Source organism: Hemiscyllium ocellatum, chromosome 26 (assembly GCF_020745735.1).
Source record: "Hemiscyllium ocellatum isolate sHemOce1 chromosome 26, sHemOce1.pat.X.cur, whole genome shotgun sequence".
NCBI classification, from domain to species: domain Eukaryota; kingdom Metazoa; phylum Chordata; class Chondrichthyes; order Orectolobiformes; family Hemiscylliidae; genus Hemiscyllium; species Hemiscyllium ocellatum.
Genome location: NC_083426.1, coordinates 51,729,892 through 51,867,294, shown reverse-complemented (window position 1 = coordinate 51,867,294; position 137,403 = coordinate 51,729,892). Strand labels below are relative to the sequence as shown.

The 137,403-nt window shown below is 41.2% G+C and overlaps 1 protein-coding gene across 1 annotated transcript; it reads right to left on the bottom strand.

The window, feature by feature from the left end:
• Positions 1-44,326: 44,326 nt before the first annotated feature.
• On the bottom strand, positions 44,327-125,380 carry LOC132828269 (cryptochrome-1-like). The gene is made up of 12 exons (XM_060845244.1): positions 125,223-125,380; positions 110,960-111,068; positions 109,502-109,644; positions 104,546-104,730; positions 94,184-94,272; positions 93,808-93,948; positions 83,637-83,948; positions 70,419-70,570; positions 50,921-51,123; positions 48,789-48,872; positions 45,607-45,723; positions 44,327-44,403 (listed from the first exon to the last, which is right to left on the bottom strand). The coding sequence occupies exons 1-12, from the start codon at positions 125,378-125,380 to the stop codon at positions 44,327-44,329; spliced, it is 1,770 nt and encodes a 589-aa protein (XP_060701227.1).
• Positions 125,381-137,403: the final 12,023 nt, after the last annotated feature.

The following is a 137,403-nucleotide window of genomic DNA, read 5'->3' as shown; positions in this document are numbered from 1 at the left end:
GGTTGTCTCTGAAACTACATCCCTGATGAACCGCAGCTAGGACTGGATTCTGCACTTCAATAACTCAAAGCCACTTTGACAGCAACTGTGTAAGTGAAGGGGTAGGGTGGCTGGTGGATGAGGGGGGTTAAGGGCATTAAGTTGTGTTCTAGATTTTCATGTTACAGGCTAATTTAATGCTGAGCTGAAAATGTGTTGCTGGAAAAGTGCAGCAGGTCAGGCAGCATCCAAGGAACAGGAGATTCAACGTTTCGGGCATAAGCCCTTCTTCAGGACATCGAGAGCCAAAGGGCCTGTTCTGCGCTATATTGTTCTATGTTCTAAATCTCAGTGAGCTCACCCACCAGATAAGGCAGCAGGAAGTATATTGATACGAATTTTCTAGAAATAGATACTCTAGTGCCCAGCTTACATCTTGAGGAATTTTGAGAATAACCACTCACAAAAGTCTGATGCCCAGCAAAACCATAGGAACCTGGCCAAAGCTCTCACCATTTATTGTGGACACTGGTGCAGTTTGCTTGCAGTAGTCATTCGGAACAAAGATTTTAAGTTGTTTTTGCAGACCTGACAAGATAATCTGTTCCTCCAAGTGTGAACTGAGTTAACATTTTGAGTCTGATATGACTCTAATTTGGATTATATTATAAGAATATAAGTTGGAGAAGGAGTAGGCCTTTTGGCACCTCAAGCCATGCTTTGATATTTGATAAGATAATGGCTGATCTTGTGCCTCAGCTATACCTTTTTAGGTTGCCCACAAGTATCCAAGAATCTAACAGTCTACTGATCTCGGACTTGAACAGATCCAGGGTCTGAGCATCAACAACTTACTGTGGTAGAGAATTCCAAAGATACATCATGCTTTGAGTTACATAATTTCTCTTTATAACAGCCTTACATGGCTGAATGCCTAGTCTAAGACTCTTACCATTATTATTTATTTATTATTTATTTACTACTCTTATTTATCGATTCACCAGCCAAGGGAAGCATTCTCACAGGACCTACCCATCAAGGTTCTTAAATATTTGGTATATTTCAGTGAGATCATCTCTCTTTTTTCTAAACTGTGGGGAATATGAGTCTTGTCCATTCAGTCTCTCCTTGTAGGACAATCCCACCATTTGAGGAAATCCTTCACTGCACTCTCTGTAGAGTAGAGACTAGGTCTGTATGCTGTACTGCTGTATAAAGGATTCTCACCTGAGTCACCTTGGTCAAAGATAACTCAGGTAGACCTGCTGTCACCATTCTACTTTTAGTGGAGATCTAAAGGCCTGATGGTCCAGTATTAGAGAGGTAAACAACTAGATAGTTTCAATGAGTGGACCTTGTCTAGATCTGATATGAGTTGCATGATTAAGGTAGACATAGTTATTAAGATTAAGACTAACGTATAAGGCCGTATAACATCATCATTCTGGACAATGGCTGATGTACTTAGCCCCATTAGTCCTTTCAGAGGGTAACATCTTATGCAATAAGTATTCCAAGCTCCCATACAATTGTAGCAAGACTTGCACACAAATCACTTTTTAATAAAAATAGGAATTTGGTGCAGGCCATTCAGCCCTTCAGCTGCCATGCATTCTATGTCATCAGGCTGATCTGTCCCAGGCCTCAACTTATTTTTCATGTAAGCTCCTCAGAGGCACTAACTCCCTCAATGCTTCAATAAGCCATGTAACTCTTCCTAAAATCCTTTCAATGATCTGGACTCAACAACTGTCTGGATAGAGAATTTGTCTGGGAAAAGAAATCTCTTGCTGAAAAATGTGTTGCTGGAAAAGCACAGCAGGTCAGGCAGCATCCAAGGAGCAGGAGAATCAACGTTTTGGGCATAAGCCCTTCTTCAGGAATGAGGAAGGTGGTGTGCCAAGCAGGCTAAGATAAAAGGTAGGGAGGAGGGACTTGGGGGAGGAGCGTTGGGAATGCAATAGGTGGAAGGAGGTTAAGGTGAGGGTGATAGGCCGGAGAGGGGGTGGGGGCGGAGAGGTCGGGAAGAAGATTGCAGATCAAGAAGGCAGTGCTGAGTCCGAGGGTTGGGACTGAGATAAGATGGGGGGAGGGGAAATGAGGAAGCTGGAGAAATCTGTATTCATCCCTTGTGGTTGGAGGGCTCCTAGGCAGAAGATGAGGCACTCTTCCTCCAGGCGTCGTGTTGCCATGGTCTGGCGATGGAGGAGGCCGAGGACCTACATGTCCTTGGCAGAGTGGGAGGAGGAGTTAAAGCGTTCAGCCACGGGGCAGTTGGGTTGGTTGGTGCGGGTGTCCCAGAGGTGTTTTCTGAAACATTCCGCAAGTAGGCGGCCTGTCTCCCCAATGTAGAAAACACCTCTGGGATGAATGCAGATTTCTCCAACTTCTTAATTTCCCCTCCCACCACCTTATCTCAGTCTAAAACCTCGGACTCAGCACTGCCTTCTTGACCTGCAATCTTCTTCCCGACCTCTCCGCCCCCACTCCCTCTCCGGCCTATCACCCTCACCTTAACCTCCTTCCACCTATCGCATTCCCAACGCCCCTCCCCCAAGTCCCTCCTCCCTACCTTTTATCTTAGCCTGCTTGGCACATATTCCTCATTCCTGAAGAAGGGCTTATGCCCGAAATGTCGATTCTCCTGCTCCTTGGATGCTGCCTGACCTGCTGTGCTTTTCCAGCAACACATTTTTCTGCTCTGGTCTGCAGCATCTGCAATCCTCACTTTCTCCTAAAAGAAATCTCTTCTCAGTTTTAAATGAGTATTCCCTTATTCTGTTATCATGTGCTCTAGTTTGAGACTCTCCCACTAACAGAAACATCTTCTCAACATTGACCCAGTCAGCTCCATCAGAATCATAAATCTTTCAATAAGATCACCCTTCTTCCAAATTATAATGAATAAATCTCCAACCTGTTTAGCTATTCTAGATAAGTCAAACTTTTAGCCCAGGAATTGTCATCGTGAAATTTTTTTGAACAGCCTCCAGTGCCTGTATGGTCTTTCTTAAATACCAAAAATGGTACACTGTACTCCAGGTGTGGCTTCACTAACAACGTGTACAGTTGTAACAAGATTTCCCTATTTTTAAGCTCTAACCTTATGGCAATGAAGGCCAAAATTCCATTAACCTTTCAATGATTTGCTGCAGCTGCATGTTAATTTTTTGTTATTCATAAGCAAGGACACGCAGATCCTCTGCTCTCTGTTTAAGTTATAGCCTGTCTTTGGATTCTTCCTGCCAAAGTGCATGACCTCATATTTGACCACATTAAAGTTCATCTCCCAAGTTTTTTGCCCACTCACTCAGCCCTTCTATATCCCCTTAGCAATTCCTTAAGTCCTCTAACTTATTTTTGCTTCATCGGCAAATTTGGATACATTACACTCTGCCCCCTCCTCCAAGTCATTAATGTAGATAATAAAGAATTACAGTCATAAGATGAACCTTGTGGCGATCCAATAGTTCACCTTTCCAACATGAAAATGACCCATTAATCCCATCTCTGACTTCTGCATGTTGACCAATCGTCAATACATGCTAATACATTATCCCCAGTGCTGTGAATTCCTACCTTCTGCAATAACCTTTCATGTTAGCATGGCTTCATGAAGGGGAAATCATACTTGACACGTTCATTTTGAGGAGGTACAATAAGCAGGATAGATAAGGGGAGGCAGTGGATGCAATATTGTTGGATTTTGAGAAGGCGTTTGATAAGGTTCCAACATTGGGTTACTGAATAAGATATGAACTCGTGAATTGGAGATAGTAGATTGAATAGAGGATTGATTAATTATCAGGAGGCAGAAGTGCTATAATGGAATTATTTTTCAGGATGGCAAACTGTAGCTACTGGAATTCCATAGGGATCTGTGCTGGGGCCACAATTATTTACACCACATCTTGTCTTGGATGAGGAAAGTAAGTGTACTATTGCCAAGTTTGTGGATGCAACAAAAATAGGTGGAAAGGCAATTGGTGAGGATAACACAAAGAGTCTGCAGAGGAATACAGATAGGTTAAGTGAGTGAGCAAAAACTTGGCAGATGGAATATAATGTGAGAAATTCTGAGATTTTACATTTTGTCAGGAGGAATTGAGGAACTGAATATAACTTAAATGGAGAAAGGCTGCAGAAAGCTAAAGAACAAGGATATGGGAGTCCGACCAGAAATTTCATAGCAAGCATCCAAGTTCAGCAGGTAACAGGGAAGGCAATGGAATGTTTGCCTTTATTTCAAAGGGAATGGTGTATAAAAATAGGGAGAGTTTGTTAAAACTAACAAGGCACAAATCAGTTGGACTACCTTAAACAGTTTTGCTCTCTTTGTTGAAGGAATGATATACTGGCACTGGAGGTTCACCGGGCTAATAGCAAATATGGATGGACTGCCTTATGAGGAGAGGTTACATAAGGTGGGCCTGTACCCATTGAAGAACAGAAGAACAAAAGATGATCAGCAGGGCTGAAAGGATAAATTGTATGCAGGAGAATACAGCCTGTAATTTCAGAAAGGTTCAAGGATGGGTAGGGGTATGTACAGCTTGGCATTTGTCAAACTAATGCAGGAATACATCATGAAACTGCAAAGTATCCAAGGTTGGCGATCTGATGGTTGCAGAGAGGCTGGAGTTCGTGCTTAGGGGTTAACAGTCTGTTTGACCATGCTGCAGCAATGTTTATTCACTCATGGGATGTGGGCATTGCTGGCTGGCCAGCATTTTTATTGCCCCCAGATAACCCTTGAGAAGGTGGTGGTGAACTGCTTTCTTGAACACCATAGTCCACCTGCTGTAGGTTGACACACAATGTCTTTAGGGAGGAAATTCTAGGATTTTGACCCAGCGACAATGAAGGAACAGTGATATATTTCCAAGTCAGGATGCTGAGTGACTTGGAGGGGAATTTGCAGGTGGTGGTGTTCCCATGTACCTGCTGCCCTTGTCCTTCCAGAGACAAGTGGCAGTGATTTGATAGGTGCTGTCAGAGAATCTTTAGTGAATTTCTGCATGCTTTTTGCAGACCGTACATACTTCTATCACTGAGTGTTGGTGATGGAGGAAGTGGATGTTTGTGGATGTGACATCAATCAAGTGGGTTGCTCTGTCCTGGATGGTGTCATTTTTCTTGAGTGTTGTTGGCGTTACACCCATTGAGGCAAGTGGGGAGTTTTCCATCACACTCTTTACTGGTGCCTTGTACACAGTGGACAGGCTCTTAAAAGTTAGGAGACATGTTATACACTGCAGAATTCTCAGCCTCTGACCTGCTCTTGTCGCAAGTTTATGCAAGTACGGTTGAGTTTCTGGTCAATGGTAACCTCCAAGATGTTGATAGTGAGGAAGTCAGTGATGGTAACACCACTGGATGTCAAGGACAGTGGTTAGATTCTCTCTAATTGGAGGTGGTCATTGCCTAGCATTTGTGCATCGCAAATGTAACTTGCCACTTGTTAGCCCAGATATTGTCCAGATCTTGTTGTATTTGAGCATTGATGGCCTCAGTATCTGTAGAGTCGAAAATGGTGCTGAATATTGTACAATCATCAGCAAATCTCCCCATTTCTGTCCTGATGATGGAGAGAAGGTCATTGATGAAACAGATGGTTGGGCCTAGGACACTACCCTGAGGAACTCCTGCAGAGATGTCCTAGAATTGAGATGACTGACCTCCAGCAAGCACAACCATCTTTCTATGTGCCAGGTATGACTCCAACCAGCAGACAGCTGGCCCCCTGATATCCATTAGTGTCAAACTGACCCAACAGGTCAGTCATTGAGTCAGGCTGTGATTGACCTGGACTACGGCAGTCAAAGGATTAGCTGTTGGTTGATGATGAGTCCCAGAGAAATTTGAAGATCTGGATGTTTGTAAAGTGGCAGACACTGCATAACAATGAAGACTGAGTGAAGGCTTGGCAGAAATACCAGAGGGAATGGGTACCCCTGCAAGGACAGTGTAGGGGTCCATCCCAGACCATGAGCAATGCTTCCCAATACTTCTCCAGATCCTAACTGCTCACTGCATAAAAATACTTCTCATGTTCTAACCCTTTAACTGATGGGAATAATTTCTCTTTACTTATTAGACCCTTCAATTTGTTACAATGTCCCTAAATATAATTATAATTTCACCTATAATTAGTGAAGCCATGGGGTCACTGCAGCATAGTGAGATTGCTTGGGTTCAAACACCTGCTCTGTAGAACAATTCAGTCAGTCCCATTGTCCCGCTCTATCCGCACATTACTGCAAGTTTATTTCCCTCCAGTGTCAATCCAATTTCCTTTTGAAATCATTCAGCATCTCCATTTCCATCACCCTCAATGACAGCAGGGTCTGGATCATTGCCACTTGCTGTGCAAAAAAAATTCCTCACAACAACCCCCTGAATTTCTTGTACTGAACCTTAAAACTGGGCGTCTGGTCCTCATACCATCAAATAATAGGAACAGCTGTTCTTTGTCTACTGTCTCCATGCCTGACACAATCTTGTGCACTTCTTCAGAGGAGGGTCTATGTTTTCCTGGTTAATCCTTCTTCAAAATACTTATAGCTGTTTCTTGCTACTTAATTTTCTTTTATTATCATAGTATTCCTTTACCATATTTTTAAATCCTCCCAAACTTTGGGTTTTTGACTATTTTCTGACAGTCCTATTATCCTCTTCCATTAATCTACCGTTATACCTAACTTTTCTTGTTATCAAGCTGGATCACTTTTCCCTGGTGTTTTTTTTTCATAAGGAAATGTATAATAGTTGCAAATTATGAATGACTATTTTAAATGCTTATTATTGCCTATCTGCTGTCATATCTTTTAATTAGTTTTAAAATCTACCTTAGCCAAAGTGCCCCTTAAACCTGCACAGTTTTCCATATTCAGATATAAAACCCAAGATTCATTAATTAACTCAATCTCAAACTCAATATAACAGCCTATCATGTTATGATAATCAATCCCCAATGGTTCAGTTACAAGGTTATTAATTAACCTCCTTTAATTGGACAATCACAGATCCAAAATAGTCTGTCCTCTAGTTGATTCCTTAATTTCCTGGTCTAGAAAACTAGCTGTAGACATTGTATGCACTCACCCTTCTTACTATTACTAGAAATTTGGTTTGCCACTCTATATAAAGATGAATGTTTCCCATATTACTGTTTTATTCACGATACACATACCTCAGGTTTGCTGATTTATACTCTGCCTACACTACAATTACTGCTAATGGACTAACTAACAATTCACACTGGTGTTTCCTGCTCCTTGCTCTTTCCTAGCTCTATTCAATTGTCTTTTTGTCACAATTATTAAAATGTAAGCAGAATTTTCAGAGCAGGTTAGTGGGTATGCAGTTCTGAAGAAGAGTCACCTAACTTGAAACATTAACTTTGATTTCTCCCGACTGATGCTGCCAGAGCTGTTGGGTTTCACAAGCAATTTCCATCACCACACCTAAGAAAATCCACAGCATTAAAATAATCAAACAACAATCTCAATAAAATAATCCACAATATTCGAAAAGGAAAGTCAATTCACGTAATATCTAAAAGGATCTGGATTTGGATTTGCAACTTCACCAAAAACTAATCAGTTCTTTCTTGGGCCATACCCTATCTGTGGATTGTATTCCATTGAAATCCATTCATTAGTTTTTGAGATACCATGTTTGCACACAAACAAATGAAAGAGGCTAAAATGTTATCTCTACCATATTCAGTGGCAGAAGTAATTAAAGCAATTTCTGTTGTTGGTGGATGTACAGACTGGCCTCAAGCATCTTCAGTGGAGCTCTTACAAAATGATTACTTTTTCTTTTGTTTGTGTGATTCTTTTGTCTCATTTGTAGTTGCAGAACATTGACTAAGCTAGGAAAAGCATCAAGGAAGAGCTGCACATTACAATAATGTTGAGCTAGCAAAGCATAGCAGAGCATTCACTCTTCACTTTGTCATCTTCATCTTTTCTTTGTCTCCCTCTGATGTCACCTTAGTTACTAACACTGTAAAACTCTCTCCATCCTGACCCATGCTGCATATTTTTATGTAGGATGACTACTCTGTTTTACAGCCACACAATTTTTATAGAGTATTCTTGACAATCACTTTTCCTGAATCCTCTTACAACTCCCAATCGGATTTAAAGCCTTTTTGACAGCACTTATTATATGAAATGGCTGGGTACTATTTCAACCTGATTTGAATAGATTCAGTGTAGTTTTCTTTTCACCAGTACTGGTACCAGTGACTCATAACTCAAAACCCTTGCCTCCTGTCGATACATTCTAAGCAGGCTGGTCAAACAGAAACTAAGACTTGACTTTCTTTGCACTATATCTGTCCCACAGTTCTTTCTCCTGGTGCCCACTGTTCACCTTGTAGATATTGACAATCGTCATCTACTTCTCTTCTAACATTAATTATTTGTTAAATTAACAGAATTCCTGCTTCTCTCCAAATAATGTTTTCAACTTGCAACAATTCTTCTAAAAACTAATGAAAAAGTAAAGAAATAAAAGATTTTTGTGATGTTCTATACCTTGCATTATAACACATCTTCACCTTTCTTTAAAGAGAAAAATATAACAAATTAAATCACAAAAAATTCCAAACAAACAATTCATTTTCTATACTTGTTTAAGACAAGGTGTCTCTCATCAATGACATCAAACAGGTTTTTAGGGCAAGTATTTTTCTTGCTAAAAACTCTGAATAACTCATTTTGTTTTAGAAATCTCTTTTATTTCCAACATTTCTCTCACATCACATCCCAAAAAAAATCCACATTTTTTTTATTTATTCATTGGGTAGGAGTGTTGCTGATGAAGCCAGTGTTTATTTTCCAACCCCAATTGCTCTTGAGAGGATTGTGGTGAGCTGCCTTCTTAAACTGCTGTGGACAGCGAAAAAGATTACCTGAGATTACAATGGGATCTTGATCTTGATCACATGGGCCAATGGGCTGAGAAATGAGTTTGATTTAGATAAATGTGAAGTGTTATATTTTGGGAAAGTAGATCTTAGCAGGACTTATACACTTAATGGTAATGTCCTAGGCAGTGTTGTTGAACAAAGAGACCTTGGAGTGCAGGTTCATAGCTCCTTGAAAGTAAAGTCGCAGGTAGGTAGGATAGTGAAGGTGGCGTTTGATATGCTTTCCTTTATCGGTCAGAGTATTGAGTACAGGAATTGGGAGGTCATGTTGTGGTTGTACAGGACATTGGTTAGGCCACTGTTGGAATATTGCGTGCAATTCTGGTCTCCTTCCTATCGGAAGGATGTGAAATTTGAAAGGGTTCAGAAAAGATTTACAAGGATGTTGTCAGAGTTGGAGGATTTGAGCTATAAGAAGAGGTTAAAAAGACTGGGCTGTTTCCCCTGGAGTGTCGGAGGCTGAGGGGTGGCCTTATAGAGGTGTATAAAATCATGAGTGGCATGGATGAGATAAATAGACAAAGTATTTTTCCTTGGGATGGGGGATCCCAGAACTAGAGGCCATAGGTTTAGGGTGAGAAGGGAAAGATATAAAAGAGACCTAAGGGGCAATGTTTTCATGCAGAGGGTGGTACGTGTATGGAATGAGCTGCCAGAGGAAATGGTGGAGTCTGGTACAATTGCAACATTTAAAAGGCATCTGCTTGGGTATATGAATAGGAAGGGTTTGGAGGTATATGGACCAGGTGCTGGCAGGTGGGAATGGATTAGATTGGGATATCTGGTCAGCATGGACGAGTTGGACTGAAGGGTCTGTTTCCGTGCTGTACATCTCTACGCCTCTATGCTGCAGTCCTTGGGCTTTATCATTCCCACAGTGCTGTCAGAGAGTGAATTCTAAGATTTTTACCCAGTGACAGTGAATAAACAGCAAAATATTTCCAGGTCAGAATGGTGGATGGTTTGGAGTGGAACTTGCAGGTGGCAGTTTCCATTGCATTGACTGTCCTTCTTGACCGGTAGTGGCTGTAGATTTGGAAGGTGCTGTCTAAGGAGTCTTGATGACTTAATGCAGTGCATCTTGTAAATAATACATTGTGCTGCTAATTTGCATCATTGGTGAAGGGAGTGAATGGTTAAAATGTGGATGAGGTGCCAATGAATGGAACATACATCTTGTTGTGATTCATGAGGTAGAAAACTGTGTTGGTGATTAAGAGCACATGCTCATCATACATTTTCAACATAAGAAGGCCATTAATGTTATAACTAGGAGAAACTGAGGCCTGCAGATGTTGGAGGTCAGAGTCGAGAGTGTGTTGCTATGGAAGCACAGCAGGTCAGGCAGTATTCGAGGAGCCAGAGAATCGACATTTCAGGCTGGAGCCCTTCATCAGGATATTGCCAGGGTTGGAGATTTGAGCTATAGTGAGAGGTTGAACGGCTGGGGCTGTTTTCCCTGGAGTGTCAGAGGCTGAGGGGTGACCTTATAAAATCATGAGGGGCATGGATTGGATAAATAGACAAAATCTTTTCCCTGTGGTGGGGGAGTCCAGAACTAGAATCCAGAACTAAAGAACTGGGGTTCTTTCTGGGGAAGGTGGGACCGCTATAAACAGGATGGTCTACACCTGAACCTGAGAGGCACCAGTATCCTTGGGGGGAGGTTTGCTAGTGCTCTTTGGGGGGGTTTAAACTAACTCTGCAGGGGCATGGGAACCTGGACTGTAGCTTTAGGGTGCAGGACCCTGAGTGTAGGGAGGTTAAGAACATGGCATCAATCTCGAAGGAGGGTGCCTTTAAACAGGAAGGTTGCTTGAAGTGTGTATACTTCAATGCGAGAAGTATACAAAATAAGGTAGGTGAACTTGCAGCATGGGTTGGTACCTGGGATTTCAATGTTGTGGCTATTACGGAGACATGGGTAGAACAGGGACAGGAATGGCTGTTGCAGGTTCCAGGGTTTAAATGTTTAAGTAGGGTCAGAGGTGGGGGTAAAAGAGGGGGAGGTGCGGCATTGCTTGTCAAGGATAGTATTACAGTGGTGGAAAGGACGATGGATGAAGACTCGCCATCTGAGGTAGTTTGGGCTGAGGTTAGAAATAGGAAAGGTGAGGTCATCCTGTTAAAAGTTTTCTACTGACCTCCTAATAGTCCTAGAGATGTAGGAGAAAGGATTGCGAGGATGATTCAGGAGAAGAGTGAAAGTAATAGGATGGTTGTTATGGGGGACTTTAACTTCCCAGATATTGACTGGGAAAGCTGTAGCTCGAGTACGTTAGATGGGTCGGTGTTTGTCCAATGTGTGCAGGAGGGTTTCCTGACACAATATGTAGACAGGCCAACAAGAGGTGAGGCCATACTGGATTTGGTTCTGGGTAACAAACCAGGCCAGGTGTAGAATTGGAGGTAGGTGAACACTTTGGGGACAGTGACCACAATTCGGTGACTTTTCCTCTTGTGATGGAGAGGGATAAGTGTGCACTGCAGGGCAAGAGTTATAGCTGGGGGCAGTGAAATTATGATGCGGTGAGGCATGACTTAGGATGCGTGGCTTGGAAAAGTAGGCTTCAAGGGAAGGGCACAATCGATATGTGGAGCTTGTTCAAGGAGCAGCTATTGAGTGTCCTTGATAAGTATGTACCTGTCAGGTAGGGAGGAAAGGGTCATGTGAGGGAGCCGTGGTTTAATAAGAAATTGAAATCCCTTGTTAATGGGAAGAGAGCGGCCTATGTAAAGATGAGGCGTGAAGGTTCAATTGGGGCGATTGAGAGTTATAAGGTAGCCAGGAAGGATCTAAAGAGAGAGCTAAGAGCAGCAAGGAGGGGACATGAAAAGTCCTTGGTTGGTAGGATTAGGGAAAAGCCAAAGGATTTCTATAGGTATGTCAGGAATAAAAGAATGACTTGTCCCCTAGGAATAGGTCCAGTCAAGGATAGTAGTGGGAAGTTATGCGTGGAGGCTGAAGAGATTGGAGAGACACTGAATGAATACTTTTCATCAGTATTCACTCAGGAACAGGACAATGTTGCCGATGTGAATATTGAATCATAATTAATTAGAATGGATTGCTTTGAGGTATGTAGGGAAGAGGTGTTGGAAATTCTGGAAAGGGTGAAAATAGATAAGTCTCCTGGGCCTGATGGCATTTATCCTAGGATTCTCTGGGAAGCAAGGGGGGAGATTGCAGAGCCATTGGCCATGATTTTCATGACCTCGTTGTCTACAGGAATAGTGCCAGAAGACTGGATGATAGCAAATGTGGTTCCCTTGTTCAAGAAGGGGAGTAGGGATAACCCTAGTAACTATAGGCTGGAGAGTCTCACTTCTGTTGTGGGCAAAGTCTTCGAGAGAATTGTAAGGGATAGGATTTATGAACATCTGGATAGGAATAATGTGATCAAGGATAGTCAGCATGGTTTTGTGAAGGGCAGGTCGTGCCTCACAAATCTTATTGAATTCTTTGAGAAGGTGATTAAGGAGGTGGACGAGGGTAAAGCGGTAGATATGGTGTATATGGATTTTAGTAAGGCGTTTGATAAGGTTCCCCATGGTAGGCTACTGTAAAAAATACGAAGGTATGGCATTGAGGGTGCGTTAGAGGTTTGGATTAGGAATTGGCTGGCTGGAAGAAGACAGAGGGTAGTAGTTGATGCTAAAGGTTCATCTTGGAGTGCAGTTACTAGCGGTGTTCCGCAAGGATCTGTTTTGGGACTATTGCTGTTTGTCATTTTTATAAATGACCTGGAGGAGGGGCTAGAAGGTTGGGTGAGCAAGTTTGCGGATGATATGAAAGTCGGTGGAGTTGTTGACAGTGAGGAAGGATGTGGCAGGTTACAGCGGGATATAGATAAGCTGCAGAGCTGGGCAGAAAGGTGGCAAATGGAGTTCAATGTAGGTAAGTGTGAAGTGATTCACTTTGGTAAGAGTAACAAGAAGGTGGAGTACTGGGCTAATGGTCGGATACTTGGTAGTGTGGATGAGCAAAGGGAAATTGGTGTCCATGTACACAGATCTCTGAAAGTTGCCACCCAGGTAAATAGTGCTGTGAAGAAGGCATATGGCGTACTGGCTTTTACTGGTAGAGGAATTGAGTTCCAGAGTCCTGAGATCATGTTGCAGTTGTATATGACTCTGGTGCGGCTGCATCTGGAGTATTGTGTGCAGTTTTGGTCGCCATACAATAGGGAGGATGTGGAGGCACTGGAACGGATGCAGAGGAGGTTTACCAGGATGTTGCCTGGTATGGTAGGAAGATCGTATGAGGAAAGGCTGAGGCACTTGGGGCTGTTTTCATTGGAGAAAAGAAGGTTTAGGGGGTGACTTGATAGAGATGTACAAGATGATTAGGGGTTTAGATAGGGTTGACAATGAGAACCTTTTTCCACGTATGGAGTCAGCTATTACGAGGGGCATAGCTTTAAATTAAGGGGAGGTAGGTATAGGACAGATATTAGGGGTAGATTCTTTACGCAGCGAGTCGTGAGTTCATGGAATGCCCTGCCAGTAGCAGTGGTGGACTCTCCCTCTTTATGGGCATTTAAACAGGCATTGGATAGACATATGGAGGATAGTGGGCTAGTGTAGGTTAGGTGGGCTTGGGTTGGCGCAACATCGAGAGCCAAAGGGCCTGTACTGCACTGTATTTTTCTATGTTCTATATTCTATGTTCTAGAGGGCATAGGTTTAGGATGAGAGGGGAAAGATATAAAAGAGACCTAAGGGGCAACGTTTTCACTCCGAGGGTGGTACTTGTATGGAATGAGCTGCCAGAGGAAGTGGTGGATGCTGTGATGCTGCCTGATCTGCTGTGCTTTTCCAGCAACACACTCTCGACATTATTGTTATAACTGTCAAACCTGTGTTTTTTTTTGGCTCACCCCTTCCCTACATATGGATCTGCTCCAACTCTTGTGGTGAAGTTATCAAGAATGATTAGGCTGAGTTTAGAACAGGAACAATCATTGAGTGGAAGTCAACATAGATATTATCCTTGATTTCATCAGCATTGACCATGGCAGGGGAATACATACTAGTGAGAGTTCATTACCACTCCCTGCTTGGTAGCAGGCAAAGTGCCAGGTGACGGTCATTAACAGACTTAGGAGTGCAATTCAACTTAACTGACAAGACCATTGTAGCAGCAAAGCCTACCCCAGGTTTACAATATTCTTCTTTTCCAAATTCACTCCAAATAAATGTGCAACCTGTGACAATTTTGTTGGGCTGATACTGTTCAAGTAGACCAGTCTCACTGAGAATAGTGATCTGGATACTGTACTGGGACAGCTCTCTACTGACAAGAGAAGTTCTTTTGCTTGTGACCATAAGACTATAAGATATAGGAGCAGAAGTAGGTCACTCAGCCCATTGAATCTGCTCTGCCATTCAATGAGATCATGGCTAATGAGATAATCCTCAATTCAACTTTCCTGCCTGTTCTCCATAAACATCGATTCTTTAGATTAGACTTACAATGTGGAAACAGGCCCTTCGGCCCAACAAGTCCACACCGACCCGCCGAAGCGCAACCCACCCATTCCCCTACATTTACCCCTTGCCTAACACTACGGGCAATTTAGCATGGCCAATTCACCTGACCCGCACATCTTTGTGACTGTGGGAGGAAACCGGAGCACCCGGAGGAAACCCACGCAGACACGGGGAGAACGTGCAAACTCCACACAGTCAGTCGCCTGAGTCGGGAATTGAACCCGGGTCTACAGGCGCTGTGAGGCAGCAGTGCTAACCACTGTGCCACCCACAAAAATTCAATTGGATCCACTGACCTGGCATTAGATTAGATTACTTACAGTGCGGAAACAGGCCCTTCGGCCCAACCAGTCCACACCGACCCACACATCTACCCCCCCCCCCCCTCGATAACACTACGGGCAATTTAGCGTGGCCAATTCACCTGACCTGCACATCTTTGGACTGTGGGAGGAAACCAGAGCACACCCACGCAGACACGGGGAGAATGTGCAAACTCCACACAGTGAGTTGCCTGAGGCAGGAATTGAACCCAGGTCTCTGGCACTGTGAGGCAGCAGTGCTAACCACTATACCACCGTACTGCCCACTAATTTGTATTGATTTATGAATACAATTCATAACCCAACTTCGACAACCCTCTGTGATAAAGAATTCTACAGATTCACTTTGCTTGGAGACAAAATTCCCTCTTGTCTCTGTCTTAAATGTTTGACCCCCCCTTATGCTGAGATTACACCCTTTGATCCAGGCCTCTTTCTCATGGGGGAAACAACCTTTTTGCATCTACCCTGTCATGCAGCCTAAGAATCTTTATGTTTCAATAAATTCACCTCTCATTCTTCTATATTCCAATGAGCAAAAGTGCAAACTACTCAACTTCTCGTTATAAGACAGTCCCTCCACACTTTCCAATGCCAGTATATCTTACCTTGGATAAGGGTCCAAGACTGTTTACAGTGTTCCAGGTGTGGTCTGACAAGTGCCTTGTATGGTTTTAGCAAAACCTCCCTACTTTTATGAAATAAGAATAAAATGTGCTAGAGAAACTTAACAAGGTTGGCTGCATTCATAGAGAGAAAAACAAAGTTAACGTTGAGTCCAGTGACCATCAGAACTGAAAACAGATAGAAAATGGTCACCTTTATGCTGATAATTGGGGTGGGAGGGCAGGAGGAAGATTGAGTAGAATAGATGGAAACAGTGCTGAGAGAGAAAGAAAGGGAAGACAAACATAAGGATTACTGATGATAAGCTGGAGGGGAGGTTGTGGTGAAGATAAATGCTGAACATGTGCTAATGAGAAATGTGAATAATTAAAAGTGGGCTAGCTGCATTCAGATCAACCCATAATGACCAGGATCTTGGGGTGTGGGGGCGGGCAATGAACATGGAGGAAGGTGTTCAGGTTCTGAAATTGTTAAACTCAATGTTGAGTCCCAAAGGCCAAAGTATTTGAGCGGAAGAACTTTACTGCAGCACTGCAGCAGGCCAATGATAGAAATATTGCCATGTGTTGAAGTGGTTGGCAACTGTGAAGCTTCGGATCATTTTTACAGAGTATAGAATTCTGCAAAGTGGTCACTCATTCTGCACTTTTCTCCCCAGTGTAAAAGAGCCTTGTGAGCAGTGAATACTGTAGAGTAGATTGAGTGAAGTATAGGTTAGCACTGCTGCCTCACAGCACCAGGGACCTGGGTTAGATTTCAGCCTTTGACGACTGTCTGTGTAGAATTTGCATATTCTCCCCTTGTCTGCATGGGTTTCCTTTAGGTGGTCTGGTTTTCTCCCACAGTCCGAAGATGGGCAGGTTGGGTGGATTGTCCAAGCTAAATTCCTCACAGTGTCCAGGAATGTGTAGGCTAGGTGGGTTAGGGATAGTTAGTGCAGGTTACAGGGATAGGCTAGCGGTAGGTCTGGAAAGGATGCTGTTTGGATGGTCAATGTGGATGTAATGGGCCAAATGGCCTGCTTCCACACTGGAGTGAGTCTATGATTTGAGATAAATTATTGCTTCATCTGAAAGTTGTGCTTGAATGGTGAGGAGGGAAGAGGGCAAGTGACTCTTTTGCGATTGCATGGGAAGATGCCATGGAGATGTGGGAAAGTGTTAAGAGTGCAGTAGAAGTTGACCAGTTGCCCTGGAGGGAAAGGTCCCAATGGAAGGCTGACAAAGGAGGAGAGGATAATCTGTGACGGCTTGTGGCATCCTGCTGGAGATGGTGGAATGGGGCTAATGAGCCTTTTGATGCAGTGACTGGTGACATGTAAAGTGAGGATAAGGGGAACCCTATTGTTATTGTGGGAAGGGAAGAGTTGAGAACAGAAGTGTAGGAAATCAGTTGGACATGGCTTTGGGCCCTGTCAACTATGATGGTACAAAATCCTTGGTTGAGGTAAAAGGTAAACATGTCTGAGGCTCCCTTGTGGAAGGTAGCATCAGAACCTGAGTCCCTTCTATTTTTATATATTCCATTTGCTTTCCTTATTAGCTGCTGAACTTGAATGCTAGCTTTTAATGATTCATGGATAAAGATTCACAATTCTCTCAGTTCTGTAGGTTTCTTCAATCTTTCTTCATTTAAATAATATTCAGCTCCTCTATACTTCCTGTCAAAATGCATAAACTCATATTTCCCCACATTATATTCCATCTGCCATATTTTTGCCCACTCACTTAACCTATCTATATCCTTCCACAGACTCTATAACTCCTTTCAATGTGTCTTCCCATCTATTTTTGTGTCATCCACAAACTGTGCTGTTTCTCCTTTAGTTCTATTGGTATCACAGAGTCACATATATATTCTGTCAACTTTAAAAATTATGAATGTGGCTTACAATGTGATAATGATCAGATATGAGCTTTGGGAAATTTTATTGAGGGGTATTGACCAGGAAACACAGGGATAAATATGTTTCTTTATTCATGGCTTGTACACATTCACACCGATATCATCTTTTTTTTTTGACTTGCAACCACATTGATTGGAATCTCTACCAGTTGTGGCTTGCCAATGAAGTGAAGCTAACAATATTTAGAGCATCTTTTCTAGCCCCTTCCTCTATCAATGGAGATGAACACCATGGTCCGTGGCTCAATCACTCACAACTCCTGAGTTCTAATTTTTTCTTTGCATCGAAAAGTGGTCCTTCAAAGCTGTGTGAATTTACACCTATTGCTATGTGTCAAACTCATCGTCTCAGGACTTGTGACAGATGGATAACAGGTGATGGAAAGATGATGAGCATAAATTACATGATAGTGAGAGAGAGTTGTGCTTTGTCAGCCTCACTCTTGGCCTCACTTGTCCTTGTCTAGAGACAAGATGATTTCATAAATCTTAAATATAGATTTGGGAGTAGTGAGGGACCAGGGTATCTTCTGTAACTTGTTAGGCTCTCCGTATTTCATAAGCAGCACTGACTCATTTTTAAAGCCAATGGATCTAAAAGGTGCCACTCCTTCCTTACAACTCATCTAGCACTGCCATTGTGCTAAATAGGATAGTTCGAAAACAGAGTATCTATGAAATACTGTGGGCCCTCAGTAACAGGAAAAGAGCTGTATTTCACCACAGGAAGTAACCTCAATCCCTCATAACAAACTATAGGACCAACCCTGATTCAGTGACAAATTCAGAAGAATACAGCAGGATTGGGACACAGGATACACAAAAGTAAGATGTTAATCTTATGAAGCAACAACACTAGACCACTTGTATACAAAACGGCAGAGGGAGCATGTGATAAATATGCCTCATTGATCCTAAGTTCCTCCATCCCGCTATGTCCAGTTGTGAATTGTGCTAGACAGTTAAACAATTAACAGAGGAGGAGGCTGAATGAACATGCCCCCCCCAGTAGGGCCAGTACATCAATATAAAACAATAACTTGTGTTTAAAAAGCACTTTTATCAATAAATTAACAATAAAACATTGCACAGCTCTTCAGAATTGTTACGAAGCAAATTCTGACATGAGACATAGGCCAAAGAAACAGTTTTTAAAGAAGAGTCTTAAAGTGGGTAAATGGGATAGCATGCCTAGGGAAGGAATTCCAGACCTTGGAGTTTTGGCAACTAAAAGCATGAGTGCCAACATTGCAGTAACAAAACTGGAGATGTTCAAAAGGCCAGGATTGGAGAAATGCAATTCCCGGTGGGTTGTGGGAGGTGGAGGAGATTACAGAGATAGGAAAGGGAGGGGCTCAAAATGCAACTAAAAACATGAAAGCTGAGACCCAGAGAAATTACAACTGGTCTCAGTAGTTCTGAGGATCAAAGTGATGTCACTTCTGTTCCTGAAAACTAATCAGTGACTTGATGGAAAGTCTACATTTCTCTTGTGGATTAGATAGCTATGAAAACCTCAATTCCTGGGTTCAACCTTTGGAGTTGTATACTTGGACAGATATTGTCACCTTCATGACAGAACTGCCTTCTAAAGTTCCAATACTGAACTGTTAATAACCATTCAAAAATTGGGCCTACCTTCACCTTCTTAGGGCAATCATTGGGATGGACAATAAATGCTACTCTTTCCACAGAGAATAAGAATACATTTATTTGAGTTGTGAACATACCCTAAAGGAGAAAATAATGTAGTAAAATAGAAGACAAAGAAGCTGCTCTCTTGCAATTAGCATGCTTTGTAAACAAAGATATTGAAGGGAGCTCATAACACCTGAGTCCTCTAGCGATTGGTAAGGAAAGGGTGAGATAAGTGTTTGTGCATCAAAAATTACTCTTTCTTAAAATAAATACTTGGAAATCATCCTTTTTGTATCTTACTTCATGCAAGTTATATGAATATTGAATTGAGAAGTTCCACCAATAGCTGGTCTTAAAATCTTTAAGTAGATGAATTATTAAAAAAAGGTCAATCATCTGAACATGTTTGAACAGTTAATTTTTAATAGACAGGTGTTTGAATACTAAGTATCAGCTCCTTGATTTGATTTTACTATTTGTACCACTTGCTATGCAGTAGAGACTGCACCAAAGTCTTAGGAAAATCATTTAGTAATTTACTTTTGATATTTTTATTGTATAAATAGCACCTCAGTAGTGTCTCATATTACAGTTAGTGGTGCAGAAAGATCAGAGAGCCATTTGTATTCAAATAGCATTTTTATATTTCTAATCATCTGTTCTTTCTTTAATTTGCGAGTTAGTATTTTTCCCACTATGAAACAGAAAATCAAAATATTTTACAATGGACTATTGATGCTTCGACATTAAACTAAAATAAACGTAGTCAAACATAGCAACAGGAGATAATGTCCTGTGACTGACTAAATGTCATACAATGATTTCATATCCCTGATTTTAATCATTCTCTCATGAGCAACCATGTTTTCTTGGCAGCCCCAGAATATCCCCCTTAAGCCTTTTTGCCTGATTATTTTGCTCTCCTCCAAGATGATCATTAAAACCTACATCTTTAACCAAGTGATTGATCACCTGTACAAATCGGCAACAGTGAGGACTGCAGATGCTGGAAACCAGAGTTTAGCTCAGAGTGGCACTGGAAAAGCACAGCAGGTCAGGCAGCATCCAAGGAGCAGAAAAATCGACATTTCGGGCAAAGGCTTTTCATCAGGAATAGAGTCAGGAAGCTCCACGGTGGAGAGATAAATTGGGGGTTGGGGGGGTGGGGGCGGAACTGGGGAGAAGGTACCAAAGAGTACAATAGGTGAATGGGGATGGGGATGGAGGTGATAGGTCAGAGAGAAGGGTGGGGGAAGGTAGCAAAGAATACAATGGGGTGGGGATAGAGGTGATAGGTCAGAGGGGAGGCTGGATAGGTGGGAAGGGAGATTGGCAGGTAGGACAGATCATGAGGATAGTGCTGAGCTGGAATGTTGAAACTGAGGTAAGGTGGGGGGAGGGAAAATGAGGAAACTGGTGAAGTCCACATTGATGCCCTAGGGTTGAAGTGTTCCGAGGCGGAAGATGAGGAGTTCTTCCTCTAGGCGTCGGGTGCTGAGGGAGCGGCGGTGGAGGAGGTCCAAGACCTGCAGCGCTCTGTGAGGAGGCATCCAGTCTCCCCAATGTAGAGGAGACTGCATCGGGAGCAACGGATACAATAATTCCTGCCTCTATTCCTAATGAAGAGCCTTTGCCCAAAACGACGATTTTCCTGCTCCTCGGATGTTGCCTGACCTGCTGTGCTTTTCCAGCACCACTCTGATCTAAACCCCACCTGTCCAAATCTCCATATGTGGATTAGTGTTAGAGGGTTTTTGATGATACTCATGTGAAATGCCTTGAGACATTTTATGACATTATTTGAAAGGTACAGGAAAATGCAGGTTGTTTTCATGTTAAGGAGTAATCTTAAGGAGTACATCAGCATTAGCAACTTATAGCTTGGGGACTGATTCTAAGCTTAAAATTACTTCTCTCGAATAAAGCAAATCTTAATGATGATGAACTAGAGTACAACTTTGAGTGGGGAAGGAGTATCATTTTGAATTTTGCCACAATTAAGAATGGAAGAGAGGAATATTTGAAAGACTGGCCTTGAAGCTGTTTTAAAAAAAAAATCAGTTTCAGCAGTATTGAGAAAGACAGTGAAGTAATTGTGGGGAACACTGGTGAATAGTAGCAATTATGGAAGCCAAATAGATATAGCCTTTAAAGTTGACCGATGAACCCAATGTTCCTAGCTACCTTTCTCAGTCAGATGTAGAATCATTTTGGTCCAGATTCAAAAAATAAGGTGGCTGCAGCTTCTCTATCATTGTAAAAAAAAACTTGTTGCTACAGGACATATTTCAGAGACAGGCAGACAGATGGTATTGGAGCAGGTGTGGAGTCAACAGGGCATATATGTAAACTGACATCATGCTTTTGGGTAATAAACAGATCCCACCTTTAATCCATTGTGCTTCTCTATTCGAATGAGCTTGATATACTAATTCATTTCATGATAATCCAGAAATTAATAATATTTATAAATAAAGAACACATTTCTGAAGATTTATCATTAAAAGTCTAGTTTTGATTTCTCTCATGTTTTATAATTGAACAAAGGAGTATAATAAATTACACAAAAGGGGATGCAAATCTTTAAAAGATGGTTGAGTCATCTGCTGGATTGAATTAATCACTTCTAAAGGCTAAAGGTCAGAGTGCTGCAATTATCAGGTGGAGGGAAAGGTTGACAATGATTTTTAGTTTCTACTGGGATCTTTAAGCATTTTTGATGCAGAATAGCACAAACAGTACAAGTCTTAAAAACAAACTCGATATTGAACTTGCCAGATAAGGACTGAAACGTACACATATTTTCCTTTTAGGAACATAAAAAGTAACAGACTAATTCTAACCATATGTAACAAATATTATGGTCTACTTACTTATTCTTCCAACTTGGAGGCATTGATTCATATCCTTCATCTTCCATATTCTTCATCTAACTGCCCCTTGTGGGTATTGGAGGCAGGATAGGAAGTATCATAAGTTCTTGCAAAGGGAGGGCTGCATTTCACAGAGGCGATGGTTAGAAACTCTTTGCGAAATCTTGTGGAGATGACATGTGCCTTGGTCACTGGTAGCAGAGCAGCTAAAACTACCATATTCCAATTTTTGGGAAGGCCAATCACATCACTCAGCCATTGGACGGTACACCTAGCAGGCTTTTATCCATGATCCAGGACCCCATTGGCAGATATTCCATCTGCCAAGAGCTGCTGGCCAATTAGAAGCTAACAATTCTATTGAACAGCAGAACAAGGAGGTGGAAGAGGCTGCTGCCAGTATGATTGGCCAACCATTGTCTCAGATTGTTGCAGGTCCCAGGCCAGAGATGAATATGGCAGGAAGAGGTTCTCAATAAGTAACCCTCTTCCTAATATCATGTCTCTCGATTAGATGTTGTGTGTCTGAACAAGGGACCCTTTCCCAATAATTGTCCGCATTTTATACCCTTCCCCAAAATCAGATTGTCTCATTGGTTCGATGTTGGCAAAACAATAAGTTCAAAATCAATTGGGTTTTGCACAATTTAAACTGATTGGTTAAATTTCAATTGTTGTCCAAACAGCAACCAAAACTAAGGTATCAATTTCACAGCTAAATGCTACATATTTTCAATTTTCCAGTACACTTTGGGACTGCCAGCTAGTCATATACACAGGTGCTTGTAATCTCTATTTTCAGAACAGCATTCACTCTCTCTTAAAGGTACAGTACACACCTTCAACTTCATAACATTACTCCTCCCCCAGGACCTACAAGCTCACTATCATGTTAATGCTAGTGACAGCTTGGATGAAGCCCTCAAGTTGACATCAATTAGGGCCATCCACACAATTAATGGGGGTGAAAGTGGGATGACGCAAAGATTCCTATCCATAAACCTACTCCACCCCACTCACATTTCCCTCTAACCACAAATCATACCATTTGGTAAGGATATAAGATTGCATCCTAGGAGTGGGAACTAGGCCTGTTTTACCAAAGTAATGAAACCACTATTTGCTCAATTACAATTGGAGCAGCATGGTGGCTCAGTGGTCAGCACTATTGTCTCACAGTGCCAGGGACCTGGGTTCAATTCTACCCGCAGCAACTGTCTGTGCGGAGATTACACACTCTCCCAGTGTCTGCGTGGGTTTTCTCTGGGTGGTCTGGTTTCCTCTCAGAGTCCAAAGATGTGCAGATTGGATGGATTGGCCATACTAAATTTCCCATAGCATTCAGGCATGTGTTGGTCATGGGAGTTGCAGGAATAGGGTGGGATGCTCTTTGGAGGGTCAATATGGACTTGTTGGCCGAATGGCCTGTTTCCACACTCTAGGAATTCTACAAATCACCCTAGTTTGAATCAGTATAGCTAATACAACCTAACATACCTGCTAAAAACTTAGTAGGTTCAGGCTGGTCACCTGATTATTATCTCAAACAATTTGATCCTCCATTGACTTCAGAGATAAAAGCCTTTACAAAAAAAACATGCACAATCTTTTGATAAAGGTGTGCAGAAAATAGCACATATTTGTGTATCAAGATAATAGCATTTTAAAAAAATTGATTCAACCTGAAGTCAATAGTCCTATTTAACACACAGCTGAGCTTCAAAGTAGTAAAAACATCCCTGTGTAAGTATTCATCTCAAGTATGATCCATGGAATCTATGCTTGCATACTCATTAATTTAACTTGGGTTGAGTGCCCACATATCCCATTGGCCATACTGTGAGGTGAAGAGTCATAAATAGGGCCCTGTTGAGTGTGTGGATATCTGGCAGAGATCAATTTGGAGAAGCACTAGTTTTCAGATTTTTACACTTCTTGTCCACAACTTAAATTCTGGTCATTATTCAAAACTGTATAATTCCAGCAACTTTGCTCTATACTTCAAAAAGAAAAAGTATTTTCAGCATAATCCATGAGAATTATACACAACTATACCTTCAATTATTCAAAAGGCTTTCAGCTTGAAACATCAACAAATACCATCTAACTTGCTGAACATTTGTAAACTAAAAATATTTTTTGAAATAATGAATAATACATTTGAGACTACATTGATCCAATCGTTTTTAATAACCTCAAAGTCAGTAAAAAGACAATTGTCATCCATTTCATTACATCCTTTTGCTTGATTCAAGCCTTGAAAGATTTGTCCAGCTTGCTAACAAGATACAAAAACACATTTGATCAGCAGGGCAAGAGGTCTGTGTTGGCAGATGTTTGTGTTAAAACAGAGATGTCAAAACACACCAAGAAATGCAAAGAAATATTATTTAGCTTATTATATATGCCATTTAGTTAGTTTATGTATGGTTCTTTTAGTTTCATTTATCACAGACATGAATTGCAAAGGGATCATTTGTGCTTACCTTGATCATGAGACAGGGAATCTATCTAGTAATCAGCAGATGTCAAAGATCTTAGAACATAGAATAGTACAGCACAGTACAGGCTCTTCGGCCCTAGATATTATGTTGACATTTTATCCTTCTCTAAGATCAAACCTAACCAATGTACTCTACATTTTACTATCACCCATGTGCCTAGCCAAGAGTTACTTAAATGTCCTTAATATATCTGACTCTACTACCACTGGTGGCAGTGCATTCCATGTACCTACCACTCTCTGTGTAAAGAAGCAACCTCTGACATCTGCCCTAAACCTTTCTTCAATACCTTAAAATTACGTCCTCTCATTATAGACATTTCTGCCTGGGAGAAGGTCTCTGCCTATCCACTCTATCTATGCCTCTCCTCATCTTATACACCTCTATCAAGACACTTCTCATCCTTCTTTGCTCCAATGTGAAAAGCCCTAGCTCCCTCAGCCTTTCTTCATAAGACATGCCCTGCAGTCCATACAGCATCCTGGTAAATCTCCTCTACACCCTCTCTAAAGATTCCACGTCATTCCTATGAAGAGGCAACCAGAACTGAACACAATATTTCAAGTGTAGTCTAACCAGGGCCCTACAGAGCTGCAGCATAACCTCACAGCTCTTAAACTCACTCCTCTGCTAATGAAAGCCAATACACCATATGCCTTCTTAACAACCATATCAACTTGGGTGGCAACTTTGAGGGATCTATGGTTGGGGGCCCCAAGATCCCTCTGTTCTTCCATACTGCCAAGAATCTTACCTTTATCCCTATAATCTGCATTCAAATTCAACCTTTCAAAATGAATCACTTCACACTTTTCCAAATTGAACTCCATCTGCCACTTCTCAGCCCAATTCTGCATCCTGTCAATGTCCCGTTGCAACCTACAACAGTCCTCCACATCCTCACCCAAACTTAATAACCCACCCTTCCACATCCTCACCCAAGTCATTTATAAAAATCACAAACAGCAGAGGTCCCAGAATAGATCCCCGTGGAACACCACTGATCACCAAGCTCCAGGCTGAATACTTTCCATCTACGACCACCCTCTGTCTTCTATGGGCCAGCCAATTCTATATCCAGACAGACAAATTTCACTGTGTCCCATGCCTCCTTTCTCTCTGAATGAGCCTACCATGGGGAACCTTATCAAACGCCTTGCTAAAATCCATGTACACCACATCCACTGCTATACCTTCATCAATATGTTTTGTCACATCCTCAAAGAACTCAATAAGGCTTGTGAGACATGACCTGCCCCTCACAAATCCATGCTGACTATCTCATAGAATCATAAAATCCCCATAGTGTGGAAACAGGCCATTTTGTCCAACAAGTCCACACTGACCCTCCAAAGAGTATCCCACCCAGAGACCCATTCCCTGACCCTATTACTCACATTTCCCCTGTCTAAAGCACCTAACCTACACATCCCTGAACACTATGAGCAATTTAGCTTGGCTAATTCACCTAACCTCAGATTAGATAAGATTAGATTACTTACAGTGTGGAAACAAGCCCTTCGGCCCAACAAGTCCACACCGACCCGCCGAAGCGCAACCCATCCAGACCCATTCCCCTACATTTACCCCATCACCTAAAACTACGGTCAATTTAGCATGGCTAATTCACCTATCTTGCACATTTTTGGACTATGGGAGGAAACCGGAGCACCCGGAGGAAACCCACGCAGACACGGGGAGAATGTGCAAACTCCACACAGACAGTCGCCTGAGGTGGGAAATTAACCCGGGTCTCTGGCGCTGTGAGGCAGCAGTGCTAACCACTGTGCCACCGTGCTGCCCACTACAACCTGTACATCTTTGGACTGTGGGGGGAAATTGGAGCACCAGGAGAAAACCCACACACACAGACATGCGGAGAACGTGCAAACTCGCCCAAGGCTGCAATCAAACCTGGTGCTGTGAGGCAGCAGTGTTAACCACGGAGCCACTGTGCCGCCCCCACTGAGCCACCGTGCTCTCATCAAGCTATGCTTTTCCAAATAATCATAAATCTCAGAGACCCCTCCAATAATTTACCCACCATCGACATAAGACAGGCTGGTCTGTAATGCCCAGAATTATCCTTATTCCTTTTCTTGAACAAGGGAATAACATTTGCCACCCTCCAATCATCTGGTACTACTCCAGTCGACAGTGAAGACACAGGCCAGTATACTTTTGAAATTCCATTAGGTGCTAGTGATAACTTGCTGCAAGTGCCACAGCATTACAGTGTATTTTAACCAGTGTTACAATTTATAAAATGGGCACATAACATCACAAAAATCAAAAAAAAATGCAGCTTTATGGTGCTTTACATCTGGGCTGGGTCTTGCCTCTATTGTTTATAACTGGAATGTTTCTAAACCACTTATTTTCCAATATTGGTGACAGCATACCTGCTGCAAGCTTTCAATTCAAAGAAAAACCTAGAAGAATAAATATTCCTCAGGACTATTCGGTAAAGACATGATCAAGTATTGCGTTATTATGTTGTTAATCTGCCTGACTTCGTGCCCTGCTGAAATGGGAAGAATCACCCAGATGTTCATTTTTACAAAGGAACATGCAAAATACTGATGTGGTAATTCACAGAAGAACTACATAGTTCATTACAGGTGAAGCTAAAAAATATTCATTTTGTGTTCAAATCCCCCTTTACCATTATTTCTGCAACCTTATCAGACCTACAACCTCAATACTCTGCATTCATTTAATTTTGTCCTTGAGTGCACCTCCAATTTTCATCCCACCACTACTAGCAGCTGTGCCTTAAGTGTGCATAAGGGTATTTGGAATTCCCTCCATAAATGTTATCTTTCTAGCTTATCCTTACTTAAGACTATCCTCCAAATCTTCATTGTTCACAATATTTTGTTCCTATCCATTTAATTCCTAATGAAGCTACATGTCAGATTTTGACAATAATCAAATTTCAGCGCAGCAACTTGAAATATCTAAGGACTGCCTAAATACATGTTGTTTTCATTGTAAACTAGGTCCAAAAGTACCAACAGAGTCTGTTTCACATTTCATAAGTTCTCCATCAGCCAAGGAAAGGGTTACAATGACAAAGTGGCTTCAATCCGAAAGGGTCATATTCCTAGTCTTGCTTTGCTACAGAACGATGTATGTAGACAATTCCTGAACAGTGCTTTTTTTGTGATGTACCCCATTATAGAGCAGTGCATCATGCTGCCATTTATTACCTTGAAAAACTAAAGGTGTGTTTTCATACCCTTCCTTCTCTGAAGAATTGTCGTCCAATCCCTCCATGATGCCATGTTCTCTCTGGCACCTATAGCACATGCTCTCCTTGTGATCTCTGTAGCAAATCAAGACACAGATGGAACCCACAGGTTCTCACCAGAACAGCTGGTTGTATTTAAATTCAATAAATAAATTTGGGACTGAAATCTAGTCTCAGTAATGGTGACGACAAAACATCAATTTTTCTTAGGGAAGGAAATTTGTTTTCCTTACCCAGTCTTGCTTACACAATACTCCTGATCTACGACAATGCAGGTCATTCTTAAATGCCCTCTGAATTTGCCCAATCAACCCCTCTGTTCAAGGGCAATTTGGAACGAACAACAAATGCTACTGATGCACACAATGCATAAAAGAATACATTAAAAACTATATAATTTAAAAGATCAGGCACAGGAGACTTGGATTTTGATAACTCCATGCTGAATCAAAGAATGTAAACCTCAATAGGTTAAAAACAAAGCACTGCGGATGCTGGACCCTGGGAAACCTTTATCACCTCTTCCAATTACTCTTCCTTTTTTCTGCTGTATAAGACCCATCACTTTTCTAGCCCCCTTCAATTCCAAAGAGGAGTCACATTAGATGTGAAACATTAACTGCTTCTCTCTTCACAGATGCTACCAAACCTGTTGAGTTTCTCCAATACTTTCTGTTTATGCCCATAAATCACAATGCGACCTGGCAGCCACAATTTGAGGTTCCTGGTAGTTGCAAGTTTTCTGTGTTTAATTCTCAGGGCAGCAATGTGACAGTTCACTCAGTTATATTACAAATATCTCTTCACATCACTTCTTTTATGAACCGAGAACAGCAGTTCCCTTAATGTTTACTTTCACTTGAATACAGACTATCTTTGAAATGGTAAAGTAACTGCAAAGTAGTAAACCCTTATTACATCAACCAAACGGAAGCATCTTCAGATTTATACCAGTTACTGTATTCGGAAAGTTAGTCCGCAAGTACGACACTGTTATATTTCGTGAGCAACTTCTCCATTGCTAACAGTTGTGCAAGGCTACTCAAGATTTATGCATAAAGGTTAGTTATGTTAATTTAAAGTGGGTATGTTGAAGTGGGTATGAAAAACTACTAGGAGACCTCTGAAGCAGAAACAGGACATAATTCAACATGAGAGATACTGTAAGAGTTACAAAAATTCTTAAAAAGGTACCTTAAAAGATTCAGTTCTTGAGTTATGCATTGAATTTTTACATTATTGCAAATTACAATAACAGCAGATATTCAAAAATCAGTACAAATAATTGGATTATTTGAAAACTCCCACTTGGTCCTTTTTGGGGACAGATCGATAATTAATAATCAAATTGTTTCAGTAAGACACAAGGTTCAGGTTCTGTTCATCTTCATTGTTCTGCAAGAGATACAAGAGTATTATTTATACATTATGTGGTGCCATACTGAATTACTAACTGGAAGTGAACACAAAGAAGAATCAATCTTAAGTGAATGACAATATCTACTGAGTCACAACAACAGATCAAACCCCAAATTATTTATCAGTCTATGAAACTTTCAAATTATATATTTTTGTAAAATGATGGACATACAAGCCAAAAGTTGACTGAGAATGTAAATTCAGCAGCCACGTGGAACATTTGTGTGGATTACACCAAGTCCTGATAGGAATCATGGAATATCTCATCTGAAGCATATCAAAAGTACATAAGACAGTAACACTTGAAGAGGGGGGGGGGGAGATGCCATTTAAAAAAGACTGAACTGTAATCGTCCATAGCTACTGAGAAAATGATGTTCTCATCTGTCCCTAAACAAAACATTAAATAACTGTGGATGTTGGAAATCAGAAACAAGTAAGAAATTGCTGGAAAAACTCAGCATGTCAGGCAGCATCTGTGGAAAGAAAGCAGAGTTAACATTTTCTGGGTCCAGTGGCCCTTCTTCAGAGAGATACAGTGACAAAATTTGCTATTCAGGCCTCAGTGACAAGTCCTTCACAAAACTCAACACAATTCAGGCTTAGCCAAAAAATGATGCAGGATTCAGTCCCAGTCTCTCTCAGATTGCAGCAAAGCCACTGTTGAATGAAACTGAATAAACTCCTTTAAGCTAACTGCAGAATCAAGAATCTCCAAATAACATCTTAAACTGCCAAATTCAGTGCAATCAATTGGGACTAAATTAATTTAGAATATCTGGTCAGCATGGATGAGTTGGACCAAAGGGTCTGTTTCCGTGCTGTAAATTTCTATAACTCTATGGTGCACGTTAATGATCTCAAGAATTCATGAGCTATTTGTTATGGACAAGTTGAAGACAGATACTTTTTTCTGCTTTTTGGACTTGCCTCTCATTTCTACTCTGATGTGTATGTATGAATGGAGATTTTGCTAGGTAATAGTCAGAGTGCAGCAGGAATACCGTAAACAGTTTTGGGCCAATATACACTAAGGGCAGTCTATGAAAGGATTACTAGCCTCATCCCAAGGATGGAGAGACTGCCTTATGATGACAGTTTGAGGGAGTTGAGCCTAAATTCGTTGGAATTTAAAAGAATGAGAGGTGACCTTACTGAGGCAAGACTCTTTGAGTACTTTTGCCGAGAGGTGCGAGGGAGGAGTGAAGGACTTCTGGGAAGTCATATATTTGTGTGGTTGCGTTACCCAAAACACTACTCGGGTAGTGTCTCCCACCCATCCTCCTCCTCTAACCAAAAAAAAGGTTCTGTGAGCCAGATTGGTAAGGTAATGAGTTTATTTTTTACTCCTTATTTTTCAACAGTCTCTTTGGGAATTTAGAATAGTGGGAATGGAGATTAGGGCAGTTGAATGTTCTTCCTGCAGAATGTGGGAGGTAAAAGTCACCACTAGTGTCCCTGCTGACTACATCTGTGGGAAGTGCACCCAACTCCAGTTCCTCGAAAACCGCGTTTGAGAACTGGAGCTAGAGCTGGATGAACTTTGGATCATTCGGGAGGCAGAGGGGATTATTGAGAGGAGTTACAGGGAGGTAGTCACTCCTCAGGTACAAGAAAAAAGCAGATGGGTTACAGTCAGGGGACTGAAAGGGAACCGGCAGGCAGTGCAGGGATCCCCTGTGGCCATTCCCCTCAACAATAAGCATACCGTTTTGGATACTGTTTGGGGGATGACTTACTAGGGGAAAGCAGTGGAGCACAAGGCTCTGACACAGAGTCTGTCCCTGCTGCTCAGAAGGGAAGGGGGAAGAAGAACAGAGCAGTAGTCATTAGAGACTTCATAGTTAGGGGGACAAATAGGAGGTTCTGTGGGGACAAGACAGACTCAAGGTTGATGTGTTGCCTCCCAGGTGCCAGGACTCGTGATGTCTCTGATTGTGATTTTGGGATCCTTACAGGGGAGGGAGAGCAGCCCCAAGTCGTGGTCCACCTAGGCACCAATGACATAGGTAGGAAGAGAGATAGAGATTTAAGGCAGAAATTCAATGAGCTAGGATGGAAGCTTAGAGCTAGGACGAACAGAGTTGTGTCTCTGGTTTGTTGCCAGTGCCACGTGCTAGTGAGGCGAGGAATATGGAGGGAGAGAAGTTGAACACGTGGCTACAGGGATGGCGCAGGAGGGACGGTTTTGAATTCTTGGATAATTGGGGCTCTTTCTGGGGTAGGTGGGACCTCTATAAGCAGGATGGTCTTCATCTGAACCATAGGGGTACCAATATCCTGGGGGGGGGGGGATATTCGCTAAAGCTATTGGGGTGGATTTAAACTAATCCAGCAGGGGGATGGCAACCAAAATTGTTGTTCGAGTATAGAAAAGGTTGAGAGTAGGGAGGTCCAAAATCAAATTTCAGGGACGCAAGATGGCAACGGCAAGCAAGAAGTTGGTTTGAAGTGTGTCTACTTCAACACCAGGAGCAACCGGAATAAGGTAGGTGAACTTGCAGCATGGGTTGGTACCTGGGATTTCGATGTCATGGCCATTTTGGAGACATGGATAGAGCAGGGACAGGAATGGTTGTTGCAGGTTCCAGGATTTAGATGTTTCAGTAAGAACAAAGAAGATGGTAAAAGAGGGGGAGGTGTGGCATTGTTGGTCAAGGACAGTATTACAGTTGCAGAAAGGATGTTTGGGGACTCATCAACTGACGTAGTATGGGCTGAGGTTAGAAACAGGAAAGGAGAGGCCACCCTGTTGAGAGTTTTCTAAAGGCCTTCGAATAGTTTCAGAGATGTAGAGGATAGGATAGCAAAGATGATTTTTGATAGGAGTGAGAGAGACAGGATAGTTGTCATGGGAGACTTCAACTTTCCAAATATTGACTGGGAACACTGTAGTACAAGTACTATAGATGGGTCAGTTTTTGTCCAGTGTGTGCAGGAGGGTTTCCTGACACAGTATGCAGACAGGCAACAGGGGGCGAAGCCACATTAGATTTGGTACTGGGTAATGAGCCCGGCCAGGTGTTAGACTTGGAAGTAGGTGAGCACTTTGGTGATAGTGTTCACAATTCTGTTATGTTTACTTTAGTGATAGAAAGGGATAGGTGTATACCACTGAGCAAGAGTTACAGCTGGGGGAAAGGCAATTACGATGCGATTAGGCAAGATTTAGGAAGCATAGGTTGGGGAAGGAAACTGCAGAGGATGGGCACATTAGAAACGTGGATCTTATTCAAGGAAAAGCTCCTGTGTGTCCTAGATAAGTATGCACTTGTCAGGCAGGGAGGAAGCTGTGAAGTGTGGGAGCCGTGGGAAGTGGAATCTCTAGTCAAGAGGAAGAAGAAGGCTTATGTTAGGATGAGATGTGAAAGCTCAGTCAGGACGCTTGAGGGTTACAAGGAAGTCAGGAAAGACCTAAAGAGAGAGCTCAGAAGAGCCAGGAGGAGACATGAGAAATTGTTGGCGGATAGGATCAGGGTAAACCCTAAGGCTTTCTATAGGTATTTAAGAAATAAAAAAATGATGAGAGTAAGATTAGACCAATCAAGGATAGTAGTGGGAAGTTGTGTGTGGAGTCAGAGGAAGCACTAAATGAATATTTTTCGACAGTATTCACTCTAGAAAACGACAAAGTTGTCGAGGAGAATACTGAGATACACACTACTGGACTAGGTGGGATCGAGGTTAACAAGGAAGAGGTATTAGAAATCATTAGGAGTGTGAAAATAGATAAGTCCCCTTGACTGGATGGGATTTATCCTAGGATGCTGGTCGGGAAGATAAGTGATTGATATTTGAGTGCTTACCTCGACGTCAACGGTCTTTTCACAGCGGAGAGCAGCGGGAGCTGGGTGGAAGTGGGGCCAGGGTGTGGAACTGCTCGGGAAGATAAGTGATTGATATTTGAGTGGAGAAGGAACCCGAGACACTACACGTGTAGTGTCTCCCACCCTCCTTCCTCCTCTAACCTAAAAAAAAACGTAAGCTACTTAGTGTTCTTTTTTGGAGAATAAGTGTAGAATTATGGCACCGCAGGCAATGGAATGTCCCTCCTGCAGGATGTTTGAGGTAGGAGTGACCACCGATGCTCCTGCCGACTTCATCTGCCGGAAGTGCAGCCAGCTCCAGCTCCTCATAGTCCGCGTTAGGGAACTGGAGCTGGAGTTGGATGAACTGAGAATTATTCGAGAGGCTGAGAGGGTGATAGATAGAAGCTGCAGGGAGGTAGTTACGCCAGAGAACAGAGGTAGCTGGGTAACAGTTAGAGGTGGGAAGGGGAGGAAGCAGGCAGTGCAGAGATCCCCTGTGGTCGTTCCCCTCAACAATAAGTATACCGCTTTGGATACTGTTGGGGAGGACGGTCTAGCAGGGGTAAGCTGCAGTGACCAGGTCTCTGGCATGATGTCTGGATCTGAGGCTCAGAAGGGAAAGGGGGAGAGGAGGAGAGCGCTAGTTATAGGAGACTCTATAGTTAGAGGGACAGACAGGTGATTCTGTGGACATGGGTGAGACTCTCGGATGGTTTGTTACCTCCTGGGTGCCAGGGTCCGAGATGTCTCAGACCGTGTTGTCAGAATCCTTAAGGGGGAGGGTGTGCAGCCAGAAGTCGTGGTGCACATTGGCACCAACGACATAGGTAGGAAGAGGGGTGGGGAGGTCATTCAGGAGCTCAGGGAGTTAGGCTGGAAGCTAGAAGCTAGGACGGACAGAGTCGTCATCTCTGGGTTGTTGCTGGTGCCACGTAACAGTGAGGCAAGGAATAGGGAGAGAGTGCAGTTGAACACATGGCTGCAAGGATGGTGTAGGAGGGAAGGCTTCAGGTATTTGGACAATTGGACTGCATTCTGGGGAAGGTGGGACCTGTACAAGCAGGACGGGTTGCACCTGAACCAGAAAGGGCACCAATATCCTGGGAGGTAGGTTTGCTAGCACTCTTTGGGGTGGGTGGGGGGGGTTTAAACTAATTTGGCAGGGGAATGGGATCCGGACTTGTTGTCCAGCAAGTAGGTTAGCTGTTTTTCAGGATGTCCAAGAATGTAGGGAGGCTGTGGAGAAGATAGCACTGACAGGGAATACTTGTGGACACAGGGATGGGTTCAAGTGTGTATACTTCAACGCAAGAAGTATCAGAAATCAGAACTTAGACGTGGATTGGTACTTGGGACTACGATGTTGTGGCCATCACGGAAATGTGGATAGAAGAGGGACAGGAATGGTTGTTGGAGGTTCCTGGTTACAGATGTTTCAGTAAGATTAGGGAGGGTGGTAAAAAAGGAAGGGGTGTGACGTAGCTAATTAGAAATGGTATAATGGCTGTTTGAGGGGGATCTGCCTTTGGAGGCAGTATGGGCTGAAGTCAGAAATAGGAAAGGAGCAGGCACCTTGTTGGGTGTTTACTATAGGCCCCCCAATAGCAGCAGAGATGTGGAGAAACAGATTGGGAAATAGAAGCCACAGGGTAGTAGTCATGAGCGATTTCAACTTCTCAAATATTGATTGGAAGCTCTTTAGATCAAGTAGATTGGACGGGGCAGTGTTTGTGCAGCGTGTCCAGCAAGCTTTTCTAACTCAGTATGTAAATTGTCCGACCAGAGGGGAGGCCATATTGGATTTGGTGCTCGGTAACGAACCGGGACAAGTGATGGGCTTGCTAGTGGGTGAGCATTTTGGTGATGGTGACCACAATTCTGTGACTTTCACCTTGGTTATGGAGAGAGATAGGTGCGTGCAACAGGGTAAGTTTTACAATTGGGGGAAGGGTAAATACGATGCTGCAAGACAGGATCTGAAGAGCATAAGTTGTGAGCATAGGCTGTCAGGGAAGGATGTCATTGAAATGTAGAACTTTTTCAAGGAACAGATACGACATGTCCTTGATATGTATGTACCTGTCAGGAAGGAAAGAGATGGTCGTGTGAGGGAACCTTGGTTGACGAGGGAGGTTGATTGTCTAGTAAAGAGGAAGAAGGAGGTTTACATAAGGTTGAGGAAATAAGGTTCAGACAGAGCGTTGGAGGGATACAGGATAGCCAGGAGGGAGCTGAAGAAAGGGATTAGGAGAGTTAAGAGAGGGCATGAAAAATCTTTGGTGGGTAGGATCAAGGATAACCCGATGGCCTTTTTTACGTATGTGAGAAACATGAGACTGACGGGAACGAGGGTAGGTCCGATCAAGGACAGTACTGGGAGACTGTGTATAGAGTGAAGAGATAGGAGAGGTCTTGAATGAGTACTTTTCTTCAGTATTTACAAATGAGAGGGACCGTATTGTTGAAGAGGAGAGTATGAAATGGACTGGTAAGCTAGAGGAGATACTTGTCAGGAAGGAAGATGTGTTGGGCATTTTGAAAAACTTGAGGATAGACAAGTCCCCTGGGCCTGACGGGATATATCCTAGGATTATGTGGGAAGCAAGAGAGGAAATTGCAGAGCCGTTGGCAATGATCTTTTCGTCTTCACTGTCAACGGGGGTGGTACCAGGGGACTGGAGAGTGGCAAATGTTGTGGTCCTATTCAAAAAAGGGAATAGGGATAACCCTGGGAATTACAGGCCAGTTAGTCTTACTTCGGTGGTAGGCAAAGTAATGGAAAGGGTACTGAGGGATAGGATTTATGAGTATCTGGAAAGACACTGATTAGGGACAGCCAGCACGGATTTGTGAGGGGTAGGTCTTGCTTTACAAGTCTTATTGAATTCTTTGAGGAGGTGACTAAGCATGTGGATGAGGGTAGAGCAGTGGATGTAGTGTACATGGATTTTAATAAGGCATTTGGTAAGGTTCCCCATGGTAGGCTTATGCGGAAAGTCAGGAGGCATGGGATAGTGGGAAATTTGGCCAGTTGGATAGAGAACTGGCTCACCGGTCGAAGTCAGAGAGTGGTGGTAGATGGTAAATATTCAGCCTGGAGCCCAGTTACGAGTGGAGTTCCGCAGGGATCAGTTCTGGGTCTTCTGCTGTTTGTAATTTTTATTAATGACTTGGAAGAGGTAATCGAAGGGTGGGCCAGCAAATTTGCAGACGATACGAAGATAGGTGGAGTTGTGGATAGTGAGGAGGGCTGTTGTCAGCTGCAAAGGGACTTAGATATGATGCAGAGGTGTGCTGAGGAGTGGCAGATGGAATTCAACCCTGTCAAGTGTGAGGTTGTACATTTTGGAAGGACAAATAAGAATGTGGAATACAGGGTTAACGGTAGGGTTCTTAGTAAGGTGGAGGAGCAGAGGGATCTTGGGGTCAACGTTCATAGCTCTTTGAAAGTTGCCACTCAGTTGGATAGAGCTTATAAGAAGGCCTATGGTGTATTAGCGTTCATTAGCAGAGGGATTGAATTCAAGAGTCGTGAGGTGATGTTGCAGCTCTACAGGACCTTGGTAAAGCCACATTTGGAGTACTGTTTGCAGTTCTGGTCGCCTCACTTTAGGAAAGATGTGGAAACTTTGGAGAGGGTGCAGAGGAGATTTACCAGGCTGTTGCCTGGAATGGAGAATAGGTCATATGAGGATAGGTTGAGAGTGCTAGGCCTTTTCTCATTGGAACGGTGAAGGATGATGAGTGACTTGATAGAGGTTTATAAGATGATCAGGGGAATAGATAGAGTAGACAGTCAGAGACTTTTTCCCCAGGTACAACAGAGCGTTACAAGGGGACATAAATTCAAGGTGAAGGGTGGAAGGTATCGGGGGGGATGTCAGGGGTAGGTTCTTTACCCAGAGAGTGGTGGGACATGGAATGCGTTGCTTGTGGGAGTGGCAGAGTCAGAATCATTGGTGACCTTTAAGTGGCAATTGGATAGGTACATGGATAGGTTCTTAAGCTAGGACAAATGTTCGGCACAACATCGTGGGCCGAAGGGCCTGTTCTGTGCTGTATTGTTCTATGCTCTGGGATCCAGGGAGGAGATTGCCGAGCCTTTGGCATTGCCTACAGGAATAGTGCCAGAAGAATGGAGAATAGAAATGTGGTTCCCCTGGAGTAGAGACAACCCTGGTAATTATAGACCAGTGAGCCTTACTTCAGTTGTTGGTAAAGTGTTGGAAAAGGTTATAAGAGATAGGATTCATAATCATCTAGAAAAGAATAATTTGATTAGGGATAGTCAGCATGGTTTTGTGAAGGGTAGGTCGTGCCTCACAAACCTTATTGACTTCTTTGAGAAGGTGACCAAACAGGTAGATGAGAGTAAACCAGTTGATGTGGTGTATATGGATTTCAGCAAGGCGTTCAATAAGGTTCCCCACAGTAAGCTATTGTACAAAATGCAGAGAAATGGGATTGTGGGAGATATAGCAGTTTGGATCAGTAATTGGCTTGCTGAAAGGAGACAGAGGGTGGTGGTTGATGGGAAATGTTCATCCTGGAGTCCAGTTACTAGTGGTGTACCGCAAGGGTCGGTGTTGGGTCCACTGCTGTTCGTCACTTTTATAAATGACCTGGATGAGGGCGTAGAAGGGTGGGTTAGTAACTTTGCAGATGACATTAAGGTTGGTGAAGTTGTGGATAGTGAGAAAGGATGTTGTAGGTTACAGAGAGACATAGATAAGCTGCAGAGCTGGGCTGAGAGGTAGCAAATGGAGTTTAATGGGATAAGTGTGAGGTGATTCACTTTGGTCGGAGTAAGCGGAATGCAAAGTGCTGGGCTAATGGTAAGATTCTTGGAAGTGTAGATGAACAGAGAGATCTCGGTGTCCATGTACACAGATCCTTGAAAGTTGCCACCCAGGTTGACAGGGTTGTTAAGAAGGCATACAGTGTTTTAGCTTTTATTAATAGAGGGATCGAATTTCAGAACCATGAGGTTATGCTGCAGCTGTACAAAACTCTGGCGCGGCCGCACTTGGAGTATTGTGTACAGTTCTGGTCACCGCATTATAAGAAAGTTGTGGAAGCTTTGGAAAGGATGCAGAGGAGATTTACTAGGATGTTGCCTGGTATGGAGGGAAGGTCTTACGAGGAAAGGCTGCGGGACTTGAGGCTGTTTTCGTTAGAGAGAAGAAGGTTGAGAGGTGACTTAATAGAGACATATAAGATAATCAGAGGGTTAGATAGGGTGGACAGTGACAGCCTTTTTCCAAGTATGATGACGGCGAGCACGAGGGGGCATAGCTTTAAATTGAGGGGTGATAGATATAGGACAGATGTCAGAGGTAGTTTCTTTACTCAGAGAGTAGTAAGGGTATGGAATGCTTTGCCTGCAATGGTAGTAGATTCGCCAACTTTAAGTACATTTAAGTTGTCTTTGGACAAGCATATGGATGGACATGAAATAGTGTAGGTTAGATGGGCTTCAGATTGGTATGACAGGTCGGTGCAACATAGAGGGCCGAAGGGCCTGTACTGCGCTGTAATGTTCTGTTCTATCTACTTGCTAGGATAGACAGAGAGAGGTGGTTTCTTCTTGTGGAAAAATCTCAGAATAAGGGATCACACATTTAATACAGGATTTCTTCTCTCGGAGGGTGGTGAATCTGAAGAATTCTTTTCTGTAGGAGGCTGTTGAAGCTGTGTCATTATGTATATTCAAGCTTGAGATACACATTCTTAATCGATAAAGAAATTAAGGATTGTGGTGACAATGGAGTTGACGATTATCAGATTAACCATTATCTCTTGAATGGCAAAAGAGACCTGATGGGTTGAATGGTCTATGTCCGCAAACTATGTCTTACGTATGTCATAGTGACTGTATTTTCGCTCATTTGTAGCTAATAAACTCACTCCTTCTTTAATTCAATAAGCATGGTTAAATTAATTGCTTTTAAAACAATACATCTGGGCTGGGAATGGGATATGGGATACTTTTAATATTAACCTTGCTGTGCCCAGTGAGGGAGGGGTTGAGTAAAAAAGATGAGCCACTCATACTTCCTCACCTAAGAGCATTACCATTTGGGGCATCCCATATGGAAACATAACAAATTGGAGACCCTCACTTAGAACTGGTCGTAATCTTGCCTCTGAGTTAATAGGTTGCATGTTCAAGTTCTACTCAGGTCTTGAGTAAAACAATCCAATTTGACATTCCAGTGCAGTATTAAGGGAGTGCTGCAGTGTCCAGAGGTGCCAATGTTCATGTGAAATGTTAAACTGAGACCACATGTTTCCTCTCAAGTTGAGATAAATTAAAATATCCCATACTTCGAGGGATAAATATTTGTCAGAACCAGAGAATAACTTTTTTTTTCTTCAATTAGCATTACAACAGAGTGACAAATTGGCTGTTGCATTTCTTATATCATAATGATTCAAACGATACTCAGGTGGCTTTAAAGAGATTTGGAATATCCTATGGTTATGAAAAGTGCAACAGTCATAGTCATAAGGTTTTGCAACATGGAAAGAGGCCCTTGGCCCATTGTGTCTGCACTGGTCCTCAAACAATTATAAACCCTCATCCATTTTCCAGAATTTAGCCCACAGTCCTGTTTGCTTTGGCATTTCAAGTGTTCACAAAAATAATGTTGTGATTGTTCCTACCTCTACCACTCTTTCAGACAGTGTGTTCCAGATCCTACTCGCTGGGTGAAAAAAGTTGTTTTTTAAGTCCCCTCGTAACCTTATGGCCCTCACCTTAACCCCTGGTTATTCACTGCTCGACAAAGGGGAGAAGTTTCTTCCTATCTATGCCCCTCATGATTTGTATTCCACCATCAGGTTCACCTTCAGCCTTCTCTGCTCTAAGAAAAACAATCTTCCTTCTTAGCTGAAACACCCCAACCCAGAAAACATCCTGGTGAATCTCTCTGCATCTTCCTTAGACTAATCACATCTTTCTTATAGTGTGCACACTTCTTGTTCATAATTCACAGAATCCCTACAGTGTGGAAACAGGCCCTTTGGCCCAACAAATCCACAATGACCCTCCAAAGAGTAAGCCACTCAGACCCATTTCCCTGCCCTATTACTATACACTTACCCTTGACTAATGTACCTAGCCTATAGAATACATGGGCAATTTAGCATGGCCAATCTACCTAATCTGCACATTTTTGGACTGTGGGAGGAAACCAAAGCACCTGGAGGAAACCCATGCAGACAAGGGGAGAATGTGCAAACTCCACACAACAGTTGCCTGAGGCTCGAATCAAACCCGGGTCCCTGGCACTGTGAGGCAGCAGTGTTAACCACTGAGCCACTGTATCACCCCATAATAATTCTTAGCTCCAATAATGATTTTGAGTCGCATTCATATACATACTTATGATAAATATTCACATATAGATTTACAGTGGACTTCAATCTGAACGGGTAAACTTCCCCCAAAAAGTCTATTAAACTACACAAAATACTTGAAAGAAAATGCCCAATTCACAGTAACTGAGATTTCTTATGATTGAACTAAGGATGAGGAATAATCAATTTCAAAATTTTATTGCTTTTATGTATCAACTAATTCAGTACCATCATTAAAAACTTACATTTGTAGGCATTGGCCTCTCCCAAAAACGTGATGGGTCTGATTTTCCTATTACCTGCCTCACAAAAAGCACGCTCACAAGTGTCCATCTCCAAAAAGTGATAATGAACCATAACCCTTGACATTTATTGGCATCAGCATTACTGAATAACTGACTAACATTCTAGGGTTACCACCAACCAAGAACTAGCTATTCTAACATATACAGTATATATTCAAGTAGTAGTCAAATTTTTTGACTACTTTTTAAGGTTAAATTTATGGGGTTGCTATTAAATGGATACTACTTTTGAGGGGCTGAAATTCATGCCAATCAAAATTCATACCATATCATTCGAAGCCCAACTGGTCTCTGAACGAATAAAGAAAACTAAACAATGAATTATGGTAATTCTGAAAGCCCAGAATGGTGCACAACAGCCAGTGGACTGGAAGATCAGGAGCGGAGCGGAACAAATGGCAGACTGGAAGGCTGGAGCGGAATGTGACACCCGGGATACTGACTCATAAATGTTGATCTGTTATCTGTGAAGAATTAGGGTTGAGTTTTACAATAGATATGTGGAAAATTTTAGATTATTTGGCCAAAAATAGGGGATCAACTTTTACATGAGATTGACTATTACTCGAGTATATATGGTACATGCTACAGTACAACATAGGTTTGAGGCTACAATGTTTTGAGATAACTCACCTCCTGTCTCCTGAATACCTGTCCACTAATAACATGGCACAAATCAGGAACGTAATGGAACATTCCCAACTTGCCTGGTTGAGAGCATGTCAGCAACACAAGAAAGTTGACATCACCCAGCACAAAACAACCTGCTTGTTTAGCACCCCACTCAACACCTTCATTGTTTACTCCCCTCATCAACCCTCAGTCTCAAACACCTAGAAGGCTAAGGACAACATATTCATGGGAATATCACTACTGCAACTGTGATTCATGGGAATACCACTACATAAAATACTAGCGAATTTTGAGAAGATTTGTAGCTCAGGTTGAGGTTCTGGATGTGGGTTTGCTCAATGAGCTGGAAGGTTCATTTTCAGACATTTCATCACCATACTAGGTAACATCTTCAGTGAACCTCCAAATGAAGCACTGGTAGTGTAGCCTGCTTTCTATTTATATGTTTGGGTTTCCTTGGGTTGGTGTTGTCATCTCCTGTGGTGATATCATTTCCTATGGTGACATCATTTCCTGTTCTTTTTCTCTGGGGGTGGCAAATGCGACCAACTCTATTAGTTGATAGAGTTTTGGTTGGAATTCTCACAAAAGTCTCTGTTTGGCTTGTCCTAGGTTGGATGTGTTGTCCCAGTTGAAGTGGTGTCCTTCCTTATCTGTATGTAAGGATACTAGTGAGAGTGGGTCATGTCTTTTTGTGGCTAGTTGATGTTCATGTATTCTGATGGCTAGTTTTCTGCCTGTTTGCCCAATGTAGTGTTTGTTATAGTTCTTGCAAAGAATTTTGTAAATGACATTAGTTTTGTTGTTGTCTGTTTAGGGTCTTTTAAGTTCAGTAGCTGTTGTTTTAGTGTGTTGGTGGGTTTGTGGGCTATCATGATGCCAAGGGGTCTGAGTAGTCTGGCAGTCATTTCCAAGATGTCTTTGATGTAGGGGAGAGTGGCTAGGGTTTCTGGACGTGTTTTGTCTACTTGTTTGGATTTGTTGCTCAGAAATCAGCAGACTGTGATCATTGGGTACTCGTTCTTTTTGAATACACTGCATAGGTGATTTTCCTCTGCTCTGCATAGTTCCTCTGTGCTGCAGTGTGTGTTGGCTTGTTGAAATAATGTTCTAATGCAGCTTCATTGGTGGATGTTGAGATGATTGCTTCTGTCATTCAATATTTGGTCCATATGCGTTGTTTTCCTGGAGACACTGGTTTGAAGTTCCCCATTGACTGTTCATTCTCCTGTGACATCTAGGAATGTCAGTTTATTGTTGTTTTCCTCCTCTTTAATGAATTTTATGCATGTAAGGGTATTATTGATAGTCCTGAATGTTTCCTCTAATTTGTTTTGTTTAGTGATAATAAAGGTGTCATCCATGCAGCAGACCCAAAGTTTGGGTTGGATGGTTGGCAGAGCTGTTTGTTCAAGTCTCTGCATTACTGCCTCTGCTAAGAACCCTGATGTCAGAGATCCTATGGGTGCTCTGTTGGTTTGTCTGTAGGTTTTGTTGTTGAAGGTGAAGTGGGTGGTAAGGCATAGGTCCACTAGCTTAATGATACTGTCCTGCTGATAAATTTGGTGGTGTTTGGTGTATGTGTCTTTGGTTCTTCTAATAATGTAGTCAGTGTTTTCTTGCCCAGGTTGAGTTGATGGATGTGAACAGGGCTGTTACGTCAAAGGAGACCATTATTCCATCCTCTTCTATCTTGGTGTCTTTGATGGTCTTCAGGAATTCGTGTATGGCGTGGATGGAGTAGCGTGGGTTTTCTACTAAGTCTTTTATTCTTTGATGTAGCTCCTTGGCCAATCTGTACGTTGGTGTTCCAGGTAGCGAGACAAACAGGCAGAAAACTAGCCATCAGCTAGCCCCAAAAAGACATGACCCACTCTCACTAGTATCCTTACATAATGATGAGGAAGGACACCACTTCAACTGGGACAACACATCCAACCTAGGACAAGCCAAACAGAGACATATGTGAGAATTCCTAGAGGCATGGAATTCCAACCAAAGCTCTATCAACAAATAGAGTTGGATCCCATTTATCATTCCCAGAGAAAAAGAACAGGAAATGACATGACAATTGGAAATGATGTCACCACAGGAGATGACATCACCAACCCAAGGAAACCCAAACACATAAATAGAAAGCGGGCTACACCACCAATGCCTCATTCGGAGGCTCACTGATGTTACCTAATATGATGCTGAAATGTCTGAAAACGAACCCTCCAGCTCAGCTAGCAAACCTACATCCACAACATAAAATACTGCAGATACTGGAAATCTGAAATAAAAACAAAGTGAAGGAGAAACTCAGCAGGTCTGACAGCCTCTATGAACAGCAACAGCTAACATTTCAAATCTCATGACTTCTTCAGAACTGAACAGAACTAGAAAATAATGGAAACAAAATCATAAATTGCTGGAAAAATTCAGCAGGTTTGGCAGCATCTGTGGAGAGAGAGCAGGATTAATGCTTCAGACCCAATGTCCCTTCTTCAGAACTAGAAAATAATGGTTTTAGTGTTATTAGAAAGGGAGCAGAAAGAGAGAGTGAAACAGATGGTGAGGGTGCTAGAGCACAAAGGGAGTGATAATAAATAGGTGCTACTGATAGATGTGAATATTGAAAATAGGTTGGCTGTCAGAGAGGAAACACACGCAAACAATACACCTGGGTAGGGGGAAGAAAGTGTAATTAAAATGAAGGACAGTGTTGGAGAACAGAGTTAGAATGCTCTAGGCGTTTTTTGAAAAAAATATGAATTGCTCTTCATGCTTGTAGTCCCTATTCAACCTGCCTGCCACCCTAATCTAAAGGTGTAATGCCTAATGCCAAATTTTGCAGGAACCCCTTAAAACAGACCCCAAATAATGAAAAAGAAGTCTAAGGTGGGAAAAAAAATGGAAATATGTAGACAGTGATGCAAAACCATAAGACATAGGAGCAGGAGCAGGCCATTTGGACTCTCAAATCTGTTTTGCGATTTAGTAAGGTTCTGGCTATCAGATTGTGGCCTTCACCCCACTTTTCTGTTTGTCGCATCACTCTGGAAATGTGTTTCTCAAAAATACAAATTAGCTTTTAATATATTCAGAGACCCAGCCCCCACTGCTCTCTGGAGATGAAAATTCTAATAACCCTCCACAAGAAGAAATCCCTCCTAATCTCTCATTCATGGGAGACATCTTAATTTTAAAAATGACTGTTTATTTCTAAGTTCCGTCACAAGGGGAAACACCTTTTCACCAACATCATTATGCATTCTTAGTCTGTTGAAAAACCTAATCCTAATGGACAACACTTGATTGACAGCTCTGACTGTCTGGTCTCTGCTGTCAATTGTACAATATATATGAACACAAGGTTAAGAAGTTTTGAGAGCTTGTAGTTTCTGATATTGATATTCAAAGAGTTTGGAAGATAGACATTGTTATTCTGCTGTAGTTCTTTTTGTTTTATAATACGGAAAAAGTTATAGATGAAGTATTGACTTCTAGAAGAAACATGTACCATTGTTACTACATGGTTCATTCGTTCTGTACAACATTTAATGAGTCAATGGACATAATGTGTCATAATTTGGCTTGGGACTTTTGAACTTATTTTTCAAATTGTTCCATCATGCAGAACATGACTCAAGGCACCTCTGAGATGCCGTGAACCACGACTGGCCTGACTCCATGAAAATGACCAAGGAATTGGACATGCTTGTTTCTAAAATGCAGAAGGCCAGATCAAAGTGGTGGTACTTGTTTGTGATTCAAAGCAGCCCACACACTTACAAGGCACAACTGAAAACTGGAGAACTCATGATGGGGTCTGGTATTCTGAAATTGGGACCTCCCTGTCACATTTTAAAGGAATTGAGTATCACAATTCAGCAAAGATCCAGACTCAGTATAAGGCTATTAAATTTATTAATGTGGTACAGTGGCATTCTCATGTGATATTATTCAGACTTAATTCATTTTAAAAGGGGACAGATGCCAGAGGCTCAAAAACTAGGGAAGGTGTAGCAATCTGATTATATTGAGCTGCAAACTGGAACCAGAATTGAGAGGCTTGCTGAAACAGCAGAAGTTTGATGTTAAAAACAGAAAGACTCCCATTCTAAAATGAGGATCAACTAGATTTTACTAGCCTGCGTGATGAATTTAGCTTGCTAACAAGGCTAAAGTAACATGATATATGCTTTGTTACCAGGACTACTGTGAAATAGCTTAAATTTCACTGAAAACTACCAGATTTATTTTACATGAATTTGCAGGTTTGTTTATAATTGTCCCTGTCTCAGTAGGGTGATCATCTGTCCACAGTCTGGAAAGGATCTCTGCATTCAATACACACTTAAGTCAAACTGTGATACGACAAACCATGGGCAAGTAAGAGGAGGTAGAAATCACTTGCAATAAAAGAAAATCATTGGCCCGAAGAAATCACTTAGTGCAATTTTGAAATTTACAGGAGTTACATTATTAAGCTTTTTTAACAAAGTAAACTAGGATTGCAAACTGAAGGTGTTTTGCTAAATGTAATACTTGCATCATCACACTGTCGCCGGACTTTTTGCGCTAAAGATTCCATGTCATCACTGACAGCTGTATCACGTTCCAATTCGCGTTTGCCAACCATTCCTCCACTGGTGTGGGTTTGAACAATGCCTGATTAAAATAAATGCAAGAAAAAATAGAACTACATTAACGATAAAAATGTGACCCTGAAATTTTAGTTGGAGGAAAGAAGTTAATGAGTGGTTCACCTCACGGACACAAGACAATTCCCAAGTACTTGTAACTGTCAGGCAATATTTAAACAAAGCAATCCCCATTCTCTCTCACTTCCACCCCATTGCAATCATCTGTTTCTGTGCTGTATAACTTTATGACTGATGTTCAGGAATTCTTGGGTGGATTCTTAAACAGCAAACCCAAACAAGAAGATAGAACATGCCCAGAGACTCTAGCCACAGTACCATACATCAAAGACATCTCTGAGATGATGATCAGACTACTCTGACCCCTTGGCATCATGGTAGCCCACGAATCTACCAACATTCTGAAACAGCTACTGAAGAACCTAAAGGACCCTGTATCAACAGCCAGCAAATCGAATGACATATACAAAATACCCTGGAAGGACTACAATAAACACTACATCGGACAGACAAGCAGGAAACTAGCCACCAGGATACATGAGCATCAACTAGCCACCAAAAGACATGACCAACTATCACTAGTATCCTTACACACAGACAAAGAAGGACACCACTTCAATTGGGATAACACATCCACCCTAGGACAGACTAAACAGAGAGATGCATGGGAATTCCTAGAGGCCTGTCATTCAAACCAAAACTCCATCATTTGGACCCCATTTACCAACCTCTGAGAAAAAGAACTGGAAATAATATCATCCACCTTAACAGATCAAGACACATAAACAGAAAGTGGGAGAGAACACCAGCACTCCAATGGAGACTCACTGATGATATTACCCAGCATGGTGATGAAATGTCTGAGAACAAATCTACCAGCACAGCGAGCAAAGTTACAACCTTTCTGTCTTATTTTTAAAGTGAATATCATAGTTTGTATCGACATCATTAGGCTACACTAGGCTGCAATAATATTAGGTGGTACGATCAGCCTCTGGAGGCAAAAGTACTTCTGTCAGGTGAGGTTGGTTTTATGAGTACCAATGGTCTAGGCTGGTTTCAGTGAGGGAAGGGTAGCAGACAGGAAACGTAATGACTTTAATTTACTAACTAAAGTATATTACACTCAATCAAGTGTAGTCACAGAATCCTTACAATGGAGATAATGGCCGTTCAGTCCATCAAGTCTGCACCGATTCGCTAAACAACATCCCACCTAGACCTCACATTTACCCTGGACTGTGGGAGGAAACTGGAGAAGCCAGAGGATTTAAACACAGACAAAGGGGAAACTGTGCAAACTCTACACAGATAATTGCCCAAGGGTGGAATCAAATCCAGAAACTGAGCACTATGAGGCTGTGCCATCATGCTGTCAAATAATACAGCAGACAATCTGCACACAGCAAAACCAGGTATGTTGACAATAACTTGATACTTTCTGCCTTCATGATTTTAAATGAGAGATAAATATTGGCCAGGACGCTATAGATAACTTTGCATTTCTCCAAAATAGTGCCAATATTCTTTTAGTACTGAAGTGTCAGCCTACCATTTTAAACATCCATTTTGTTCGTAAAAGGTGCAAAGCAATTTGATCTCTAGGCCTCCTAATTTTCCGTAAGAAAGTGATATACTCAATTTACTTGTCTGGTGATCCGGAGAGTCAAACCCCAAGCCTGAACTGAGTATGATGGGTAAGTCTCTGATTAATATACTTTATTAAGTGACCTTTAAGCAGCAATTGGATAGGTACATGGATGGGTGCTTAGGCTAGGACAAATGTTCGACACAGTATCGTGGGCCGAAGGGCCTGTTCTGTGCTGTATTGTTCTATGTTTATATTACATCTCTGATTTATATTTCAGTTTGAGATTAAAGCTAACATTCTTCTTTTTTTTGCTCCTGTATGCTAACTTCTAATGATTTGTGTACTGGGATATGAAATCATCTTACTCCTTTACAGTTCCAGGTCTCACCCTTCAGAAAATAATCAAATTTGCTTTTCCTTGATCAAAAGTGATTGATTTTATATTTACCCAAATTGAACTCCATCTGTCACAGTTTATCCACTCAGTGTATGTTTTTGTTTGTGGATTTAACACATGTCAAACTGTCCTTGTAAAGCACAATATATAACGTTTCTGTTTGCCATGTCAAACACACCACTATTGGACAGCCTGTACTATATCCACTGGTTAGAGGCAACATTTATTCCATAATTCTACTCAGTCTCATGGCAGATTAATTACCTTTCTCCATGTCTATTCAGAGAATCCAATCTCTCCAAGATTTTACCCTCTGAATCATTTCATGTGTACACTAGCAGGTTGGGGTTGGTTTAGCTCAAGTGGCTATCTCGTTGGTGTGTAAAGTAGTAAGATTCCAATAATGTGGGTTCAATTCTTGCACCTGCAGAGGTAACCACAAATGACTCTCCTTCTCAAACTCTTCTGAGTTATGGTGGCTTTCAAGCTAAATCACTGCCAGTCATTTCTCTCTAATGAGAGAGTAAGACTATGGTGACTTGACAATAGGATGTGTTGTGCTGACATCTACTGGCCACAATACAGAAATAAACACTGCTCACTATTCAACTGCACAACTAATGAGAGAATAAAAAAGTTATCATACAGGAGCAAAAGCATAAGTTAAATCCACTTATTACTTTCACAAGTTTGTTCTATAACATTATGGTACAATATAATTACTTGTCCAGTTGTTGTTTTGCATTTGCAGTATTTTGCTTTAATTGGATTATTTATCTTTGAATCCATACCGTTCTTCTTCTGGACCGACATCTGGTCAGATTAAAATTAAAATCAACAGCTCATGAAGGATGGCATTGTATATTAAAGTCATGTTCCAAGAAAACAGTTTGAAGGAGTAGCAATTGGTTCTTGTTTTATATCCAAGGAAAACAAATGACTCTGCATATACTACTAATCGTCCCATGAACTTGTAAAAAAAGGGCACTATTGTTTTGATTATCATAACAGAAGATGATCTTTCAAGTATGCTTTATAATATGGCTTGATGAGTGGTTTGACATAAAAGAAACTCCAGACTCACCATTATTCTCAGTTATTTGATCTCCCAGACAGTACACAGTTCCTCCGCTTCCATTTTGGTTTGAAGGCACTGAGGCGAGAAGACCTAAGACAATAACAAAAACTTATATATTTTATATATATATATATATAGTACCCTTGATGTACAAAAATAATTCGATAGGAAAAGACAGAACAAAATCACTACTACTTCAATATTTTATGCTATTTATTTCAAAAGTATCTATGAATGTGCAACCACTTTATTTCAACAGTAAAAAGTAAACTTTTTAAAATGTTTTCTTTTCATAAGATATGAATAACACTGGTAATTTATTATCCATCTCTAGCTGCTCTTGAACTGACGGAGGCTTTGAGGGATTTAAGAGTCAACCACATTGCTTTGGGTTTGAACTCTCATATAGGCCAGACTGCATAGGAATGGCAGATTTCCCTCCCTAAAATGAAAGGACATTAGTCAACCATATGGCCTTTTCCAACAATTAATAATGGTTTTGAAGTTGCTATTCCTTTACCTTCTTAAAACAAAAAAAATCCATATTATATGCTAATTGAATTTAATTTCCACTAGCCTGGGCATCTGGATTACTAGTCCAGTAACAAGAGTGGGCGGTACGGTGGCACAGTGGTTAGCACTGCTCCTCACAGCGCCTGAGACCCAGGTTTAATTCCCGACTCAGGCGACAGACTGTGTGGAGTTTGCACATTCTCCCCGTGTCTGCGTGGGTTTCCTCCGGGTGCTCCGGTTTCCTCCCACAGTCCAAAGATGTGCGGGTCAGGTGAATTGGCCATGCTAAATTGCCCGTAGTGTTAGGTAAGGGGTAAATGTAGGGGTATGGGTGGGTTGCGCTTCGGCGGGTCGGTGTGGACTTGTTGGGCTGAAGGGCCTGTTTCCACACTGTAAGTAATCTAATCTAATCTAACACTACCACTACCTTTCCACACAAAAAAAACTGTTCCCATCTACAGCCGTAGGAAGGATTATACATAGCAGAACATCTGTAATTACACATATCTCCTTAAAGCACCCGGAGGAAACCCACGCAGACACGGGGAGAACGTGCAAACTCCACACAGTCAGTCGCCTGAGTCGGGAATTGAACCCGGGTCTCAGGCAGCAGTGCTAACCACTGTGCCACCGCGCCACCCACGATTAGTACTGTTATTCAGTGGTTTGAGAGATAAACCAGTATTTTTTGAGCAACAATGCTCTAAAATGAGTGAGCTCTCCCTGGGTATTAGAATTGAATGCTGTACCAGTGGTTTTATGGAAAGTTACACTTTCTTGAAGATAGGCTATCTAAATACAGTGCATGATTTGGAAGACCTGCTTTGCCATTTGCTCAGGAAGCTGATACATTTCAGGGTACATCTACTAAAATTTGCTTGTCAAAGTAAAGGTATATGATCATATGTCCATCAGGGTTTTAGACTAATACAGCTGAACCTCAAAGTATGTATTTTGTATAGAAAACAACGCTATATTGTTTATTGTTGCCTTCTGTTGGAAATAAAATGCCTGAGACAGGGTACTTTTAATACAGTAATAGGGGATTTATCCACATTTTCTTTATGCCTGACATGAAAATTGAAGTTCACAATATATCAAAAGACCAGCTTACTAAACAAAAACAAAACTGCTGTGAAACAAAAACCATAAGTCTCAGTTCTGAAGAAGAGTTACTCTTTCTCTCCACAGATGCTGCCAGACCTGCTAAGTTTCTTCAGCAATTTCTATTTTTGAATCATAGGGCTACTCTCTCATTACAGAGAGACAACTGGTGATAAGTTTAGTGCAAGAGTCACCATGCCTCAGGTCAGCAGTATTGTTGAGAAGGCAGTACTTTCATAATAACCTCAGCTGGTGCAGGAATTGAATCCTCAGTTGGTGTCACTCTGCATTGCAAACTGGTAATCAGCCAACTGACCTAACAATCCCCAGTATGCCTGACATACTGTGTTTGCTACATTCTGACATCGAATTCAATTTAAAGGTGGAGGGTCTTTGATGAGAAAGAAATTCACGAATGGGATTAATAACAGATTTCCAAAATGGGACAGATGTGCAATCATTTAAATTGGACAAACGTTTGATTTAGGTTTCCCTGGGAAACAAGACAGTAAGCTTCTCACCAAGTCCCCTGTAGCGTGATAGTTGCTGATAGATCTGCTTCATTCTCTCGATGTTAAGGCGACTGGCTTCTGCATGTATCACCATGGGCTTTGGATAGTGGATGCCAATGATGCATTTTGCTGCAACCTGAACCGAGTTAGGAGCATTCCATGGATCATAGATATACTTTGCAGGAAATCCTTTAAGAACTGGCAAGTAACGTCTGCAAACAGAGTATTATTGTAAATACTAAGACTGATTGAAAGTATTCATCAATGTAATTCCAGTAACAACTAATCTGTCCTCCATTTATGCTATCGATTTAACCAGGTCTCTCATATTTTCTTCCCCACCCTCAATCTATATATCAAACAACACATTTTACCAATAATACCAATATTTTCAGTCCCAGGGTCCCCTTCGAGATCTGAAAGCTTAAAGATGTGGTATAATACAGATACAGAGTGTCAGAATGCAGCAATTTACAGCCATAGCTTCCCCACATGGTAAACTTTGAATATTCATCACAGTATGGGGTAGAATCAGGACAAAATAAATTCTGGTCCTTCAATACAGAGCTGTAGGAAGAAACATATAACTTGAGTATATATACGGTAGCATCTTTCATGATGTCTGGATGTTCCAAAGTGCATTGTAATAAGTACAGTTTTTCTGACATGCAATAATATGTGTGTAATGATTGTAATGAGGTCAGCCAGGTGGACCTCATTGAACAGGAGTTCCCTGATTAGACCAGATTAGCAGTCCCAATCAGGAAGCTCTAGCTGACAGACAAAACCAGGAGTGTCAGAGGTTCTGTTCAATTTGACAGCTGGCTCTGAGGGAGCTGGATCACTTTCAAGGACTCATCACATGTAAATAAAGGGTAACTTGGTGACAGGATACTGGCCTCTGTGGAGTCATTTCAGTGGGAAATATGGCAACCAAGTTCTCCACAGCAAAATTTCAAACAACCATTTGTTTGCAATGTTGGTTTAAAGAAAGGTTTTGGCCAGCACCGTGTGGGTGAAGACTCTATTTCAAAGAGTGCCAGAGGATCTTCCATGTTGAATTGAAGGATAGGCAGTGTGTCAATTTAATATTTCATTTAAAAGACAGCATGCTTCAGAAGTGCAGTGCTACCTCAGTAGTGCACAGATATGTCAGCCTGGATTGTGTGCTGTAGTCTCCAGCGTGAGACTTGATTTCACAATGCTCTGACTCAGATGAGAGCATCAATAATTTTTTTTTGAGTTCTAAAAAAGATTTATTTTGCATCATTTTAAACCAGTGCATAGAGTTAACAGCATAGATGCCCCAAAATTCAATGAGAAAAGGGGCAAGTCTCAAGCTTCTCCAATGATTAAAAAAAACTTCTGATGTTAGACTACTCTATATTGTCCAAATGGATCTCCAGTACAATTTCTAGTCTGTCCTAAGTTAATGGATTTCAGCTAGTGCAATAGTTGGGTACCGTATGATCATTGATATTAATATTCTAGAACTTGGTGAAGATTTCTTCTCCTACTTAGTTACCTGATTGAGGTTGGTTAGCTCACCGGGCTAGACAGCTGGATTGCAACATAGAATAACACCAACAGCTGGGTTCAATTCCCACACTTGCTGAGGTTACTATGAAGAACCTTCCTTCTTGACTGCTCCTCTCATCTGAGGCATGGTGACTTTCAGGTAAAATCACAAACACAACTGATGAGAGAGCAGCATTGTGGTCCTCTGGGACTATAGTGCCTAAACAGATTTTAAAATATTATGAAAAAATGGGACTGAGACAGGGATCAGCATTTTGATGCCTTGGGTCTGTTTCCTGAATTGGTTTTAGGAACCTGAAAAGTTTCTATGACCTGATCCCACACTACATCTCTATCATGCATGGGATGTTCAAATGTAAGTGACCCTATTCCACTGGAAGTAAGCTAAGTAATCAACTTAATGGTACCAGGCATTACTAGAGGCAGATTACTGTCAAAGGCAGAAGGCAGCTATCTTAGGGTCTATCAAAGTCCTACAGAACACAGAAAGCAGAACATCTGAAGGACAGCAGCTCACTGCATGGAGAACTGACTAAATAGCTAAGAAACCCTCCACATCTGGGAGAAAAAAATCTATTTAAGAATACCTCCATACTTCCTGCATTGAACCAGACAGTTGTGCATTCATGCATTCCAGGTTGGTCAGAGTTACCAATGGATAATTTGAATTAGTCTTCTGGCTCTCTCTGGACAGGTGAGCCAGCTCCTCAGGGAGATTCACAGGCTGTTGAGCAGAGGTTTTCCCTCCCAAATGTTCTTAATTCATTCTAAACAGATTTATCTTTGGAAGCTTCAATTTGCCTATGGAACAGGACCTACTAATTTTTGCCCATTTATATAACTATTCATAACACTTATTCTAAACACATGACTGCCCTGATGCTAACATATAGAACTGTGAAATGTTATAACCGAAGTTACATTCTTCCACTTGTGTGGAAGATTATACAAAAAAACAGCTTGAAGAGAGCTAAATACTGGGAGAGGGTTCTTTTTTCCTAATTTTTGTTGCAGAGAAGATGCTGATCATAGCCTTAGCAGGTTCTTCAAGATTGCAGAAACTTGTTTACAGTACATAAAATAACACCTTCAAAAAGAAATATGTTGATGTCAGTCTTTAATATTTCCATAGTTCCTAGGTTTTGGTGTATTTGGAATTGAAAATTCTGAATGCATTTATTAAGTACATATATCTAATTGGCTTAAATGCACTTCAGCATTTTAAAAGGGTGGATTTAGCACAAAACTGAAATGTGCCTCCCTAGTGGTTGATGAAAAAAATGTACTTTTTTAAGAAAAAGGAGTTGCAAGTCTTATTTAGATTAAAATGTTAGAAAGTTGAGTTTCATGTACTTAAAGACACATTTCTTTTAAAATAAAAATGAAGTACAAATGCAATTTGAGTTAGTAAGGCCTAGATCACCTAAATCTGTCAGATTCTTCCAAACCAAGGGAATAAAATAAATGTAGTCACAAACTTACTATATTGGATAATGAAGAAAAAAATGGTAATATTGTTCTGAAGCATGAAGACACAGATACCAGAGAGCAATAGATTAGTTAGCTTACATGGTAATAGAAATATAAAGAACTTTTACTCAAAGAAGTTATAGAACAACATACAGTACTGAAATATAATGAAGAGCAGCCAGGTTATCAGAGAATTCAACAAATTTGGGCTAACATGACCTTCCCCTCTGAAAAGATGCCACACAGTAGATGAATATCAAGCTCAGAGCATGTGGAGTCAGGGTTATGGTAAAAGAAAATATAGTAAGCTGGTCACAAAGCAGAAGAGAGGATTAGGTGTTACGGATAGCTATATAAATGGGCAAAAATTGGTTGGTCCTGCTGCATAAAGATCAGTGCAGGCACCACTGTCACTTTGAATTCACATAAATAATTTGGGCCTGGATTTTCACCAAGTTTGGATGAATTGGAAACCTTTTAAAGTGGTAGTTGGTACCTGATTCTGAAATTTCTGCCCAATTTCCTGCAATTATCATCTACATGGGATAAAGGTGCAGTCACCACTCTCCCATTCCTTTAGGTTCTTTTGCAGGTGTGAGCTGTTTGAGTGGGCAGATTAAGTCCCTCTGAAATATTGGGGTAGAATCAGGACCCTTCAGTTTGCAGACATAATTCACCACCTCTCAGAAGAGAAGTGAATGATAGAGCAAACACATCTCAACTGGGAAACCAAAAACAAAAAAGCCACCTTCTCCTGGAATTCTTTCACAGACATTTTGAAATACAATCAAGATAATTTCTTCTTTCAGTTTCAATAGATGCTATATTGTAAATTAAATGTGTTTAAAACACATTAAAAAACAAAAAAAAACTAAGTCCAATCAAAACAGAAGAACACACAACTTGGGACCTCTAGTATAAAATAAAAAAAAAAATTCTTGCAGTTGGATAATCTGCTCCTGGACTGTTTGAATGGGCAAAACATTTGTTGTAGCTTATAAAAATATTTCTGGTTTTTCAAAGCTCTGGTGTTTATATTTTCTAGAGTTTCTTATTTAAACAAGCATTCATAATAGGTACAGCCAAATTACAAAAAAAATCTAGAATGTAGTTGAATTTATAGATATTAAAGACATTTTGACTTAGTCAATTTTAAGAGATTAATTGCATATGCTTGATGTGATTAATGGAATAAATGACTTATAACAGACTAACCACTTGCAGGGATTTTTGAATGAATTACTGTATTTTTTCAGTAGGATGTGTGTGGTTTGAATGAAAACTTGAATAGATTATTTTTTTTCTTGTCCATTTCAAAGACATGGCTCCTGAAATCTATCCCTATTGACAGCGAATGCTGGATGAGTTGCTATACAGGAAATAATGGAAGGCTATTGGTCATGTGGTGGAGCTGGGGGTGGGGGTGTGGTGGTGCGGGGAGTGGAATAGTAGGGAAACATGAAAAAGAGCTTGGGAGAGATGGTAAAGTCACTGGGAATAGGAGAAGGCTCAACAGTCATTTTTAAAAGTGTGGTGATATGCCTCACCATCTGCCCACCTCTTCTGCTGTCTTCAGCCTAGGGCAGACTCTATCCCATCCACTTACTCAATATGAAATTACAACACCAGTGACCTTCCAACAAGGTACATAATAAACTTGCAGAATGGGAAGATAATTGAAAGATAAATTACTATCTAGATAGAGGGAACTGCATTTTAGGAAGAATAAAGAGAACACAAACAATTTGGAGAATAACATTTCTAAATGGGTAATAGGAGCAAATAGATCTAGAGATACAAATTCAAAGCAAAAAAAAAGATAGTGACACAGGTTAATAAGGCTACATAAAATGTAAACAAAACACCAAGATTCACTGCTATAAAGTGATGCAGCGCATTATCTTCTCTGGGGCAAATAGGAGTAAGGAATAAATACTTGTGTGTGCTGTGATATCCACATCCAATGAACAAATAATAAACAAAGACTGAAAAGCAGAGAAATTATGTTGAACTAGCATTGAAGCTGGTTAGGCAACATGGAGCAACATGTGGCCTCCATATCATATAAGGATATAGAACACTGGCAAAGTGACAAAACAGCCTCAATGCATTTCTTGTAATGTCTGACAATTTTATTTTTAGATAAAATATTTTTAGATAAAATTTAGATAAAATATCAGGAAAGAGTTCTTTCTGTTGAAAAGGCTAAATTGTGGTGTTGTAGAGGTTAAGATAAAGGATTTATGTACTACTGTCACAGCAAAATTTCTGTGATTGCATGAGTATGTATTGTGGTGGGCATGGGAATGCGCTGTTAGCATTCATTTTGAGAGGGCTAGAATACAAGAGCAACAATGTACTCCAGAGACTGTGTAAGGCAATTGTCAGACTGCATCTGGAACATTGTGACCAGTTTTGGGCCTTCTATCTAAGGAATGATTTGCTGGCCTTGGACAGGGTCCAGAAGAAGTTCACAAGAATGATCCCAGGGATGAAGGGCTTGTCACATGAGGAGTGATTGAGAAGTCTGAGTCTGCACTTGATAGAGTTTAGAAGGATAGGATGATCTAATTGAAATTTATGAAATACTGAGATGCCTAGATAGAGTGGACATGGAGAGACTAGGACTCGACAGCGCAGCATCAAAGGAAGTATCCTTTAGAACTGAGATGAGAAGGAACTTCTTCAGTCAGAGGGTGGTGAATCTGAGAAATTCATTGCTGTAGAAGGTTGTGCAGGTCAACTCATTGAGTGTTTTTAAGACAGAGATAGATAGGTTCTTGATTAGTAAGGGGTTCAAGGGTGACGGGGAGAAGGTAGGAGAATGTGGTTGAGAAACACAGGCTCTGTGTGGAGTTTGCACATTCTCCCTGTGTCTGCGTGGGTTTCTTCCAGGTGCTCTGGTTTCCTCCCACAATCCAAAAATGTGCAAGTTAGGTGAATTGGCCATGCTAAAATTGCCCATAGTGTTAGTTGAAGGGGTAAATGTAGGGGAATGGGTCTGGGTGGGTTGCGCTTCGCAGGTCGGTGTGGACTTGTTGGGCCAAAGGGCCTGTTTCCACACTGTAAGTAATCTAGGTAATCTAAATCTAAAACAAACATATCAGCTATGATCGAATGGTGGAGCAGACCCAATGTGCTAAATGGTCTAATTCTGCTCCTAAACTTCAGGGTCATACAGGTGTGTGGAAACAGTAGTCCAAAAATTGATGTTTCGCATTAAAGTCATAGGCACTTAGGAACGAATGAACTTTTGTATCCAGAGAATGATAAGAGTGCGAAATTGTAACTACAAGGTGTAGTTGAGGCAAATAACATTGATGCATTTAAGAGGAACCTGCACAGGCACAATAGAGTATAAGGAATAGAAGACGATTTTGATCAAATTAGGTTGACGATTGAGATGATGCTCTCGTGTAGTACAAACATTGGCATAAATCATTAGGGCTGAATGATCTGTTTCTGTACTGTACATTTGAGGTATATATTATGGATTGGATATGTGAACACAGACATGATAGATTGTATTTCCTAAACACAGACACTGATTTACTTTCTAGAAAACACAGATTTGATATTCTGGCACAGTCAAATGTATTGTGGGAGAAAACATTAATAGCATTATTTATTGTCTTCTTTTAATAATCTCTAAGAATTTTTAAGACAAGCTATGAAAAGACATGACATACTGTACATAATGATTTATCAGCAAAATAAAAATGATATTTTCATTGGGGCATAGGTAATCAAGAATTGATACTGGGCCTATTTTCACATGACATCTACAATGGATATTTTTGGAACTTGCATGGCATCAGTTGACCTTCCACCACTGCAAGTGATTTAAATTGCAGTGCTAGTTTAACTGATGACATAGAAGCACTAAAAAAACAGTAGACATGGTGACGTGATAATGAATTTCTTCGCTCTCTGAAGTACGCCCTATCTTCATGCTGAAAGAAAAATTATAACACAAATAATTAGAGAGCAATTTAGAAATCAGAAAACAAAGAGTGTGGTTTAAAAAAAAGACACGGTCTTAGGGGCATTGCTACTTTGTTATTTCACTGTTAAGCTCATCCATACTGCTAATCATGCAAGTAGTTTTGGGATTATTTCAGCAGTGAAATAAAATCAGCAAATATAACTCCATCCATAACCACATCTTCTCCATGTTTTTTGGACAACCATTCTGTTTGTTTAATGAATTCAGACATTGCAGAGGATTAAATCTAGAATAGAAAGAGAGTATCAGTTGGAACTGGATGGTTACCAATAATGAGACTTAAATTTACAGTAGATTCAACTGTGGTCAAATCACACAAATAAAAGATCAGTGGTTATGGCATGAAACTCACTGGATTCCACAAATTTAACATGTTGTACAATTGCTTTCCACCTTCCATTTTACAAATGCTTTGTGAAGTGAAAGCTAAAGATTAAATTGGAAGTGATACTATTCACATTAAAACCAGAGCAAAGCTTCTAGGTTAAGAATGACTGCAGATTGTTTGACTTATAGGAGCAGATGTGAAGTTTTAATAAACATTTGGGCCACTATATATATAAATTTGCAGTGAATACTGTTTATGGGGAAGTTGCAAGCCAAGAAGTGAAATACTAATAAGATAATGTGATTCCTTCAGTAGAACTTTTGAAAATAAGTTAAAAATATTTACATACAATTGCCATGATTTTTTGGTTGGAAGATCAGCTATGTGTAGCTATGCAGCACAAGATGAGACACATTAGTTTATGGCGGATTCTTCCTTTTGAACCATTAAACAGTAACTTTGGAAAATTTGCAAGGTCATTTGGAGCAATTTTCTCTCTTCAAGATGGTAATTCTGACATTGGCTAGTGTCCTGAAAATCACCATTACCGTTGTTCATTCACAGGATATGGACTTCACTGATTAGGCCAGCACTTATTACCCACCCCTAATTTCCCAGAGAGCAGTTATGTGCCAACCACATTGCTGAGAGTCTGGAATTATGAGTAGGCCAGACTAGGTAAGGATGGCAGTTTCCTTTCCTTCAGTACATTAGTGAACCAGATGGGTTTTTCTTGACAATCAACAATGGTTTCGTGATCATCATTAGACTCCTAATCCCAGACTTTTATTGAATTCATTTTCCATCATCAGCCATGACAGGATTTGAAACTGGGTCCCCAAAATGCTACCAGATTTTTGGGATCTGGCTAAGTATCAAGCAATAGTACCACTAGGCTATCACTTCCCTGAACACTTTGCTTAGTTGCCTGGTGGTATTGAACTTAAGTATTGCCGAAAAAAAGGAGATTTACCAACCAAACAGCACTCTCTGCTCATATGGTATAAATGTTGTTTTTCCCCTTACATTGGTAATTTATGAACTGTCATAATAAGTGGAAGTCAAAAAGCTTCTATAAAATCTTTTTGCAATCAATGCTCACATTCTTAATTTATAATTCTGAATAATGTTGAAAAACTAATGAGTTCAGAGAAGATTTGTAGCTCAGGTTGAGGTTCTGGATGTAGGTTTGCTCGCTGAACTGGAAGGTTCATTTTCAGATGTTTCGTCACCATCCTAGGTAACATCTTCAGTGAGCCTTTGGATGAAGCACGGCTGGTGTTTCCTGCTTTCTATTTAAATGTTTGAGTTTCCTTGGGTTGGTGATATCATTTCCTGTGGTGACATCATTTGCTATGTGGAAAGCAGGAAACACCAGCAGTGCTTCATCCAAAGGCTCACTGAAGATGTTATCTAGGATGGTGATGAAACGTCTGAAAATGAACCTTCTAGCTCAGCAAGCAAACCTACATCCACAAGGTTAAAAAACGATTAAGACCATCAGTTGGAAAATCAGCCTGTTTCTCTCTGATGGCCACACATAATTTAATTGGAGAGCAATTAAGAGCAAATATTTTTGTCACTTCTTCCCCCACCCTACCCCAAGTTTGCTCTAAATCATCCTCTTCTTACAGAAAAAAGGGCATTGATCATGGACAGCTAGCCCCAATGTAGATAGTCTGCATTACATGGTCATTACTGTTTATTTATTCACCAAGCCAGCATGGGAACTTTTAAACAAAGTAACTTTATAATGTAGAGTGGGAACATTGGATCAGGATCAGGACATCCCATGCTTCAAATCTGTTTCACCATTCAGTGAGATCATACTGAACTGCATACAAAATCTAACCACCTGTCATAGTGCCATATTTGCCAAAATGCTTGGTTAGTTTAGATCTAAAGCCATCTGAGCATCTGTATGATTATATGGAAATATGTTCTGTCACTTGGTGATCACCCTTTGCAGGAAGTAACATTAACTAGCTTCTTTTCTGAATGTAAGAGCAGATGGTGGAATCTATACTGAAAACAATAAATGCTGGAGATCACAGCAGGTCAGACAGCATTCATGGAGAGAGAGCAAGCAAATGTTAAGTCTTAAATGACTCTTCTGTGATCATTCTCACATTCCGATCACTTGGTCTGAACTATCAACATCTTTTCTCCACCAGCACCCTCCACCCACCACCTCCATCCACTCCCTCAACTACAGCATAAATACTGTCCCCTCCACACTTCCCTGCAGCTCTGATGGAGTCATCTAGACTCAAAATGTTAGCTTGCTCTTTCTCCATGGATGCTGTCTGACCTACTGTGATCTCCAGTATTTTTTTGATTTTAGTTATTTTCTGAATGGCTTAGCTTGGTTTTAAATTTATATTTCTTTGACCAGTCAACAGTAGAGAAAAAAAATCATTATTTCTCCTATCATTTTTTTCAAAATCCAAAAAATCTCAGTCAAATTCCCATTTAATTGACTATATTATAGCTACAAGCTTAGGAAGAACTGGAAAAACTAAGTGAAACCTTTTAATGCCAGTAACATTCTGGCGATTCTTGGGATAGGCTGGCCACTGATAACAATACAACCGCAGAAACTCCCATGGTTACCTCAACTATATCCTAAATGAATTCTCACACCCTGCCTCCTGTTAGGACTCCATGCTATTCTCCCAGTTTTTCATTTCTATTGCATCTTTTTCCTTAAACGAGGATTCCTCACTACCAGGGTTGACAGCATCCTTAGCCATGTCCAGCCCATATCCCACACTTCTACCGTCACCCTTTCTATTCCCTCCCACAACAGTGATAGTGTCCTCTTGGACCTCATTTACTACCCCACCAGCCTCCGCAACCAAAGAATTGTAAGCCACTATTTCCGTCACCTCCAACATGCCACGACCAGACAAATTTCCCTTCCCCTTGTCAACATTCCTCAGGGACCATTCTCTCTGTGGTACTCCTCCTCTATTCCCAACATCTCTTCATACCTCCATGGCACCCTTCCAAGTAAGCACATAATGTGTAATGCCTCCCCATTTACTTCCTTTCTCCTCACCATCCAAATCCCCAAACATACATTCTGGGTGAAATAGTGATTTAACTGTACTTCAGCAAATGCAGTAGACTATACTGAGTATTCACAGTGTAATCTCCTCTAACTTGGGAGTTGAAATGCAGACTGGGTGACTGCTTTGCAGAGCACCTATGTTCTGTCCATAAAAAATGATCCAGAGAATTCAAATGCTAACCATTTCAACACACCATCATGTTCCCCTCCAATATTTCTGTCACAGGCCTGCTGCAATTTTCCGGTGAGCCTCAGTGCAAGCTTGAAAAATAACACCTCATTTCCATCTGGACATCTTGGAGTGGTTGGGATTCAATATCAAATTCAGTAACTTTGGAGCTGGATTCCATCCTTCCAAGATTTTTACCCACCCTCACACTGTGTAATGATATGGGATATTTTTAGCACAGCCCACCCATTTTCACCCAACATCAAGCCTATTATCACATAACATAGTTTGCTTTCAGCATATTCTCTGCTCCCCTCAGGTCTCATTTTTTACTTGTTTAGTTTCTCTTCTGACCTGACCTGGATAGGATTACCTTCGGAGGGTCAGTGCAGGCTTGATGGGATGAATGGCCACTTTCTGCACAGTAGGGATTCTATTATTCTATGGGAGCAATGTTTGCAGATGACATGAAGATTGACCAGGTAATACTGAGGAAGAAGACTTGAGTTACAGGAAGATAAGGATAGGATGGGCAGATCAATGCCAGATAGCATTTAATCTTGGTCAGTGTGAGGTGATACATTTTGTAAGAAATAACAGGACAAGGAGTACTCAATGAATGGCAGTAGACTAGGAAACTCTGAGGAACTGACAGACCTTTGGGTGCTTGTCCACATAATGCCACCTAAAGGACAGGTTAATAAGGTAGTTAAAAAGGCATATGGGACACTTGCCTATATCAGTTGAGGCATCATTTCTCAGAACAAGGTTATTGTAGAAATGCACAAAACCTTGGTTCTCCACAGCTGGCATAGTGTGCGCAATTCTGGTCACTGTAGGAAGGATGCGATAACACTGGAGTGGGTGCAGAGGGGATTCACCAGGATGTTGTCTGGGATGGAGAATTTCAGCTATGAAGAAAGGCTGGATAGGCTTAGGTTGTTTTCTTTGGAGCAGAGAAGGTTGAGGGGTCACCTGACTGAGTTGTACAAGATTTTGAGCAAGATGTACAGGGTTGATATGAAGCAGCTTTCCTTCTTAGTTGAAGGGCCAAAAATAAGAACAAAGATCAAAGAACAAAGACCAAAGAAAATTTACAGCCCAGGAACAGACCCTTCGGCCCTCCAAGCCTGAGCTGATCCAAACCTGTCTAAACCTGTCGGTCAATTCCTAAACATCTGTATCCTTCTACTCCCCACTTAATCATGCATTTATCCAGACGGATCTTAACTGAATCTACCGTGCCTGCCTCTACCACCTCTGCTGGCAACGCGTTCCAAATGTCCACCACCCTCTATCTGAAGTACTTGCAGCATATATCCCCCTTAAACTTTCCACTCTCACCTTAAAAGCATGACCTCTCGTTATTGAATCCTTCACACTGGGAAAAAGCTTGTCTATCCACCCTGTCTATAGCCTTCATAATTTTATAAACCTCAATCAGGTCCACCCTCGGTGGCACAGTGGTTAGCACTGCTGCCTCACAGCGCCAGGGGCCTGGGTTCAATTCCCGCCTCAGGCGACTGAGTGTGTGAAGTTTGCACATTCTCCCCGTGTCTGCGTGGGTTTCCTCCGGGTGCTCCGGTTTCCTCCCACAGTCCAAAGATGTGCGGGTTAGGTGAATTGGCCACGCTAAATTGCCCGTAGTGTTAGGTAAGGGGTATGGGTGGGTTGTGCTTTGGTGGATTGGTGTGGACTTGTTGGGCCGAAGGGCCTGTTTCCACACTGTAAGTAATCTAATCTAATCCTTTTTTCTAGTGAAAATAAATTTAACTGACTCAACCTTTCTTCATAGCTAGCATCTTCCATACTAGGCAACATCCTCGTAAACCTTCTCTGCACCCTCTCCAAAGCGTCCACATCCTTTTGGTAATGTGGCGACCAGAACTGTACACAGTATTCTAAATGCGGCTGAACCAATGTCTTGTACATGTTAACATGACTTGCCAGGTCTTATACTCAATACCCCATCCAATGAAGGCAAACATACTGTATGCCTTCTTGACCACTCTATCCATCTGTGCAGCAATCTTCAGGGTACAATGGACCTGCACTCCCGGATCTCTCTGCCCAGCAACTTTTCCCAAGGCTCTTCCCTTCATTGTATAATTCACTCTAGAATTAGTCTTGCCCAAATGCATCACCTCACATTTGTCTGGACTGAAATCCATCTGCCACTTTTCTTCTCAACTCTTCAGTCTATCTATATCCTCCTGTATTCTCTGACAGTCCCTTATGCTTTCTGCTACTCCATCAATCTGTGTGTCATCTGCAAACTTGCTGATCATACCAACAGTGCCCTCTTCCAAATCATTTATGTATATTACAAACAACAGTTTGCCCCAACACTGATCCCTGTGGGCACCTTTCTCCATTTCGAGAAACTCCCTTCAACTACCACTACTCCGTCTCTTGCTGCTCGACCAGTTCTTTATCCACCTAGCTAGAACACCCTGCACACCATATGACTTCACTTTCTCCATTAGTCTACCATGGGGAACCTTATCAAATGCTTTACTAAAGTCCATGTATATGACATCAACAACCCTTTCTTCATCTATCAACTTGGTCACTTTCTTGAAGAACTCTATTAAGTTGGTAAGGCACAATCTCCCCTGCACAAAACCATTTTGCTTATCACTGATAAGCCCATTCTTTTCTAAATATAAATAGTCCTATCTCTCAGTACCTTCTCCAGCAACTTTCCCACCACCAGCAACAGGTTCACTGGTCTGTAGTTACCTGGAACATCCCTATTACCCTTCTTGTATAGGGGGACAACATGAGCAACCCTCCAGTCCTCCGGCATAAGGAGGCATAAATTTAAGGTCAAGGACAGGAAGCTTTGCTTGGACTTGTGGTAAAATGTAATAATAATAACAAAAATTGAAAAAAGGCAGGGCAAGTGACTGAAATGAAAGTGGGGAACACTTTGGGTCTAACAATCATAATTCTATTAGTTTTAAAACATTTATGGAAAAACATATACCTTCTGTAAAGTTTTAAAAAAATTAATTTGAGTAAGGCAATTTTTAATTGTATGAGACAAGAATGGGACAGCTCAGTGGTTAGCTCTGTTCTCTCACAGTGCCAGACCTGGGTTCAATTCCAGCCTCAGATGACTGTCTATGTGGAGTTCACACATTCTCCCCGTGTCTGTATAGGTTTCCTCTGGGTGCTCTGATTTCTTCACACATTCCAAAGATGTGCAAGTTAGGTGAATTGGCCATGCTAAATTGTCCATAGTGTTCAGGGATGCATAGGTTAGGTGCATTAGCGTGGGGTAAATGTAGAGTAGTAGGGAATAGGTCTGGCTGGATTTCTCTTCAGAGGGTCGGTGTGGACTTGGGCTGAAGGGCCTGTTTCCACACTGCAGGGATTCTATGATTCTATAATTCTACTCAAAAGTTGACTGGAGTAGACTGTTCACCGGTAAAAAGACACCTGATAAGTGGGTAGTATTCAAAAATGTGATGCCAAGAGTTCAGAGGCATTATGTTTCTGTTGGAGTGAAGGGCAAGGTTGGTAAGACTAACGAACAATGCATGAATAAAGATACTGCGGTTCTAGTCAAGAAGGAAAGAGAATCTTATATTATATATCGACAACTGAATTCAACTGAATTTCTTAATCAATAAGATGGGTACTGGAGCATTCTTAAGAAAGAAATCAGGACAGCAAAGAGAAGATATGAGATAGGAGAAAGTGAGGATGCATATGCTGGAGATCAGAGTCGAGAGTGTGGTGCTGGAAAAGCACAGCAGGTCAGGCAGCATCTGAGGAGCAAGAGAATCGATGTTTTGGGCATAAACCCTTCATCAAGACTTCAGACTACATTCAGACATGCTTTCTCCTCAGCGACATGAGATTGGATTGGCAGATAAGGTTAAGGATACCCCAAAAAGACTGAGAGAGGGTAAGGCTCCTTGGAGTACAAAAAGGTTGACTTTGTGTTGAATCCCCAGAGATGGGAGAGATAGTAAATGAATATTTCACATCAGTTGTTACAGTGGAGGAAGAAATGGAGGTTACAGAATTCAGGGGAAGTAAATATTGATGTTTTAAAAACAGTTCACATTACAGAAGATGAAGTACTGGAGATCTTAGAGAATATAACGATGGATAAATCTCCTGGACCTGATCTAGTGTATCCCAGAATGCTGTGGGAAGTAAGGCAGGAAATTGTGAGACCTCTTGCAGAAATATTTGCATCAGCTATAACTATGGTGGAGATACCTGATAACTGGAGAGTGGCTAATGTTGTCCCTTTGTTTAACAAAGATTGTGAGAAGGAACTGGGAACTATAGACCTATGAGTCTGACTTCGGTTGCAGGTAAGATGTTGGAGGTGTTTCTGAAAGATAGGATTCATAAACATTTAGAGGCAAAAATTGATTAGGAATAATCAATATGGTTTTCTGTAAGGAAACCCGTGTTTCACAAACCTGTTTGTAAGACTACTGTTCATAGACTTCAGTTCTGCATTCAACACTATCATTCCTCAGCACCTGATTGGAAAGCTGGGTCTGCTGGGCCTAAATACCTCCCTTAGTAACTGGATCCTGGACTTCTTGATTGGGAGACCTCAGTCAGCCTGGATTGGGAACAGCATCTTCAACACCATCACACTGAGCACGGGGGTCTCCCCATGGTTGTGTGCTCAATCCACTGCTGTTCACTCCGCTGACACACGACTGTGCAGCAATGCACAGCTTGAATCATATCATTAAGTTTGTTGATGACACAGCTGTAGTAGGTCTCATTAGCAGGAATGATGAGTCACCATACAGACAGGAGATGCAGCGGCTAATGCACGGGGCAGAGCCAACAACCTGTCTCTGAAAAGCAGACAGAATGAAAGAGATGGTTGTTGACTTCAGAATGGAATGAATCGATCACTCTCCACTGGACATCGATGGCTCCCCCGTGGAGATCATAAAGAGCACCAAATTTCTTGGCGTCCTCCTGGCACAGAATCTCACCTGGTCCCCCAACACCAGCTTCACAGCCAAGAAAGCCCAGCAGCGTCTCTACTTTCTGCGTAGGTTGAGGAAAGCCCACCTCTCAAACCCCAACCTCACCACTTTCTACAGAGGGTTCATTGAGAGTCCTCTGAGCTGCTGCACCACTGCATGGTTTGGGAACTGCACCGTCTCGGATTGTAAGACCCTACAACAAATAGTGAGCACAGCTGAGAGGATCATTAGGGTCTCTCTTCCTTCCATTACAATCGTTTACTCCACACACTGCATTCAAAAGTTTAAGAGCATTGTGGAAGGTCCCATATACCCATCACTCAAACTCTTTTCCCTCCTGCCATCTGGCAGAAGATACCGTTCTCTCACGGCCAAACTGTGCAACAGTTCCTTCCCTGAGCCATTAGGCTCCTTAACATTGTACGGTCAGACTCTATTCCATCTGAAACTCTTTGCATGACTTTGAATTGCTGCTACAGCAATGTTTTATTAATTATCAGTCTTTTATTATACTGTAAGTTGTACACCACTCTGTCTATTGTCTTGGTGTGTCAGGAATTACTGTGCACTTCCTATGCACTTCGTGCTGCCCTATGAATGATCTTGCAGTTTGTGTTATCCATGTAGCATGCTTGCATGGTGGCTCAGTGGTTAGTGCTGCTGCCTGACAGCACCAGGGACCTGGATTCAATCCCTGCCTTGGGTAACTGTCTGTGTGGAGCTTGCACATTCCCCCTGTGTCTGCATGGGTTTCCTCCGGTTTCCTCCCACAATCCAAAAGATTTGCAGGTCAGGTGTATTGGCCATGCTTAATTGCCCATAGTGTTAGGTGCATTAGTCAGAAGGAAACAGGTCTGGGTGCGTTACTCTTCAGAGGGTCGATGTGGGCTTGTTGGGCTGAAGGGAATCTAATCATGTTGGTCCTGGAGGCATGCTGTCTTACTCTTACTGAATAACTTGTAAATGGTAGAAATGGCAAATAAAGCTACTCCTGACTCTTTTTGAATTTTTTGAAGAGGTATCTAAAAGATTGATGAGAGCAGAGCATTTGATGTTATTTACTTGGACTTTAGTAAAGCCTTTGACAAGGTTCTGCATGGTAGATTGTTTAGGAAAGTTAGGTTACATGGGATTCAGGGTTAGCTTGTTAACTGGATACATAATTTGCTTAACGGCAGGAAACAAGTGTGGTGCTAGAAGATTGCTTTTCGGACTGGAGTCTGTCATCAGCGGTGTTCCACAGGGATTGGTTCTGGGTGCTCCTTCATTGTCATTTATATAAATTATCTGAATGCAAACATAGAAGGCATGGTTAGTAATTCTGAGGATGACATCAAAATTGGGGGCATAGTAGAGAGTGAAGAAGACTTTCAAAGATTACAAAGGGATCTTGATCAAATGGGTCAATGGGCTGAAAAATGGAAGATGGAATTCAATTTGAATAAATGAGTGGTAACGAAGGCATATGGCATCGGTCAAGAAATTGAGTACAAGAGACAGGACATCATGTTGCAGCTTTATAAGATTTTGATTAGGCCACATTTGCGTTCAATTCTGGTCGCCACATTACAGGAAGGTTGCGGAGGCTTTAGAGAGGGAGTAGAAGATGTTTGCCAGGATTGTGCCTGGATTAGAGGGTACGAACTATAAGGAGGGGCTAGAAGAGCTTGGATGGTTTTCACTGGAGTGGCAGAACCTTAGGAGAGACTTGATAGAAGTCTATAAAATTATGAGATGCATTGATAGGGTTGACGGTCAGAAACTTTTTCCCACAGTTGAAATGTCTAAAACTAGGGGGCATGCATTTGAGGTGTGAGGGGGTAAGTTCAAAGGAGATGAGAGGAGCAAGTTTTTTTTTGTTTACACAGAGTAATAGGAGTTTGGAATGTATTGCCAGGGTGGTGGTAGAGGCAGATACGATAGGGCCATTTAAGAGACTTTTAGATAATCACATGAATATTCAAAGTTAAAAATCACACAACACCAGGTTATAGTCCATCAAGTTTAATTGGAAGCACACTAGCTTGAGGAGTGACGCTCCTTCATCAGGTGATTGTCAAACACCAGCATCTCCAAATCATGAATATTCAAGGAATGGAGGGATAAAGCCCAAGGGTAGGCAGAAGGGATTAATTGAATTTGGCGTCATGCCCATTTCTGTGCTGTATTCTTTTATGTTCTATGTTCTAAATATGTGGCATTGCATTTTGGTACAAAAAACAGGGGCAGAATTCATATAATTAATGGTAAGGCCTGGCTAGTGTTGTAGAAAAGAGGGACCTAGGAATGCAGGTATATAATTCTTTGAGGTTTGCTCATATTGTTAAAAAAATGTTTAGCATGCTTGCCTTCATTGCTCATTCCTTTGAATATAGGAGGTGGGAAGTCACATTGAGTTTGTGCAGGACATTGGTTGGGCCTCTTCTGAAGTACAAAATCCAGTTCTAGTAGCCCTGGTACAAGAAGGATATTATTAAGCTGGAGAGGGTTCAGAAGAGATTTCCCAGAATGTTGGACTTTTTTAACTGGAGCATAAGAGGTTGAGACGTGACCTTATAGGCGTTTATAAAATCTTGAGAGGTATAGATAGGGTTAATGGTAGGTACCTTTTCCCTAGGTTGGGAGATTTTGAGACTAGGGGAATATTTTTAAGATAAGTGAAGAGACGTGAGTCATTTGTTTTTATACTGAAGGTGGTTTGTGTGTCGTGGAAGTAGTGGATGTGGGCACAGTTAAGTACATGAAAAGGTAGGGTTTGGAGGGATATAGGCTAGGAGCAGGCAGGTGGCACTGGTTTAATTTTGGATTATGATTGGTATGTACTGGTTGGGCCAAAAGGATCTGTTTCCATGCAATACAACCCTATGGCTCTATCCAGTGGGTGGTGTGCATCTGGATGCATTGTCTGGGAAGGACAGTAGAGGTGGAAACCTCAATCTTTAAAAAGTATGAGGATGAGCACTTGAAACGTCATAACATTCAAGGCTATGAGCCAAGTGCTATACAGTGAAATATAGGGTAGATGTATAGGGTAGACCTGATGGGCCAAAGGGCCTCTTCTACACTCCATTACTATAATTACAGAACTCTCCCAAGTCTACATGGATAGACATTGTATGAGACTATGTGAAGAGATATACAAAAGAGATCAAAACTAAATAAGTTGTGCATCTATTTGCCACTGCTCCCTTGTAAACACCCACCATGCACTCAGTAATGGCATCTTAGTCCTATCAACATTCCAAGGATCATGAGAGAAAGCATGAAGTACACTTCCACTGCCATAATCAGCACTGGAATTCAAAACCTCAACATGAGCAGTTCAGTTAAGCTAAAGATGTTTCTTAACCAGTCTCACCACTCAGATTTACTCTGCACTCTTCAACTAATAAAGGATACAACTCAGCGCAGCATCACCCCACTACACAGTTTTGTGGGAGTGATGAGAAGGAAATAGGTTTGAAATGAGTAGTTGTACAACAGTAGTTGTGTAACAGATGAGTGAATTATTTCAGAATAATTTTATTTACTCTTCTCAGAGAATTTTGACATCTGTGAATTGTGCCCACTTTCTGAAACTGTTCCTTCTAAACCATTTATGATCAGCGATTTCATTAACCATTTCAAATGTCTCTGGTGCCTTGGAATTGATTGATGTAATAAACTTTCAAACTGAATAGCAAGAATTTAAAGATAACTTGCAGTTTGTTATCTCACCTGTCAAACATCTAACACTGAATGGTTAAAAAAATCTTTCAAAACATGGATAAAATGCATGTTTCCAAGAAAAGTCTACAACCATAAATTTCTAAATATCTTTAGCATTACTCACTCATCTCAAATAGTTCAATAAAATGTAAATACAAGCCCTAAAATGCTTTACTTATGTTACTGTACTTAATTAAAAGTATCAAGCAGAGCAAAAATAAGTCAGATAGGCATTTACCTGACATAGTCACCATTGAGATCTGTTCTGCGACCAAAGCCGACAGGACAATAACAGTGAAAGAACTGCTGAAAGAAGGAGCTGCATGATAGCCACATCCAACTGCCAGCATTTACACTCCAGTCAGCATCCAAAAGCAGCTCTTCAAATACCTGCAATGACAAAAATAATGTCAAGATAAACAATGGATTGGGATGTAGTTCTGAATATTCAAAATCCAGTTTTTTTAATGTTAAATAAACCTGAAGATAAAAAGGGTAATACATGTAGCTAAGGTTCTTTGATAATATATAATCTGAGCACCAACAGCCTCAACTTTGGCTCAACTGTAGCACTCTGACCAGTGTGTTATGACTGGGAAAAACAGATCCTGGAATAAAGAACTGGCTTGATAGATCATGAAAAACACATGCATACAATTCACTGAAACAGAGACATACCATGATGCAGATTTCCTTTTACAATAAAAATGTAAGATTATTACACAAAAGGAAAATAAAATATAGATTTATGATATAGATGTATAATTTATCTGGATTCAAATAGCTGTAAACTGATAGGATGAGGGAATAGATGAGACTTTCCTGTGTGTAACTCTACTCTCCAGATTTAAATTGTTCTTCTATATTAAATCTCTAAGTTTGACTCAACCAATTCATCCTAGTTCTATTCTGAGAACAGTGAAATCTTCTTATATGAATACGCACAAAACTGAAAGCTTAGAGACTTCCTCAAGTCTTTTACTACTTTTAAGACTTCTAATTCAAACACTCCTGGTTATGGAAGTGTCACAACCTAAACCTTTAAATCAAGATAACAGAGCTTCCCCAAACTGTCATATACATTTTAGGGGATAAACTATATTTGCTTCTGACTTCCAAGGAGACCTCCTCCAAATACTAGCCTAAAAACTTTCAATCTCTGGGTTTTTTTCTTAAGTTAAAAATCAATCTGAGGTTATTCTAAACTAAAAGCAAATTCGTGCCTTTAAATATTTACACCCTTGTCATAAACCCCACAGTACCTACAATCTTCCAGGTACACTCCAGAAGATTCTCACCTTATGTTACAGCCTTCATTAAAGGAATCATCATCCATGTTCCATTAGTTTGAATCCAAAAGCTAAAATTGATATAAATCACACATTGTTCATCACAAGAACAATGTTGGTTCAAGTCCAACTCCAGACTTTTAAATAATCAAGACATACTTCAGTGTAGTAGTGAGTAAATGCTATCAAATGGTGCCATCTTTTGGGCAGAATATTAAATAAAGGCTCTGTACATGAAAGATACATACTATTTGAAAAATAAGCATCTTGGCTAATTCTACAGGCATCTTGGCTAATACTTAGCTCTCAGCCAATACTAATATAGCAATATAATTTGCAATAGTAAAATAAAATAATCCTAACTGTGCAGTTTTTAACCATTGTCATAACATTTCTGCAGCTACCAACTTCCAGCTTTGATGATTTGGAGATGCTGGTGTTGGACTGGGGTGTACAAAGTTAAAAAATCACACAACACCAGGTTATAGTCCAACAGGTTTAATTGGAAGCACACTAGCTTTCGGAGCGAAGCTCCTTCATCAGGTGACAATTAGCTGATGAAGGAGCGTCGCTCCGAAAGCTAGTGTGCTTCCAATTAAACCTGTTGGACTATAACCTGGTGTTGTGTGATTTTTAACTTTCCAGCTTTGATGTCCTTGCTCCTATTAAAACCATTTCTGTCTTCATTCTGACCACCTTCCAGGTCATGCTCTCATTACTAAAGCTTTAAGTCTGAGGACTGCAGACAAATCTCATGTGTTCTAAGCAACATGGGCTATGGTGAGATTTATGGTAGAATCAGACAAGAATTCCAGCAAGACTTAAGTTGAAAGTATCACATGCCAAGATTTATGCTTTTGCAAAGTTGCGTGGAGAGCTGCCAATTAAGGGGACTTATAGCTTGTTAAAAACCCTGCTAATGACCTAAACTACCTCATTAAAATTTAGCTTCCTATTTTATCAAAAACACCAAAAAAGGTCAGTATAGAAGTATCAGTATAGAAATCAGAGCAGGGACCTGGCGACTTCAGATTGCCATTTGCTCAGAAGGATCTCCATGTTGCTTAGGGCCAAACAGCAGGTGAGGGCATGATCTACTGACACGAGTTACATGCATCCCTCGTTCATGGACTTCGGATTTGCCATTGTCTCACGAACATCATGGCACCCCTCCGACAGACACCTAGGCTGATCAGGAGCCAAACACTTGTAGTGCAGGACACACTGGCAATTAGCAATGAAATGCTACGGTTAGGGAGGTGAGGTGTTAATGTAATTGGGAAAATGTAGAGCCAATTTTCAAGGACTGGGCATTTCATATTCACATTGTCTGATTCGGGGGTGAATTTGAAGGGTTCATCCACGAGACTACAAGGAAACCGAGAGGGATGGAGTGGCTGAGGAGCAAGGGAGGGATGAAAGAGACAAGAGGACTGCCACCATGGGAAGGAGATTTTACTAACCATTCTTCCAGATTGGAGCTGTAGGTTGGGGTTGTATAACAATTGTAAAGACAGCATACTAAAAGCATGGATGGGATGGGTCAAGTGGTGGGGGTTGGGGAGAATGAAACAATCTGTCCATGATCAGGAGCACCCTGACTCAACAGGAGTGGGGGTGTGGTTGGGTAGGGAAAGGCAGTAAAATGGGCAGTTGCATGACCATGTAAAAATGGTTTGGTGGGGACATGGAAGTTTCAAAACCTGTGAAGTTTACTGCAAGGGCTACCAGGAAGGGGTTTGGGGACTCACTGACATGTACAGGTGGAGGTTGGAAACCACTGACCAAGGAGCACTCATTGTCACCTTCCATCATACTAGAAATTAAAAGTGAACAATGGGGTAGAAAATGGCTGCAACCACACTTGGAGAGGGTAGGGTAAGTGTCTTGACATCAGAGGTGGGAGCATTGTACAGTCATAGAGTCGTCGAGCCATACAACACAGAAACAGATCCTTTAGTCCAACCAGTCCATGCCGAATATAATCCTAAACTAAACTAATCCCACCTACCTAGGCCTGGACCATATCCCTCCAAATCTTTCCTATCCATGTACTTATCTAAATGTCTTTTATATGTTGTAATTGTAACCACAACCACCATTTCCACAGGAAGGTCATTTCACATGTGAACCACCCTCTGTAAAAAAATTGCTCCTTGTGATTTCTCTCTCTAGCCTCGGTGCACTCTGCCAACTATTCAACTTATCAGATTCACCAACACGTTTAGTCTTGTCTTGACAGCATACAGATTTTGGAGGCAAGCTCACAGCACTTATATCAATGGGGGATACGATAGTGGTCATCACTGGAGTGGCCATGAGTGGCCAACAATGAAGCTGAGCTATGGAAAATGATGGTAGCCTCACACCTAATCCTTCTTCTCATACATTGTTTCCTTCTAGTTCATAAGGGTAGCACTAATCTGTAGGGAGGCTACAAAACCCACTGATACAAGGATATGTTTAAAAGGGAAACAGCACTATGTTCAGTCCTATGCATTGCACAGGACACAGTACTGTGAGGTCTCCAATCGCCGATCATCTGTAGCGATTGTAACAAGGCCAACAGATGGATTTCATAGAATAAGAGTTCTCTGATTGGACCAGAATAACAGCTCCATTTAGGGAGCCCTGGCTGTTAGATATAAACAGTGTCAGAGGTTCTGTTCATTCTGAGGGAGCTGGATCAGTGTCAAAGATTTACTACATGTAAATAAAGGGTGAGTTGGTGATGTGAAACCAGGCTCTGTGGAGTTATTTTAGTTTGGGTAAGCATTTCTGGAATCATGCCGTTATTTGGGAAGCTTGACTTGTTCAATCCTGCCAAGGACTGGGCCTAGTATGTGAAATGAATCCAAGCAAATTACATTGGGGGATGAAAAAGCAACAAGTAACTTTCCTGACAGCTTGCAGACTTGCAGCTTTTTTGGTTATTAGGAGCCTAACTTTCCCTGGGGCACCATATACTAAAATCTTTCAAGAATTGATGGATTTAATTCAGTAATATTGTGACTCCAAGCCTCCTCTAACTCTGAGACACTATTGGCTTTACTCAGCAATTCGAGAACTAGGAGAATACATATTGGGATTTTTGACTAGGTAAAGACGACTGGCAGAGTGTGTCACTTTGGTTTAATCCTTAATGAGATGCTGAGGAACTGTTTGGTATATGGGATCAATGATGTAACCACGCAAAAGTGCCTACTAGCTGAAGTCCAACCAGATTTCAAACAAGCACCACGACTAGCTTTATCATTGGAAAATGTGGCATGTGGAGTACATGAGTTGCAGGCTATTCCAACGGAAGTGGACAACTCTCACAAGTCTAATTGAGCTTGGGGAAGACCACTTCAGAGACAGTAATTGCATAGCCTCACTCATGACATATCCTGAACTGAGGGACTCTAGGTCAACAAAACCCACAGCAAAACTTAAAAAAAAAGCCAACCCTCTGTCAAATGGTTAAAAATTTCTTCAGGAACCAGGCAGATAAGCCATTGTAGTTCCTGCTGATATGTGGACTCGAGACAGCAAGAGTCCTACTAGACCTAAATTGAGTAAGAGAATTCATAGGCTGGTATCCAGGTGAGTGCACACCCTGCAAAGCCTGCCAACATCTAGTTAGAAAGAGTTAAATTGCTTAGCAAGATCCAAATCAGAACCAATGAAAATAAACATCTTGTTAAATGATCATCTGGTTCTAATGGAGTTCACTACCAGCGTGTCTGTTTTAGGCATTGCAGAACTAGTCTTTAACAAAATCTGCTCTGGACTCAAACGTTTACGTTGGCTAGACTGAGAACATTTACAGGTGAACCTTTACAGATTAAAGGTACAATTTCAGTCCTGATATCTTGTAAGAAACAGCTGATTAGTTACTACTGAATGTAGTAAAAGGCTCAAGCCCAAACTTGGTGGGAAAAAATTGGTTGAGAAAGATTTACCTTGATTCACCTCAACATTTTTCGATTAGAAAATAGCTGTCTGAGTGAAGTCCCAATTAATACCCAGAGGTTTCTCAAGAAGGTTCAGGAACCATCAAAGGAGCCAAGGTCACCTTGCATGTTGATAGAAGTCGACAACTTTGCAAGGCCTGCCCAATGTCACTTTCCTTATGGGCAAAAGCAGGAGGCAGCAATCAGAAGGCTGCAAAGTGAAGCAATCATCAAACCAGTGCAGTTTGCAGAATAGGCAGTACCAATTATGAAGCCCAATACAGTAGTTTGCCTTTGTGGAAATAATAAATAAATGGTAAACTGCTTTTTGCAGCTGGATAAATAACCAGTTCCTTGCGTAGAAGATTTATATGCGAAGTTGGCAGGGGTCATGTGTACTTGCAATCGTAGTTCAATGAAGATTTCCAAGAAGGATGCTACAGTTAATAGTCACAAAAATTTGTACCAATATATGAGACTGCCATCTGGGGGTGTCGTCCACCTATCTAAGGAACGCTAATGCCAGACACAAAGTTCCAATAAGTGGGAAAGACAGTTTACTTCAGGGGTTTTAGTGTGGTGTAGGAACCACAGGAATGGCCCTGCGTGGAAAGAGGCATGATCCATGCAAGGTCAGATCAGGTAGGTACGATAGTCCTGAACAAGTACATGGACCATATCAAAGCTGTGATCATGCAAATAGTGCAGAAGTAAAGCGTGTCCGACTGTACGGCTGCCCTTCCACCTGTTCCAGACGCCATTGGTCCTTGCTCTCCGCCAAGTGTCCAAGATACCTCAGAATCTGTGATATCTTGCGCGTTTGCTGCTTAAAGAGAATGAAATTCTTCTGAGATGATCCAGGCACAGGAGGTGAGCTACAATGCGATACATGCCACCCAAATCAAAGACAGAGGTGGAAGAATCTGACCCGGTGTTAAATCACCCCAGAAGGAGCAACAAAAAAAACTGGCCTATGATTTTGTGGCAGGGTTTAGTCCTTGTACTCTGGTTTTCTTTTTTTTTGCATGTGTTTTCACCTTTTTGGTGTTTGAACTGAGTCCTTGTAAAAAAAATACACCTTTCCAAATGAGCTGTTCCTGTAGGGATAGGTGTGTGTGTGTGCAGGGAGGTGAACAATTGCTGCATCCTGGAATGGTCTCTGCCTTCGGAGTGGACCAAACCCCTGTGAGTTAAAAGCACCTTTACAATGTACTGTGTTCCTGTGAGTGGGCCTAGCCCTTGGATGCACCAGGCCTCTGTGGAGATTGAATAACTGCGTATGTGGCATGGACTCTGCCTTCGGGCGTGGACACTGCCTGAATACTGGAAACTGTATTGTGAGGATTTTGTGAATTCTGTTACTGTATGTGTTTTGTTATTAATTGTGTTTGAGTGCAGGCCAGAATGGGCTAGTCGGTACGTGGGGCAGCTGGGAGTTGGAGGATTGATGACTAGCCAGGGGGAAAGCAGGCTGGGGTTGGTCTGTTAGTACACAGATTGGCTATGGGCTAGGCAGCCGAAAACATGCCCGTAGGAAAGCTGGTCTGGGACGGGCAGCTAGTATGCGAGTTGGCTGGGGGCCTGAGGGTCGATGACCAGCCTGGAGGAAAGTGGGCCAGGAGGACCCTGTCTGTATGTGCGGCGGGCAGGGCCAGGCAACTGATAGTGTCCTCGCAGGAAACTCAGTATTGGGCAGGCCGGTCAGTAAGCAGGGATTCTGAGCCAGGCGGCTAATGGCAGCCCGTAGGAAGGCCGAGTGCAGGAGGATCAGTCAGTAAGCCGGGAGGTTGGGAGCCAGACAGCCGATGGCCAGTCCGTAGGAACATTGGCCAGGGGAAAGAGTCAGTCAGTATGCGGGGTGGCTGGGTGCTGGTAGGCCAACAGCCCATCTGTAGGAAAGCAGGTTGGGGGTGATTTAGTTAGTATGCAGAGTGACTGGGAGCAGTGGCTGATGACTGTTGGAGGAAAGTGGGCTGGAGAGGGTCAGTCAGTATGCAGGGTGGCTGGAGACTAGAAGGCTGGCAGCCAGCTCATACGAAAGCGGCCCAGAGTAGTCTGGTCAGTATGTGGTGTGGGTGGGTGTCAGGTTTGTTTCATAGCTAGTTTGAGTCTGTGTTCTATGCACTGTTTATTTGATTGGACTGTCTTGTTTGTGTTTGTTACTGTTGGCTATGACTGGAAGTGGGAGTTGAGATGTGTCCTCAGTTCCCTGAAAATTGGTTGAACAGTGGGGTTTGGCTTTTCTGCCCCTTCCCTGCTATATAGTGGTATTTTGTAAACTGCTGTTTTCTGTTTATTGTCAACTGTATTTTGTACTGTTTAATTAATAAAAAAAAGGATTCTCAGACACCCTATTCAGGTCTGAGAGCTGGCTTTGAGGGAGCTGGATCAGTGTCAAGGACTTTCCATTTGTGTCAGGGGACTGACTCTGAGCTGGTTGATCATACAGCCAGCACTGCTGCTGTTGGTGGTTTCTGTTTTTGGGGGCAGCTGTTCCTGAACTGGCTGATTTACACAGCCAGTTTATTAACTGGTATTCCTTTTTATTGAGGACTGATTTATAAATTACCTGAGCTACACAGTTAATGTGTTTTAAGTGTATTTCAGTTCTCATTAAGGAACTGTTGTTTCACTGGCTAATTACAGCATGTGTTACTCTTATTTTGAGAAAAGAATGATGCTGATTTTGTGGCAGCCCTTGCACTTTGGTTTTCTTTTCTTTTTTGCACTTGTTGGTGTTTGGACTGAGGGCCTGTGAGATTATGTACATTTTCAGATGAACTGTTTCTCTGGGTAGGCTAGGCCTTTGTAAAGATTGAACACCTGTGTGTGTGCTGGGAGGTGAGCATTTGCTGCATCTGCCTCTGCCTGTTGAGTGGACTATCCCCTGTGAGTTAACTGCACCTTTTACAATGAACTGTATTCTTAAGCCTGGTTCTCTCTGGGTACACCAGACCTCTATGGAAACTGGACACGTGTGTGCGTGCTGTGGAGTATATATTTGCTGCCTTCAAGAGTGGACTCTGCCTTTGGTTGTAGACTCTATCTCTGACAATGCACTCTGTACACTGGACTGGACTCTGTTTCTGGGAATGGATTCTGCATTCTGAAGAGACTGTTTATGCTAATTGACTCTGTGTACCAGAAGGGACTCTGTCTTGTTGCTTGTTGGGTTTATCACCTGCACTGTCTTTGTGCGTCCCTAGGTCTGGCAGACCTTACTGTGAGCTGGGAGACTCATAGGTCATCCTGAAAGCTATCACACCCCGAGAGCTGGAGGGTGGGTAGGCTGCCTGAGGTGGATAGACCACCACGATGCTGGTTGCCCAGAGAGCTGGAAGGTGGGTAGGCTGTTCAGAGTGCTGTCGTCCCGAGAAGAGGAAATCGGGGTGGGCTGTCCTAGAGGTGGCTAGAAGGTGTGTTGGAGTGGCTGAGAACCAGAAGGTGCATAGGGGCAGGCCAAAATCCGGAAGGTTTGCAGGCTGCTCTGTGTGCCGTCATCCCAGGGAAGGTGACAGTCTGTCCTAGAGGTGGCCAGAAGGTGTGTCAGGGCAATTCATGGGCTGGATGGTGCATTGGGGGGAGTGAGAGTCAGATGGTTCATGGACAGAGAGCCAAAAGGCAGGTAGAACTCCTTAATACTGTCACCCTGAGAAGATACCGGAGCAGGCTGTTCTCGAGGTGGCTGGAAGGTGTGGAAGGGTGGTTAGGAAAGCCAGAAGGTGGATAGGCTGTCCTTATCACTGTTGTGCTGGGAGGGAGGTAGGAAAACAGAACGGGCTGTCCTAGAAATGGCTAGAAGGTGTGTCAGGGTGGACTGAGAGCCAGAAGGGGCATGAGGCGGACAGAGAGAGCTGGAAGGGATAGAGGGGCAGGCTGCCTTTGAGTGGTCTGAAGCTGGGACAGATGGTTTGCTGGTTGCCAGGAGTATCTGTGATACAAAAAATGTTTATTGTTTGGTTTATTGGACTGTCTGTATGTGATTGTGACTACTGTTTCCTTTTTGATATGATGAGGACAAATCTTAAATCACACCTTTTTTCCTTGTGATCTAGTTGTACAGTGGGATTTGGGGGTCTGGCTTTGCCGCCCCTTTCTCCTGTAAATTGCTGTTTCTTGTAAACTGTCATTCATTGTTAACTGTTTGTAATTTATACTCGTTAATAAAATTTTAAAAAAGAACACGACTCTCAGGCACCCTATTCGCTCTGAGAGCTGGCTTTGACAGAGTTGCATTAGTGGCAAGGACTCTCCATGTGTAAATAAAAGGTGGACTTCACTCAATCTAGTCTACTGTATTCACTACTCACAATTAGTCTCCACCAGATTGCGTAGATAAAATGCAAACTGAATGACTGCATAGCAGAACACCCACATTCTGTCTGCAAAATGACCCTAAGCTTCCTGTTGCCTGCCATTTCAACCCACCACTGTTCTCTGGCCAACATCTGTCTCAGGCTTGCTGCTGTCCTCCAAAGCTCAGTATAGGTGGAAGAAAAGCACCTCATTTTCTGCTTGGGAACTCTGCAGCCTTCCAATTCAATATTGAGTTCAACAATTTTCGAGCTTAAGCACCATTTCCCATGTACTTACACCAGCCGCTACACTTGGGCATGGGCTACTACCACAAACAATTCACTGTCTGTCACAAATTGTCCCATTAGCAGCTATTCACTCTCCCAGGCTGACCGTAACCCATTGTTTTTATCTTCCCAAGTGTTTTTCTTTCTTTCTGGGCTCCATCTCCACCTATTATTTACTCCTTTCCCTCCCACACCTGGTCTTGAGCTTATTTACCAACCTTTACCTGGCAACAATCAATTCTGAAGAAGGATCACCGGACCCGAAATGTTAAGTTTGGTGCCAGACATGTTGAGATTTTCTGGCAATTTCTGCTTTTATTTCTGATTTCAGGCATCTGTAGTTATTTCAGTTATTTATCCAAAAGAATATGTTTCTTTTGGATCTCTGTATTGCATTGGTCACAAATGTAAGAGTGCTTTATAAGGTTGGAATTGTATACGTATCCTACTGAGTCAGCATACACTCAGCACAATTACAGACTGTTAATGTTATTTGAAGGCTTAATCACATGGCAAAAAAAATCTGAATAAAATAGTCTTAGTTCAGTATTCCCATACAAATAGAAACTTCTGTCAACTCATCAGGAGATCTTATCTTCAGACTGTCCACTTAAGAATTGTGATGTGAATTTCCACTACAACTTGATAATAAAATGAGATACAGTAAATAATTGAAGACCAAAGGAAGCTGCAAATAGATATGAACCAGATGGTGTACTGGATAAAATATACCAGGTGGAGTTCAATATCGGGAGAAAGTGAGGGCTACAGATGCTGGAGATCAGAATCAAAAAGTGTGGTGCGATAAAAACACAGCCAGTCAGGCAACATCTGAAGAGCAGGAGAGTTGATGTTTTGAGCAGAAGCTCTTCATCAGGAATGTCTTGATGAATGTCCAGCCATGTCCTGAAACAGATCTGTTACTACAGCCACATCTCCTTCCTCCGCATCAGCCTACAGAACCGACTGATTCCAAGTGGCCTCCAGACTATCGCAATTTGGACCTGACCAGGGAGTTCAATATCAGTATGTTTTGAAGTTGCATGTACTGGTCTCTTTTTCCATAACTGAAAAATGTGTTGCTGGAAAAGCGCAGCAGGTCAGACAGCATCCAAGGAGTAGGAGAATCGATGTTTCGGGCATAAGCCCTTCTTCAGGAACCTCTCTTTTTCCATAACCACAAACTAAATGTTGTGATTTATGGCTAAAATGTTTAAGGTGAAATATTACTTGCACTGAATGTATAAAATCATAGTGCAGTTGCAATTAAGTATTGTGTCCAATTTTGGGTTCTACAACATAGGAAGAATGTTGAGGGAGTGGAGATGCTGCAATACCAACTGTTATATGATGCCTTTTATATCACAACATGATCTAAAATGCTTCCCAGGAGTATTACAAAACAAAGAATGAAAACTAGCTATTTCACCCTGTATGCAGCTAAGGTAGCATACCCCCAAAAATATAAGACTGTGAAGTGAGGCCATGGTGTTGTTGGGTGGTAGTTCCACTACTTGGTGCCAAGTGAACTAAAGATGCAGCTACCAACGATGGAGCTTTAAAATTGGCGATGGTTAAGAGGCCAAACTTATATGAGCACAGGTCTCTTGGAAGTTTGTAGATGTGAAATTTGAGTGATTTGAAAACCAGGATAAGCATTTCACTAAACAAAAAGCCAAAGAAATGTGAATGCTTGAAATTAGAAACAAAAATAGAAATTTCTCAAAAAACTCCGCAGATCTGTCAGTATATGTGGAGAGAAAGCAGAGTCAACATTTCAGGTCCAGTGCACTTCTTCAGAGCTGATTGTAGCCAGGAAATATTGGTATATAATGCTAAAGATCATCAGCTGGGGGAGGAAACAATAGGTGGAGATGGAGCTCAGGTAGAGAGAGAGCCCTTAGTGAGCCTTTCTTCAGGATAAAGCTAATTGAAGGTAGGGAATAACTGGACCAGGATTGGACAGCTATAATTATAGTAATCTAATCCAGTAAACTTGTTCCTATGGTTACATAGAAAAACTTACAGCAGTTTTGGAAACAAGATGATCTTACTCTGCAATATTGAAAGAGCTGGAATACATCGAGCACAATGCCACAGCACCATCATCAGGGAAGAGCAATTACAGTTAGACTTAGGCAATTTCTTAAATAAATGTAGAAATGGGAAGATTAATACAAAATTGGTGTAACACTCCTAATAGATAATACAGACAGCATCTTTCTTTGTTGGAAACCTCTGGTAAGTAGAACAAGCAAAGGAGCCAATTGGCTTGAGATGGATCTTTTGAAAGCAGCTATCCAGTTTAAGAAGATATCCCAGATTTTTTTCCTCAATCCTAAAAATTTGCTATTGCAAATTTTATTTGTCCAGTTACCTTTGACAATTTGTGTGGAACCTGCTTCCACCACCTGTTTTTGTAAGCTGTTTATGTTAGTTTTATGCTGTCCTTTATCACTTTCTTTATCCATGGCGTTTTTTTTTGGTGAAGTGGAGCTTTTCCCTCTAAGGTGTATACACTTATTTAACATAATACAGAACAAGTGTATACACCTTAGAGGGAAAAGCTCCACTTCTTTAAACATTTTTTATTGTTCTTCAGCTGTTTTCGCCATTAGCAGATTTTCCCAGATTATTGCGAATAGTCTTGGCTTTATCTCATTAAAGATGGCCTTATCCAAATCTAAAACTCTAGCAGCTGATTCATGCTTTTCATATTGAAACACTACATTGAACTTGATCATGATATGGTCACTATTTGATAAATGACCATGCACTATAAAATCCGGCTTGTCACTAAATCCAATATTGTTGTCTTCCTGTTGCATCCAGGACATATTGCTTTTGGACACTGTCCTGGACATAGTTCAGAAATTCACTACCTTTCTAATAGGTGTTTCTCTGCCTCTCCCAATGTATGTTAACTTTAAAATCCCCGATTAATATCACTGTGGCTTTGTTTTGCCTAATTTCTGTATTTATACAAATCTAGCACTTCAGAGCTGCTACTAGGCATCTATATACAATACCTAATAGTTTTAGGTCATTTAGTGTTCTTCATAAATGCTGTTGGTGGGATGTTGCCTCTGCTTTGTCCATGGTGGATACTACGTGGGAAGGGAAGAGCAAAGAGTGACAGGCAGGACCGTAGAATAAGGGTCAGATGGTAACACAAAGGGTATGAGGGGTCATGGATGTGGGAGATAGGCATAGGGTGGAGATGAGGGAAAGTGAATGAGAGATATTTTGTGCTTTAATCTCTATTTTATTAACTTTGACAACAGTGCCAGAGCTCCATTGGAGGCTTTCCTCTTAGCCCATCTCAAGAACTAGCGGCCTTAGATTTTTGCTAAGTTGTTTGATCCGACTCCCAATCAAGCTTGCCTCCTTAAACTGAAGATCAGAAGAGCAGACATCCATTTTTAAAAAGTTGTATTTGCAGAGCTGGGAATTGTCCTGCTTCTGCAAATCTGGTCAGGGAATGAAAATTGGGCCCAACAACTAGATTTCTACTTCTAAAAATTGCATCTGCAATGCCTGAATTTCAGTCCATGTCATGAAACAGGAACAACAATGATCACACTACATTCTTCATTCCCAACTCCTGGTCAGAAATTATCCATTCATCACTACTATCTGCCTGAAATACCTTCATTCCTTCTTCCCAACTGATCCAGAGATCTCCACGTGTTAGGAAACATGCTACAGCATGTCGGGCTAGATGGTGGATCCAACCTTCCTGACGCAGCTGAGTCATAATAGCGTCAATCCATGGATAGCCAGTTTTCCCCTCTGCCCACTTAGCTAGTGAAACAGGATTCTTGTCCCAAGGTATGCGCACACAAATTGGATTTCCTTCCATTTTGTCAAAGCATGGGTTATTTGTTGCTGCTGTGTAGAAAAACTCACGCCACAGAAGCTGGCCATAGAGAGACAGTGGTGGTGAATCTGTTTTCTTTATCTAAAAGTAAAAAGTCAAAACAAATCATTTTATTTATTGGATAACATCAGCTAACAGCCAAACTGACAAAAGAGACAGTTTTAAGCTAATTTAAGATGGAGTGGGCAACACAAAGAAGCATTCAGAATGAGATGCAAAGCAATCAAGGGAAGAAGATGACAAACATAGTTAGAATAAAGAGTACCAATAAATGGTGGAGGAAATGCAAATGACACTAAGATGTGCTTGAAGCACATGTACATAAAGGTGTACAGGTTGGTAAATAAGATTGATGATCTGCAGGTGCAAATAGTCAGATGGTATTATGAAATGTTAATAATGTATTTGAAACAAGATAAGGAATGGGAATTTAATATTCTTGGCTACAGTATTCATACAGATGGTCATACACACCTGAGTGTATACTATAAGCAAAATAGTAGGAAGGAGATAGATATGTGGGAAATTTACCAATGAAAATGCAAGTTCTACAGTGTAGTAAAAGGATTCAATTATCCCAATCAGGTTGGGATTAAAAACAGATCTAAATATTTTCTGAAGTAGGTAAGGAAAATATTCCAGATCAGTTTGTTTCCATATCAACAAGAGAGAAAGTGGTATTGGATCTAATTCTGGGGAATGAAGTGAAGCACAGAGATCACAACATTATTCAGTTTAGAATAGTTATAATGAGATATGACCATCTCGAACAAAAGAAGATTTACCTTCCTGCTACCATTATTGAATTTCCCCACCATTAATATCGTAGGATTATAACTGATCAGATACTGAACTGGACTAGCGATATAAATTCTATGGCTACAAGAGCATGCTACTTACATTATTCCCCAAAGCCTGTGCACCATAAAAGTCAGGAATGTTGGAATACTGCTGCTCCAACACAAGAAACTTTGACATCATCCAGGACAAAGCAGCCGAAACGATTGGCAGCACGTCCATAAATATTCATTTCCACTGTTGACTCATCTACAATTTGTACTGCAGAAATTCATCAAGACATCTCAGACAGCACCTTCTAAACCCATAACAAGTGCCATCTAAAAGACAAGGGCAGTACGTATATGGGAATTCCACATCTACCAAGCTACTCACCATCCTCACTTGGAAATATATTACCACTCTTTCAGTGTCACTAGGTCAAATTCCCGGAACTCGCTCCCTAATGTCATTGTCAGTGTACCTACAACAAAATGAACTGCAGTGCTTCAAGAAAGCAGCTAACTACCACCTTCTCAAGGTAATTCGGGATGGGAAATATCCCATGAATTAATAAAAGAAAATAGAATGCATATAGTGTGGAAACAGACCATTTGGCCCAACAAGTCCATGCCAACCCTCCAAAGGGCATCCCACCCAGACCCTTCCCTTTCCCTGTAACCCTACATTTCTCCATGGCTAACACAACTAAACTCCCTGAATGCAAAGGGGAATTAAGCATAGCCAATCCGCCTAACTTGTATATCTTTTGACTATGGGAGGAAATCAGAGCACCCAGCTGAAACCAACGTAGACTCCATGCAGACAGTTGTCCAAAGGGTACTAACCACTGAGCCACCATGCTGCACTGAAATGTAAGCCTTATTTTTAAAAAAGTGGCATGGTGTATAAAAGCAACAAATTCAGACTAAAATTTAATTTACAAAAATGATTAGGTCAAAGAAGGAGGACTGTGTCCTTTAGTCAAATTTTAGGAAGAATAACAAATCTCAGAGATGGTAGAGAGGACATTTAGCGAAATGTGGTACTTTAGATACAGAAGTAGGGATATTATGATTATTTTCTTTAAAGTAGAGCAGAAAGGGGGTAAAAGGGGGATTTGACAGTGGTGATCTAAGTGTTTTGATGCAAATACAAGGAAAAATGATGGTTTCCAAGGGTCAATAAATAGAGAACATAGATTAAGTGAACAAAGAACAAGTGACGACATAAAGAAATGTACACAATTTATTATTCTATTCCAGAAAATCAGCTGAAGAACAGAACTGCAGCTAATCTGTACTCTGAGTTAAAATAGCAGGGAAGGACGAGCAAGTTCAGAGATTTAAACAGCACAGAGAGAGGTGGACCATGCAAGTTAAAACAGCACAGAGAATTGGACCCAGAATGTTAAAATAGCACAGAGAGATGGGGACCAGGAGTGTTAAAACAACAGGTTGGTGGACCAGGAAGGGAGTTGTGAAGGAGAAGATTATCATAAAGGTGAGAAAACAATTGGAAAACCACAAGTCCACTGGTTGGAAAGGAACAGTTGCTCAATTGTTGTCTCACAGCACCAGGTTTGACTCCAGCCTCACGTGACTGTTGGTTTGAAATTTGCATGTTCTCCCAGTGTCTGCATGGATTTCCACTGGTTGCTCCAGTTTCCTCCCACATCCAAAGATGTAGAGTTGGGAGGATTGGCCATGCTAACTTGCCTTTCAGTGCCCAAGGATATGCAGGTTAGATGGATTAGTGATGTTAAATGCAGGCTTATGTGGATAAGGTGGGAGTTGGGTCTGTTTGGGATACTCTTTAGAGAGTTGGTATGGATTCAATGGGGCAAATATCCTCTTTCCAGACTATAGGGATTTAATGACTAGCAAGAAATTTTTAAAAAGTAAAAAATTAAAAACTAATTAAATAAGAGATTCTGGGCCAGGTGACTTGCTTTACCTGCATGATGTGAGAACTCGTAAACCTAACTGTGATTCATGGAGTACATCTGTAGGAAATATTAATTGCTTGAGGAACTCTGATTCAGAATTGATGAGCTGGAGTCTGAGCTTTGAACACTGATACATCAGGGAGGGGGACAGTTATCTGAACTTTGGTATCTTAAGAGACAGCGACATTCCTTATATTAACTCTGCTGAGTTAGGCCAGTGGTCAGGATCTTTGGTTATGAGTGAGGGAATATGAGCAACTGAGAGCTAAATTAAAAGCAGAACCGAAAGAATACGGAACTGTAATTACTAACCAAGTCACAAGTTAATTGCCACAGGATCAATTAAAGAGGTAAATGCATAGCTCCCATATTGCTTTTGGGGGAAGTGGGTCTAAATTTATGGGACATTGGTACCAGTATTAGAGAAAGATTATTCTGATAGGGAGTGGGGCGTGGGGGTGCGGCGGTACACTAGATAGGTAGGTAGAAAATTGAGAAGGAAGAGGAGAAGATTCAACTGTATGAAACATTAGAAAATCAAAAAAAGTTAAAAGGACAAACGTAAGAATGCAAGTTGGTGAATGGGCTGATTGTTGCTGGAAAATGAAAGGAAGAGAAAATGTATGAAATGTCATATTGCATCAAAGAATTATAAGACTACAGAGAAATTTGATAATAAAGAAAACTTAAGGGCTTTGTATCTGAATGCACAACACATTAGATTAGATTACTTACAATGTGGAAACAGGCCCTTCGGCCCAACAAGTCTATACCGTCCCGCCGAAGCACAACCCACCCATTCCCCCCTTCATCCAACCCTACGGGCAATTTAACTTGGCCAATTCACCTAACCTGTACATTTTTGTACTGTGGGAGGAAACCCACGCAGACATGGGGAGAGCGTGCAAACTCCACACAGCGAGTCGCCTGAGGTGGGAATTGAACCCCAGTCTCTGGCACTGTGAAGCAGCAGTGCTAACCACTGTGCCACCATGCCGCCCTTCAATGCTGCACATTCTGAATAAAGTGGAGTTAACAGCCCAAATAAAGATGAATGGGTATGATTTTAGTGATGATTACTGAGGCATGGTTGCAGGGAGATCAGGTTTGGGAATTGAATAATCCAGTGTTTCAGAAGGACAGGCAAGAAGGAAAAGGAAGCTATTTTATTGAAGGAAGAGATCAGAGTTGTAGTGAGAAAGTAACAGGCATTATGTTGAATCTCAGGAGAGATTAGATTAGATTAGATTACTTACAGTGTGGAAACAGGCCCTTCGGCCCAACAAGTCCACACCGACCCGCCGAAGCGCAATCCACCCATACCCCTACATATACCCCTTACCTAACACTACGGGCAATTTAGCATGGCCAATTCACCTGACCCGCACATCTTTGGACTGTGGGAGGAAACCGGAGCACCCGGAGGAAACCCACGCAGACACGGGGAGAACGTGCAAACTCCACACAGTCAGTCGCCTGAGGCGGGAATTGAACCCAGGTCCCTGGCGCTGTGAGGCAGCAGTGCTAACCAATATTAAATGAATATTGTGCTTCAGTTTTTACTGTTGAGAAAGAAATGGAGGCCAGGGAAATAGATATTGATGTTTTGAAAATAGTTCACATTACAGAAGAGGAATTCATGGAGATCTTTGAAAACAAAAGTAACTAAATCTCCAGGACCTGATCAAGTGTATCCCAGGATATCGTGGGAAGTTAGGGATGAAATTGCAAGCTCCTAGCAAAAATATTTGTATCATCTGTGGGTGAAGTTTGCAGAACTGGAGGATGGCTAATGTTGTGCCATAGTTTAAGAAAGACTGTAAGGAGAAGCCTGGAAACTGGAGATCTGGGAGTCTGAAATCAATAGTGGATAAGTTGTTAGAGGTGATTCTGAAAGGTAGGATTTATATTCATTTGGAGAGTCAAGGATTAATTATGGGAAGGAAAATTGTTCCTCGCAAACTTGACTGTGTTTTTTAATGAAGTAATCAAAATGATTGGTGAGGGTAGAGCAGTAGATGTTGTTTACTTAGACTTTAGTAAAGCCTTTGAGAAGGTTCAACATGGTAGATTAACTAGCAAAGTTAGACCACGTGGGATTTAGGGTGAGCTTGCCAATTGGTTACAAAATTGATTTTATGGGAGGCGACAGAGTGTGGTAATTCAGGATTGTGTTTCGTACAGGAGACCTTTGTGGGCGGCACGGTGGCACAGTGGTTAGCACTGCTGCCTCACAGCGCCTGTAGACCCGGGTTCAATTCCCGACTCAGGCGACTGACTGTGTGGAGTTTGCACGTTCTCCCCGTGTCTGCGTGGGTTTCCTCCGGGTGCTCCGGTTTCCTCCCACAGTCCAAAGATGTGCGGGTCAGGTGAATTGGCCAAGCTAAATTGCCCGTAGTGTTAGGTAAGGGGTAATATGTAGAGGTATGGGTGGGTTGCGGGTCGGTGTGGACTTGTTGGGCCGAAGGGCCTGTTTCCACACTGTAAGTCTAATCTAATCTAATTAACCTACGACCAGTGGTATTCCTCGGTAATCAATATTGGGTCCACTTTTGTTTGTCATTGTTATAAATGATTTGGATCAGAACATAAGAGGTATGTTTAGTAAGTTTGCCGATGACACCAAAATTGGTGGTAATAGACAGTGAAGAGCAAGATTACAGCAAGATCTTGATTAATTCGGTCAATGGGCCAAGGAGTGGCAGATGGAGTTTAATTTGGATAAAAGATGAGATATTATAATTTGGTAATACAATTAATGGTAGACTGTCCGTAGTATCGTAGAACAGAGACACCTCGGGATTCAGATACATAATTCTTTGAAATTTGTGTCACAGGTAGACAGGGTAGTTAAGAAGGCATTTAGCATGCTTGCCATCAGTGCTCAGACCTTTGAGTTACAGGGGTTGCATTGTCATCTTGAGCTTGTACAGGGCGTTGGTGAGGTCACTTCTGGAGAATTGTGTGCAGTTCTATTCACCCTGTCATAGGAAGGATATTATTAAACTGGAGAGAGTTCGGAAAGTATTTACCAGGATGTTGCTGGGAATTGAGGACGAGATATAAAAATAGACTGGAAAGATTGGGACTCTTTTTGGCTGGAGGGTAGGAGGTTGAGGGATGACCTTAGAGGTTTATAAAATCATAAGGGGCATACATAAGATGAATAGTAAGGTCTTTTCCCTAAGGTGGAGGAGTTCAATACATGAGGACATATTTTTAAAAGGTGAGAGAGGAGAATATTGAAAAAGGACGTAAGAGGCAACTGTGTTTTTTTCACACAGTGTGGTTAGTGTGTTGAATGAATTGGCAGAAAAAGTGATGGATGCAGGTAAAGTTAAAAAGACATTTGGATTAGTTTAGAAAAAGGAAAGGGTTGGATGGATATGGGCCAAGGACAGGGATATAGGAATAGGTGGGAGCATACTTGACAGACTAGTTTGTCCCCTTGGAGGAATGTAGTCAGTTTGGAGGCAGATCCAAGGAGATTCATTAGATTGATACCAAAATAAAAAATGCTGGAGAAACTCAAAAGATCTGGTAACGTCTGTGGGGAGAAAGCAGAATTAATGTTTTGAGTTCAGTGACTTTTCAATAGAATCGTTCTGAAGAAGAGTCACTGGACTCAATGTTAACTCTGCTTTCTCCTCGCTTGCTGAGTTCCTCCAGCAGTTTCTGTTTTTGTTTCAGATCTTCAACATCTGCTGTTCTTTGTTTTATTTTATTCATAGATTGATTCCAGAGGTGATGGGTTTGTCTTATGAAGGGAGATTGAGTAGTTTACGCGCAAAAGAATGAGAGAAGATCTAATGCAGGTGCATTAAATGCCAAAGGCGACTGAAACATTAGTCACATAGAAAATATTTCATCTAATGGGGTACTCCAGAGAAAAGATTAGGATAAAGGGTACTGGATTTAAAACATATACGAGGAGAAAATGCTTCTCTCAAAGGATCGTGAATCTGTGGAATCCACTACCCCAGAGTACGGTGAATGCTGGAACATGGAGTAAATTTAAGGTGGTGCTTAATAGATTTTTTAAAAAAATTGATCACAGTTTGAAGGGTCATGGAAAGGCAAGAAAGTGGGAGTGATGTTGAGATGGGATCAGCCATGATCATCATGAATGGGTGAGCAGGCTTGAGGGGGTGAATTACCTACTCTTCCTATTTCTTACACAAACGCATATTTACTGACAGAGAAATGTCTCAAAGATATCCATCTCTTAATCCCAACAAACAATTTTAACCAGTGACTTTTGATAAGAGTCAAATGAATCCGTAGTAATGTTCATCAATTGCAAAGTGGTGGATGAGACTTAATAATGATCCAAGTTCTATTTGAAAATTAGTTGTAATGAAAAAGATTGCAGGCCCTGGAAGAATAGACTATGAGAAGGAAGTGACACAGACACAATGTTTTGAATGGTCTCCTTACATGCTGTCATTTTATATTGGATGGTAAAAGCTGTTACTTTAGAGCTCTAAAATGTGACCTGAAAATTGCAAAGTTCCCTGCACAAAACAGTTTTGATGAACTCCAGCATGGCCATGTGAATTGAAGGGCGGGGTCAAAGTTGTGGGCGAAGTTGATGAACTGCTCCAGTTCAGCTGCACCGATGCAGTCATTGATGTAACAGTGGAAGAGTTGGGGCACATTTCTTGAGTAGGCGCTGAAGAAGGACTGTTCAACATAGCTGACAAAGAGGCAGGCACAGCTAGGGCTCAACAGAGTGCTCATGGCCAGCTCCTGGATTTGGAGGAAATGGGAAGAGTTAAAGGAAAAGCTATTAATAGTGATGGAGGAAGGTATTGGTGGAAGGGGACTGGATGGGTCTGTTAGAGAGGAAGAAGCTGAGGGAGTGAAGGTTGTCCAACCATGGTACACTGCAGACAAGTGGGAGACTGGAAGAACACAGCAAACCAACTAGCATTAAGTGGAGAAGTCAATGTTTTGCGTGTAACCCTTTTTCAGTTCTGGGTGTGGGGGTAAGGGGAGTTGCTGATAAAAGGGAGTGGGGGTGGGGGAGCGGTTTGGTTGAGGAGGGGTGGAGCTCTGAGGTAGTGATAGGTGAACACAGGTAGAATCTACATTCTGATTGGTCGCTGGGAGGAATGAATTTGGTTGGTAGCTGGAAGGGTCATCAGAGGAATGGAGGGGAGAAGGAGGGGCTGGAAAGGGAATTGGGTAATTGGATGGAAGGTTATTTGAAATTTGAGAACTCAATGTTGTGTTCTCTAGGCAGTAGGCTGCCCAGGCAGAAGATGACATGTTGTTTGTCCAATTTGCTGACTCACTGTGGCATGGGAAGGGAATTGAAATGGGCTGTGACTGGGAGGTCAGGTTGGCCCCTGTGGGCCCGGCTGAAATGGTCAGTGAAATGTGCCCTTAGCTTATATTTGGTCTCACTGATGCAGAGAAGACCACATCTTGAGCACTAGATGCAGTAAACCTCTGAGAAAGGAGAGAAAGGTGAACCTCTATCTCATTTGGGAGGACTGTTTGGGTCCTGGACGGAGAGGAGGGTGGTGGTGTGCAAGCAGGTTTTGCATCTTTTACAGTTGCAGGGAAAGGTACCAGGAGTTCATGCTGGGGCGGGTGGCACAAATCAAGGATCGGCAAAGAGAATGGTCCTTGCGGAAAGCAGCGAGGGGTGGGATGGGGAAGATGTTCTTAGTGGTGGGCTCTAGTTGGAGTGGTAGAAGTGTTTAAGGATGATATGGAGGCTGGTGGGTGGTGGATGAGCACAAAGACTCCCTGTTTTTATTACATTTGGAGAGGGTGGTTTAGAGCAGTGGAGTGGGGAATGGAAGAGGTGCAGTGAAGGGCTGTCTGGATGACGGTGTGGGGGGGGGGGGGGGGGGGAGGGGGAGTACATTTTTCAAAAAGGTGGATATCTGGGATGCTTAGGAATGGAATGTCTCCTTGTCCAAGCAGATGCGACAAATGCGGAGGAATTGGAAAAACAGGATGCAGTCTTGCAGAATACTGGTGGGAGGAGGTGTAGTCCAGATAGCTATCGGTGTCTGTGGGTTTATAGTAAATGACTGTCTGTAATCTGCCCTCATAGATGGAAATGAAGAGGTCAAGAAACAGGAGGGAGGTGTTTGAGATAGACAATGTGAATTTAAGAGTGGAGTGCAAGTTTTGGGTGAATTCTGCCTGGGTGCAGAATGCTTCACCGATGCAGTCAACAGTATAACGGTGGAAGAGTTGGGGCGCATTTCTTGTGTAGGTACTGAAGAGGGACTGTTCAACATAGCTGACAAAGAGGCAGGCATAGCTAGGGCCCATCTGAGTGCCCATCGCCACCCACTGGATTTGGAGGAAATGGGAAGAGATGAAGGAAAAGTTATTGAGGGTGAGGACTAGTTTGGCGAGGTGGAGGAGGGTACTGGTGGAGGGGGACTGGATAGGTCTGTTGGAGGGGAAGAAGCTGAGGACCTGAAGGCTGTCCTTGTGGGGTATGGACTTGTTTAAGGACTGCACATTCATTGTGAAGATAAAATGCTGGGGCAAGCTTAAAAATTAATATAAAAATCTTCCTGTTTGTACTACCGATATCCAATATACAACCTGCAACCAGATTTTTAACAGTTGATGCGTGAATTGAGTAGCAACTTTGAACCAACACCACTAAAAAGAAAGTAAATAAATTAGTGGTTTGTTTAGTAGTTTCACATCTTGACGCTGCACTTCATAATTAGGAATATTAGCTGTTCGCGGGTGGTGCTCTATCAGATGGCATTGATTGCCCATTTTCAGGCCAGTTTTAGCATATTGCGCCCATAGGTGTTAGCGTGTAGAAGATTTGCAGCTCAGGTTGAGGTTCTGGATGTAAGTTTGCTCGCTGAGCTGGAAGGTTCATTTTCAGATGTTTCATCACCATACTAGGTAACAGTGAGCCTCCGGTGGCTCACTGATGTTACCTGTATGGCTGTATGGTGACGAAACATCTGAGAATGAACCTTCCAGTTCAGCAAGCAAACTTACATCTAGGAATATTAGCATTTGTCACAAACAGCAAAATACAAATACTTGTAATGCAGCATTTTCCATCTCTCCCAAGCAAACTGTTATGCTTCTCTGAGATGTCAGAAATTATTGAAAAGCACCTATTCAGCAAGAATCTCAAAATTAAGTGTTTTTTAATTGCTTGATCAATACTAGGCAGCTGGCAATAGTAAAATAAAAATTCAATTCTCAGAAACTTACATTTTTATATAATTCTGTTAGCTTGAAGTAGAAGAGTCGACAGGACAGGCAGCCAAATCGAAGGTATGGACTGAGACCTGTAGGACTTGCCATTAATGATAAGGCATTCATTCTGGGCCTTTCAAAGTTTGCTACCCATGCCTACAAGAGAAATTAAAGTGATAAACTGTCACATAGTACAGATTAATGTTCTATTTTAAGGAGGTTCAACACCATTGCGAACTCACAGGTGAGCTACTCATCTTGACTGAGGTTTGTTTTAACAAGTTTCTGCTTTTTGGCCAGAGTTGTTCTAAAACTACTTGGCTAATCAAAGTAGAGTTTCTGGGGTTGTAAAAAAATTAACAAATGAAGATTTAAAAGGCTTTTCACTTGCTTTTCTTTCCAAATGTCTTTCCAGCCGAGTTAAAGCCTCTGATTCCCCACCTGGCCACACAGCAGAAGGCAGACCTTCGGTATCAAAACCTAAAAGACAAATGGTCAGACATCAATGCAGTTGAACAAATATTCAGGATTCAACTTGTGGCTCAAAAATTAATTCAGGTTTTGCTTATATGATTGGACAAATACACTGTTCAATAATTATGCTCAAAACCTGATCTAAGCAGTTATTAAAATTAAAAGTCGGTTGTCTTTTTGTTCTGTACAAATGTTTACTATTTTAGATATATAAAGCTAACAGACAGCAATAGTTCAAAAATGCTCCAAAGTTAAATGTAGAATCAGGATATTGCTTTTTGGTCCCTCAAATCTGTTCTGCTGCCATTCAACAAGAACATGGCTGACCAGAGATCAACTCCCAACTGGTTTACCTCCAACCTCTTACTAGTTTTGGTTAGTTAGAAAAACCTATTAGTCTCAGATTTAATACTTAGCAAAGAAGATTCCAAATTTCTCCTTGAGTAAATATGTTGCCTAACTTCAGACCTGAAAGGCCTGCCTTGAATTTTTATTTATATCCCCTGGTCTTAGACTATGCAAAGTTAAGTAGTTTGAGATTCTGGAGAAGACTTGTAGCTCAGGTTCTGATTCAGGTTGTAGGTTTGCTTGCTGAGCTAGTGGGTTTGTTCTCAGAAGTTTGCCACCATGCTAGGTAGCATCAATAGTAACCCCCAGTGAAGTGTCGGTGTTCTGTCCCACTTACTATTTAGGTGTCTTGATTTGTTGTGATAGCTGACAAAATTTCTGGTTCTATTTCAGAGATTGGTAAATGGGGTCAAAATCTATAGGTTTGTTAATGGAGTTTTGGTCTAAATGCCAGGTCTCTGTGTGTGCCTTTGTTTTGCCTGCGCCAAAGGTGGATGTGTTGTCCCCGTCGAACTGGTGTCCGTCTTCATCTGTGTGTATGGATACCAGTGATAGTCACGTTTCCTGGTCATGATTTGGAGATGACGGTGTTGGACTGGGGTGTATATAAAAAAAAAATCACACAACACCAGGTTATAGTCCGACAGGTTTAATTTGAAGCACTCGCTTTCAGTGCACCGCCCCTTCATTATGTGGCTGTGGAGGACACAATTGTAGGACTCAGAATTTATAGCAAATATTTAGTGTGATGTAACTGAAATTATACATTGAAAAATACCTTGATTGTTTGTTGAGTCTTTCATCTGTTAGAATACCATGATAGTTTCACTTGTAAATCACAAAACTTTTTGAAAAAGTTACATTCAGGTTAACTGTAATAATTGGTGTCAGCCAGATAATATGTTGACGGTGTTCCCTGTCTGTGCCATAATGTTTAGACTGATTCTAATCTAAAAAGTGAGTTAACAGAGTCTTACCTAGATTCATGCAGTTTTTGAGCAACAATGTAACTCTGCAAGTACAAATTCACCCCACATACACATATGCATATGTGTGTGTGTGTGTGTCGGGGGGTGGTTGGGGGGTTGAGAGTGTGAGAGTGCGTATATGTGGGTGTGTGAGTGTAAAGTGGTCTAATTCTGTGAGTGGACGCACATGTGAGTGTATGTGAGCGTCTGTGTACATGTGTGTGTGTTTGTGTGTATGTGTGTGTGCGCGTGCATGTGTAGTGCAATGGTGGTCACCTGTAGTGTGACATGAACCCAAGGTCCCGGTTGAGGCCCTCCCTATGGGTACGGAACTTAGCTATCAGCCTCTGCTCGGCTATTTTTTGCTGCTGCCTGTCCCGAAGTCTGCCTTGGAGGATGGTCACCCGAAGGTCCAAGGTCGAATGTCCTGGACCGCTGAAGTGTTCCCCAACTGGGAGTGAAGACTCCTGTCTGTTGATTGTTGTGTGGTGCCCATTCATCCATTGCTGCAACCTTTGCTCGGTTTCCCCAATGTACCTTGCCTGCAACGTATAAGATAGACAACACTGGCTGAGTCACATGAGTACCTGCCACTTTGATGGTGGGAGGTGTCCCCACATGTAATGGTGGTATGCATGTCCACACTCTGACACATCTTGCAGCGTCTACCGTGACAGAGTTGTTGTATGGAGTTGTCCTGAAAGCCAGGCAGCTTGCTACGAACAATGATTGGTTTGAGGTTTGGCGGTTGTTTAAAGATGAGCAGTAGAGCTGTGGGGAAGGTCTTGGCGAGGTGCTCATCCTCATTGATAATGTGTTGCAGGTCACAAAGAACATGGCGTCATTTTTCAGCTCCTGGAAAGTACTGGACAACGAAGGGTACCCTGTCAGTTGCAGCATGTGTCTGTCTCCTGAGGAGATCATTATGGTTCCTTGCTGTGGCATGTTGGAACTGGTGGGCGATGAATTGAGCATCGTACCCCGTTCTTATGAGGGCATCCCTGAGTACTTCCAGGTGCCTGTCACATTTCTCCTCACCTGAACAGATCTGGTGTATGCGTAGGGCTTGTCCATAGGGGATGACTGTTTTAATATGTTTTAGGTGGAAGCTGGAGAAGTGTAGCATTGCGAGGTTGACTGTGGGTTTGCGGTAGAGTGTGATGCTGTGGTGTCCATCCTTGATGGAGATGCATGTGTCAACGAATGAGATAGACAGTCGGGATTGGTCCATGGTGAGTTTGATGGTGGGATGAAACTTGTTGATACCACTGTGTAGTTTTACCAGTGACTCCTTGCCTTGGGTCCAGAGGAAGAAAATGATGTCTATGTACCTGGTGTATAATGTTGGTTGGAGGTTCTACATAGAGAAGAAGTTTTGTTCGAACCTATGCATGAACATATTGGCATATTGGGGTGCAAATTTGGTCGCCATGGCTGTTCCATGTATCTGGATGAAGAACTGGCTATCAAAGGTGAAGATGTTGTGATCAAGGATAAAGCAGATGAGTTGTAGGACAGTGTTTGGAGATTGGTGGTTGTTGGTATTGAGTACTGAGGCTGTTGCCATGATGCCGTCATTGTGAGGGACGCTGGTGTAGAGTGCTGAAACATCCATTGTGACGAGGAATATTCCCGGTTTGACTGGTCCATGGGTGCTGGGTTTCTGCAAGAAATCCGTAGTGTCGTGACAGAAGCTGGGGATCCCCTGTACAATAAGTTTCAAGATGCCTTCAATATAGGCGGAGAGATTCTCACAGAGGATCCTGGTGTATTGGCTTTGTGTATCTTTGGAAGGCAGTAGAAGTCGCCTACATGAGAAGTACATGGGATGAGGGCATGTAGGGAACTCTGAAGGACTGGACCCAAAGTCCTGATCAATGTGTTTAATTCATGAGTGTATATATACACACACATATGTTTGTGGGGTGAATTTGTACTTGCAGAGTTACATTGTATTTTGCTCAAAAACTACATGAATCAAGTATGTTAACTCACTTTAAGATTAGAATCAGTCTAAACATTATGGCGCAGACAAGGAACACCAGGGGGCTAACACCTTCAACATATTATCTGTTGTTCTGTAACCAATTGTTACAGTTAACCTGAGAATGTAACTTTTAAAAAAAAAAGTTTTGATACACATGAAGAAGTGAAACTATCATGGTATTCCAACAGAAGAAAGACTCAACAAACAAACAAGGTATTTTTCAATGTATAATTTCAGTTACACCACACCATAAACTTTTGCTATAAATTCTGTGTCTTATAATTGTGTCCTCCACAACCACCTGATGAAGGTACGGTGCTCCGAAAGCTAGTGCTTCCAATTAAAGCTGTTGGACTATAACTTGGTGTTGTGCAATTTTTAACTATGGTTTTTGGTGGCTACTTGGTGCTCATTTAGCCTGGTGGCTAGTTTCCTGCTATTTGTTGCAATTCTTGTAGAGTATTTTATGTATAACATTCATTCTACTGGCTGTGCGTATGGGGTCCCTTAAAATTATCAGTAGCTGCTTCAGTGTGGTAGGTTTTTGGGCTACCATGATACTTAGGGGTTGAGTAGCCTAGTTGTCATCTCTGAAATGTCTTTATATGGTACGGTTGCTGAAGTCTCTGGGCATGTTGTGTCTCCGTTTAGATCTGCTGTGCAGAATCAGCGGACTGCGCTTATCAGGTGACTGTTGGTTGTGAATACATTCTAAGTGTTTCTCCTTAGCTTCTTGTATAAAGTTCCACCAAAGAGGAAGAGTACATCGAGTGCTCCAGTTTCCTCCTATTGTCCAAAGATGTGCAGGTTAGGTGAATTGGCCATGCTAAATTGCCCAGTGTTCAGGGATGTGTAGACTATATTTCCCCTGAATAATGCATCTAGAGTAATAGGGTAGGGGAATGAGTCTGGGTGGGATACTCTTCAAAGGGTCAGTGTGGACTTGTTCAGCCTAATAGCCTGTTTCCACACTGTATAGATTCAAGGGATTCTATAAATGAATAAAAGAACAACCACCAACTTCTCTTCTTGGATGTCACAGTAGAACAAAAAGCCAATGAGAACTGCAGACCAGCATTTATAGAAAGGCCACACACTGACCAAATACTTAACTACAGGAGCAATCATCCCAATACGTACAAATGGAGCTGCATGAGGACATTTAAACGAGCCACAGACTGCAGCACACAGGAATTACGAGAAGCCAAAGAATACAATATGCTCAGGAACAATGGTTACCCGATAAATGCAGTCTGCCGATTCTGTACAACAGTCCTAAAAAGGAAGCCACAACATGCCCAGAAACTCCAGCCATCATACCATACGTCAAAGACACTTCAGAGATGATGACTAGGTATTATGGTAGCACACAAACCTATCACCACACTGAAACAGCTACTGATGAATTTAAAAGGATCCTGTACCCACATCCAGCAGAGCAAACGTCAGTTTCAAAATACTCGGCAAGGACTGCACCAAATATTACATCAGACAAATGGGCAAGACACTAGCTACCAGGATACATCAGCACCAACTAGCCACCAAAAGACATGACCAACTATCACTGCTATCTGTATGCACATACAAAAAGGGACACAAGTTGGACTGAATACATCCATCCTGGGACAGACTAAACAAGGACACACACAGGAATTCCTAGAGGCCTGGCATTCAAACTGGATCTCCACTAACAAACATGTAGATTTGGACCTGATTTACCAACTGCTCAGAAACAGAACTGGAAATGATATCACCTACCACAATAAACCAAGACACAAATAACAAATGGGACAGAACACCAAAGCTTCATCAGAGGCTTACTGAGGATATTACCTAGCATGGTGATGAAACATCTGAGAAAAAACCCACCAGCTCAGCGAGCAAACCTACATCCTGAAAATTAAGTAGTTTGTCTCTGTATTCTGCCTGTTCTCTGTAAAAACCCTGAAAACGTAAATCAAATCAACCCTTTTTTTATTTCAGTGAATGCACCACCAGTTTAGCTGACTCCGACTTCTAAGTTAACTCTTGCAATCAGTAATTATAAGCTGTATCCTGATAAAAATAATATATGCACCCTACAATTTGCTTCCAAGATCCCAATCCTTTATGCCCAAGAGTAGCCTATGTAACATAATTCTCGTATTCTAGTCCTATAGATCAATGGACTAGTAAATCAGAGGCCCATGTTAAAGGATGTGGGTACAAATTCCAACAAAAGCAGCGAATGAAATTTGAATTCAATTAGTAGGTATGAAATATAAAGTAGATTTCATGGTCAAAATTAATGACATGGTTATGGATTGTCTTTTTTTAAAAAAAGCCATACCTGACTCAGTGATGGTCTTTAGGAAAAATGAAATCTGCTATCCTTCCTCTGCCTGGCTAACATGCATTTCCAGACCCTTTGGTTCACTCATGGTTTAGCAATCGAGTCAGTTAAAGGCCAACTATGGATGGGGAACAAATTGGGGAAGGGCTCCTGTGGTGCAGTGGTAGTACCCCTACTTCTGGAGTTCCACCTGTTCCAGAAATATGTTTTAACAGGCTGATTAAAAGTATCTATATATGGTGGGCAGGGTGCAGATTGGGCACCTACCCAACCCCAATGAGATGAGTGGGAAGGTGATGAATTGGGAATCAGCCAATATTCAAAATACACATGGGTGGTAGGCAGTGTGGTAGCTGTCAGCAGGGCCAGAGGAAGGAAGAGTAGAAACAGGAAGTAACATCACTGGACAGGCAAGTAAGTCGGAGGCTGCACAGGTTGGGGGATTGAGTGCAAAGGTCTCAACTTTTCTGCAAAAAGAATATTTTGCTAAATTGGGGACAGGAAAATCTGAACTTGAATTCCTTGCAAATTAATGCAGAGTCTCTAGATTAAAGTTGAAAGGGTTCAGGAGCTATTAATAATGGAGGAAAATTGATGTGACAATATTGAACATTGTCAATTATAAGTTAACACGGAACAGTTTTAATACATACATGCAAGTCTTTATGAAATATTAAGACTCAAAGAATCTTGCACACTATTAATGTTTAACATTCCAGAATATAGATGCTATAGGAAGGAGAGAAACAAGGACAATCATGGTTATAGAAACAGGAGTAGGATATTTGGCCCATCAGGCCTGCTCCACTATTCACTAAAATCATTGATCTATCCATTGTCTCAGCTCCTCCTACTTGTATTCACCCCATGACCCTTAATTCCCCTACTGTGCAAAAACCTATCCAACAGTGTCTTGATTATATTTAATGAAGCTGCCTCTACTGCTTCCTTCTGCAGAGAATTCCATAGATTCGCTGCACTCTGGGAAAAGTAGTTCCTCCTCATTTCTGTCCTAAGTCTACTCCCCCTAATCATGAGGCCATGTCTCCTAGTCCTAGTGTCACCCACCAGCGGAAACAACTTGCCTGCCTCTACCTTATCTATCCCTCTCATAATTTTTTTATGTTTCGATAAGATCCCTTCCGATTCTTCTAACCTCTAGCGAATACAGTCCCAGGCAGCTCAACCTGTCCTCACAGGGTAACCCCCTCATCCCCGAAATCAACTTGGCGAACCTCCTCTGCACTGCCTCCAAAGCCAGTATATGTCCTTCCTCAAGTAAGGAGACCAGAACGGCACACAACACTCGAGGTGCGACCTCACCAACACCTTGTACAATTGCAGCAGAATGTCGCTGCTCATAAATTCAATCCATCTAGCAATGAAAGCCAATATTCCATTTGTCTCCCTGATTACCTGTTGCACCTGCAAATCAATTATTAGCGATTCATGTTTGAGCACTCCTACATCCCGCTGCACAACAGCATTCTGCAATGTTTCACTATTTAAATAATACCTGACCTACGATTTTTATTTTCAAAGTGGATAAACTCACATTTACCAACACTGTACTCCATCTGTCAGACCCTTGCCCACTCACTTAACCTATTTAAATCTCTCTGAAGACCATTTACATCCTCTGCACAGTCGGGTGAGCAACATTTTTGGTTAAGGATAAGATTAGAGCTGTGCTTAGGGAAGATATTTCCAGGAGAATGTACAGTGAAGTTATATGGTGGACCTGAGAAATAAGAAAAGGATGATCACCTTATGGGGATTGTACTGTAGACCTCCAAAATGGTCAGTGAGAAATTGAGAAGCAAATGTGTAAGGAGATCTCATTTCTGTAAGAATAATAGAGTTGTAATGGTAGGGGATTTTAACTTTCCAAACATGGACCGGGACTGCCATAGGTGTTACAGAGAGGAATTTGTTAACTGTGTACAAGAAATTTCTTTTTGCACAATATTTGGATGTACCCATTAGAGAAGGTGCAAAACTTGACCTTCTCTTAGGAAAAAAGACAGGGCAAGTTACTGAGGTGTCAGTGAGAGAGCACTTTGTGGCAAGTGATCATAATTCTATTAGTTTTAAAATAGTTATGTAAAAGGATAGAACTGATGTAAAAGTTAAAGTTCTAAATTGGTGTAAGGCCAATTTTGATGGTAATCAGCAAGGACTTTCAAAAGTTGATTGGGGAGACTACTCACAGGCAAAGGGATGGTTATATAGTGGGAGCCCTTCAAAAATTAGATAATGAGAGTTCAGAGACAGTATGTTCCTGTTAGTGCAAAGAGCAAGGCTGGTAGATGTAGGGAAAGTTGGATGACAAGAGAAAGTGAGACTCTGTTCAAGAAAAAGGAGGCATATATGTTAGGTATAGACAACTGGGATCAAATGAATTTCTTGAGGACCATATTGGCAGTAGGAGTTATACATAAGATGGCAATCAGGAGAGCAAAAAGGGGAAATGAGATAGCTTTGGTAAATAGGGATAAAGAGAATTCAAATATATTGTATAAGCACATTTTAGGGAAAAAGTAATTATGGAGACAATGGACCACTTGAAGATTAACAAGGCTGTCTATGTATGGAACTACAGGAGATGGGTGAGATATTAAACAAATATTTTGCATCAATATTTACTGAGGAGATGAACATGCAAGCTATGGAACTTGGGGGAAAAAGTGATATCTTGAAGTCTATTTTACAGAAGAAAATGCATTAAGATAGATAAATCCCCATAATTTCATCATGTGCATTCTAAAATGTTGTGGAAAGCAAGGGAAGAGATTGCAGAGATAACGGTAATAGTGTCAGCGATGGGTGAGGTGCTAGAAGACTGGAGGATGGCTAACATGCTGTCTCTATTTAAGAAAGGTGGTATGGAAAAGCCAGAAAACTATAGACCTGTAAGCAGGATGTCAGTACTTGGTAAGTTGTTGGAGGGGGTTCTGAGGACTATTTACATTTGGAAAGGCAAGGACTGCTCAGGGATAGTTCACATGATTGTGTGTGGGAAATTGAGCCTTACAACTTGATTGAGCTTTTTGAAGGGGTGACATGGAAGATTAATGATGGCACAGTGGTAGATGTTGTCAATATGGATTTCAGCAAGGTGTTCGACAAAGTTCCGCATGGTATAATGGTTAGGAAGATTGCATCTCATGGAATCTGGGGGTGGGGTGCCAAGACAATTGGACATAAAATTGAAGGAAACAGAGGGTGGTGGTAGACAATTTTTTTTTTTAAAGATTGGATGCTTGTGACCAGCGGTGTGCCATACGGACTATTTTTCATCATTTATATAAATGATTTGGATGTGAATATAGAAGGTATGATTAGTAAGTTTACAGATGACACCAAAATTGTGTAGTGGACAGTGATGGAAGTTCTCTCAGAAACAATGGGACTTTAATCAGATGGGTCAATAGACTGAGGAGTGGTGAATGGACTCTAATTTAGATAAATGTGAGATGGTTCATTTTAAGGTAAACCATGGCCAGACTTATAAAGTTAATAGCAAGGCTTTGGGGAGTGTTGCTGAATAAAGAGACTTGGGGTGCAGGTGCACAGTTCCTTGAAAGTGGAGTTGTGGGCAGACAGGGTGGTGAAGAAGGTGTTTGGCATGCGTGTCTTCATTGGTCAGTGCATTGAGGATAGGAGTTGGGATGTTATGTTGTAGCTGTTCAGAACATTGGTGAGGCCACTTCAAGTCTGGTTGCCTTTCATAGGAGAGATGTTGTTAAACTAGAAAAAGGTTTACAAGGATGTTGCTGGGTTTGAGCGAAAGGGAAAGACTGGGAAGGATGGGGCCTTTTTACCCTGAAACAGAGGCTGAGGGGTGACTTTATTGAGATATAGAAAATCATGCAGGGCAGGGATAGGGTGACTAGTCAAGGTCTTTTGCCCAGGATAGGGGAGTCCAAAACTAGAGGTCTGAGGTGAGAGGGAAAAGATTTAAAAGGGACTTGAGTGGCAACATTTTAATGCAAGAGGTGGTGTGTATGGAATGAGCTGCCAGAAAAAGATGGTGGAGGCAGATGCAATGTAACATTTAAAAGGCATCTGGATGGGTATATGAATAGGAAGGATTTAGAAGGATATGGGCCAAATGCTGGCAAATGGGACTAGATCGGTTTAGGATATCTGGTTGGCACAGTCGAGTTGGACTGAAGGGTCCATGCTATCTGACTCTAAGATTTGAGATGTAATGACAGTCAGGTGTGTTAGATACAAATATGTAATACTTTAGCTGTGATCTCATGGTAATCCCAATATTTATGTTAAATTACCAATCTCTTACTTTTTGCTTCTGTCTCTAATAATACTAAGTTATGGATCATCCCAAACCTGGATATGTGGGTCTCTACACCATTATGAGACATTACTAAAAAAATGATGAATAGTTGAATCTTCATATATCCCTATGGAAAATGACTAGTCATATACTTTCCAATATCACTACAATATATCCTTTGTTCAGACAAGTACTGCATCAGTCTAAAGGCAGGGTAACATAGTAGTAATATCACTGAACTAGCAATCCAAAGGTGCAGGTTAATGCTTTACTGGGGTGGAAATGGGAGAAGGCAAAACAGAAAAAAAAAATCTCTATCTCAAATAAATAATGAATATGCATACCAAGCTCTTCCAAGGATGGAACACCATATTTCTCATTATGATCATCCAATACCAATATTGTGGACTTCCCAAGACTTCTCTCACTAATAGTTTCCACTGGTGGCTCTGGAGGATCCATCTGGCTGATTAGAGTCTGGAATCGTTTATATGTTAGTGGGGGTTGTCCTCCATTCAACTCCATTATTCTGGAAGAGAGAAAACAATAAATTTGGAAAAAAAAAGTTTAATATTTTAGATTTCATTAACTGATCTTCTTGCCATCATCTACTTTAAAAAGTAGAGAAAGATGTCTGAAGTGTGAAACCTCATGTTCAATATACCAAAATATATCGAGTTATTCCAATACAACTACAATACTGACAACTACTTGACAATGTAGAAGATTGTCCTGTTATGTATAATATACAAAAAGCATGATAAGACCAACCTGGACAAGACCAACAGCCCCATCAGTCTTGATGGAAGTTATTATCAACAGCGTTATCATTCCACACTTGTTTAACAATAACCTGCTCATTGACACTCAGTTTGGATTCCACCAGGACCATTCAGCTCCTGACCCCCACTGCCAACATCCTGGAAGGTTAATGCTCAACTGGACCCGACTGTTGGTTCAAATCTAGGTGCCCACTTTATCACCAGACCCTAAAATGTTACAATGTATTGGTGTCCCTGAATCAGGAGGCCTAGATTCAAGTCCTAGCGGCTCTAGATGATGTGTAATAATATCTCTCAACAGGTTTAAATTATAAATTTTGGCTACAAGAGCAGGCCAGAGGTTATGAACACTGCACCATGTAACTCACCTCCCTACTCCTCAACATCTGTCCACCATTTACATTGCAAAGTCAAGAGCATAATGGAGTACTCCCCACTTGCCTGGATGAATGCAGCTCCAACACCACTCAGGAAGCTTGACTTCATCCAGGACAAAGCAGTCCACTCGACTGACACCACTTCCACAAACATCCACTTTCTCCACCACTGATGCTCAGTATATACTGCTGCTATTATCTACAAGCTTTACTGCAGTATTTCAAAAATACTGACACAGCACCTTCCAAATCCATAACCACTTCCATTTAGAAGAACAGCAGATACATGGGAACATCACCAGCAAGTTCCCCTCCAAGCTACTCACCATACTGACTTGGAAATATATCCTGGTTCCTTCACTGTCACTGGATCAAAAATCAACTTCAGGAGCCAACGTATCTCTATCAGTGGTGCTGAGATGGAGATGGTCAAGAGCTTCAAGTTCTTAAGAGTAAATATCACCAAAAATCTGTCCTGGTCATCCACGTCGACTCTACATTAAAGAAAATGCTCCAATGCCTCTACTTCCTCGGAGGCTAAGGAAATTTGGCATGTTGACAATGACTCATCAATTTTTATAGATGCACCATAGAAAGCGTCCTATCCAGATGCATTACAGTTGGCATGGCAATTGGTCTGGCCAAGACCACTAGAAATTACAGACAGTTGTGAACACAGCCCAGTCCATCATGCAAACAAGCCTTTCTTCCAATGGGCTGAAAATGTGTTGCTGGAAAAGCACAGCAGGTCAGGCAGCATCTAAGGAACAGGAAATTCAACGTTTCAGGCATAAGCCCTTCATCAGGAATTCCTGATGAAGGGCTTATGCCCGAAACATCGAATTTCCTATTCCTTAGATGCTGCCTGACCTGCTGTGCTTTTCCAGCAACACATTTTCAGCTCTGATCTCCAGCATCTGCAGACCTCACTTTTTCCTCGAAGATTTCTTCCAATGACTAAGTCTATACTTCCTGCTGCCTCAGGAAAACAGCCAACTTAAGTCAAAGAGCCCTCCTACCCCAGTTATACTCTCTCCCATCCTCTTCCATGAGGCAGAAGATAGAAAAAATTGAAAACATGTACCAACTGATTCAAGTACAGCATCTTCCTGATGTTATCAGACATATGACTCACATTAGAATTGATCTTTCTCTGCACCTTCTTTGTAGGTGTAACACTATATTTTGCATTCTGTTCTATTACCCTGATGTACTTATGTAAGGTATCGTTTGTCTGGATAGCATGCAAAATAATATTTTTTAATTCGGTACATTCAAAAAGAATGAATCAAATCCTGGAATTCCGTCCCCAACAACATTGTGGGTCAACATGTGGCGTGTGAACTGTAGAGGTTCAAGGCAGCAGCTCCCTATTACCTACTTAACACTATAAAGAATGGTTGAGACAGAAACACCCACATCCTACAAGTGAATTTAAAAAAAGTTCCCAAATCCAGCTTCTGACAGAGTGTATACACAAGGTGGCAACAGCTAAGGGGCAGCAAAATTTCACAAACAGAAATGGAAATAGCTACCAGTCAGGTGACATCTGCAGAGAGCTAAAACGTTAACTTTGAAGTTGTGAGATAAAGTTTCAGGTTGGAAATACTAAAATGACAAAAGGAATTATGGATCAAGGCAAACAAAATGGTAATTGGACTGATGAAGGAACACAAGATGAGGTCTTGGTTCTTTCTAATATATCTTAATATTTCATTTCATGATATTGCCAGCATTTTACCAACTGGTCCACTAGCAGTTACCAACAGAAAGTCTGCATGACAGACTGTAAAAAGATTTTGATTTCAGGCCACAGCAGAAAGATAGTCATTAAAATCTGACTTTATCAATATCATGGCTTCATATCTAGGAATGTTTATGTACTTGAGTTTAAGTTAATGGAGACACCTGGATTGATTTTTTTTTGAAACTATCAATATAAAGGCTTTCCTTAAAAGGCATTTCTTGGAAAGTGCATGTCTCCAGATAATTATTGGTCTTGGTTACTTGAACTCATGTCAAGGAAAACTTTTTTTCTGGCCATCTTGTTTGAAAAGAGTTTTGCTCAGATTTGAGTTAATTTGGAATTTTAGCTGGATCCAGAAAGGTGATGGAAAAGTAAATGAGAAGTTAGGAGGGGTTATGAAAAAAAATTGGCACACAACAAAAGAAAATCTCAAAGACTTATTTCTAAAAGCAGAGCAATAGTAAAAAGGATGGGAAAGGGAAAAGTAGGACCAATTAGTGAACAAACAGGGGATTTATATAGAGGCAGGAGAGGGCAAGGCACTTAAATGGGGTACATGTACTGTTTGATAGAGAGCCACACAGACTTAAGACAGTTATGGATTATGGAACAAAAAAAGAGACAGAATTGCTGAGGGATGAGAAAAAGAGTAATGGACATTTTTTGGAAGGAAAAATATTTTTAGTGGAGTTCCTCAGGAGTTGGTATTGGGATTCTCGCTTCTATCTATAAATGCGATCTAGATCAGTGTGCAGAGTTCAAAGTTTGGAGAGAATTGTAACTTCAAAATGACATTGACCCCTTGTGAAATGGATAGCTAGGTGGCAGGTGAAATTCAATGTGGAGAAGTGTGAAGTGATACAATTTTGGTACAAAGAACATGTCGAGACAGTGTAAAATAAAAGGTGCCATTCTAAAATGGTGTGCAGGAGAATGTGCATATACATAATCATTACATGTGGTAGGACAGGTAGGAGGTGCTGCTAATAAAGCCTCTAGGCTATATAATTGGGGCACCGATTACATTAAAAGGTAGGTTATAATGAACTTATAGAAGACACTCAGCTAGAGTACTTTGCAGTGCTGGGAGCCACACTATGGAATGATTTGGAGGCACTGCAGGGAGTCCAGATTAGGTTTATGAGAATAGATCCAGGAATGAGACACTTTGGTTATAAGAAAAAAATTGGAGAATTTGGGACTAATTTCCTTGGAAAGATGGCTAAGAGGAAATCCGAGAAGTTTTCAAAATTGCGAGGGAGGGCAGAGTAAATGGAGGAAAGTGGTACCACTCATAAGTGGATGGAAAACTAAAAGACACAGTTTTAAAGTGTTTTGCAAATGTAAAGGGAGAAATAAAACTTTTTCATACAGTGAGTAGTCAGGGTCTAGAACATGCTCCCTGGAAGGGTGGTGAAGGCAAGTTCAATTGAGACATTCAAAGGGCATTTACTGGAAATAGAAACAACTACAAGAGAGAGGCAGGAGATTAACAAAGACAAAGTTTTCAGAGAACCAGTGCAGACATGATGAGCTGAACTAACTTCTTCTGCACTTTGACAGATCTGAGATCCTGTGAAGATTAGAAAAAAAGAGAAAGGTACTGGCATATTACAGAAACATAGGAGGAAAGAAAGAAGAAAAGCTATTCTTTGACTTGAGACAACCCAAGGATGCCAGTATGAAAAATACTTAGGTAAGATCACAGATATTGAACACTGGATGATAGAATAAATCTGTTGGTGAATGAAGTGTATTTATCTCAGCTTCTAATTACTTGAATCATTGCATAGCACTAAACCCTACTAATTATACTTGTGACAAAGCTTTCACTTTAAAAAGATTATTTTGTCCTGGTTTGTTTTGTAGGGAGTTGTAATGGCAGAGGTGCCAAAGAGTCTAGGGCTAGAAAGTGAAAACAGTTTAACAATGGAAGGGGAGTGGCCATTTCTCCTAGTTCAGAGTTTTTTAGTTTTTTTTAAGCTGTAGTAGTCACAAGATGTTGGAGTCCTGAAGGATTGCAAGCTTCACTAAGTCATTCTTAACTAACTTTCTCTCTGAAATCTTTCTGGATGTTGTTGCCTCCTGCCTGTAAGAATCTGTGTTTAAATTTACCTTTTTGTCGTGGGTGGGTTTATGGGATGTTACTATATTAGAACAGTTGATTTAAGTTACTGTTTTGAGTATTCAGTTAAGTTTTCTACTATTTAAGTTATTCTAAATTCTCCTTCCTTTTGTTTGTGTTTTAACTACAGTGTTTAAATAGAACATTTCAAAATCCTAGGAACCTTGCTTGCACCTCATTTCCATTACAATATTTTGGATAGTTTTAATTTAGCAGAGCCATGCATTTGCTATCACTACATTAGTTTAAATATTTAACAGAGTACATACCTATCCAGGTCATACAATGTGTGTGAAATCTTGACAATGACCTCAACACCAGCTTCACTAGCCAGCTTCTTGATGGCTGCATCGCGTTCTTTACCAAATGGCTCAGAATCATATTCGAATGTCAAACGGTTAATATTCCATTCCTGTTAGATTAAGAGTAATGATTCTTTAGAACATCATAAACTATCTTACAGAAATTTTCCCCCAAAAATTGAAGTTCAATACCTTGCACTTGGACACTTAATTAACTGGATCATGACTGCTCAATTGTAAGATTTAGTGACCAGTGGAATTAATCCAGTTCCTTGAATTGAGAAACTTGGTCATAAGTCCAGGATATGTCAAAATTAAAATTCTCCTTGGGTAAAGTTAAGTGAACCTGCTGATAAGATTTGGGATATTATTTGTCATTTAGTCAAGTCTTACTATCCAATAAACTATTTTACAAATAATGGCTGTTGTCAAGTTATTGAACAATTTGTATCTTGTTTTATCTCAAAATGCTTCAGCCTATCTCTGGAAAGATTGGAAAAATACATAACAACCACTTATTCCTCATCCAATATTCATTGGAATCAATGATAATTAAGAATAATACAGGTGTTACTGATATCATGGTGATCGGTATCGACATACATCACACTTGGGTTTCTTGTTGAACTGCAGAATCTTCAGTGATTTTTTTTTCAATCTTCATTGCAAAGGTGAGAGGATACCATTGTTTTATAGTTCTAGTCAGCAAGGAGAGAAAACATCCAAACCTTCTGATCCCTAGTTCAATCACTGCTACAATATTGGTGATGCTGTGCCCATTGGCAGACCACTGGCTGTCATATTATCTCATTATAACTACCTATGTTGTTTACCTGAAAGGAAACCACAGTATTTTCAAGTTGGAAACTACACTACAGACTCTACTTTTAACACCAAATGGGCAGGGTATTGAACTCTAATCTCACATTTTGTTAGAATCATACCTTGTGATCAAAGGACAAGACAAACTATTTAGTGGCCAAACCCTATCAAAATGATCTAGCAATATAAGCAAATATTGACTACATTGACCAAATAGAGGATGAGTCAACTTAAATACCAAATGATATCTCAGACGAGAAGTTGGCAATGGTGACTCAGAAAAGTCAATCTTCTAAAATGAATACTAAAAGCTCATTTTAACCTTTTGGAAACTTTTCTACCAGGTTAAAAGCAAACCATCACTAGTCTCTTTACTGGTTTATGAAAAATGTATGTTATGTGCTAACTAAAAGAACTGAGTTTTTCAAATTCTTACCTACCATCACTTGAATCATAGCAAATTACAAAGTAAATACAATGCAAACTCTGGAACTTCAAAGGAACATTTTGAAAATAAATATCAACTTAGAGGCAAGCTTAGTTACAGCAAATTTACAGGTGTTTACTATTTACAGACATTGCATATGATTCACAAGAACTTGCCTTAAAAAGCCTGGGAAAGACATCAGCAGGTTGCCCACGTATAACAAACAGCCGGGAGTTTAGCTCCGCAAGACTAGTATCTAGATTTTCTAAGCACTGAAGCAAGAACCTGATGGATAAAAAGACAATTTGATTCCTTTCTTGTATTTTGGAAACAGGAGGAAAACATAATTTTAGCCTGTAATCATTACAGTCTGTGCAGAGCACAGAAAGGAACAATGATGTGGACATCATGTTGTAAACAGACCTAGATGACATTCCTTCTGTTGAAGTGGAAAAAAAGGTAGGTTTTGTTGTTAGCGTTGTATTTTCCACTTTGCAGTTGTAGCTTTAGAAGTTCACTGAGGAATTTCTCAGTGTTGTACCCTTCGCCCAACCATCTGTATCAAAGACATTCCATCATAAAAAGGTCAAAAGTAGAGGTATTCATGAACAACTGTAAAAGAAAGTCATAAATAACATTTTTGCCATAAAGTGCCTGATAATAATAATTTCCAACAACCATGATCAAATCATCTCCCTTTGATATTCAGTGGGATGATCATTGTTGAATATTGCACCAATATTCTGGAGGTGACAACTGATCAAAAGCCTCTGTGATAAAGCTGCAAGATGTCATGTACAAGTCCTAGTTGGGCAGAAAATTCAAAACACCATACTATTAATCCATTTATTTTGAATCCCAAAGTTAATTATCTTGTTGGCTGGGTTCATTCACAACTGCTCTTTGGTAACTAGAATGATATACAGCACATGACTTAGAAACATAGAATCCTTACAGCATGGAAAGAGGCCAATCAGCCCCTCCCTGCCTACCCTCTAAGGAACATCCCATTCAGACTCAAACTCCTACCCTAACCCAAAAATCCACATTTACTCTGGTTAATCCACCTAGCATGCACATTCCTGGACACTAGGGAAAATTTAGTATAGCGGAAGTGAATACTGCAGGTGCTGGAGATTAAAGTCAAGGTTTGAGTTGTGCTGGAAAAGCATAGCAGGTCAGGCGGCATTCGAGGAGCAGGAAAATTGACGTTTCGGGCAAAAGCCTGATTCTGATGGTGGGCTTTTGCCTGAAAAATCAATTTTCCTGGTGCTCTGGTTCTAATGGAGTGTTGGGTGACCATGTGCAAACTCCATATGGCCATTCTTCCTAGGTCTGTTTGGATTTCCACCAAGTGCTTTGCTTTCCTCCCACAATCTAATGATATGCAGGTTAGGTGGGTTAGCCGTACTAAATTTTAGAGTGGTGCTGGAAAAGCACAGCAGGTGAGGCAGCATCCGAAGAACAGGAAAATTGATGCTTTGGGCAAAAGTCCTTCATCAGGAATGATGCTTTTCTCATTCCTGATGAAGGGTTTTTGCCCGAAATGTTGATTTTCCTACTCCACAGATGCTGCCTGACCTGCTGTGCTTTTCCAGCACCACTCTAATCTTGACTCTAATCTCCAGCATCTGTAGTATCCACTTCTGGCATTGTTATAGATAAGAAACAGCAATATTTGGATGAGAATGTACAAGGCATGATTAGTAAGTTTGCAGATGACACTAAAATAGGCAGTATCGTAGACAGTGAGGAAGGTTATCAGAAATTGCAGTAGGACCTTGATTAGCTGGGGAAGTGGGCCCAGAAATGGTGAATGGAGTTTAATATAGAGTGTGAGGTCTTGTATATTGGCAAGTCAAATCAAGGTAGGAGTTTCATGGTGAATAATAGGCCCTTCAAGAGTCTAGTGGAAGAGGGATCACAGGTGCATGGTTCTCTGAAGTTGGAGTCACGGGAAGAAAGGGCAGTGAAGGCGGCTTTGGCACACTGGCCTTCATCAGTCAGGGCACTGAATATAGAAGTTGGGAAGTTATGTTGTAGTTGTACAGGACATTGGTGAGGTCGCATTTACAGTATTGTGTTCAGTTTTGGTCACCTTGTTATAGGAAGGATGTTATAAAATGGAAAGAGTGCAGAAGAAATGTATATGGTTGTTGCCAGGACTCAATGATCTGAGTTCTAGGGAGAGGTTGGACAAGCTAGGACTTCTTTCTTTAAAAAGGTGTAAAAGATCATGAGAGGCATGGATAGGGTAAATGCACTTAGCCTTTTTTCCAGGGTTGGGGTCTCAAGGAGTAGAGGCCATCAGTTTAAGGTTGGGGGTGGGGAATAAAAGGGAACCTGAGGGGCAACATTTTTACACAGAGGGTACTATGCATATGGAATGAGCTGCCAGCAGAAGTGGTTGAGGCAGGTACACTTAAATTTAAAAGGCATTTGGATAATGGATAGGAATAGTTTAGAAGGATATGGGGCAAGTGCAGGGAAATGGTGGTAGCGTGGATGGACATTTTAGAACATAGAACATTACAGTGAAGAACAGGCCCTTTGTTGTGCCGACCTGTGAAACCATCGAGAGCCAATCTGAAGCCTGTCTAACCGACACTATTCCATTCTCTTCCATATCCTTTTCAATGACTATTTAAATGCCTTAACGTTGGTGAGTCTACTACTATGGCAGACAGCATGTTCCACACCCCTACTACTGAGTAAAGAAACTACTTCTGATATCAGTCCTATATCCATCACCCCTCAATTTAAAACTATGTCCTTTCGTGCTAACCTTCGCCATCCAAGGAAAATGGCTCACTGTCCAACCTATCTAACCCTGATTATCTTATGTCTCAATTATGTCACCTCTCAACCTTCTAACAAAAACAGCCTCATGTCCCTCAACTTTTACTCATAAGCCCTTCCCTCCATACTAGGCAGCATTTTTATAAATCTCCTCTGAACCCTTTCCAAAGCTTCCACATCCTTCCCATAATGCGGTGACTGGAACTATATGTAATAGTTCAAATGCGGCTGCACCAGAGGTTTGTACACCTGCAGTATGACCTCATGGTTCTGAAATTTAATCCCTCTGCCAATAAAAGCTAACACACCTTCTTAAGTATGCTTTCTTAATAACCCCATCAACCTGAGTGGCAACTTTCAAGGATCTATGTACCTGGACAGAGATCTCTCTGCTCATTTACACTAACAAGAATCTTACCATTAGTCCAGTACTCTGCATTTCTGTTTCTCCTTCCAAAGTGAATCACCTCACTTTTCCACAATAAACACCATTTGCCCATCTCTCAGCCCACCTCTACAGCTCACCTATGCCCCTTTGTAACCTACAACGTCCTTCAGTGCCATCCACAACTCTACCGACCTTAGTGTCATCCACAAATTTACTAACCCATCCTTCTACGCCCTCATCTAGGTCATTTATAAAAATGATAAACAGCAGTGGAGTCAAAACAGATCCTTGTGGTATATCACTAGTAACTGAACTCTAGGATGAATAGATCTCATCAACTACCATCCTGTTTTCTTTCAGCTAGCCAATTTCTGGTCCAAACGGCTAAATCACATGCCTCCATATTTTGTGCAATAGCCTACCATGGGGAACCTTACCAAATGCCTTACTGAAATCCATGACCTGTTTGGTCACTTTTTCAGTAAGGTTTGTGAGGCACAACCTACACTTCACAAAACCGTGTTGACTATCCCTAATCAACTTATTCCTTTCGAGATTATAAATCTTCTCGTATAACCCTTTCCAACACTTTACCCACAACCAAAGTAAGGCTCACTGGTCAATATTTACCAGGATTGTCTCTACTCCCCTGCTTGAACAATATTTGCTATGCTCCAGTCTTCTTGCACTATTCCTGTGGACAATTTCAACATAAAGATTAAAGCCAAAAGCTCTGCAATGTCCTCTCTGGCTTCCCAGAGAATCCTAGGATAAATCCTATCTGGCCCAGGGGACTTGTCTATTTTTACACTTTTCAGAATTGCTAACACCTCCTCAATCCCATCTAGTCTAGTAGCCCGTATCTCCGTATTCTCAACAAAAAATTGTCTTTTTCCCAGTGTGAATACTTTTTCCAGTATTCATTTAGCGTTTCCGCTATCTCCACACACAACTTCCCACTACTATCCTTGATTGGCCCTAATTTTACTCTAGTCATTCTTTTATTCCTGATATACCTATAGAAAGCCTGAGAGTTTTCCTTGATCCTATCCGCCAACAACTTCTCATGTCCCATCTTGGCTCTTCTTATCTAGCTCTTAGGTCTTTCCTGGTTGATGAAACTCTCAAGTGCCCTAAATGAGCCATCACATTGCATCTTAACATGAGATTCAAATTACTTAGTAAACCACAGCTCCCAGGCTCAACAGCTTCCTGTCTGACAGGTACATACTTATCAAGGATCTGCAGTAACTGTTCCTTGAATAAGCTCCACATTTCAATTGTGCCTATCCCCTGCAATTTCCTTCCCCATCTTATGCATCCTAAACCTTGCCTAATCGCTTCATAACTGCCTTTCCCCCAGCTACAACTCTTGCCCTGCTGTATATACCTATCCCTTTCCATCACTAAAGGGAACATAACCGCATTGGTGGTCATTATCACCAAAATGCTCACCTACCTCCAAATCTAACACCTGCCTGGGTTCATTATCCAGTATCAAATCTAATGTGGCCTCACCCCTTGTTGGCCTTACATACTGTGTCAGGAAACCCTCCTGCACACATTGAACAAAAACTGACCCATTTAAAGTGCTTGAACTGTGGTATTCCCAGTCTATATTTGGAAAGTTAAAGCCTTCATAACAACTACCCTGTCACTCTAGCTACTATCAAGGATCATCTTTGCTTTGCTATCCTATCCTCTACATCTCTGGAACTATTTGGAGGCCTATAGAAAATTCCCAACAAGGGGACTTCTCTTTTCCTGTTTCTAATCTCAGCCCACACTACCTTAGTAGTCAAGTCCTCAAACGTCCTTTCTGCAACCATAATACTGCCCTTGACTAACAATGTCACTACCCACCCCACACTTTAAACCATTTTCTCTGTTCTTACTGAAACATCTAAATCCTGGAACCTGCAATAACCATTCGTGTCCCTGTCTTTCATAATGCAAAGTGGCGTGGAGTGAATGTGAAAAGCGAGGAATACCTATCTTTCAAATCAATACTGTTCCTGTCTGGAAGTTCTCCAATAGCCTTGGTCACTCTGCAATTGATAATCTAAATACAAGGGTGGTGGCACCTGCTTCATCCGAAGGTTTTTCAATTAAAAATGACGTATCCACATGATAGGTGCGTACTCCAAAATTAAGTTTGCGGATGGATTGCATAATTGGATCCAAATGCTTTACATGAATCAGTTGTGTAGTTTCATTCAAAGAGGGAGTCAGAAAGACTTTGAATTAAATCTGGATTCAGTGTTGTCCTCTCTCTCTCTCTTCCAGTCTTGCCGGTGTTCTGTATCAAATTGTTTGCTGAGCCCATCAGTGAATATCCAACCACAGAAGAGGGGTGACAGTCTCAGGCATTCAGATCAAAGCATCCCTAGTTACAGACAAAATTGCTATCATTTAGTCAGTCTGTAATCAGTTCAAATTGGCTTCCAAAGCCAAAGTGTATTGCAACAAGAGCACTTCCTTAGAAAATCAGGACAACGTGTCCTTTGAATCTTGCACCATCAGTTCAGAGTACCTAATGGTGTTTGAAATGTGGGGAAGGGTTGCAGCATGTGCTAACAACTGGAAGTAGTGCATAATTATAGTGAAATAGAAACTGGGCACACTTCCCCACAGATAGCTGGCATTCAGCATTGCTTTAATTTACACCTGTGCTGTGGCGATCATCCAGTCTGATATCCATTTTTGGAGAGATTGAAAGTGGTCCATATCAGCTGATGGAGATGTATAAATCTCCATACAAAACATCTCCAACTTTGTCCTCATCCTAACAGCATAGAGCTTATGTGGAAGCAGGTGGACTCTTTGCAGTCAAGTGTCCCTACATGCTAAGGTACTATTGGGTTGCAAAGGATAGGTCTGACCACATTACTGTGGAATATTCCAGTCAGTTGGTTGCACCAATCGTCCCTCCACCTTAATGCAGGAAAACACATTGGACCACAAAACCACCAGGCTACGATCCATATGCAATATCTTTGAGGCCTTACAAAAATGGTCTTGACACAGAAGGATGCTGCCATGTGGCACATTGTGCATGTACCATTCTATTAACGAGTGTCAAGCTTATGCATTTTCCTGATATCCTTGTACATCATTTGTATTCAAAATAATCATCCAGTGCTCTTGAATCCCTCTACTGAAGCTGCTTCCAGAACAGTTCCAGGTATTGCATTCTCTACCTTAAACTACTCACTGTATGAAAATGGCTTCTTTCTCCCTTCATCTCAACTTTGCTTCTTTTGCAGATCACTTCAAATCAATGTCTCTTGATCCTTTTACAAGCGAGAACAGCTTTTCCCTATCTACTCTACCCAGCCCACTCATGACTTTGAAAGCCTCTATCATAACTCCTCTAAGCCGCCTTCTCTCCAAGGAACACCGTTTCAACTTCTTCAATCTAGGCTCATGACTTAAGTTTCTCATTTCTGGAACCATTCTTGTAAATCACTTCTGCATTCCAATGAATTTATATCTTTCTTATAATTAGACACCCACAACTGTACATATTCCAGCTGAGGTCTAACAAGCATCTTAAAGAATTTCAACACAACTTGCTTTCTCTTGTACTCTATGCCCCTACCAATAAAGTACAATGCTTCATTAACTGCTCGCTCCACTTGTGTTGCACATATATATTCATATCCCACTGCTCCAACACCACTTTTAGAATTGTACCCTATTTCATATTGTTTTTCCAATGTTCTTCTGACCAAAGTGCATTACCTCACACTTCTGTGAACCTCCTATCTGCCTATTTCAAAGTGTAAAGAGAGTGGTCAACAGAATTTCAAACTAGAAAGTGATGGGGGTGGGGGGGGGGGGGGGTGGTGGTGTGGTGTGATAGGGAAAGGTAAAACACAAGACTATAATGGCCAAAGGGAAACAAAGCAGCAGGTTAACATCTGTAGGTGTGGATTCAACTGCATGGAAGGGTATGAAAAGAAATGAAAACTCAGAGGTTATTCAAATCTCCAGCACACAATTAATTATAGATCAGAATGTTTGGAAAGGGTTAGGAATCAACCTTCAAGCATACTGGATAAATCAGTGACAATGAGAGGAGGGACAGTCAATACAGGACTGAAAGTGTTGTATCTGAATGCATGCAACATAGGAAATAAGGTAAATTAGTTTTTGGCACAGATTGAAATTAGCAGGAATGACGTGGTGGGCATGACTGAGCTGTAACTGCAAGAGGATCGGGACTGGCAGCTAAATATCCAAGGATTTATATCCTATTGAAAAGATAGGTGTACAGAGAGTGGGATTGCCTTATTAGTAAGAAATGAAATCAAATCATTAGCAAGAAACAAACTAGGATCAGATGATGTAGAATTTGTGTGGTCCAGTTGAGGAATTGCAAAGGTAAAAAACAACCATAATGGGAATTATGCATAGACATCGAAACAGCAGTCAGGATTTGGGGCAAACATAGAAAAAGGCAAGGATACAGTGATCATGGGGGATTTCCATACATGGATGGACTAGGAAAATCAGGTTATTTGTGGATTACAAGAAAAGGCATTTGTGAATGTCTGCGAGATGATTTTTTGGAGCAACTTGTGGTGAACCTCACTAAGGAACAGGCAAATCTGGATTTAGTATGAATGTCTTAGTGTTGTGTAAGGAGGCAGACTTGATAAGGGAGCTGAAGGTGAACGAACCCTTAGGAGGCAGTGACCACAATATTTTCAAATTTACTCTGCAATTTGAGGGAGAGAAAGTGGAATCAAATGTAATGGTATTACAATTGGATAAAGACAACTACAGAGGCATGAGGGAGGAGCTGACCAGAATTGACTGGGAGAGGCGCCTAGCAGAAAAGACTGGAGCAGCAATGGCAGGAGTTCTGGGAATAATTCAGGAGATGCAGCAAAACTTCATCCTGAGGAAACAGAAGCATACTAAAGGGTGAATGAGGCAACCACGGCTGACAAGGGAAGTCAGGGACAGTATAAAAGCAAAAGAGGAGGCTTATAATGTGGCGAAGAGTAGTGGGTAATCAGAAGATTGGGAAGCCTACAAAGACCAGAAGAGAATGACAAAAGAAATGAGGGAGAAGATTGTGAGGATAAGCTAGACAGTAACAAAAAAAATTGCAAGAGTTTGTTTAAATATATAAAGGGCACAAGAACCAAAATTGGACATTGGGCCATGGAAAATGATGCTAGAGAAATAGTAATGAGGAGCAAAGTAATGGCAGAGGAACTGAATTAATATTTTGCATCAGGCTTCACGGTGGAAGACACGAGTAATATCCCAAAAATTCGAGTGTTGGGGGACAGAGATGAGTATGGTGGCCATCACCAAGAGAAGGTACTAGAAAAACTGAAAGGTCTGAAGCTGGATAAATCATCTGGACTAGATGGGCTACACACCAGAGTTCTGAAGGACATCGCTGAAGAGACAGTGGAGAATGTAGTGGTGATCTTTCAGGAACCACTGCAGTCAGGGAGTGTCCAAGAAAATTGGAAAAAAATCATTAACGTAACCCCCTGTTTAAGAAGGGAATTAGGCAAAAGACAGAAAATTATAGTCCAATTAGTCTGATTTTGATCATTGAGAAGATTGGAGTCCATTATGAAGAATGAGATTTCTGAATACTTGGACATGCATGGTAAAATCAGTATGGTTTCATCAAGGGGAGATCATGCCTGACAAATCTATTGGAATTCTTGGAGAAGGTAACGAGCAGCCAAGGAGAGCTAATGGGTGCTATCTAGACTTTCAGAAGGCCTTTGACAAGGTGTCACAAAGGAGGCTGCTGAGTAAGATGGTGTTAGAGGCAAGGTACTAGCATGGATAGAAGATTGGCTGTCTGGCAGAAGGCAGAAAGTGGGGGGAAAAAAAGGGTCCTTCTCAAAATGGAAGCCAGTGACTAGTGATATTCCACAACCTTTGAGCACATTTAGAGTATTGTGAGCAATTTTGGGCCCCATACCTTAGGAAGGATGTACTGGCCCAGGAGCAGGTTCGCCAGAATGATCCCAGGAATGAAAGGCTAAACATATGAGGAACTATGGGTCCATATTCAATGGAGTTTGGAAAAGGAGGGAATGTAATTGAAATTTACAGAATACTGAGAGTGGATGTGAGAAAGATATTTCCATTGGCAGGACAGACTAGGACATGAAGGCATAGTAAAGGGAAGACCCTTTAGAATGGAGGTAAGGAAAAACTTCACACAGAGTGGTGAATTTGCAGAAATCATTGCCTCAGATGGCTGTGGAGGCCAGGTTATTGAGTATATTTATGACAGAGATGGTTAAGATCTGGATTGTCAAGGGAATCAAAGCTTACGGGGAGAAAGCAGGAAATTGGGGTTGCAAAACTTATCATCCATGATTGAATGGCAGAGTAGACTGGATGGGCTGAATAGCCTAATTTCTGCTCCTATATCTTATTGCCTCCATCAACTTGTCAATGCCCTTATGGAGTTCCATTCTGTTCTTCTCAATTTATAATTTTCCCAAGTTTAGTGTCATTTGCAAACTCTGAAATTTTCCCCTGCATACCAAGATCCAGATTATTAATAAACCTCAAGAAAAGCATGGCTCCCAATACCAATCCCTGGGGAACTCCACTAAAAGCCTTCAAGGCTGAAAAAAAAACTATGACTCTGTCAATTTTGTATTCATGTTGCTACTGTTTCTTTAATTCTATGACCTATAAATTTCCTCACAGGTCAGAGTGTGGCACTGTATCTGGAAATGCATGTATACCACAACAACACGACTCTCATTGAGACTGGCAGCTCTTCAAAACAAACATGCTAGTAAGTTGTTAAACATGGTTTCCCCTTTAGAAATCTGTGCTGACTCTTCCCATATGACTACTAATTCTGTTCCGAACTGTTCCTAGAAGTTGTTCCTCCGAAGTTAAACTATCCGCTCTGCAATTGCTGGGATTATCAAACCTTTCTTGAACAAACACTTCAATTTTTCAGTCTTCAGGCATCTCCCTTGAATCCAGGGAAGATTGAAAGAAATTGTAAAGGTACTAGCCATAATCTCATTTATCTAAATCCTTGAGTGGATCTCATCCCATTCTAATAACTTGACAACTTTGCCAACAATCTATTAAAAACTTTTTACTTATCAACTTTAAACCCTTTTTTTAAGGTCAGTTTCCTCTGTCACCAGAGCCCAGGCACCATCTTCCTCTGTTCTAAAAGACAAATACAAAACATTCATTTAACACCTCAGCCATTTAGAGTCAGAGATGTACAGCACAGAACCAGACTCTTTGGTCCAACTCGTCCATGCTGACCAGATATCCTAAATTAATCTAGTCCCATTTGCTAGCATTTGGCCCATTTCTCTGGAAACCCTTCCTATTCAAATACCGATACACATTGTTTTAAAATGTTGTAATTGGTCTCTGAGCAGTCCTATTCCTCCTTTGACTAATCCCTGTATATGCCTTTCCAGAATGTAAGATCTCCCTTTATGTTAGCTGCTAGTCTTTCTCAAAATTCCTCGTTTGTAAAAAAAAAAGAATACGGTGGATCCTGTTGACCATCTGGATTCAGTTCTGACAAAGGGTCACTGGATTCAAAATATTAACCGTTATTCTCTATACAGGTGCCGATAGGCACATTGCGTTTCTCCAGCGCATTGTTTTACATCTCTCGCATCCGCAGTTGCGGTTTATTCCGGATATACTTGGCTGTTGGTGAAAAAGACCTTCCTCCATTAGATCTTCCCTGCCCGCCCCCTCGTTCATCCATTCTGTGCGATGCCCTTGTTGGCTGTAGTGGGGAAGACACTGGTGCCTGTAAAAAGCAGGCTTGGAGAAAAATGAAAATGTAAAATGTTTCAGAATGGCACATTGTATGGAATTAAACGCCAAGGGACACACTACAGCTTGCAGCAAAACAAAAACAGCTCAACAGGGAAAGGCCATTAAAGTCCAAATCGTCATGCCAAATCAAATCGTCCTACTTCTCCCCTCGCCCATTAATATCTAGCTTTCGAATTGTATGCAACGTATGTAACCATCACAGAATTTTACAAGAATATTTGAAACAAAAGACGAGAAACGCGGGCGGCAGTAGTCGGCCCGTAAAGGGGTAAATGTTATATTGTCTTCTCGTCTATGGTGAACAGCTTGCCGCTTCGGAATGGCTATTACATTTTTTTATTGTAGCGAGACTAAAAGCACGTTCCTAGCAGAGCACAGCTCCCTGCTTCCGTCAGTTTTCTGTAGTGTTCGTTCCCGATCGTCGTCCAGCTGCCTGCTCAAAATGGTTCTACTCCGGCGATATTATAATCACCGAGTTATTTCACTGGCAGAATACAAGAAAAATCACTGATTAAATGACCTACTTTAAGAGAAAAAGATAGTTGCCAAGTTATTCCTTTGACATTGTACATGCTCAAAGGAATTAAATGTTACAACATGAATCATTGTTTTGTTATTGACGTATCCAGCACCGCAGGTCACTATTTGGATAAATCTGCGTCACACATTCACAGAAGGTGGCCTAGATCAGACCGGAAACAATTTTTTCTTGATTGATTTTATATTCTTGCACATTACGAAGTTAAAGGCATCGCAAGAACAGTTCACAATCTCAATCTCCGGCCCTATTCATGTTTCCTTTTCCTTTCCAGCGTACATTGGAATATTTAGCACATGAATATTGTTTCAATGAGTGTCTGATATAAAAATAGAGATAACTATGCCTCCATCTGTTAAATTGAACGATAAGTTAAAACCACTGAATCGAATGCTACTTTAATGAGAATTTTCCATCAACATGAATCAGACGTCTGAAACAATAAGGCTAAAAGCACAATGCAGTTTAGTAAGGACTGGAAGAGGATGAGTAGTTCTAACTTGTTTTAACTATGTTATGTTGGTTTATATTCGCAATAACGGGCTCTTATACATAAGTTTCTTGAACTGATACGACGAAAAACCGCTTAAAATAAATACACAGTAATTAAACAGGGAGTTAATCCCTATACACACACACACCTAAAAAACTGTGGATGCTGGAAATCAGAAAGAAAAAACAGAATTCCTGGAATAAAACTCAGCAGGTCGGGTCAGAACTGAAGAGAGTTATTCGACTCGAAACATTAGCTCTGCATTCTCTCCAAGGATGCTGCCAAACCTGCTGAGTTTTATTCCAGGAATTCTGGTTTTTTTCTCCTGATTTCCAGCATGCAATTTTTTTTGGTTGTATGCAGGGATTGCCTTCCTATTTAATAACTGTATAGTTATTTTAAGCGGTTTTTCATTACATCGATTCAAGAAGCTTTATGTAAAAGAGCCAGTTATTGCGAATATCAACCAACATAAAATAGCTAAAACAAGTTAGAACCACCAATCTTCTTCCAGTCCTGACTAAACAAACTGCAGCGTGCTTTTAGCCTGTCTGGTCAGGTCTGCTTTAGCAGGTCTGGTCAGAACTGGAGAGTTATTTGACTTGAAACATTAGCTCTGATTTCTCCGCAAGGATGCTGCCAAACCTGCTGAGTTTCTCCATCAATTTCTTCTTTTGTTTAAGATTAGACAAGCCTCCTTTGATGTTCTTTTTCAAGGTGCACGTCTGGATTCCGTTTCTGCTAAAAATTTATTTTACTTACATATTCGATAATTAAACAAGGTATGCCTCTTTGGAAGCTATAGGTCAGAATCCCGATATTTGGGAGAGCTAAGAAACGACGATGTTTTAGCTTGTGTATATCTAGGGTGCTCCTGTGCATGCAAATCGCTGCCCGAGTTTCTATATGCATTGTTAAAGTTGACACATGCGTGTTTGAGCAAATCTGGCAGATAGGGTGACCTAATTTATGGCAGGTCCAAGACTACGGGATTTTAGAAAAGAAATGCCAACAACAAAATTTTAAAAAGACAGAAGGAAAACGTTCACAGGAGATGCACACTTTAATATTTAGCACGTCCTCTTCGTTTTGTTTATGGTGAGCTGGAGACTAGGAGTGTCCACCAGGCAGAGCAGATACACAGATTGTACAGTCCTGAGACATCACGTGTAGGTGGACATGCTTCGGTGTTCAATCCCTGGATATTAGACAGTGTTCAACTAGCATTTCATCGCAAATGGAACTTCTCGTCACCTAATGTCCTCTCTTCTTCATCTATCCAATTGACCCAGTCTCTTATCAAAGAACGAACCCATTTCACCATATACACATTTACTCATTTAATCCCTTCGCATTTAGCTCCTTCCCCTGTGATCTACCACTCTCGATCAGAGGAAAGCATTTTAAAACATTATGTTGCTATCTGCAATAGGATGTTTGTATGTAAACTGGAAGATATTATAATTGTAAGTTAGCAGAGTTTGAACACTGAAAAGTATGGATTCAATACCATGTCAGGATTATTCATTTTATTGGCCAACACTGGAGGTTATATAGCCCGTAAATAGTTCACAAAACGGGGATTGGGTGGGGAATGCCTTGACATGTTAGGTTAATCAGTCAGAACAACCAGGTTTTCTATGAACAGATTACAGCACAATCACTTGCTGCTTTATTCAACTCCTGCTAATAGGTTTCCTCTTCGCAAGATATTTTTCAAGTAATACTGTACTCCCTACACTTTGTGCCTGCTGTAACCAGCCGTCATTTATAACGTTTGAGTATTTAAAAGCACTGGGTAACATGCCAGTATACACTGAAATACTTAGCAGCATATATAAAAATAGAGTAGGCCTAAACTTTTGCTCGTGTTGCAATGTATTTTGCAAATGATTCAGTGTATCAAAAACAAACCTTAGAGGATTGCAAAAGCTTCGGTTAATACGTAGAATCACGCTGTCACATCATCTGTAAACTCAAAACCGTGTTACTTATATAATAAAAACATTTACCCGAGACACTGGCCCCTGAGTAATGCTAGCCCCAAATCTGGAAAACATATACCACCATTTTTTGCTTTCTGACCGTTATTCCAATTACATACTCCACCGGCACTTTAATCCCACTCTGTTCAATTATGTTGTTGCCTCAGAAGTCTTTTTTTTAGGGAAAAAACGCAACAATTAACAGACGTGCAGAACTTTAATGAAGTGTTTTATAAATTTGCTTGCGTGTGAAACTCAAAACAGAGCTGTCCGACTCACAAGCTACATAACTATCCTCGTTGTCAGCCGTTCCCCACAGAATGCACAAAACTCTACGACCAGACGGTAACCCACGACAAGGTACAAGGAACCTCCCCGCAATAACGAACCCACATGGAGATGGTCCCCTTACCTCCAGCGGTTCACACCAACGTTGGACGAACCGGCGAACCAAGGGTCGAGGATGTACACACAACGGACGGTGCTAGCACCCCGGAGGGCTTCCTTGAGCGCCGGGTTATCATGAAGCCGGAGTCCCTTACGGAACCAGTGGATAGAATGGGTCTCCATGGCCACAGGCGGCGAGGGTTGACAGTCACTCTAACGGTTGCAATGGCGCAGCGCCATGACCATGCTCCCTCCCTTCCCCCACACACGCGCGAGACTCGCACCTGGACTGCGCCTCGCGCTCCAGCCGTTAGCTTTTGACAGCGGGCAGCGCGAGCCCCGCCCCATTCCGCGCCGCTCGTTGGACAGGGCGCGGGAGCGGATCCCGCCTCGGGCTCGCGCTGGCAGCACATCTGACAAAACTGCGTCCTCATGAACAAATAGATGTCATCATGTTCACAAGTAAATGTATAACCAGGACAAAGTGTGTTACCCACTTGCGCTGATGGATTCAGAACAGATTTATTTAGCAGCTCAAACGTGGACTGAGCTTAATGATGAGGTACTGTGGGCCACAATCACTTAGTCACAAACTGGAACCATAAGAGGAAAATGACCCTCACTCTATCATACTACCAACTCTGGTACAGCAAAGAATACAGGAGCTCCCAAAATGAGCAGCTCAAAGCATAGTCTAAAATCAGTTGTAAACCTGGTGAGGTTACAATATCAAACTACTTACATGCTAAATAACAACCAACATGTGAGAGACAGATCTAAGCAATTTTACAGTCAATCCACCAACCCTAAGTCCTACCATATTCAGTCGTGAATGGTCGTGAACAATTAAACAATTAATGAAGTAGCAGTTTCCATAAGCATCCTGAAATCAAATGCTGGTTTACTCAGTAATAATCTGTTCACCAGTATTCATCCCACCAGGGCTACTTGGCTTTAGACCTCATTTGAACCTTGGTGCAAGCATGGACTAAAGTACACCAGAGGTGACCTGTGAGTAATTGTCTTTGAAGTCAAAGCAACACATGACTACGTATGGCATCAAAACACCTTCTCGAAATTGAAGTCAATCAGAATTGTGGGGAACAACTCTCAACTATTTGGATGCTATGCCTAGAATGAAGGAAGGTGATGGTAGTGTTGGAGGTTAACCATCTCAGCCCCAGAACATCACTGCAGGAGTTCCTCAGTGTAGGGGCTCTGAATGCAACTACTTTCAACTGCTTCATTAATGATTAATAACTGCTTCATGACAAGGTTAGGGTTGGTGGTTGTACAATGGTCAATGCTACTTAGCAGCACATTAGCTTAGTGGTTAGCACTGTTGTCTCACAGCGCCAGGAACCCAGGTTCGATTTCATCCTTGGAAGTTTGCACATTCTCCCCATGTCTGTGTGTATTGATGCCAGCTTCTCCAGTTTCTGCCCACTGTCCAGAGATGTGCAGATTAGGTGGATTGGCAATGCTTAATTGCCCATCATGTCCAGGAATGTGTTAGTTAGGTGGATTAGTCGTGGAATATGCAGGAGGAATAGGGTAGTGGGGTGGATTGCTTTTCAGTGGATCAGTGTGAACTCATTGGGTTGAATGGACTAATTCCATATTGTAGGGATTCCATGATTCTGTACTTCAAATATTGATTCAGTCAATGTCCTTATTCCATAAGTGCTGGACAATATTCAGGCTTGGAAAATCTGTAGTGCAAATATTACTTCCCTCTTAAGTATATAATCAAACATTCACATTATTCAAGATGTCTTTGACAGTATCTTCCAAATCCACAACCATTACTACCTGCAAGGACAGAGCATTAAATGCATGGGAGCATTACTGCCTGCAAGAATCCCTCCAAGCCATTCACCATCCTGACTTGGAAATATATCACTGTTGTTTCAGTGTTGCTGGATCCTGAATTCCTTAACAAGGTTAGGGAACCTGTCAGCGTACCTTAGGATAATATCTGGGTTACAATAGTTCCAGGAAGTTAGCTGTGCTGCCAGGGATGCTCAACTCCCATGAAAGAATGAAAAAAAAACTAGTTTCAGAAGTTGTAACTATCTGTTAAGCTCTTGTTTGTAGTGAATTATATCTCCATGCTGTACTGCCGGCCAATATTGTGTCATTGTTGGTTAAATGGCTGTTCAGAAAGTGCAGAATAATTTGTGTAGATCAATCTTACCTCTGGGTGGGAAAAATGTAAATGCTATAAAATCTTTTGGCTATTCAAACTGAGGGAAGGCCTAGACAAAGCCTTGGCCAGGCACACTCTTTCAAGCTGACAAAGAGCGAGCCCACCTATGAAGATCAAAAACAGAGGGAAAGACAAATTAAGAATAAAATTGTCCAGCAATCCACTGAATCAGGTAACCACTAAATCATGGAACCAGGGTCTCAAAAGCTGTTTTTATGTTGGCAATGCCATAATAGACATTGAGGGGAAACATCTCTTAAAATACAAACATACATACATTCACACAGCCTTAGGTTGTGAATGAACTCAATTCTTGAATCTGTTCTCAAGTCCATTTGTATTCAAGATGGAATACAATGCAAGACAACTTAAAATAGCTGTTGATTAGTACAAAGAAATGTGTGCATGTCAGATCTTTAATATTAACATTAGTACACCCCGATATAGAATTGCATAAGCATTTGTAAGTCAAATGTTCATAAACTCAGTAGACCATTCTGTCCTAAAATAGTCTGATACAAAACATGACAGCCTCACCTTTTAGGTATTGAAATTTAGGAATGATCCATCAGAGCCCCAGTTTTTGACAATGGAAACTTGGGATTGATACTTTAGAACTCCAATCTTTGGGCATGTTAACCAAATTTGAATACTACATTTTAACACATGTTAAATTGTTGTTCTCAATAGTTAGTGATGTACATTTATTATAACAAAGCAAAACATCAGATGTTAGTTCCAGATAATAGTTAATAGGCCACAAATTGTTCAGTAGTTCCTTCTCTCTTTGGGTATTGGATTCTATGCTTGTTGATTTTATGTCAAATTGAATTAGAGTTCGAAATCACCATGACCAATACCAGGAACTATAATTGATAATATGGCTGTATTAGTCATGTCTACTTTATTTTGTAGATATTGAACATAAGTAAACCCATGTAGCTCTTACACACAATCCATTCTACACTACATGAATAGCACTACCCTTGTAAAGTTCGACCAGTTAATTTTGTCTCAAAAGCATGTTGTAAAGGTTTCGTGCTTAAATCTTTTAGTACTCCTGTGACTTATGGCTGAGGTGAGATCCGAAACCAATGTCATTATATTACATTGCATATGGGACCTTGCATTATGATGTTGGTTACCAATGTGAACTATATGGCTGCTCATGAAATCCTGCACAAGTTCACATCATAGATAATTCTGCCTCCGCCCACTTTCCAATGAGTCTATTTCCTGTTGTCCTCTAAGTTTCTGGATAAGGAGTTTAAGTAAAGCGGAGTTCTGATAAATAGTCACAGGACTTGAAACATTAATTCTACTTTTTTCCTATATATGCTGTCAGACCTGCTGAGTTTCAGCAGCAATTGCTGCTTTCATTTGAACAATTCAGCCATTGCATTGAAGCAGTAACAGGAATGCAGAGTACTGGGTTAATGGTAAGATTCTTGGTAGTGTAGATGAACAGAGAGGTCTCAGTGTCCATGTACATAGATCCTTGAAAGTTGCCACCCAGGTTGATAGGGTCATTAAGAAGGCATACGGTGTGTTAGCTTTTACTAGTAAAGGGATTGAGTTTCAGAGCCATGAGATCATGCTGCAGCTGTACAAAACTCTGGTGCAGCCACACTTGGAATATTGGGTACAGTTCTGGTCACCGCATTATAGGAAGGATGTGGAAGCTTTGGAAAGGGTTCAGAGGAGATTTACGAGGATGTTGCAAGGTATGGAGGGAAGGTACTATGAGGAAGGGCTAAGGAACTTGAGGCTGTTTTTGTTAGGTGATAGATATAGGGTGAGGGTAAATGTCAGAAGTAGTTTCTTTACTAAGAGTAGTAGGGGCATGCAATGTCTTGCCTGCAGTAATAGATTCGTCAGCTTTAAGGGCATTTATATGGTCATTGGATAGACATATGGGTGAAAATGGAATAGTGTAGGTTAGATGGGCTTCAGATTGGTTTCACAGGTCAGTGCAACATCGAGGGCCTATACTGTGCTGTAATGTTCTATGTTCTATGCATTCAATTGGACAATGATTTTCAGTTTTTTTCTTCACTCAGATGTAGTCCATAGTATCATTCGGCGAGATCATGTCAAGAATGGATTTAGAGTCATAGAGAGTCATAGAGCTGTATAGCATGGAAACAGATCCTTTGGTCCAATTCATCCATGCTGACGAGATATCGTAAATAAATCAAGTCCCATCTTCCAGCATTTGGTCCATATCCCTCTAAACCCTTCCTATTCATATAGCCATCCAGATTCCTGTTAATGTTATAATTGTACCAGTCTCCACCACTTCCTTTGCTGGCTCATTTTTTCCACACACGACCTCTGCATGAAAAAGTTGCCCCTGAGGTCCCTTTTAAATCTTTCCCCTCTCACCTTGAACCTATGCACTCTAGTTTTGGACTCTTCCACCCTGGGGAAAAGACCTTGGTTGTTTACCATATCCATGTCCCTCATGTTTTATAAACTTCTATCAGGTCACCCTCAGCCTCTAACGCTTCAGGGAAAATAGCCCCCACTGTATTCAACATCTCCCTTGAGCTCAAACTCTCCAACCCTGGCAATATCCTTGTAAATCTTTTCTGAACCCTTTCTGAAATCTTTCAGAACACCCTTCCTATAGCAGTGAGATCATAATTGAATGCAGTATTCCAAAACCAACATCCTGTACAGCTGCAACTCCTACACTCAGTGCACTGACCAATAAAGGCAAACATACCAAATGCCTTCTTCACTATCCTATCTACTGTGACTCTACTTTCATGGAACTATCAACCTGCGCATCAAGTTCTCTTTGTTCAGCAACACTCCCCAGGATCCTACCATTAAGTGTATAAGTTCTGCCCTAATTTGCCTTTCCAAAATGTACACCTCACATTTACCTAAATTAAACTCCATCAAGCACTCTTTGGCCCATTGGCCCATCTGATCAATATCCTATTGTACTCTGAGGTAACCTTCTTTGTTATCCACTACACCCTCAATTTTGGTGTCATTTGCAAACTTACTAAAAATACCTCCTTTGCTCACATCCAAATCATTTATATAAATGATGAAAAGCAGTGGACCTACCACCAACCCATGTGGCACACTGCTGGTCACAGGCCTCCAGTCAGAAAGACAACCCTTCTCCACCACCCTCTGTCTTCTACATTTGAGTGAGTTCTGTATCCAAATTGCTAGTTCTCCCTGCATTCCAAGTTATCTAACCTTATTAACTAGTCTATCATGAGGAAACTTGTCAAATGCCTTACTGAAGTCTGTACAGACCGTGTTCACTGCTCTGTCCTCATCAATCCTCTCTGTTAGTTCTTTTAAAAACTCAATCAAGTTAGTGGGACATGATTTTTCATGCACAGAGTCATGTTGACTATCCCTAATCAGGCATTGCCTTTCCAAATACATGTAAATCCTGTTCCTCAGGATTCCCTCCAATAACTTGCCCACCACCAATGTCAGGCTCATCAGTCTATAATTCCCTGGCTTTTCCTTACCACCTTTCTTAAATAGTGGCACCACATTAGCCAACCTACAGTCTTCTGGTACCTCACCACTGACTATCAATGATACAAATACCTCAGCAAGGGGCCCGGCAATCACTTCCCTAGCTTCCCACAGACCTCTGGGTGCACCTGATCAGATCGCAGAGATTTATCCACCGTTATGCATTTTAGGACATCCAGCACCTCCTCTCTGTAAATGGTCACTTTTCAAGAGGTTCTCTATCATTCATATCCTTCTCCAAGGTAAACACTGATGCAAAATATTCATACAGTATTTCCCCACCTCCAGAGGTTCCACACATAGCCAGCCTTGCTGATTTTTAAAAGGCCCTATTTTCTCCCTTATTTCATTTTTGTCCTTAATGTATTCATAGAATCCCCTTGGGTTTTTCTTAACCCTTTTTGCCAAAGCTATCTCATGTCCCCTTTTTGCCCCCTTGATTTCTTGCTTAAATATACTCCTAATGCCTTTATACTCTTTGAGGAATTCATTTGATCCTTGCTGTCCATATCTGATATATGCTTCCTTTATCTTGACCAAAACCTCAATTTCTCTAGTCAGCCAGCAATCCCTACATCTACTAACCTTGCCCTTCACCCTAACAGTTACAAATTGTCTCTAGACTCTTGTTATCTCATTTTTGAAGTCTTCTCTTTTTCCAGCTGTCCTGTTACATGTAAATATCCACCCTCAACCAAATTTTGAAAATTCTTGCCTCGTACCATCAAAATTGGCCTTCTTTCAATTTATAACTTTAACTTTTAGATCCAGTCTATATTTTTCATTGCTATTTGAAAATTAATATTATTATCGTCATCGGCCCCAAAGTGCTCCCCCAGTGACACCTCAGTCACCTGCCCTGCCCTATTTCCCATGAGTAGGTCAAGATTTAAACTTTCTGTAAAAGAAATCAGAATTTCTTTTGTACCCACTTAACAAATTTCTCTCCAAGCAAGCCCTTAACACTATGGCAATCCCAGTTTATGTTTGGAAAATTAAAATCCTCTCCATAGCCACCTTATTATTCTTACAGATAACTGAGATCTCCTTACAAATTCGTCTCTCAATTTCCTGCTGACTATTGGAAGAACAATAGTACAATCCCAATAAGGTGAACATCTTTTTTTTATTTCTCAGTTCCCCCAAATAACTTCCCTGGGCGTACTCCCAGGAATGTCCTCCCTAGGTACAGCCATAATGTTATCCCTAATCAAAAATGTCATTCCCCCTCCTCTCTTGACCCCCTTTCTATCTTTCCTATAGCATCTATACGCTGTAACATTAAGCAGACAGTCCTGTCCATCCCTGAACTATGTCTCTGTAATTGTTATAATATCCCAGCCCCATATTCCCAACCATGTCCTGAGTTCATCTGCTTTACCCATTCAGCCTCTCGCATATAAAGAAAATGCATTATCTGCTGTGTTCCTGCTTGCCTGACTGTTTGTCTTGCTCCTTTCCCCAACTGCATCAGCCTCAGATTGATCTTTTTCCTCACTATCTCCCTGGGTCCCTACACCTTACTAGTTTTAATCCTCTCAAGTAGTTCTAGCAAATCTCCCTGCTAGTATATTAGTTCCTCACCAATTCAGGTGCAATCGATCCTTCTCACATTGGTCACTTTTACCCCAGAAGACATTCCAATGATCCAAAAATGTGAATCCTTCTCCCCCGCACCAACTCCTCAGCCATGCATTCATCTACTCTATCCTGCTATGCCTACTCTCACTAGCTGTTACACTGGGAGTAATCCAGATATTAATATCCTCAATACCTTTTTTTTAGAATTAATTTACTACTCATAAATGTACAAGGTCCTCTTTCATACATGGAAATTGATTAAATCTAGATGTAGAAAAGGATTAATTTTAAAAATGATACTCTGGCATTTTCCAAAATAAAAATCAGGAACATTTGATTCCTCTTGAATTTCAGAACAATACACAGATTCCTGAGAAGGAAATATTAAAGATGATAACATTTAATTGATTCATACAATTTTTTTCATTCAACCTTATCAGCATTTCCAATTTTAATATCATAACCTTTGATAGTATGTTTTACATAGAACATAGAATAGCATAGGTACTGGCCTTTTGGCCCACCATATCTACATTGTCAATAAAGGTATTATAAACTAATCCCATCTACCTGCAAATGGTCCATATCCCTCTATTCCTGCCTGTTCATGTGTCTGTCTAAATGCCTCTAAACATTCTAAACAGTTTTATTGCTATTGTTCCTCATGCTTGAAATTTCCTTAACAGAAGATTACACAGAAACACAGCCAGCAAGTGCTCCTTATGTTTTAGCTGTTTGATGTTTTAGAAGTGGGACTACATGAAAGGGGATCAATGGCAGTTACTCAGATAAATACTAGGCTCCAGTTACACTGGAAATGTTACAGATCCAGTGTTGTTGGCAGCTCTCAAATAAACAAGATGAGGGAGAGTAATATGATTCGTTAGGCTACAGGTGGACTACTCCAGGGAAGTCTGAGTAAATCATTTCAGAATTACCACAGAAATAACGAAAATATTATAAGACATTAACTATGATGATAATCAGAACTTGGAAAAATTAGAACTGTATTTACTAAATCAGGAACGTTCAGAGAGATTTAATCAAAAACATTTAAAATTATGGAAGGACAAATATTTAAAGATTACTTTCATTGAAAAATGAATGTGCAATAAGAATACAAATTTTGGACTACAACTAGTAATGCAGTTGAAATCTGGAAAAATTAATTTAGAAAACTATTGAAATCAAATTGTTTAGAATGAAATGAGTTACATAATCCTTTAAAATGTGTGAAATAAGTCATTTGAATGGAAGTCTTTGATGTTGAGTTAGCATTAGCATGGTAGGCAAAATATAATGTATAACAGTATTCAGACCCTAGGAAATAAGAAAATGAGAGTCAGTATGAGGAAGGATATGGATGCCTAGTGGATGTTTGGAACTCCCAGCTCAGCTACACTACAGATGTATGCAAAGCAAATCTGTCATTCCCACTCAATTGCTCCATCCTGTCTAATATACCTTCTGCTAGGGAAGTGATTGCTAGACCTCTTGCTGAAATATTTGTATCATTGATAGTCAGAGGTGAGGTGTCAGAAGGCTGAAGGTTAGCTAATGTGGTACCACTGTTTAAGAAAGATGGTAAGGAAAATTCAGGGAACTATAGATAAGTGAGCCTGACATCAGTGGTGGGCAAGTTGTTGAAGGGAATCCTGAGGGACAGGATTCACATGCATATGGAAAGGCAATGGCTAATTAGAGATAGTCAACATGGCTCTGTATGTGGGAAATCATGTCTCACGAACTTGATTGAGTTTTTTGAAGAAGCAACAAAAAGGATTGATGAGGGCAGAGCAGTGTACGTGATTTACATGGACTTTGGTAAGGCATTCGACAAATTTCCTCATGGTAGACTGCTTAGCATGGTTAGAGCACTTGGAATACAGGGAGAACTAACCATTTGGATACAGAACTGGCTTGAAGGTAGAAGTCAGAGGGCAGCAGAGAATTGCTTTTCTGACTGGAGCCCTGTGACCAAAAGTGCGTCGCAACGACTGGTGACGGGTCCACTACTTTTCATCATTTATATAAATGATTTGGATGTGAATATAGGATGTACAGTTAGTAAGTTTGTGGATGACACCAAAATTGGAGGCACAGTGGACTGTGAAGAAAGTTATGTCAGACCACAATGGAATATTGAACAGATGGGCCAATGGGCCAAAGAGTGGCAGATGGAGTTCCATTTACATACACGTGAGGTGTTGCATTTTGAAAAGGCAAATCAGGGCAGAGCTTTAGAATGCAGGTCAGTTGTTCCTTTAAAGTGGAGTTTCAGGTAGATAGGAGAGTGAAGAAGGCATTTGGTATGCTTTCCTTTATTAGTCAGTACATCGAATATAGGTGTTGGGAAGTCATGTCATAGCTGTACAGGCCATATTGTGGTGCTGGAAAAGCACAGGAGGTCAGGCAGCATCTGAGGAGCAGGAAAATCAATGTTTCAGGTGAGCTTTTGTCCAAAATGTCCATTTTCCTGCTCCTCGGCTGCTGCCTGACCTGTTGTGCTTTTCCAGCACCACGTTCTTGATTATAATCTCCAGTATCTGCAGTACTCACTTTCACCTAGGACATAATGTGTGCAATTCTGGTCTCTCTCCTATTGGAATGATGCTGTGAAACTTGGAAGAGTTCAGAAAAGATTTACAAGGATGTTGCCAGGGTTGAAGTGTTTGAGCTATAGGGAGAGGCTGAGTAGGCTGGGGCTGTTTTTCCTGGAGCGTCGGAGGCTGAGGGGTGACCTTATAGAGGTTTATAAAATCATGATGGGCATAAATATGTAAATAGACATGGTCTTTTCCCTGGGGTGGGGGAGTTCAGAACTAGGGGGCATGGGTTTAGGGTGAGGGGGAAAAATGTGAATGGGACCTCAGGGCAGCTTTTTCATGCAGAGGATGGTGTGTGTATGGAATGAGCTGCCAGATGAAGCAGTGGAGGCTGGTGCAATTACAACATTTAAAAGGCATCTGGATGGGTACATGAATAGGAAGGGTTTCTTGGGATATGGGCCAACTGCTGGCAAATGGGACTAGATTAGTTTAGGATATCCGGTCAGCATGGATGAGTTGAACCGAAGGGCCAGTTTCTGTGCTGTGCATCTCTCTGACTCTATGATAAGACTCTACTCCAAATGTGTAACATATATTCTAATTCTTGCAACAGTCAATTTGTGAGATTATCTGATGCATTATCACGGCATTTAGTTAGCTGTTTCCAGAAGATTTTGTGCACCAATTTTCAAATAAGTACATTTTGTATGTTTTGTTGAGGCTTTTTGAATATAGTAGGTAGTTTGCAAAAACAGAAGCAAGTAGATCAAGGGTACCATTTGAGAGTAGGTTTGTTTGAGAATAGATTATTGACAGCAGATTTGAAGAATAGGAAGACTGCTCCTATGGAATTGAATCCATCTCTTGCATCAGCCAACTTAGTGACCTGAAATGGAATTTGCATGAGCAGCAATTTAGTCAGAATAGAATAGAGAGAGCAGGAGGTAGGTCTCATGGAAAAGGTAGCTTGGAGAATAGATGAGGAAAGATAGGAGAGAAACATAAGAAAAATACACGGTTTAAGATGGGGTGGTTTGGCTTGTATACAAGAAAGGTGGAAGGGTGTGCCAGACACAGCTGAGCAAATAATCTGTACTTATTGACAAAGAACCACATGAATTTCACCTTATTGAGGGCCAGGGTAGAAAGTGGCAGGGGCTAGGATAAGCCAAATGTCATCTTTGTTGTTCAGAACCATCGTAAGATATTGTGCAGTTTTGGCAGAAGGGAACCTGATATTATTTGATATTTTCTAGCAAAACCTAGGAATCAATGCCTTAAATAGGTATGTCCAAGGATGGTGTCATTTGGGCAAGAGAATGAAAATGAGGTCATGCCAGAGGGATCAACCAAGTGAAAAAAGAAAAGCATTTTAATTGTGGTTGGGGGAATGTGTATTATATGCAGAGGTAAAGGAGTGATTTGATCAAGACTATATAAAAACAAATGTGATGAATTCAGGGGCAAACACTCAATTCTAAGAAGTTATCTTAAATGAAGAATTCTATCCCATTATGGCTGTTCTTTCACAAGGGATTTCACATTGCTAGATTGCTAATAATTCATTTCTTCTTAAACAATATCCTCTAGTTGGTTCCTCAACATATTGATCCAGAAATCAATTTTGTATACACTTGAGGAATTCCTCCTCCACAGTATTGTTAGTAATTTGATTTACTCAGTCTATATGCAGTTTAAAGTTGCCCCTGGTTACATAATTGTATCTTTATTGCTTGTATCTATAATTTCTTGTTTAATACCATCCCCAAAATTATCAAAATGATATAACTCTTAAGATCGTCTTCTGCCCTTTGATGATTCTAACTCTATCCATACAGATTTTACTTCACTGGAGCAAATATCCTTCCTTGCTTTTGGGTTAACTTTTATCTTTATCCAGCAATGCTACCCCACCTCCTTTCCCTTTCTTTCAGCTGAAAGCTGAATACCCTGGATTTTCGTTTCCATCACTGACCACCTTGCAGCTCCATCTCTGTAATCTCAACTTTACCATACTCATTTTTATCTATTTGCATGATTAATTCATCCATTTTGATGGAATAAATGAAAACTAGCTAGTGTGATCTAACTAGTAGTTTGTATATTTTTATCAGGACTTCACGTCCCTTTGAAATAAATAAACAATCAAAATAGTGACACCACGTGAGTAAAATTGACAGTGATTATGTGTACGAAATTTTAAATAGAGCTGTGGTTAACACAGACAGTTAACCCTGGAAAGAAAGTGGGCTGAGATTGAAGTTGATGGCTTCAGTGCAGAATCTGATGGAGGTCAGAAGTGAGGATGTTGATGATAATAACTCAGGAGAGCAGAGTTAGGGATCATGAATGAG

What these genes read in the sequence shown, in the direction of transcription:
- LOC132828269 (XM_060845244.1), bottom strand. Translation starts at nt 125,380, where the DNA reads ATGGAGACCCATTCTATCCACTGGTTCCGTAAGGGACTCCGGCTTCAT. An exon ending in ACATTGTATGACCTGGATAG is followed by an intron (nt 104,731 to 109,501) that starts GTATGTACTCTG and finishes TCTCTCTTCCAG; the next exon opens with AATAATGGAGTTGAATGGAG. An exon ending in TCAAATAACTGAGAATAATG is followed by an intron (nt 45,724 to 48,788) that starts GTGAGTCTGGAG and finishes TATTTTAATCAG; the next exon opens with GCATTGTTCAAACCCACACC.